This window comes from Echiichthys vipera (assembly GCF_963691815.1).
Source record: "Echiichthys vipera genome assembly, chromosome: 22".
NCBI lineage: Eukaryota > Metazoa > Chordata > Actinopteri > Perciformes > Trachinidae > Echiichthys > Echiichthys vipera.
The window spans coordinates 8,097,286-8,241,464 of NC_139847.1; the positions used below are offsets into that span (position 1 = coordinate 8,097,286).

Sequence of the window (144,179 nt, forward strand, 5' to 3'; positions counted from 1 at the left end):
GTGGAGCTGTCATTGTTCTGATGGGTGGAAACACTCTGTCATTAGTGGCCAAACAACGCCAAACCAAGTTGAGCTGCAGTAAATATTGTCTCATCTGCAGAGCCAAGACATGATAAGCATATTATTGTTATTAGGAGCTGCCTAATGAAGCCTTAAGGGTGGAGCTGTTCACGTGTGAAGGATGTTTTTAATGCCAAACCTGAGACACTAAAAAAAACACTAACATAGATAAATGATTTCAACAGAAACGTCATAACTGCCTTTGCCTTTGTGGGAAGTGAAAACACTGGTGTTCTAATTCCTCTCTGCCAAACGACACAAGATGCACATGTTTGTAGACTAATGTCAGAAATCCACATTCCTACCTGCATCGTGTCACGTGACTCCTTCACAGACTGAAATATGCAAAAACCACCTGTGCCTGTCGGACTTTATCACATGTGGGTCCCAGTAAAAGTCCTAAAAGTCATAAAAATGACCTCTTTTAGGATGTATGATTGTATGTTAAGGTACTGGATTATCAAAACAAAATGAGTTATAGTAGTTGGTTGAGGTGGCGCTATATTAATTTTATAATCTGATCATATAAAAGTAATATTACTTATAAATCCCCTTCAGTCCAGACATGTTTTAAGATGTATCAGTTCAATTATCTTTGAATTACATTTTATTCTCTTATTAAAAATCCACAACATATAAATGTGCAAATTTTGTTTATTTCAGCTGTTGAACCGTTGGGAAAAAGATGTTTCCTGCGTCACTGTAAAGTCGACTCTCAGTGTATGTGCACTGGTTTGTGATGTCACAAATCATGCGCGTAGGTCCACCCTTTAAAATCGTTTTTTTTTTTACCTCACTGAGCAAAGATAAATCTTCTACTTCCATTAGATGAAAGTGAAAATATTATTTGAGTGTCTAACTCAAATTCAACATTGAAACAAGAAGAAACCTATTTCTGAGTGGAGGGGGACTTTAAGTTGTTGTGAAATAAAAAAGTGCAATATTCTCATCTGAAATGTGGAGTAGAAGTGTGAAGAAGCACAACACTCAAGTAAAGTATCTCAAAACTGTACTTAAATATAGTACAGTGCTAATACAGTACTAACTAAGTACATTTACTCAAGAACTGCACTTGAGTACATATTTGAGGTACTTATACTTCTACTCCACTACATTTCAGGGGAATTATTATACTTTTTACTCCACTACATTTATTTGGTAACTTTAGTTACTTTACAGATAAAGATTGTAAAACAAAATATTATCAACAAATGAAATAACATGCATTATTTTAGATTGAGCTACACAGCAGTATATAAAGTAAATACAATGATCCCCACCTCTATCAGCTGCTACATTAAAGGGATATTTACATAAATACATCCCTGGGCGCCTCCCTAGGGAGGTGTTCCAGGCACATCCAGCTGGAAGGAGGCCTCGGGGAAGACCCAGGACTAGGTGGAGAGATTATATCTCCACACTGGCCTGAGAACGCCTCGGGATCCCCCAGTTAGAGCTGGTTAATGTGGCCCGGGAAAGGGAAGTTGGGGGTCCCCTGCTAAAGCTGCTGCCCCCGCGACCCGACCCCGGATAAGAGGTTGAAGATGAGATGAGATGAGATATCAATAATTATAATCTAATCATATAATACTCTGAAATGGACCATTCGGCATAATGAGTACTTGTTGTACTTTAAGTACATTATGATGTTGATACTTTTACTTAAGTAACATTTTGAATGCAGGACTTATACTTTTTATACCTTTATACTACTTTATTCTATATACTATATCATTTTCAGTGTGGTATTACCACTTTTACTCTGAGTACTTCTTCCACGACTTCTTGAATGTGATATTATGTGTGTAATGTTTGTATTTTACCGTCGAAACAAATCTTCTCATCACGGAACCAAAGTATCTGCTTCTTGTTTCCCCCTGCACATGCGCACCTCCTCTGTTGCTAAGTAACCTCTGCAAGGGGCGGCTGCTGCATCACCGGATGCCACTAGTTTGTACATCGAACTGCGCTGTTTCGGACACAAAACTGAAGTTTTCTTTGATAAAGAGAAGATGGACGAGGGCTCCGACTTATCTGTGACCATCGCTCAGATCGTGCAGCGGCTGAAAGGAAGCCATTTACACTCTCAGATAGAGAGACAGGCCAAAGTGAGTGAGCTAGCCTGTTAGCATGTGGCTAACGAGCAGGTTGCTGTCAACCTCAGAGAGGGTCGGAAACAGTTGAATTTGTAGTTTATCTTAATGTAATAACACGGCACACAAGCTACATAACTTATAAAATGTCCAACTTTATTATTTTTTAATTATTTTCCAAATGTTATTATTTTATAGGAGTGTTTACATCGACCTGAGATCAAACTGGAGTCCCTTAAAGACGACGTGCGCAGTTTTCTCAAGACATCAGGTGGGAACGTTGTTGTCTTCTGCACCACATCCACAGCTATACATGACAGCTAACCTACTATCTTTTTCTCTCTGTGGTGTGGTGATAATAACGTTTTTGTTTTACAGGCTGGGAAAGACAACTACAGAATGCAGTGTACAGAGAGCTGCATGTGTGAGTTGCATTCAAAAATGAATTTTGCAGACAGGCAAAATGAGAAAGTAAAACAGCTGTATGGTGCATCATTGCGCCTGCCTTAAAGTGAAAAAGGAAAAACAAAAAACCCAACATAAATCCCACTATCCCCCCAACAAGCCTTGTCAGAAGAAGTCACGGTAACCAACTTAAGCTGTTAAATAACATATAACAGAAGTAGATCATTAAGGTACATCTCATGTCATCTTCATCCGCTTATCCGGGGTCGGGTCGTGGGGGCAGCAGCTTTAGCAGGGGACCCCAAACTTCCCTTTCCCGGGCCACATTAACCAGCTCTAACTGGGGGATCCTGAGGCGTTCCCAGGCCAGTGTGGAGATATAATCTCTCCACCTGGTCCTGGGTCTTCCCCGAGGCCTCCTCCCAACTGGACGTGCCTTGAACACCTCCCTAGGGAGGCGCCCAGGGGGCATCCTTACTAGATGCCAGAACCACCTCAACTGGCTCCTTTCAACGCTAAGGAGCAGCGACTCTACTCCGAGTTCCTCACGGATGGCTGAACTTCTCACCCTCTCTCTAAGGGAGACTCCAGCCACCCTCCTGAGAGAACCCATTTCGGCCGCTTGTACCTGCGACCTCATTCTTTCGGTCATGTAAGCTTCGGGCATGTCCAGAACATGTGTGTGGTTACAAGCGACACTGTGACTAGGGTATATCTTAGCCAGTTTAGCGTTGTTGTAATGGGCTCTATGGAGCACCTTCCACTGTAAAAGGCCGTGCCTGGCACAGATCGAAGATGAGTGGACAAGTTTCAGAATGTCCCTCCACTGGTCATCAGTAATGTCTACCGCCAAATCTTTTGCCCATGCACTTTTAGGTGATACAGTGGGCTCAGAAGAGCAATCTTATGATAAATGACACATATCAGTCGTTTGTGTTGTACGTTGAGAAACAGGAATTGGTCCATCTCAGCTTGAGGGGGGCGGGTCGGAAAATGTGGGAAATGCTTTTGGATAAAATGTCTCATACATTCAATTTTCTAAAGTGGTCTTTGTGTGATGCACTGGCATACACACACATACCTCTATACACACACCTGTCAGGAGTCAGTTTCATTAATGGTGGTGTGCAAGAATCATTTTTAATATAAAAAGACACCCATATTTTAGCCTCAATTGTTATTTTGTGCACTAAAAGAGTGTCTTGATGCTTCAGTTTGTAACTTTATAAGTCAGGGACATAATTCAATTTAGTTCGGTTTTATTTAAAGTGTCACATCACAACAAAAGTCATCTCAGGACACTTGACATATGTAGTAGGTCTAGACAACGCGCCATGACTTATTAATGATTTACAGAGACCCAACAATTCTTTAATGGGCAGCAGCAAGTTGCAATATTTATAATATTAATAATAATAATAGCTATATGCAGTATTTATCCAGCAATCTTGTGCACACAGTAGCAACAAAAACCTTCCTTTTAACAGGAGGGAACGTCAAACAGACCCAGTTCTATGGAAGACGGACATCTGTCTTGACCAGTTGGGGAGAGAGAGAGATGGACAGACACAAAGCAGACCAAGGTGGTGTGGTGGTTAGCACTATCGCCTCACAGCAAGAGGGTTTTTGGTTCGAATCCCGGCTGGGGCCCTTCTGTGTGGAGTTTGCATGTTCTCCCCGTGTTTTCTCTGGGTTCTCCGGTTTCCTCCCACAATCCAAAGACATGCACGTGTTAGGTTCATTGATTACTCTAAAATTGCCCGTAGGTGTGAATGGTTGTCTGCGACAGACTGGCGTCCTGTCCAGGGTGTACCCCGCCTCACGCACGATGTCAGCTGGGATTGGCTCCAGCCCCCAGCGACCCTGACAGGCATAAGCGGTTGAAGATGAATGAATAATGTAAATATGACTGACAAGTTATGACAGTTATATACAAGTATACAAGATAGTAGCCATATTAGTAGTAATGACAGTTAAGGTGATAGAAATAGGATTAATTATTAACATGTGCGTGAACCAGCATATTTAAAAGCTTGTTCACACACACATCAAGAGCTACCAGCCCCTCTGTGTGATAGATGGCTGTTTCTAATGTCATTAACATTTTAAACAGGTTTATTGTAATCGTTCCATTTGATCTCTATAACCCCATGGGTATGCTTATGATGTGTGTGTGCAGCATGCATGAATCCTGACATGCATCCCACGGTGGAGACGAAGCATTGTCATATGTGGTATTCCTATTTTTAAGTCTGTATTATATGCGTGTACTGTACATTGTTCACACAGTTTGACTCAACTACAGAGAGGGAGATGTGTGTAAGAATTAGGATAAAGTTTATGGAGTTATTACTCACTGGGTAAACTTGCAGTTCACGTGCAGTCGTGTGTTGAGTGTGAGGGATTCTAGATCATTTGAATTTAAAGTGGCGTAGTGGCGTAAAATTTGTACAAATATTTATACCTCACACTGTTATCCGCCCCTGCAGCAGTTCAGCTCCTTACTGCCATTATGTGTTGTTTTTGACTCTTTGCCCTATCAGTATTATTGGCTTCCTGTGTTAACTTTAGTTCATTTGAAAAAACCCCAAAACAACACTAACACTAAGGCTAGAGATTGTTAAACAATGACAGTTGCTCCGTATTAACCCAGATTGATGTCCTTTTAGTTATCTCTATTAGAATCAAACAGCTGAACTCTTTGAACTTAAATAAACAGCTTTGAAAAGTGTTCCTCAACTGTGCCCCCACCTTTGACGCCCCCCCCCCCCCCCCCCCTTAATCTCACGAGGCTCAGACTGAAACGTAGGGCGCTTAATGCTTTGCTTTTAAAGGATGACATATAACTTTGACTAATGCCTCCTTCTTTTGGCCATTAGTCAGCCCTATGTGCTCTTATAGGTGTTTAGATTAGCTTGAACGTTGTTTAAGGCACTGAGACCTTGAGTCATTCAATATGCACTGAGCATGCTTAGTGGGGTGAAAGACACGAGACACGCTGCATCTGGTGGGGATGCGTTCAGAATCAGCTGAATTGATTGGTGCCTTGTTTTTAAGAAAAATCTCAAAATTTGATTTACCTCTTGTTTGACAGCTTACGAACACGTTCTACGTAAATTCTTTCTAAAATATATGTTGTTTGTGTTCTACTGTTGCACTGTATGCACCCCGCCCCTCCTCTCTTGTGTTTACTTATTCTAGCCAGCTGCCCCCGAGCCATCCCGCCGCTCCTCCAGAGCATCTCAAAGAGCCGCTGGCCTACATGCGTAAGGCACAGGTCAGTCTGTCTCTTCTAATCTCCATCACTCCTCGCTTGTTCTTTTTTGACCTCTTTGACCGTTGCCTGCCGATTACAGAGACATAGCCCCTCTTTTTTTATATCGCCTTGCTGTTACAAGGTAACATCAAAAGCAAATGTCTGAAGCCAAATGTTTCTGAGTGTGTGTGTGTGTGCTTTCTTACACAGGCCAGCTGGGAGAAGCGTGTCCTTAAAAGCCTGAACAGCATGAGTACCGAGCTTGGAGTGCCTCTGGCTCGCATGGTAGCTATTGTTTGTCACAGCTAACGTAGCATAATTGCAACAGCTCTTAATTCATGGTCTCTGGCAAAAAGGCCTTCAATGTTTGCATAGTGCAGAAAAGCATCTTAAATAGCTTGAGTGCGAGACTTTTACATATAAATGAATGCTCTTAACAAATTAGTTCACACAAGGCTGATTAAGCCAGTCGCCGCCAGGGAAAATTCTCTGTATTTTGAAGTATACCAGGACTAATGGCGTTAAATCCTAAGAAGCATCCAAGAAAAGTTCCTGGAGTGGTGCTCCAGGTAAAAAAGAAACTCTGTGCTCAGAAGTCAGAGTTCCCACGGATCCTTAAAAAGTCTTAACAGGCATTGAATTAATTCATCTAAAAACAAGGCCTTATTGTTATTAATATGTCAAACTTTCAAAAGGTTTTTAAAATATTAAAACACAAAAAACCCCACAAAAAATCAGATGTAATTAGGCCCAAATTTAAAAATAATTGGTAACATTTAGTTTTTAAAAATGCCTCTCGCCGTAACATCACTCAGATCACGATAGTGGAACCAACAAAACAGTCATGTGGTTGCAGCCGGGAGGCGCAGAGCAAATTCATGCAATCACTTTTTGTTTTTAGTTTATTGTGAAATTGGTCTTGAATTTCATTCCAGGTGGCATTTAAAGAAAGTCTTCAGAAGTCTTCCATTAAACTTGCCGTAAGCTGTAGGAACCCTGAGAAGAAGGATTAAAGTGAAAAACAGAGCTCACCTGCAGCAGGCATACGCCATAAGCAGGCGCCCATAGTGTTTGTGTAATTACTCCCACTTCCTGATGGAAGAGACAAAAGTTCCGCACTCCAACCTGTATCATTTGAACCCCTAGCTGATGGAGCTTAACTGTGCCGAAGTCCGACAACAGCGAAGAGCCTGTTACTGTTAGCCCTGTTCAGAAAAAGTTAGCAATGCGTCCGTAGATGTAGACTGGTAATAAGCAGGCCGTGCTGTTTGGGATCAGTTTTATTGTTTCTGTTTTGGCTGTGTCGCATTTGTTTGTTGAAATCTTCTCTTCCCTCCGCAGAGGCCCGCAGTGGAGCAGAAGGAGCTCAACAACAAATGGAACGAGATGGGCACGGATGAACCAGGTCTCAAGACACTACCCAGGGGTGTTTGGCCCTGAGCAATCTGCCTTTAATGAAAGATTAGTGTTGATGCGTTTTTGCGCCGGTGCATCAGTCACACGCCTGTGTACTTTGCATCAGTTTAACACATCTCTGAACCAGATCTACCACTTCCATGTTTGCGTATTAACTGGTATTTATCCAAGGTTCTCCCAGGGACTGGCCTTGGCTCTGCAACATGTGAAAAGTGAATAAAGTTGTTTGCAGATGTCGATTCTGGTCTTCTGTCTACACAGACGGTTACTTACTTATATCAGGTTTCGTAGGTTGAAATCACGGCCTTTGGGCTGCCTAGAATCACAGCGCTAATTATAAGCCCCTGAGCTGCTCCAGTGGAGAATTTGATTATCGTCCTAGCTCAAGAATTACCTTTTTATTAGCATTGAGTCTCAGAAGACCAATCTCCCACTTCACCTCTCTGAACACTTCTCAATGAACCAACCATTTGCACTTGAAGCCAGGACATTTACGAAGAACGTGGTAGCCCTGTGTCCTAACAATGCTATCACAGCTCACTGCCATATAATAACATTTAGGATGTGCCGTCCCCCCGGCTATAAACACTTTGGACTGCGAATATAGAAGCTGTCCAGACTTCTTGGACGGAGCTGCGATAACGAACAGCACTCCTCCTTCCATCCAAAACCTTAATGTGCCCTCGTTCTGGGGGATGACACGGCACTTTAATTTACTGCCAAGCTTGGAGGACAGTGCGTGGAAGTCCCACTTGTGCCTCAGCTGTCCTGTACTGCTTCTTTTGACTTTTGCAGACGTTGCCAAATTTAAGTTGAGTGTCACAAATGCGTGAAGTATGACCATGTTCGAGTTGATTAAATGGACTTCATGGTTGGATTCATTTGTGTAGTCTAGGTTTTCCAGCTGCTTAACCTGTTCTTCAATAACATATGTAAACATCTTGTGCGTGTATCAGCTGGAAGTACCTCTTAACCAAAGTGTCCTTTGCACATTAAGTGGTACTATCCTCTATGGTATTGTAGCGACGCATTAATCTCTTTGTGTCTCCACAGATTTAACTCGCTTTAGGCCTGTGTATGCTCCCAAAGACTTTCTGGAGGTAAGCAGATTTCTTGCAGCCCGGAGGTGTTCAGTGTCATTTATGTGAGTTAAAGAAGATACGTGAGAAAAACGAAATCCTTTATGCGAAATTATTGCCGTTTCCACACAGGTGTTGATCGGTTTGCGGAACCCGAATCACGATAGCAGCGAGGACATCAGCGTCAGGAGCCACTGGGGTCTCATTCAGGTTCCCCTCAACGTCCGGGACATCCCACAGCTGGTGTGTGTGCGTGTGCGTGTGCGTGTGCGTGTGCGTGTGCGTGCGTGCGTGCGTGCGTGCGTGCGTGCGTGCGTGCGTGCGTGCGTGCGTGCGTGCGTGCGTGCGTGCGTGCGTGCGTGCGTGCGTGCGTGCGTGCGTGCGTGCGTGTGTGTGTGTGTGTGTGTGTGTGTGTGTGTGTGTGTGTGTTTTTTTTTAAATCAGCCTATGTGATTTCTTTTCGTGTTAAATTCTTAGAGGCAGGCCTACTCAGAGCTGAACCTGAACACTGGGCAGTTGGGGATTGATGACCACGCGCACATCCATCCAGGTATTCACAGAATACACTTCTTCATTGTGCCGTTGTAGTTAAATGGGAATAGTTTGACTATTACTATTGATTTTGGGGGAAAATACGCTTTTCTTTCCAAGAGTAAGATCAGAAGACTTGTACCACTCGCATGTCTGTATGGTAAATATGCAGCTGGAGCTAGCAACTGGTCAGCTTAGCTTAGCTTAGCCTAGCGTAAAGACTGTGAACAGCTAGCCTTTCTCTGTCCAAAGGTAATAAAATCGAGCAACCAGCTCTGAATCTCAGTAAACTGTATCTTGTTAGTTTGATCTATGCAAAAGTTGAAGTGTTTATGAATGATGCAATGATGCACCAGCTAAATATTGTTTTAAAAGTCTTTCAAAGCAGTTATTTATCCCCCAAAAAATAAATATTTCTTGTGTTTGTCAAGAAGGTTATCTTATATATTATATATTAATGCTTGTTTCTTAAAGTTGTATGACGTACTGTATGAATTTGTGCTAATTCAAAGATATTGTAATGAAATACTGAAGGACTTTAAAACAGGTCAGTTATATTGTTTGCATTGAAGACATTGTTTCCCTGGCACAAAGAACAATGACAACAAAATAAACCACATTGAGAAAACATCTGCATCAGTTATCGACAAATTGTTAATTTAAACATCGGTAAAGGATGGAGCGGTGCATCCCTGAAGCTACTGTAGCTGCTGGCGGCAGCTTTATATTTAGTGGACAGAGGTGAGCAAGAGAAGGCAATTGAACTTCTCATGTAACTGTTGGCAATAAAGCAAATGACCGTGTTTCCTAAAATGTTATATTTTTACTTTAATAGGCCAGCTAGTTTCTGCATCCTGTCACCATGACACAAAGCATGCAGGACGTTGTGTCATAGTTGAATCCTTTCCAGTTGCGATACTGGTTTGGCATCTTAAAAGACTATTTACTGACTTTATACTGTATATACGTAGCATAGGATTGGTAATAAAGAGACATGAGACGTCAATTCAGCTGCTTTTTTTTAGTATCAGACCTAAATGCATTTTTATCCGTGCAGTAATGAATCAGAAATAACAAAAATGAATGTGTTTACCTAATGAACGCCCGGCTTTAATGGTGTGTATACCACTCTGGCCTCTCCTGAGCCACATGGCGGTCTGGGTTTTCTCAAACAAATATCTCTGTTAAGTCCTGATATTGACATTGTTACGGCGCGTTGTTTAGGCTTTAAATAGAATCGTATCCACGGTCTCTGTGTTTGTAAATCAAAGAGATAACATTAGTTTGAAATGCCGAGCCACTACCGGGCGATTATTGACGCATCTGCTTTTGTTCTGTCTTTCTTTACTCCTGTGCAGACTTGTTTGAAAACGAGTATGTTCAAATCGGGAAAAAAGGTCAGTGTTGGGTTCTTTGATTTAAATAGTTTCTAAATATATCTTTGTAAATGGTGGTGGGTGTTTAAACACATATATGTGGGGTGTTTTCTCTATAAATTGATCTAAATTAAGCATAAATACTTGACTTTCAAGCAGGTAAACTGCGGCCCAAGCAAGGAGCATCATTACATTATCATTATTCATTCATCTAATCAGTATATGCTCCATTCAACTCTGTAATAAGTGGAGGTACATTAAGCTACATCCTTCAGTCGGCCTTGTTTTATTAGTTTTGTGTTTCATATTTGTACTTCAGATCAGGTTTTATTTTTACATTAAAGAGTCTTTTTTTTCTTGACATCAGTGTTAAAAAAATCGAATAATATCCACCCTGAATCATTTTTAAAGAATAAAACCTGAGAGACAAGAGGTGAACACTTTTTCATAGGCACTGGAGACGCATATAATCCTATAAAGAGTACATGAAATGATACATCCAGTTCATTAGAAGTGACTCACTGACCGCCGCGTTCGCACAGAAAATCTCCAATGCCAGTTACCGTCATTAATGAATCCTCCTCATCGCCGCCTCAGGTGCAGTAAACCGGCACAAGAGACACTCAAGTCTTATCTCAGTGCTCCGCTATGAACGCAGCGCAGACGCCAACCTTATTATGGACACCGATTTGGACATTAATCGAGTAGAGTCTTAAGAACACAAGCTGTATTTCATATATACAGCAACAAGGCCCCGGTCCACTATTTCACTCCGGGCTTGGCTCCCGAGCCGCGAGTTGTATTCCAGACCAAGTGTTAAGTGCACTCAAAAAAGAAAATTTAAGAGCCGAGGAGTGTGTTGGTTTATGTTATGACTGGCCAGCACCTTAAGTCGAGGGGCTTTGTGTTTTTGGCTACTGTCACAACAGAGATTTAGGGTTGAATGGAGATGCGGGAGAGGTCGTTTCCAGTGTGGGCCTGAGTGTTTTTTGGAACGTTACGTAACAATCACCATTATGGGAAATGTCTGTGTTATGAATTTTTTTATGTTGATTTATTTTCCGAGGGATAGAATGAAATCGTGAACCCGTGTGTTGAGCACGTGAAACCCAAACATGTGGCTGTGACGCAGCAGCTCGCCCACTCTATTTAGATTAATCTGTGTTGTGACGTATTTGTCGTCATTCTCATAACTTCTCTTATTGTGTTTTGGATGCATCTAAGTCCCTGTTGAAAGAGGTTTCATTTCTTTCCTAATGGAGGACATCCTTTCCAAGTTTTTTTGGAAACCTCTTAACAGTTGTTTTCGTGCGGTCATTGGAGACACGCAGGTGTTCATTTTCCCAGCTGTTGTGTTCTAGGCATTATGTCATTCTGCCAGAAAAATCACCAGGCTTTCTATTAATTCTTGTTGGTGCAAGTCAAATGTATTAAATTAGATTAAAATACATTTAATGTAATTCATTTGATTTCATTTAATTTCATTCGATATATTTAATTTGATCAGATTTAGGTTTATTAAACTAAAGTAAATGTATTAGAGTAATTTGAATAAAATGTATTGAATTGAATAAATTCAATATAATTTGTTAATTTAAGTAAAGTTAATTTAGTTTAATTTAACTTCACGTTATTATTTTATGTTAATGCAATGCATTCATTCAAATTAAATACATCTGAATAAGTCTTATTTGAATAAGGCCGGTGGCACAGTGGTTAAAGCAGTCGCCCCCATGTAAAGAGGCTGAAGGTCCTAAAGGCAGCAGCCGTGGGTCGAACTCCGACTCCGACCTGCGGCCCTTTGCTGCATGCCTCTCTCCTCTCTCTCACCCAATTTCCTGTCTGTCCTACATAATAAAGGCTTGGAAAAACTGCCCCCAAAGAAAATCTTTAAAATAATATATATTTGAAGAAATGTAATTAAATTAATTAAATGGGATTTTTTTTCCCCCACTAGAACTGGTCATGGAGGAAACATGGACTATCTCTCCTTGTCTTTCTGTCTTATGTACCCCCTTTATTTTTCTCTTTAGTGTCTCATGTTTTGTCTCTTGTTTTAGTGGTTATGGAGCAGGACAGTGCAGCAGCGCAGCAGTACAGTAGGCAGGGCTGCTCCACTGGGCTCCGGGCAGACCTTTGGGCCCTCGTCCTTAACTCTACTAACCAGCCACAGGTACTTTATACACACACACACATACAGACACACACACACACACACACGCACACACACACACACACACACACACACACACACACACACACACACACACCTACACACACACACACACACACACACACACACACACACACACACACACACACACACACACACACACACACACACACACACACACACACACACACACACAGCAGAGTTGCGCTCCGGCTGTGGGTGTCAGCAGTCAGTGTTTGTTATAAAGCAGCCTTGCACACACAGCTGCAGTGATTCTCAAACTGCATGTATATTACAAGGTAAAGTTTTCAGTTAATGGTCAGGTCTTTTTTTTTTTTTTTACCTCTTGTGTCGCTGTTTCAGTGGAGAATATTAACAAAGTAAATACAGTAAAAAACAATTTGCGGATCAGGCGGGGCAGGTTGACAACATTGCATTTTGATTAATAGCAGATGGATGGGTAAAATAATATACATTCTTAAGGAAAGTAATAGTTACATTCTCTGAAATGTGAACAAAGCTGAAATCAGAGCTGCTGCATCAGGAGAGACGTTCTGCGGATTTGTGCACAACAAACAGCAGCGTAACTTCCTTGATTCTCTCAGAAGCTAAAAGTTTAGTTCTGTTTCCTCTGTCAAAGTTTATAACTGCAGTTTTTAGGTTTGCTGCTCAAATGTTCTGGCTCAAAGGGTCTCTAAATTGGAGAAAATAATCCATTTGGGTGGGTGGCGGGTGGGTGACTTGAACATACACTCAGATGGCATCAGAGCGGATCCGTCCATCACTACTGTGTATTAACCCCCTGTCCTGTTTATCTTAGCTTTATCTTTGCTGTGGCCTGTCCAGTGTGTGCAAATGCTAAGATAATCAAATGTTGGCGATTTAGCAGAGTTAGCCCAAACAGAGCAGCTCCCTGCCTGTGTGGCAAAGGGCTGTGTAAACGCCGGGGACCAGAGTCGCCCGCTGAGGCCAAGTCGATAAAACAACGCTCGTGACGGCAAGATGGATTTCTGAGGGAGCGTTACAGGGACCCGACTGAGGTCTGGAGAGTGTTAGCATGGCCCTGAACGACACAAGGGCAAACACATTAAACAGTCAGAGTTGGCCGAACACCGTATGTGCATTGTCTCGGTTTTTTTGAGTAGTGCAAAATTGTGTGAGTTTTACCAACTATTCCTTTACAATCACTAAAAGTACTAATGTTAGAAATAAAAGTGAGTAATTATCGATGTTTTGTTTGAATACATGTAAAATAACTAGAATGAATTCCTCAAGTTCCTACAAGTTTGAACAGGGAACTCCAGACTTCCACGATTTATAATCCGTCTCAATTATTTTAGCAGAACTCATTTGAAGTCTCTTTCACTGACGCTGTCCATATTACCACAACGGTTTCGATGTACTACCTCAGCTGTCAAAACGGCCGTCTCTGTTTCAGTTCTCCTCACATCCGCAGCGCCGATCTGACATGTCTCAAACCGGAGACACGTTTGAGTTTAACCATGTGGTCGGAAACCAGATATCCATCCATTAAGTTTAGTTGAATCCTTCTGTCATCGCCGTCACAATACATAAACCTGATTCAGCGGTCTCCGTAAAGAGGGTGATATGTTACACACTATATTTATAAGAGAACTCGAACATCACTTCGTCCAGAGAAACGCATTTATAGGATTCACACAAACATGTTGTCAACAATTTAATTTATCGACAAGATCACACATAGCTTAGTGGATTCTGGATAGGATTCTGATGCAAGTTGTTGCACACATAAAACATATTGGATCTCTTCTGTTTCAGGATGTGATGCATTATGAACAGCTAACGGCTGGAGTTATACAACATGACCTGCTGGTGGACAACCTCATTTATAAGGTAGAGTCCTCTACGCTGTCCCTAATCATGTTAATGAAGCTGCAAAGCAAAGATGTTCCAGTAAATTCAAAACAAACGCTAAAAGCTTTGGTTTTTCTACTAATTTTTGTCCAATCACCAAAACATTTGTTCTACGCAACATAAACTTCACTTACATACCAAGCTTTATTTCCTGGAAATGTTGTCTGATACACACAATGGGCCTCATTTATCAAACGAACGTACGGCAGAAAAACGTGCGTACGACCATTTCCTGGCAAACTTCGGCATTTATCAATTTGGACGTGAGCGGGAGCTACGATCAAATCTCACGTCTGGTCTGAGGTCGTGTACGCACATTTGAGCCTGTGTATTTGCAGCACAGCAAAATCTGTCTGAAAATAATGAACAAATCTAAGCTGTCATTAAGCATAAGCAGTCACATATTAAGAACAGATCAAAACGGATTCTTAAAACGAATAAAAAAATAAAAATTGTTGGAGCAATTGGTTGTACTCATGTGCGTCTGAAGGCAGCATCCATGAATGATTACGCATTCATAAATCGCCAAAACTACCACTCGATAAATGTACAGGGGATTTGTGATGCCAAGCTATCGCTTTTAAACGTGGTGGCCAGGAATGTTTCATAAATCACACGTGGGTCCTTTCCTACGACCAATTCTGCGCTCAGATCTGTGCCCGTTTTCACGCAAGATTGATAAATGAGGGCCAATCTCTCTATATATTTATATTTTATGAACAATATGTTTATTGATTGTCTTTTTTAAACAAGTCATGTAGAAGAAAAAGTATTACATGATAAACGACGGCAACAAAAGACAAACAAATTATGAAAACAACAAAAAAAAACACCTTAAACAAAACTCAAACCTTTTCGAAGGTGTTGTTGTCCGTCCTCCACAGAGCTGGGTCTGTCTGACGTTCCTGTCTGTTATAGGGAAGGTTTCCGTTGCCACCGTACTCTACGGGGGAATTGTTGGGTCTATGTAAATCATAAATAAGTCATAAAGTGGAGTTGAATTGAATTGTTTACGCCAAACAGTATAGTATGTTTTCTTTTCCAGTGTAAGGCTAAATGACATTTCCTTAAGCTATTGACCAATCTGAGACCTGTTGATGCTTTTCCGGGCGAGAGTTGGAAAAAATGTAAGCACATATCTTTGAGTGTTTGTATGTTTTTGTATATATGAGGATCGGTTGGGTACCACCTCAGGATAAAAACTTTGGGATGATCATCTGGAAAACCTCCTTCCAAATATCTTTAATGTTCTTTCGTAGCACATATCTGGATGTGTACTTTTACACGTGTGTTCCCATCAGCCATTTGTATTGTAATAGTTTACATTCTGTGTCTGAGCCTCAATGTCCTACTGAATATCTTCCCACCAAGAATTCAATTTGAGACACCAGCACCATCACAGTGGGATCAGACCGTATTTCTAAAATGGTCAGCCCCTCAGTTGTAATTGTATTTTCTCTGAATATACATTTACTTACTGTTTTTCTAAAGACTATTTTTCTTTTCTAATAATCGTGAACAGTTACTGTACATTGAACTTTTGAGATGATCTAACATTTAAAATTTGAATCCGCCCTCTCCACCAGGATGTGAAGCTCACCGCCAGTAATGACGACTACTACTTTGTGTTCGAAGATTTCCTCTATCAGGTACTCTCTCACACTTCAGCGCTCTGAATTGACAAACAATGTTTTCAGAGCCTTTAGACAAACAAAGCTTGCAACCTTGACGCTCAAATGTTTTCCACTAACTTGTTTTCGCCTTGAGTCAGTGTGCGTGTGCGTGTGTGAGGTCCTGGAGACACCTACTGTAGCGGAAACTAAAATAGAGGTGGTTTCGAGTGTTTTGCCTGGTGTTTATACACTCTCTATGTCTGTATTTGACCAGATTTTGTAGTGTTACATTACAGGTGTGTAGTTGAGATCATAATTATTGCTTGGGTTGAAAATGTGTGTGATCCGAGCTAGGGGGCCTGAAGTAAGGGGGAGGGGCCTTGGCTCTTCCACTTTAACACCCCTGACCTGAGAAACAGCAAGTAACGCAGTCACGAAACTTTACAGGTGTGTAGTTAAAGGCTGAGTTCAAAGATGGGTGTGGTGGGACCAAGGGCGTGGGAATGAGGATAGAAGGTAGGCGGCACTGAACCGCAAACACGTGGAGTGGGAGAAAACGAAGGAGTTGGTCGATGTATTTAACACAATGGAAATGTATCAGTTCTGTGAGATGAGGGAGTAGCAGTCGTCATAACGCTTCTAAACAAGCTCTCTGTGTGGAGGATAGACTGTATGTTGACAGGCAGGGGCGAGGCCCTTGCAGGGGCTGAGGGGGTATTTTTTATGGGTGTGAAGGTAGGGAACATGCCATTGCCACAGCACCCCGGCCTGATTTGTGCCCGATTTGGCATCAAGGGTGATGTGATTCTCTCATAAGATGGTCTCTAGTTAGGATTTACAAGGGCAATAGCTTGTTATCGCCTCTTTTTAAGAAGTCAGGATTTGAACTTAGTAACATGGGCTCCCACAAATACAATCACTTGCTAATCAAAACTAAACTTCTTCATTCTACTAGATAAGATAAACACCAAACACAAAGCATGAATTATGTATCATTGTCAGTCTGTCATGTAAGACTACTGTATGCCACTCTTCTAAATTAACTTCTCTGGTAGTCACTGCTCTGTTTGCCTTTGGCTGATAGACGAGCATATATACTTGGCAACCGGTTTATTCAGCAGCTGTTAACACGTCATGCTCCTTGGTGGATAACCAACGAGTACACAGGTGTAGTAGCATAAACAAAGCCCCGGTATCGCTGTCAATATTGACTGATGGTAAATTCACCAGGCAGTGAAAGAATCCACTCATTGAGAGGTCAGCGAGGGTGGATTCTACTAGAGGAAAAGTATAGGATTATGATTTTTAAAGATGAACATGTGTTAAACTTCAAGTATGACAGTAAACCGGCCTGTTTTTGTACCCGGCAAGTGCACTTAAAGGTCAAACAAGAGGTGGCCTAGATACATGCGGTAGTTGTCGTTCTCATTCTATTTCTCTTATTAGTGAACTCTGGGAATGAAATTGCTTTTCAAAAAGAGAGGAATTGGACTCTAATGGAAAGAGCTCCCACTCATACGGTCATTTTGTGAAACAAGGAGCCACTCGAGCCTCTGTAACTGTCTGAAACGCAGGCTCCAGGTGTCCTGCTTTAATAGAATTCTTACCCAAGAGGAAGAAAGACCGCTCAAGGCCATCACCGCCTCCAGAGCAAAAGCAGTGTATTAACTACCTCCTTTATCCCCAGTTGTCAGGCAAAGATAATATGACATATTGTGCATTTAAGTCATGCATATGTGTGTGTGGGTGTTGGTGTGAGTCTGTCTGAACACCAAACCTGTGTGTTCCCCAGGTGTTGCTGTGTTTCTCTCGAGACACCGCCGTCTTGGAGCACTTCAAATACAACAGTGCCACTCCTCCCAAATCCTTCATCCAGGGTGAGATGATGTGGCCTTCACCAAGGACGCACATGTAGACACATCACATCACATCATCCCATGAACTCACAAGAGCTCAACATATATACCTGTACACGAGCGCGGCAGTAATAATTAGGAAACCAGTATGCTGTGCTCTAGGTCTTGGTTATTGATTGATTTGCGTGTCTATCTAACAGGGAAGGGAGGAGATGAGGAGAGCGCTGTTGTATATCCTCCCAACGGTGAGCCTGCAACTTGACATTTATATTATTTATATAGAGGAAACAACATTATTGTAAATTGTGTATTAACTGCACTGACTGATAAAATCTAATGTCCACAGGTGTAATCCCTTTTCATGGGTTTTCTATGTATGGTGAGTACATTTTGCAGTCATTTCGCACGCTAAACTCTGAGATGGAACACTGCAAAAGCCTTGCAATGCGTTTGTGTGTGTGTGTGTGTGTGTGTCCGCGTTCTTCCCACAGTGGCACCTTTGTGTTTCTTGTACAACGAGCCATCCAAGCTGTACAGTGTATTCAGGGAAATGTACATCCGCTACTTCTTCAGATTACACTCCATCTCCTCCTCTCCCTCGGTAAACTCACTGATTCTTTTTTTTAATTACTGCTGCCAAATATCAAGATCAAAAATGTTCTTATTTGTGCGTTTGTGTCTGTACTACCTTCATGCATGTGCTTCACTTGTGCACATGTGCTCCTGCAGGGGATTGTGTCTTTGTGCCTGCAGTTTGAGCGGCTGCTCCAGGCCCACCTGCCTCAGCTTTTCTACCACCTCCGTCAGATAGGGGCGCAGCCGTGAGTAGCCTGCACACTGTCTCATCCTCCTGGATATAAGATATATCCATTTCTTTTTGGTCCTGTGTCACTCAACAGTTCAATGACAGACTTCTAAGAGTAATTCATCCATATACATTAATGGTCCCTTATTGTAAAGTGAGATAGCATGTTTTTTTTATTTATTATAAAGCAGGTGGAGGTATTGCATAAATATTGTGAAAGTATCAAAACCCTAAATCCACAGAGAAATGCACACGGCCCGTATTCAGAAACTGTGTCTTTAAACGGTTGTGATGTCAAAACTATACGATATATAGGTAGAAAGGGACGCTACAGTCATTCCCCGACTGCAATGGCGGTACAGAAACGCAGAGAGCACAGATGCAGAAGACCCGGAAACACTGACCAATCTGAGCAGACTGGTCTTTTTCAGGAGGGGGTCTTAAAGAGACAGGCGCTAAAACGGAGCGTTTCAGACAGAGGGTGAATACAGGAATATTCAGACAGACAGGATAAGAAAAATAATGTTTTTGAAGCATGTAAAGATGTTCAGGTAGAAACTCAAAATGCAAGAATGAAAGATTAAAATTAGCTTAATATGGGACCTTTAACTATGTATCCACTCAAATCAATGATAGCCATGGCAGTAACTGTCAAGGCAAAAGATTCCAGTGGGACAATAAAACAGTATGGTGGTATCCTGAATGACTTGTTCTTCCTGCACGTCTGCAGTTATGCGTCTCAGTGTCTTCCCCTTCATGAAGAATGTTCAGCATGTCTACCTTGTCGGTCCATAGAAATAATATATTCATCTTTTCACAGCAGCACATGTTGGCCAGAAAAGTTTTCTTATTTTCTTCTTCACGTTCACATATTTCTCTTGAGGTTCTTTAAACTAAATTATATTTCTTTGTTTAGCTGTTGTTTATAAAGTGTAGGATTCACTTTCCTACACACACGTCTTATTTCTGTAAGTGGATGCTGTCATCTTGTGGTGGATCAGTGGAATCACAATTCTCTTATAAAAATAAACATTCATGGAGCCTCAAGATGTGATGGTTTTGTCTTCAGGTTGCGTCTAGCTTTCAAGTGGATGGTGCGGGCCTTTTCTGGCTACCTGTCTACTGACCAGCTGCTTCTTCTCTGGGACCGAATCCTGGGATACGATTCACTGGAGATAGTGGCAGGTAAAAGCTGTTGCACTCTGCACGGTCTTCCAAGGTTTGATATTTGTAGGGACAATAATCTTCAACATCCCTTGATTCTATTATATTTCTCTATCTTAACCCCCTTCGTTCTTACCTTCTCTTTTTCCCCCATATGCCATCCTCCACCTCCTCCTGCAGTCCTAGCAGCCGCTGTGTTTGCCTTCCGCGCTGAGAACCTAATGGAAGTGACATCACTCGCCTCAGCTGAGGTATGTCCGTCTCACGTTAGACTTGTGTGTTTGAAACATACTCCTGGAAAGGCTGTTAATAGCCGTTGATGACCAGACAGTACCAGTAACCCAATGTTTTGCATGCACATGTCTTGGAAAAAAAAAATACTGTCAGGACACTTAAAAAAACCTAACTCTCTTACCCCTCCCATCCTGCCAACACTCTCCCAAGTCCTCTGCACCACTTCCACTGACAAAAACAAATTGTACAGCTATAACAGATGCCATCTTTCTGTGCAGAATCGCGTCAATAACTTCCAATTCTAATAATACTAATAGCTAAAGGAATGCATCCTCTATTAGCTCCTGCACTGTCACTCGTTTTGCGTTTTTATAGTAACCAGTAATGCTATCCCTGTGCATGTCTGTATACCGCGTCCGCTCCCATACTGTGGTCCCAATATCACATGACTGAAACCAAGAGTAAACCATACGATGACTCGCCTCCCCCATCCTCCTCCTCTTCCACCCCTGAGGGTGAGGAGGTTAACCTACAGTATGACGCATGGGGCGACAGGCTGATCTGCTGCTCGAAGATGTTGGCCGGCACTATTTGCTTGCTCATTTACCACCTGCCCCAGCAAGAGAGAGAAGATATCATAACATACTGCTCCTTATCTTATATTTAGAATGTCAGGCCCAGCGTTGAAATATTAAACCCTGTCTCTAAACATGATAGGGTTCCTAAATTTAATCTCCCACCGATCCCAAAAGGACAGGGTGGGGAGCGGTGTACTCTTCAAGCGAAGGATTGTCACATCCCAAGGATCCTGCATCATCATTATGCGTGTCAATCTGCGTGGTTCTTTTTTTAAATCTCAAAGTATGTCTCTTGAAAAAAAAAGGGTGAGGGTGTGCGTTATAGCAATTCTCATGAGCTTAGTGAGCTGAGGGTATTGACTGAATTTCGATGACAAACCTAATTTGTGCTTTGTTTGACACACACACACACACACATACTCTGCAGGCTGTCCTCGCCGACCTTTCAACTCTGAAGGTCATGCCTCTCATCCAGATCTTTCTATTTGCCACCGCCATCTGAGGAGCGTGGAAGCTACGGGGATATAAGTGGTGGTACGTACACACCACTTGGAGCTAGAGAGACACTCATTGCAATGCAATATTCACACCGACACTATTCATCATCCATCAAGACAACACCAGGCTCGAGTGTGGGGATATCAAGGAATAATAAGGGAAAACCTACAGAGGCATTATGCACTTCATCTTGCACTAGATCAAGCAAAAAGCCAAACCCTTTTTAGCATGGATGCACCATAAATAGTATACCCGCTATCATGTTATAAGATATTATACAGTATGTAAGTATAGCCTACAATCCAGTAAGGTTAAGCTAACCTCCTTAAGCCATATGGTCTGCAGGAAAGACGATACACACAGCAGTGCTTGGATCAGCTGAGATGCTCATTAGGAGACAAGTTGCATGAAGTAATCATTGTATTGCGGTAGCGGCGTGCAAAAGAGAACAGTAACGTCTCCAAGCTCGGCTAATGAAGTGTTCCAATGTACTCTGCGCTGTAGCTCCTGCTTGTTGTAACACTCTGAGATAACACTGTTGCTGATGAAGGAGGAGATTTGAAGAGTTCTGGTGCGCCTGTGTGTCGAGAGAAACCCTCTCTCTGGATTTAAAATGTAACTTATATGATAAGACGCTGCTGTGTACACACATCATTTATTGTATTTATGAATAAATAGCATATTAGTGCTCAAGGGATATTAAGCACTTGCAGTGCCAGTATTTATGTGATGTCATTATGATTTTCTTTTTTTAAATCATGCATTGGATATCTAAATATTTTGTACCGTTTTGAAAAAAAACAACAACAGTCAAATCATTTTTACTATATTTTGACCGTATTCTTTGTCAATTATTTGTCAGTCAATGCCAGTATTTTTCATCCAACACATGTTAATGTTGTATGCAACCTTAAATAATCCTTTTTTTTAAAATGATCATTATTATTAAATAAATGTTTAATGAATTCCTTCCTCTGGGTTATTGAATCAAATCCCTGAAGGCTTGGACCTTGAGATATTTGGCAGCTCTTTAGTCGTTCTTGCTGTCGTAATTTGCTGCCTGATCTTTCCAGTTCCTTTATTGAATATTTCCCTCGGGTTTGTGTGACAATAGAAGTGTTTGGACAGGGCGTACTGTATTTTGGAAGCTCACCGTAGGCATCTCTAGAGAAGGTAAGTGACAAGTAGCAGCACTGAGGGACTTGACCTCCTCCTACATGTAGCATCTGCTCTATTCCTCCCTTGTTGCTGGCTGCCGTCCTCCCTGCTGCCCCCTCTGCGGGCTCGTATCGAATTATGCTGTTCCTCCCTTTCGTCTCTCCCTCTTTCCCTCTCTCCGTGCTACGTCTGCCACCTGTTTACTAGTACACCCACGGCTCACTCCTTTATCATGTGTTTCTTTTGGCCCCCAGAAACATGCTCCTCCTGAGACAACTGTTACCTGCTGCGTGGTTCACTCACACAGAGGTCCCTCCTGGTGGCTGATATGCTCCATTGCAGGGAGATGTGACTTCTGAGGTTGGCCTTGTCAAGTACAGTGAGCTTACCAAGTTGTCCCAGTTGTGTTCATAGAGATGACAGTTCACTACCAATAAAGAGTTATCTGATCAAAATTTCTAAATCAGGAAAATTTAACATCCTAATTATTCAATTTGAGCATACCTGAAAAGGACCCTCCTCCAGTGCAACTCAAACATTTAAAGTTATTTAACTGTCTCAGAAGCATGTATCAGTATAAATCAAGTAGTACAGAGAAAGGCATGTTTCAAAGATGTAGTAGGCCTTCTGTGACGCCAGGCCCCAACCTTAAGTTAATGCAAAAGCAAAGCGCATTAGGAAAATCTGGGAAGTCGGGCCGGTCATTTCAATATCAGGACGCCCAAGCATGCATTAGCTGGACTGTACGTAGTGTCACCTAAAGCTGTAGTCTGTTATAAGCAATGCTGTATTACTGTAAGCAATTTAATCTCTTTCGATCTTGGTCCATCTCACTGAACAGATGGAACGAAACAAATGCCTGTAATCCTTTTCTGTGCGTCCAAAACAGATGTTTACATCTCTCTACATCTCAAGCAATACTTTTGTGATGCATGTCACATGTGGGGCCCAATGAGACTCTTTTACACAACACATTTTTTTAATTCTTCAAAATACACCCAAATTGCATAATGCTGGGTTTTCTCCGGGTTCTCAGGTTTCCTCCCACAATCCAAAGACGTGCATGTGTTAGGTTAATTGATGACTCTAAAATTGCCCGTAGGTGTGAATGGTTGTCTGTCTCTGTTCGTCTCTATGTGCCCTGCGATAGACTGGCATCCTGTCCAGGGTGTACCCCGCCTCACGCCCGATGTCAGCTGGGATCGGCTCCAGCCCCCCCGCGACCGCGACCCCGACCCCGGGATAAGCGGTTGAAGATGAATGAATGAATGAATGAACCTATCTTATGAGTAGCTGCTGTTTCATAAACATACAGAAGGCACCAAACTGAAAGATGGATGGATGTGAGTGCTGTCTTTATATTCTGCATTTGGTAATAATGAAGATATTGGTAGTATCCGCTTATCCCCGTCGGGGTCACATAGGACACTGACATATAGAGAGAAAAGCCATTCGTGCTGACATTCACACCTACAGGAAAATTTGAATCTCCTACTACCATGTGCATGATTTCTGGACTTGGAGAAAGCCATAGAACCCAGAGAAAACCCAGTGCTGACACACAGAGGACATGCCAACTGCACACAGTGTTCCCAGGGCAGCAGGTTCAAACCCAGAACCCTCTTGACCCCCTTGATGTAACAGTGCTAACCACTACAACACCATACTGGTTATGGTTGTTAATTATAATAATATGGGTTTGGTGGGGGCATTTATTTCTATGAGTACATCCTCAAAGGAATTTCAGTCAAAAACAACTGGACTGGTTGTTTGTCTAGGAAGACGTTTCACCTCTCATCCAAGAGGCTTCATCAGTTCATGTACGCATCTGACCAGGCTGGGACTGGTCCAGACCAGACTGGATAACAGGATAACAATGACCTGGACGAATGAGAACATTCACAGGCTTAGTATGAGTACAATTATGGGGTCATTATTATTATTATTGGTGGTAGTAGTAGTAGTAGTAATATTAGTAAGAAGATGTTGGTGGGGGGTTATTTATTATGGATAATATTTTGGGCTTGGTGGGACATTTATTATTATTAGTATTGGTGGTAGTAGTAGTAATAGTAATAATAGTAATAAGATGTTGGTGGGGGGTTATTTTTATGAGTAATGCTTTGGGGTTGGTGGGACATTTATTATTGTTATTATTATTATTATTATTAATATTTTTGGTGGTAGCAGTAGTGGTAACAAAAAACCCCACCGGTATTATCCTTTAATAATATGCCTTTATTTCCCGCGTTATGAATCTTTAAATACCACAAAAAGGGCTGTCAGAGCCAGCCAATCAGAGTCTGCCATGTTGGGATACTCCAGCCAATGAGAGCGCTTCTGAGCCGGGAGGAAAAACTTGGATGCATGGCCCGGTCGGAGTGGGGAAGTGAAGGCAACAATGAAGCGGCTTATCATCCTCCTCCTCCGCGTCACCATGGCAGGGAAAAAAACTTTGTGAGGAGGACGCCTCTGCAAGAAGACTCCCTCTCTTAGCTCGACCACAAAAAAACAAAAAATACCCGGCAGCAGTGAGTTGTTTTCCCCGCATTACCGCTGCGTTAAACCCGGCGTTGCACGGAAGAGCTGCACCGCTGAATTTCACCCTAAACAAACAAATCCCTCCGCTCACGTCTCGCACGCGGCGGTTATTGCAGCCAAATTAAAAGCCCCGCCGCCCCCTCCTTTCATCTCTCCCTCTGATGTCAAGGCATTTTTGCATACCGACTTCCTCTCCCTCCCTCGTCTGCACCGACCCGGCTGAGCAGCGGCGGCTGATATGACAGGAGGACACGGTATCGCGCTAAAGCTGACTTAAAAACTTCATTTAAAACCCGGCGGATGTCGTGTGTCGGTCGATCTAGGACGCAGGAGGATTAAAGTGGGGAAACGGGAGGAAGAAGAAGAAGAAGAAGAAGCGAATGTGTCGTTTTTTGACGCGATGGGATTTGCTACATTCGTTTGAAGAGGCGGACCTATGAGACGCTGCGAGTTCAATATGCTGAAGCCGTCGTCCCCGGTGTTTGTATACTGTACGTGGAAGTACAGAGACTATTTTCTTCCAACTCACAGGCCTACGTAAGGATTTTTTTAAATACAGCAACTTGATAGTGATTCTAACTCGCGGGGTTTCCACGGTGGAGCCATTTTTTTGTGTTTTTTTGTTTTTGGACAGGGAATTCCTCCAGACAAGGCTGCATGTGCTTCCCTCTGTACTCACTATTCTCTTTTTGTGAGGTAGTATTTTTTTAAATTCGTAAAATTATGGGGGACTGGCTTGCCGTAGCTCGCAGCAGTCACCCCTCTGGAACAGACAGTAAAGCCATTAGAGGCTATTAGTTTGTTTTTGTTTAAAGGGGGGGTCTTATTTAAAGTAGTCCCCACCATGAACTGTTATTTTGTAGCTCTTTTTTTAACGGTTTCGTGACATCATACCTGCTCCTGTTTGCAGAACTGCAGGATTTTTTTTTCACCTCACACAAAAAAAGAAGACATTTCTTATTATATTTTTTATTTATTTAATTTTTTTTTTTTTGACTGGCTATTGCTGCCTGAACCTGACATTTTTTTCCCCCTCTCTCTCTCTCCGGGATTGCCCCACAGTCATCCCCCCCTCACTTCCCAGTCAGTCCCACGGATACGAATTACACCTCCCTTTTTTTTTCCACCATGAGTTACATCCACAAGGTATTGAATGTATTCCTACGTGGACTCGTCATCTATGCGGTACTGGGCTCGGAATGCACTTACTCGAATGATCTACCCAGCGGCCACTCGCCTGATGCTGCGAATGTAGCCGCCACAGGTAAGCGCAGTGTCGGATACAAGTGTCTCCATGTGCAGTGTGTTACCCCCTCTCTTCTTCTCGCTCCCACCGGCTTTTCTCGGGGAAATCCGAGGAATGTCCTGCACAGGGGGCTTAATGGAAAGTGATGCATTTTGTGTCGACAGTCCCCTTTTTTTTATTACCCCTACTCCTCATCCTCCTCTCCCCCCTTCTGTACATTGCTGAGGAATGCATGACATGACAGGAATGCAGGATGCATCCTCACTGAGGGCACTCACTGTAATGGTGCCCTTCATGTGTCACTGATGCTGTGGAGGGTCAACCTTCATCATCCATAAACAATAATAATAATAAGACACATGCAGTGTAGTAATAAGGATCAGATGTATACTACAAGATGACCATCTAAATACTCTGTGTACATGTTTAGGCTTTTTGCTTATCATTGCCAGAAGGCCACAGGTGACCCCCCTCTGAAAAGATGTTATTGACATAACCTAATGACAGGGGGGGGGGGGTCTCCATCTGTTTGCATCTGTTTTAACCTGACAATATTGATTTGTGTAACAGGTTTGTTTTCTACATGACAGTTGTCTTTTTAGCCTAAGTTAAACACAAATGTGTAGAAAAGCGATACAAATGTGTAGAAAAGCAATGTTAATCTTATGTTTGTTTATTTAACACGGATAATATAGACATTGTTAGAGAGGTGCAACTTTTGTAACACGTGCAATGTATAAAAGGCGTCAAGCCGAAGCTGATTTGCAGGAATTAAGGTTCATTTAAAACAACTAAAATCATCTGAACAGATAAAACAGACCATTTGTAAATGTACACAATACACATGCTCGTGTATGCAAAGTTGACATGACAGTGTGACCAGTGGATCCTTTCAAAACCTGTTCAATTTTGACCTCTTTGTTGTTTTTTAAGCCATAGTTTTGCTTGTACATTGAATAACGTCATATTTCTGGTGGTATAACTCACCCGACTGAATCCGGTAATAACAGAGATGTTTGAATATCGCCTCTGTAGGCTGAAGTCTATTAGTGATGGTTAGTGTTACTTGATGTTATTGTAAATGTGAATTTTTCCTCGACGTTCTGCTCTCACTGTGCAAACCACTTGCTTTTACCCACTCAGACGACCTCAGTGCTGCTCACTAACAGTGGAAGTCTTAAGGTCAAACAACACTCAAAAGTATCTGTATTAACTGGTGGATATGTAACAGGAGTGGACATTAATATACATATTTTTTAAAGTGACATTCCTTCTAATCTATTTGACAACCCTACAGATGTTTGTTTAGGTTTATTCTTTATGCTGTGGGTGTCAAACTGATCCAGTAAAGGGCCGTGTGGCTGCAGGTTTTCATTCCAACCAAGCAAGAACACACCTGACTTGACTTACTCAATCACCTGAACTGTCTTCACACAGTTGATTTGTTGGACCAGGTGTGTTTTTGATTGGTTGGAATGAAAACCTGCAGCCACACGGCCCTTTACTGGATCTGGTTTGCTACCCATGCTTTATGCCTTTCACTTGTTTTCATGCACTGGACAGCTTGTTTCCAGGTTTTAAAGGAGTAGTTTGACATTTGGAGAAATCGGTGTTTCCTGCACGTCGGTTTTTGTACAAATTAAACAAACAAGATATAATGTGTTAATTAATGAGCATTAGAGACGCTGGTAGGAACATTTTGTAACCTTTGGACAAAGTCAGGTTCGCTGTGTCCAGTGTTAAATGTTGAGCTGTGAGCTAAATGGCTTCAGGTTCATATAGACCTGAGCAGGCTTTCAATCTTCTCATCTAACTCTTGGCAAGAAAGCGTGTGTGTACATATAGGTCTAGCCGCATGCCAGGACCTACATTATATGATCAAGTTCAGTTGTCATGGTGATGATACAGTTGACTAGCCTGGAATCTGTGAAGCTCATGTTTAATTTGCCCTGGCAGATATGTGTCTGGTTGCCCTCTAGTGCTGGGCGATATGGCCAAGCTAGATAATTTCATATCGCTAATGCATGTTTGTTCATAATTCGAGAGATTAAAAGTCTATGAAATAAAATATCCACACGGTAAAGCCTATGTTTGTATACTCCCGTGAAGAACTTAAGTGCAAAATGAACATAACATGCAAGGATCAGAATGTAAAGGGTAGTCCAAATTATGTAAATATAGCCATTACGCGGCTTTACTGCTGTTTTTTTGCGACATTTAAATAGAAATAATATAGAAAAATACTATCCCCCTCACATTCAGACACATTTCCAGCAACTTGAGATTGGACAGACCAAAAAAAACGGTTTTGTGTCATGCAGAATAGAATATATCCTTATTGTTATTGTGCATAGAACAATTGCACGTTTGGTGGTAGTGTGCAACATCATTACAAGTAAAAATAGGTCAAATTCAATTAAAATACACAACAAAGTTTCAATAAATAAGAGCAAGTAAGTCAAATAAAAAATATATATTTTATATATACAAAGAAAAGTGGTAAATGAAAAAAGTTAAGTACAGTGTTTATATGTAGCAGCATATGTTGTATGTTTAATGGTTGATGTTTAAGCCGATGACTGACAGAGGAGCATCATGCTTGAATGTAGTTACTGGTGTTTTCTGTCCAGTGTACTTTACCAGGCTCACGAAAACTGATCAGATATGATTCAATATTCTGTGACTGAATTGCCTATTTCTCGCCTCCAAACATTTTCAGAAACACATTTGAGAAGTTTTGTGACCCAGCTGTCTTCGAAATTGACCGTGCACCGCCCCAACTTGCATGTGTCGAGCAGTGCCACGTCGTTTCATTGCTCTGATTGGTTAAAGTTCTTTCATTTTCTAGATGCACCATTGAAAACTCCGTTTTGGATTGGAAATTAAAAAAATCAACCCGTTCAAGGCTATGCATTTGTGAATTAGACTGGTGAGGCTATAGGCTAACCATTGACCACCCGTGAAAAGAGAAATCTCATCTCCTCTCATCTCATCTCATCTTTAACCGCTTCTCCGGGGTCGGGTCGTGGAAAAGAGAAATCGGTTATTGGAAATTCCATACTTTATGTGATAAAAACTGAACCATCTCCATGACGACTGAACAGACTCCACCCACTGATGAAGGCCACTAAAACGTGTACCTGCAGCAGATGTCTTCCTCTTTCCTCCCCTTACAGGCAAGGTTGTAAAACCTTAAGCCTTAGAGTTAAACAAGGAGTTACCGGTGCAAATATTAACATTCACATTTCAAGAACAATCCCATGAAGCTACATTTAAAATGTTAATTCCAGGTGTATTTATTGACTCTTTTGCACTTTGGGCTGTTTGTACAAACACTAAATAATCTCTGTGTTGTACTACTACCAACATTTACAGAAGACAGTTAGTTGCTATGAAGACACACATAAAGCCTTGTAAATGAAGGCCTATAGACTCATCTATACATGTATGTTCATCTAACACCTCTACCCATGCCTGTCTGTCAAGGCTGCCGGGAAAAAGTGATGACTCTCGTCCCAGACAGCTGTTAAACATTCATGACTGTCTGTTTACAAGTGTTAAGCAGCTTCTGGAAAACAAACCCGGGATGTACAATATATTGATTAAAAAGGCCAAAGCACACCAGCCCTTTTGCACGGCAACAGCTCGACAGGGTAAAAACGGGCCGATGGGACGATGTCTCCCTGTGAACAATGAAGTGCAGTGGATGCAGGGACAGTGGTGACTTAATTCAGCGTCAGTAAACACGAACGCAGCATTACCCATTTCCCAGCCGGCTCTGTGGAAAGGTCAGCTGCCTTGTCACTGGCCTTGGCGTCAGGCAAGGAAAACACAAGTCTGTGTGTGTGTGTTTGTTCATGTAGCTCCTGCAGAGTTGGATTGGATTTGTTTTGCTACTTCAATGTCTTTAATTGGTTTTTAGGTTTCAATGTGTTTTTCAAATCTCCTTTTAAAACGGTCTGAAAAGAAAAACAAGACCGTGTAACTTTTGAAAGAGGAAATAACACTTACCCTTTGTAATGTAAGCTAACTTAAGGTTACTGTCTAACTGACATCTACGCGTTTCCATCAAACACTTTGAGTATTAGAACTTTATGTTACCTGTACAGACATGAACCTAAACACAAGATTAGGGGTCGACCGATATGGATATTTTGTTTCGTCAGCCTTGGCTGATGTCCGATACGGACTGCCGATTTTCTTCAGCCGATATTTGGAGCCGATACTATTTTTGCACATCATATACTTTACACAATGATGATAACAAATGTTACAAGTGTCAATTAAAAAAAAACACAGAAGGTTAATTGAACTTAAAAAAGGCGTCTCCAGCAACACAGAGCTGCTTGTATCGGTCTATCACTACACAAGATATTTTTTGCGTTTTCAGTTGTTCTCGGGTGGTGATCAACCACTTAAGTAGCATGTTTGTTGTTTTTACATTTCCTCTTGCATTGCTTAGGCGTGCATGGAAGCTGCGGACAGCCGTGTGCTGAGAAACGAGCTGACAAACCTTTCCGTGTCTCTCACTGTGTTTCCTCTTCACCGATGCAGAGGAGCATCTGCACCTGGACTTCTAGAGATCCAGATCAGCGTGCTTGGTACCTCAACAGAGACGGAATCAAGTGGTTGTTTTGGTACCATTCATAACGTTTGACAATTGGTTTGCAAAAATAACCATTCTAATGTGTAATGAACTGGACTGTTTGGTGAAAACAAGTTTTTTTGATGACTCTGCTCAACTCGTGCTACTACAGCGTTATAGCATTTAAGCTAGGTTTAGCATGTGACATCCTCATTAAGATAGTGTGGCTTTTAATGTTATGATTCATCACCTCTATGACCAGCAACATGTACTCTTGGATGTTTGCACACTTAAATATTGTGTGTCACTTCAGAGTTATACTTGCCTTTTGACTTTTCAAATTCTGCCTGAAGGTATTTATACACACACACACACACACACACACACACACACACACACACACACACACACACACACACACACACACACACACACACACACACTCAGAGTTTGTGCCAGTATTTTCCATGCATACTCTGTAGGAATGGAGATATTTCTTGTCCTGGTAACTGAGGTCAGAGACAAGGCTGTTTGTTATGGAAGCATTTTAGGGTTCAAAGCTGCCATTTAGCATGCTGTTAGTGGTGAGGGGGTGAGACCAGGAGGGGGGTTGGGTTTAACATTTGGTGGTTCAGACAGCTCCCTTGTGATTAAGGATCTTCAAAAGAGCCCAGCGTTTAAGAGAAGCTGGGATTTGTTTCAAAATTAAAGCGGGGGATGGTGATGGAGGTTGATTACTTGTGTAAGTGTGAATATCTGAGCGTCTTGGAAGAGAAATGAGTCGTGTCAGAGCGCCCTAGTAGGTCTAAAAAGTACATAAATTTGTATATAAAATGAGAAATTTATTTCAAACGTTTAGCATAAGATTCTTCCCTGTGGAGATTCTCATGTCGTATTAGTTTTTCTGACAGATAATTTGTACTAGTTAATAGTTGTCAGTCATTTTTGCGAACCGCAACCAGCCGTCAAACTGAACATCGGCAAACATCGTCATCCGTCTAGAAAAGTATGTAATTGAATAACTGTCTGATTTTTGTATTTCATGGACTTCCTTTGTCTTGGAAGAAAGACCAAGTTGAATCAGGGGCTGATATAGTAATTGATTTCGATGTTACACATGATTTGAAGTGAATGTCACAGTGTTTTGTGTTGGTGTTGAACGTAATCGTTACCTGTGCAGGTCTTTGTTTTAACTAGCAGAAGTTTGTTCCTCAACGTGGGACTTTTCAGCTGCGTAGGGTTCTCTTAAATTTAGAGGAGAGGTAAACCACTGGAATCAAAAAGCATCTTTACTGTGTACGCCTTTGGGAATAAAATGGTATCAGAAAAATGTCCAAACATGCAAAAAAGGGAGATAGAGGCATTGTAAAGGGGATGAGTTGGGTGGCAATGTGAACGTGGTCTTCCCTCGTTTTAATGGTGTATTTAGCTTGTTTGGCGTTTCAACAAACAAAGCCCCTCCCTCCCTCCCTCTGACTGAAAGGAACATCCAGTTCTCAAGTAATGTGCCTGCTGGTTGATAGTTGTCTCAGATACAACTATCATTAGCATAAGCTTTACATGACCTACAGATGCAGAAACTGGCTGCCGCAGGTTAAATTACACAGAGTCAAAAGCAGAAAAGCAAACACGAGTAGATCTCTCTCACACTCGTTGACATCGAACGTATTCCTACATTATTTGTTACTCTGTTGCTAAGATTTCATTTAGGGATTGCCCAAGTTTGTAGGGAATTAGTTGGCTATTGCTTTGTTTATGTATCTAAATCAGAGATGATGTAGGCCATCAGAGAGCGAAGTGGCTGCATAAATAAAGGCATTAGTTTGGAAAGGAGGTTCAACATTTGCCTATCTCGCCAATGCTTGTTTAAGTACTGTGGGGAGCAAAGGAGTTTGCATGTTGTGATACTTCCGTCGCTGCTGGCTGGCCCTTATTATATCAAAGTAACACACACACACACACTTTGAGGAAAGCCAGACTTTTCTTACTTACTGTGGCTTTGGTGCCTCAGAGCTCTGGGTTCGCTCCAGAGGGCTAATGGTGACAGAGTGTCAGAGTGAACGTGGAGCGAGTCGTAATGTCCTGGTTCTGTGGAGTACAGCTTAACAGCCAAAGCCATTTCCTTTTCCTTAATAGAACAGACTGTTCTGAAGGGTTCCCCATGAGCCAAAAAAAGTCTGACTTTACCAAAAACTCTGCAACCCACCCTGAGAGCACTAACATCTATGAGAAGTGAGCTTAAATGAAGTTGACCATTTCAAAGTGGTTACTGGATGAACCCACAGAGAATTATCGCCCAACAATGCTGTTTCTCTCAGCTGCAGGATGCCAAAACTCTCCAGAGTTTAAGCACCTTTTAGCTCATCTTGGTTTTCAGACTGCAAACATAATGTTTTGGTTCAGTCTCACCATGCATCAAAGTTGTTTCCAATTTAGCCTGACAGATATTGGACTTCTGAAGCCGATGCGATACCCATTTTAGGGGAGAATACCCCACATACAGAGGTTTAAAGTACTTGATGCAGCAGCCTTGGGTTCAACTCTAAACCTTGAACCCCCCCCCCCCCCCCACCCCCACCCCTTGCTCTCTGTCTCTTTTTGTTGCACCTAATGAAATGATCAGCTAATTCTGCTTTTTTTTGCAAAACCCAGCCGTCAAAAGAGAGCCTGGGTCTGGTTATAGATCACTATTACACAGCTTTGTTGAATACTCCATTCTGATTGGTCAATTTAGTGTGATGTCATGAGTGAGTGGGTCATTATTGTCATTATTTGTCCGGGTGAATCAACACCAGAGGTTCCATTCACAGTAATGTCCGGCTTGTCCTACATGATCCTTCACTTAATAACCTCAAACAAAGCTTCGCCGCACTGACGCCACTCAGTTTCCCAGTTGACTTCCCCCCAGAAGTGGACAGCTGCCTCTCATCTCCATCAGCTTTAGGGTTGTGATCCGACCTAATGAGGCCCTTCACCAAACAGAACCAACCCCCCCACCACCCCGGTGTATTTATAAAGCCACTGCAGAAGTTTTCCACGACCATTTTCCATCAGGCCCCCTGTTGGGACTGCTGCTGACACCGACGCGGCGGGCTCAGAGTGTTTCCTAATCACTACCAAATTCTGTCACAGCGGCATCGGGACCATTTTAACTTTCAAGTGGGCTCACCGGGGAGATGATTGGGGGCTTTATTGAACAGTTTACCCCGTGGTGGGCACTGCAGTCACCAGCCGTAGCAGAGAGCAGAGATCGGATTTTGAACTCCCTAACAAGCGCTGAGACATTCAATTACCTGATTCACTGGTGCTGGGGCATTGTGAAGTTGCTAATCCCCCTTCAAGAGCTATTGTTTCTTATTTTTATTTTTATTTTTATTAATAATTCCACATTTCTGTCCCCTTTCCCTTTTCTCCTTAAACACTGTATCACTCTCAAATAATCCCTGAAACAAATCCTATCACTCTTGATTCTCTAATGCACACACCAGTATGTTGAGGGGGATAATTCATTCATAAGCAGACAGCACTAAGCAGCCGGTAAGCTGATTCACTCATGCAGGAGGTAAGAGATGTAGGTCACTGTACTCAGCTGTGCAGTGTTTCCTACTGGGGGAGGCCTACAGTAGCAGAGTCGTCTGCCCCTTACCCAGCCCAGTGGGGACTATTGTTGTCCCGCTCAGCCACACTTTTAAGGTGTTGATCCCCCAGTTGGCAATGCGTGGGCACTTGGCTGGGCGAGCCCTTTGTGATGGATGCACACAAGCTGTCAACACTGCATGCCAATGGGCGAGAAAAAGCACAAAAACATGCAGTGATATTTATGGTTGAGGTTCCTTTTATTCTCACTTCCTCAGTCTTTGGATGTTCTCAGTTTAATGTCAGGTACAAACCGAACAGTTAGTACACTGACAGTCATTTTTGAAGGAAAAATGCAAAACAATGGCGTTTTTTTTATTTTATTTAGCGAGAATCTGCTACTTTTCTTCCTTAAAATCACTGGATATTTGTTTTTGCACCATCTTTCAGGCAAAAACAGCCACATTTGGCTCATGTAAACTTTGATTGCCACTGTTTTCTGACATTTTCTAAACACAATTAATGGTTTTATTGCAAAGATGGCGGTTTGTTGCATCTCTAAAACAAAAAGTATAAAAGGTGGATAGGGGTCACAGCCTCGTCCTGTTATGAGAGTTGGATCCTGCTGTGCTAATACTTGTCACCTTAACACAGGAAAAAGCCAATGCCATGCCCTTCACAGAAGCCTAAAATTGTCTCTGTGGCTTTCTCGCTTTGCATGTCATTTCCTGGCTAATTTAGTTTGTGAGATGTTTTCACAGCGCTGCAGAAATCATACATTTTCTTTGTTGTGATATTAGAGGGATTTACCCTTGAAGGGTTTACTCCAATCTGAGACTACCTGTGGAAGAGGTTCTGTCTCCGTTCATATTCAGGCAAATTGATACCGTTAATGTTTTAGTGAGAATTAAAGTAAGATATCAGACGTGAGGAGCTGTCCCCGTCCCCTCTGATTTCAGGGACTTTCCCTTGGCAGTGGGGCTGTGATGTGCTGGCGGTGTGGATTTCTTTGGTATGCTGTCCCCTCTCAATTCTGTCTCCAGCAAACATACACGCTCTGACTTGTGGTCATAACAAAGTAATATACAGAGCAAGTAGAGACCAAACGTGACAGGGACACTCGGGAGCACGTAACACACAAAAAAGCAGCATAAGGATGCAGGTGTATGTGCTTTTGTTCTTGTCAGTGTTCAGCTTCTTTTTGCAAAGTTGCCAAATAAATCAGTTTTTTTTTTTATTTCATAGGTTTCTATTGATGAAACACGCTTGCATTGAACTCGTTATCCTCATGTCTTGGCTTGGGGAGCTGTGGTGCTGTTAATCCGTCTCAGTGCTGCTAACGGTAGCACACCAGGGGCCAACAGGTGGGTTCTAAGGAGCCACTTGGCTTCTCCTTGATCTGCTCCATAATGGGCCCAGTTTGTATTACACTTCAAAGGAGCCGTTAGCGACAGAATGACTTTCATTTGCTTTCTTCTCAAGCAGCAAGTGGGTGAAAGGTCTGTAAAAGGGTAGGAACTTCCGTCAATACATTATTATTATTATTATTATTATTATTATTATTATTATTATATTTTGCTGTTTCACATCAGACACAGTAGCTTATGTTTTTATATGTAAGAAGCAGGTTGGGGACCTTTTAGAACAGGGGTGTCAAAGTGATCCAGTAAAGGGCCGCTGTGGCTGCAGGTTTTCATTCCAACCAAGCAAGAACACACCTGACTTGAGTCATGCAATCACCTGAATTGTCTTCAGACAGTTGATTTGTTGGATCAGGTGCGTTCTTGCTTGGTTTGAAAGAAAACCTGCAGCCCTTTACTGGATCACTTTGACACCCCTGTTTCAGAAGGACCTCACTGCCATTGTTAATCCTCTGCATGGGTATTGCAACATTTGCGTAATCTCAGCTACTTTCTTTACCCCAGATTTGAGGGGTAAGGTTAGGTTCTTTATTGTCCCAAAGGGGATAATTGTTTTCACCTAAGTCAGTTCTTTTTCATGGCAGCATACATTTAAAAAGGCTAAACGCATGGACGTCATATACAGATAACACACGCTCTCCCCACATATCTCCAGAACAACATATGAGGCAACTTTGCTACTGTCTAAAGTATGTGCTTATTCTTAGCTTCCGTATTTAGGAGGACCAAGTGAAAAAAAAAAAGAAAATCATTTGAATCCTGTCAAACAGGAAGGTAAAAAAACGTGTAAGGGAAGCTGGCAGTGAGCCAAACCTTCTTTCTGCAGCAAATCGTCCGACCGAGACGTTCCCATCTCAATTTGTGACATCCAAAACCAATTAGTCTTTATAGTGCCACTTACCAAAACGATCTTAAACTTAAAAAACAAACAAAAAACAGAACACGTGCCCTTGCCCATTGGGAACACAGGCTTCTTTTGATGAACTTTTAGGTTTAAAGTCAGCAGTGAAAGCTTGATCAGGCTGCATTTTCCTTTCCTTTACATAAATGTAATTTTCAAATCTTTCTCTTTCAAGGTCACGCAGACGTCTGAGCTGTGGACTTGGTATTCGCAAACATCTTGACCAATGTAAGATCCAACAAGATGTAAATGTTTCTTATAATGAATCTTACACTGAGCAAGAGCAGTGTGCAGTATTCCCTTTTTCTATTACTGCCTTAAATATTTTCCTTTGACGGTTGCTATGCCACTCAGGATATTAGGCTTCTTTTACAACAATGAATATGTTATATGATCCTTCATATCTGAATGACGCGTGTGGTTGAAACTGCAGTCAGATGTCAGATCTTTTGATTAAAACAATAACCATTAGAATTTGAATCTTATAAGCAACAAGAGTGCCATTGTTGAAATGTACTGTAAATACAACAGAGCTTATAGCGTCTTATACATCATTAACGGTGAAAGCATATAATCAAATTGGTCACAAACGTCCACTTAGATACAAGAATGAACTGAATGGATTTCGGAGGTCATTGGTCACAGTCAATGTGACCTCCCAAAACCCATTCTTGGCCATAACTCAAGAATTCCTCTGTTAATTATGGCAACATTTCACATAAATGTGACGATAAAGTGACATTACTTTCTGGAAATTTTCAATCAACATATATAGAAAATAAAGGTGCTTTTCAAAGTAAAAATATACGGTAAATTCAGTAGTATTTAAATTTCACCGTTTTCAACAGAACACTACAACATCAACATACAAACATCAATAAAACAATCAGATGCACTTCCAAAATAAAACTTTTCTTTCTGAAAATATTTCAAAATTCATGCAAATATGTTATCTAGTTACATATAATATAATCTTCTATGATCTAGTTGGACATTAATTGAGTTGGTGTCACAAATAAATGTTCCATACACATCTGGTTTATGTTACTATTTCCCTTTTTTTATTTGTTTAACTAATTTGTGACAAGGTCAGGGAACATGGGGTACTAAACACTGAAAGAGATGCTTCTCAAAAGTCCACTGGGAAACTCTTTCCTGTCCGGAGGCGATGACACACATGAAAAAGGACACTTAATCCCAGTCTGGGATTTGGACTGACATCATGTATTTGTCCTTTTATCCTTTCCTTTTATTTTTCCTTGTAATCACTGATTTTCCTGAACATCATATCCCATTACTACGTGGCCGCTGCACTTTGAGCCCTCATCATGCTTTTCTTTGTTCATCGTCAACTTTTGAAAGTCATGCATGTGATCTCAGCCGGAGCTTCCCTGGCTGTCTCGCTTTCCAGAGACATCCAGTCCATTAACCCCATATCCAGACGAGCGTGTCGGAGGCCGAGCGAGCTAATTATACGATCGCTCGGCCTCTTGTTCTTCTTTTCATCCTCTCTCCTCCTGCTTTTCTTCCTCGGGCCGGCCGCATACATCACACACGTCTCATGTTCGCGGCTGTTTTTGAAGCATTCCTGGGACGCCTGGGCGCAAGGAGCGTCTCCTTTTCTGGAAGTTTTTGGATCAGACTTGGTGGGCCTCCACGCGTTTTGCTCCATTTGTCTGTGGCCTAAGCAGAGGATTACTGATGCTCATTAAGATGGTTTAGATGAGTAAGGGAAACCCTTTTTCAGTGGAGATGATCAGGTTCAACATGTCGAAGACGAAAAGCTCCTAATCCCCTGTTGAAAAATAGGGGAGTAAGCTTTTAGGGCAGATATAGTGCAAACTTAAAGGTGCCCTGAAGAGGGTTTTTTTGTATAAACAAAGACCCTGTTTACACTTGGTTTTAAAATGTGTGTTAGTTATACAAATACAGGTGGAAAGCCGTGACACATTGCATTCTATAATGCGTCTTCTGCTGAACATTTTACACATTATTACGCCCATCAGTCACATTACCGGTTATGTCGGTACAGTCAGCGATATCGCTGCAAAATCTTCCTTCCAAATGGCCAAACAATGGACGGTCACGCATCAGATAGGGACAATATATCGTATTACTTCCTCTTACAATGCATTATCAATACACTTTCTTATTAAAGGGAGAAATGTGTATTTTTTGCATTAATTTATTAGCTTTTGTTTCCTGTAAATTACGTACATTATATATAAATTATTACAATATGAATGATGGCACACATGGACAGGTTCCAGTGGGTGTGATTCCTGCTTTTTGCCTTTGTAGTAGCCCAGGTATCGTAGACAATTGTCTTGCAATGTATCGCAGAATCGCTGCATCATGATGACTGTCCCAGACGACCTCGGCAAGTGATTTAAGTGATCGTGTCACAATGCATCTTCCTGTTCATTGTATGTAGTACTTTGATGCCTTTTAAAACCAAGTGTCAACAGGGTTTCAGTGTTTCTCTCAAACGAAACGGGGATTCGTAAAAACATTGCCTCAAACTCTACAGGATACCTTTACGTACTCTAAGACCTTGGAGAGTGGTTGAGCCTAAATAAATGAGCAAGACCTTTTTATTCTCTCATTGAAAACCCACATCAGTTTCCCTCCTTAACTGCAGCTGACGGAGCCGATCCAGCTCCATCTCTATTATCCCTAGTCTCATTGCTTCTCACATTCAGCACGTTACTACAAAGACGGTACAGTTCAGTACAGGTTGGATCAGGTTTAGTTGCGACATGTCAGACGTCTGAAGCCTGGACACATGAAGCTTAGTGTGCGTGTGGTTTCTGTAAGACTTTGTTTTGACTTTAAATGGGACTCTGTCTCTGTGTGGGCGGCTCTTAAGAAATAGGAATCATGATGCATGTCATTTCAAAATAAAGTTTTCACTCCCACTCAGGGTAATTATCCATTTTTGTGTCGCACTGCTTTTTGTGTTTGCTTGTTGATGATTTTGCGATTACACATTCTCCTGACATGCCCTGGGGCACCCTGGGGAGTTAGAAAGCTCACCTGTCAGCATAGCAGTAGCTCAAACATAACAAAAACCCACACCCTGGCAAATAAGTAATGCTTTCTTTTTTGCAAGCGTATGAAGACCGAGAGTACGCTTGTTTGATTTTTGGATAGAGACTTTTGGATGTCAGATTCTTTCCCTCCTGCGCGCTTACTTCACACAGCTTTTTCTCGTGTCACTCCATTGAATTGAAGTGGAAGAGGTCGGTGTTTAAACGTATGCTCCCGACACCTCCATTTTAACAATTTGTGCAAAGGGACACAGACATTTTCTGTATCTTTTTTCTTCCTCCTCAACCATCTCTCCCTCCCCCTCCCTCATAACTCTCTGCACTAGCCGGTGGCATTTGTGGGCGGTTAATGATATTTGTGTCTTATTAATGGCTGCTGATGAGCTGAAATGGTAGACTCTCCAGAAGCTTTATTTACTTGCCTTTCATTCTGACCCGTCAGCTTGACTTATGACACTGCCATATGGGCGCTGGTTACAGGGGGACATGTCTGGTACACATTGACATAACATTCCTCCCCCTCCCCCGGCTTTCACACCATTTGGAGCATCTAATTGGTGTACTGAATGTGACGCAGTTAGGATTTTTAAGTTTTATTCACTATACAAACATGACTTTTAAGTAATCACAAAATGGCACTGGGTTGGCCCTGGAGCCAAGGTTGTAACTAACGTGTGGCTCCCGAGGGCATCGGTAGAATTTATAAGAATGTACTTAACGTCTCACTTATCGTCCATGCAGGAAGTGCATACATCATATATGCGTGATAGGAGTTTGGCACAGTGACAGTGGGTGTAATGAACTGCTGACATGGTGTGGTAATATACTGTTTGACATCCAAGTAGGAGGTCGCCTCAACATGTGTAGCCCCTGTTGTTACATCAGGGCAAAAGAGCCATGAAGAGAATTATGAGAGCAACAGGTCCCCAGATCTGTAGCTGACTGTGACCGCTGATCTGCCCGCAGAAGACAACGAGACCATCTAATGCTCTTATCTGTGACATATATTGTTGATTGACTTAACAGGTTATTATTAATCTAGACAGTAATGGAAAGACTTATGTAGGAGAACTAGACTAGACATCTTGTTTTTCCACATGCAGTTTTGCAGTCTTAAAAAAATCACACGTTATTTTTACCAGTCAAATATGATTTCTTGTTTTTATAAATATTTCTTTGCCTTTCTGTCTGGCATCTTGTGTGACAGTAATAATGATGATAATATAAAGAAATCCCCCTGCAAGCGAAGGCAATTACAACCAGCTCACCGACCCCTAAGGAAACTATGGTACATTTCATCTAAATGTTAATTTTGTGACAGGATATCTGGTTTGAATACCTTTCCATCTTATGTGACAAAATCTGACATATAAACGACATTTGCAAAACCGCCTTCAAGGTTGGGAGTATGCTTGAATTTGACTATACTCTACTTAAAATCTACTTGCTTCATCTACACATTCACTCATGTAAACCAACAATCTTTGAATATTTAAAATGAAACAATACCTTCATAATATTTGTCTTCTGGTGTCTCACACCAGTCAACATACACTCAAAGTTGATTGCTGTGAGTATAAAGGAATTATGTAAACCTCATTGGTTTACTTTGGTTAAGATACCATTAAAGTTTTTTTTATTTTACTCTAAAAAGCTATACTGTATCCCAATGTAGTGCACTGTATGTAGTGCAATTTAACACAGAATTCAGACTCTAAAGTAAACGTAGTGCACTGTATTAGCCAGTGAAAGCTGACTAGGGTCTACCTCGACTGTGATTGGAGCATTTAGAGAAAACTGATGGGGCTCAGGGATCATGTCAGATTCTTTGAATTCTAAGACTTCCTCCAAACCTCTACTTTTTGGTTTATAAAGGCGTATCTTTTGCTACGTTTACGCCTGGCGTTTCTGAGCAGAGACGTTTGGGAGCTAAAGCTCTTGTGTGGAGGGTTTCCAGCAGCACTTCCCAGCTTAGGCGGCCGCCTAAACAACACAGGTCTGCCGCCTTAACTAACGTCTTCCAAAAAATATATATATTAAAAAAATTATATGAGCGGTATTCGCCTGTGTCCTAATAGCACGTGAGCGTCAGACTATCCCGTCACATCAACGCTGTCTCTCCACACTTATTCGTAGAACGTGTGGAACAAGCTGTAAAATATGCCCCTGAAAAACAGATAAATGTTCCGAGCACCAGTGGACCACTAATGTGTTTAACAAAGAGCATTCACTGTCACTTGAAAGTGGATGCCTTCAGCATCATGTAAACAACAAGAGCTGTAAACCCGTTTTAAAGTCTGTTTATAATACAAACCTGCACTCAGGAGGAAGGTAAAACGCTGTATCGAAGTTTATGTTAATTTCAATGTTGAATCTCGAATAAATTGTCGAAATTTCAAAGTGAGGTTTTGTTAACAATGGTTGTGTGTCCCGATTGCGAGCTCTAATAGCCCACAGTAAATTTATTTCATGATAGGGTAACAGTAGAAAGCTTGTGAGTAACGGTTGTTGGTAATTGCAGTTAGATTTCAGATACTTGGCTACTGTTAGCACCTTTTCTGCTTCTTCTTCTCCTCCGGTAAAACACGACTGCATTGCATTGTGGTATACGAGAGAACAATGTAGTATACATCATATACACACTCAAATTACTTGTGTACAGCCTGCATGAGAATTGCTATAAATCGTCCACCTGTTTAATTTCAACAGGGCCCTTGAGTTGTTGAGTTGAACGCCTGTAGCGATGTTAAATGTCAGCCCTGCCATAAGGACCACCTTTGCACGTTTTGCAATATCTTTAGTTGAAATTGCACAAATTCTTCTTGTTTACTTGCTGATTAGCACTTTATTTATTTATATAGTTATTGCTCCATATATTCTGTTTGAAAAGCTTATATTAAGTTATCCCAATGTGTTATTATTATGTAATATTTAGTGTTTAATAAATAATTGTTCAATGAAGTACAGACTCTGTAGTCACAAACAAAACAATACCACCAATCCCCCCCCCCACTCCGTCAGATGGCAAACCACACCCCACCTCCTTAACTAACAAATTTCCTGCGGGAAACCATGTGCATGCTTTATATGGTTTACATGATCACCCTCAGAAACATCTGATGTGGCTTTTCATCTGTATTTAATTAATTAACAAGGCAACCTCCTGACTAAACCTGACATAATTAGGCCTTCGACACGCAATTAAATATTCTTTGAACCCAGCCGGCTACTAGCAGCTGATGTAAAAGGATCTGAGATGTGGTCACTGTCAGGAGGATGAAATATGAAGAGGTGAAGCTCCTTTGTGTGTGTGTGAGCCCACTCTCATGTGGAGTGCTCACATATCCTCTGTTCTGCTTCCGCATGACTTCATCCTGCTCGTTGAGTCTGCTGCTACCTGTACCGCCATTCAGCGTGTATGAATAGCGCGCGTGTGTGTGTGCAAGGTGCATGTCTGTGTCTGTACTCCAAGGAGAGACGGAGACAATATGTGTGTGTGTGTGTGTCTGTGTGAGAGCAGGAAATAGCTCAGGATTGGTATACATTCTGGGCAGTTTGCAGGTACGAAGAGGTAAATTTAGCCTCCTATAGCTCCCCAGAGTTGCATGTTAAAGCCGAGATTTCCTGCCATCTTAATTCATATCTTATCCTCTTATGTTGTACACTCTGTCTCAAGTCTTGATATTTGTACTATCTAGAAATCTCTCATACTTTCATACTTCCCTTCCCTGCCTGTGGCACTCAGTCACATTCATTCCTGATGAAGATCTTTCAAAATGAGTCACACATTTGTCTGTGTGCTTTTATCTTTTTATTTTCCTTAGACAACTGGGCCCTGTAGTACTTTACTGAATACATACAGAAGCAGGGCAGTGTATGTGGTGTGGGACTGACTCAAAATAAGCTACATTTATCGTATTGATGGAACAGTCGTGCACATTGATGTGTTTTTAAAGGAGGTCTAGGGCCCAGAAAAATACTTAAAACGTTAATTTTTCTGTTTTTTTTTTATGGAAGGATTGCTTAAATAGAAAACAGACATCCTGTCATAGCGTGATCTGAGTTGAATAAGAGCACATATGAGGATGTAGAAGGAAGAAAAACAAATTTTACTCCCATCCTGTCACTTCTACCATATTACCACATTAAACCTGCGTGAGGAAATGTTCTAAGACACTTTGTGAAGAGAGATGTCAAACATTTGAACACCGACGCGCACACAGAATGCAGTGGGATTAGTGAGCTATGTTTGCTCTATCCATTCAGTTTATAATGTAGTTTAGAAGAAGAAGAAGAATTCCTTTATTCGTCCCGCAATGGGAAATTCAATAGTACTGCAGTTTACAGTATTAACATGATGTCCGTGTGTCTCGAGGGATCAGGTTCAAGGAAGGAAGTCGTCTATCCCCCCTGTAAACACATCTGAACACACAACTTTTTTTTGAGGGTACTTCACACTCCTCCCTGTCTGCTTCTCCTGTCACCTACTTAACAGCTTTCTATGAAAATAGAAATAACGACAGACCCTCCTTAATAACATGCATATATTGTTTTTGTGTTGGGATTCACTTTAAAGGCAGCAGCTGACAGCTAAACGCTTTTGTTATCCGATTCTTTTGAACCCAAAACCTGCTGCCCTCCGTGACAGCCTGCACGCATTTGTGTGTTATGGCAAAGTGAATTTATGTACGACTGCTTTCCTGCTTGTGTTTGCCTGCTGTGTGTGTTTTGTGTGTGTGCGTACACACGCAACATCTGCTTGTGTGTGTGTTTGAGCAAGGGGGACCTCTGTCAGGATGTAAAAGCTCAACAATGGCAACCGGGAGTCTGATGGGTTAAAAATAACCCAGTGCTTTCCAATTTTGTCATCTTTTGGGACTGCTTCTCCCGGCTTTTTTTTGATTTTGCGTGCGTCCCCCTGGAATGCTCGGGGTCACCGACGGCCACTTCCTGTCGCACGTTTCCTCATCGTATCGCTTGCAACAGTCCCTAAACATACTTAAAAATAGGACAACTGGGAAGAGAAAGGCTTGTGCTGTCATATTTCTGAATCGCACACTAGGTGGCCCAGCCTAAATACTGTCAGTTAATGACAGCGTGTCTTTTTCTTTCTTTTATCTTAGAATTGTCTTTCTTTCCTCTCTGAGCTTCAGAAAAACAGTCGGTTCACGAAGAGTTCTGCACACATGAAGATGAACAGATTTAGGCCACCAGTATAGAAAGAAATGACAATTAAAAAAATAAAATCAACATCAGAGAGAGTTGTTTGTAAAAGTATGTTATTAGTGTGTGTGTGTGTGTGTGTGTGTGTGTGTGTGTGTGTGTGTGTGTGTGTGTGTGTGTGTGTGTGTGTGTGTGTGTGTGTGTGTGTGTGTGTGTGTGTGTGTGTGTGTGTGTGTGTGTGTGTGTGTGTGTGTGTGTGTGTGTGTGTGTGTGTGTGTGTGTGTGTGTGTGTGTGTGTGTGTGTGTGTGTGTGTGTGTGTGTGTGTGTGTGTGTGTGTGTGTGTGTGTGTGTGTGTACGTGTGTGTGTGTCTCTCACAAGCAAAGTATTTGAGTTTTGTTCCTGTTTAAATAGCCAAATAGATATGCATGCTATGCAAACAGACTATGTAAACTGCGCTGACAAGCTAAGCAAATGCATTATGCAACTCGTTGTGGAGCATCAGAGGCTTTCTGAGTAGAGACTGATGGGCACTGCTGAAATACAGCTTTATTGTGTTGAAACGATTCACCTTGTAGCCCCTCACTTACCTACATAAAGCTAGGTGCAATATAAGATTTGACACTTCACTGAAGACTGGTTTAACTTTGATAGATGAAGTACTTTTTAAAGAGGAGGCCTGGCGACCTTATTGTACAGTTGGCAGTGAATAAATGTGTCAATACCATGCCTACTCATAAATTATACGCCTGTTTCTGAGCAAGTGCTGGTCTGTATTGTCGAGATAAATGTCCTGTAAAGATGATATCTTTAAAAATAGCGTGAGCTAAAGTTGAACATTGTGTTCTGTGGCTGTTTACTTCTTTCAGTGTTTCACTATGTTTTTAGTGCTCACTGTTTAGAGGAATTACGGTAACTGCGCTTATGCAGTCACACCAGGAAGTGGCTGGTGTTTTTCTGATTGCAGCAGCTTACTCAAAACACTAGTTAAATATTTAGTTCAGTGTCACCACAGCATTGTGTTAACAGGTGGAGACTTTAAAGCCACTGTGGTTTCACCCTGTTCAACCACCCTACTGTATCCGTTTACAGCATAACAAATGATCGCTGTTATCCAACTCCTGGCACTGTATCGACGTGAGGCTCAGTCCAGGTTCAGCACTTTTCCCCAACGCTGGTCGCTTCATTTGACATGGTCATCCGGCTCCCCAGTGTCATCTCATCCAAACTTAGCCCGGGCACACATCCAATCAAACGTCTCTTTTTGCTTCTTCTGCAGATTGCCAAGTGGCAACTCTATAACTAACGTGTCAAGTTTTGTTTCAGTAAACAGATCCTACATCAAATGCCACTATACACAATACTGTACATGCTTATGGATACATTTGTTTTTGACATGCATCCAAAAAAACACCTAAAACTACAGTATATGTGAGTGAGTGAGTGAGTGAGTGAGTGAGTGAGTGAGTGAGTGAGTGAGTGAGTGAGTGAGTGAGTGAGTGAGTGAGTGAGTGAGTGAGTGAGTGAGTGAGTGAGTGAGTGAGTGAGTGAGTGAGTGAGTGAGTGAGTGAGTGAGTGAGTGAGTGAGTGAGTGAGTGAGTGAGTGAGTGAGTGAGTGAGTGAGTGAGTGAGTGAGTGAGTGAGTGTTAGCGAAAAGGCTAAAAACAAGTTCACAAAAAACAAAGTTTCACTTTGGCATTTGTACGGAGATTAATACATTATGTATTAATTAGTGCGCTTTAAAAGTTCTGGTGGCCATTTTTGTAAACATATGGAGTTAGCTAGATGTTTACCCCTGTTTCCAGTCTTTATGCTAAGCTAAGATAACCGGCTGCTAGCTCCAGCTGTCTGAAAATGTCTGGAGCACGTGTAGTAGTGAACAGAAAAAAGTTAATGCTTCTGGATGCACAAAATGCAAAAGCACATTTGACCCCAGGACACGTCACAGTTTGATTCTCTAACTGCCCCTTGTTTGATTTTTTGGGTGTTTTTCTGCTGGCTTTTCTATCGTCCAGATAGCTCCTCTGATAGAGAAACACCAGCAGGCCTGAGCCTGATACATGTGTTTGGGTATGTGTTACTGACTAATTGTTTGGGTGGTGTTGTGACTCCTTTGGTTGCTGCTTTGTGGCTTTGTACTTAGTCTTAAACTGTTGCCAAACAAGGAGCATCATTATTCGTTGGGCTTGGACAAGGCCTTGGCACTACTTGGATCGACAATCAACAGGCGTTTAATGCATTATAAAAATAGTCTTTCATTTTACGTGCAGTTTATGGAGTGATGCTTTTAAGATTTTGGCTTTTTAAGATGTGGTTTTGAGCTTGTGCATCTGTTTGTGTGTGTGTGTATGAGCCACTGTTTCTGTGGCTGTTCAGATCTGTTGGTGTGTGATTTGTGGCTCCATTGAGACAGTTTGGCACTTGGCCAGCTCAAACTGTCCATTGCTTAGACGGCTGGAAGCAATGGGCTCATTTCCCCAGTGGGACGGGAGGGGGACTGAAACAAGTAAAAACAAGAGGGGGTGCCTGGGGATGCTGCAGGAATGACAACAGCACACGAGAGAGTCCAGCAGGAGCACTGAGCGGGTTGCCGCTGCTGTGAGAAGATGCTTCACGTGTTGTCATCAGCACAGGGTTTGAGGCATCAGTGATGACAGCCACAACTGGCCCTTTAATCAGACACGCCAAAGCACTGGATTTACATGTTAAATATTTGATGATCCAGTTTAGCTCGGGTGACTGAGGGACTCCAATTCCAGGTTACGCTTTTAAACGGTGAACTTGTTTTACTAACTCGATTTGAAGCCGCAGTGTGGAAGGAGAGTGAACGCTAGGAGCGGCGTTTCAAAACTCCTTTGGTCTGAATTCAAATCACACAAGGAAGTGTCTTACATTTGAATAAATGCCCCCTAGGGCAGGTGTGGTAAGCATAGACATAAAGAGTAGACGCCTCATCGAACGTTGGGCCTATTGGCGCTGACGAGCGGTGGAGCCGCCATCTTGGCCCGGTCGCCCGCTCCACTCAGTGTAAGGACAGGACACGGTTCAGCGTATTTTAATATTCACAGTGGGATTAGCAGTAATAGAATATTCTGATATATGATATATGTGATGTATGATAGGTGTTTTGCAAACACTATAAATATAAACACAACAAGAGAAATCATTTATAGAGTATTAATAGGCTATATTTCATACATGAATACATAAATCTCTCTCTCACTCACTCTCTCTCTTTCTCTCTCTCACACACACACACACACACACACACAAACACACACACACACACACACACAAACACACGCAAGCACACACACACACACACACACTCAGAGAAAATTAAAATACATATAAATCAAGAGTATCAATACAATTAGGTCAGAGAGAGAGAGATGACATTTTGGACACATCTAAATACAAGTCAAACAGACACACTTTCATTTAAAGCACTAAAAAAACCAAGAGCTGTACCCTATATGTTTATAAATATTTAGAAATGATCCATGCTCTGCCAGTCGCATAGTCGTGAGGAGAGGGAGGGTCCACATTTGAGCGAGTGTGTGTGGTATAAAAATATATATAAAATTTTGTTAAATCGATCATTTTCACACTGTTTTGTTCTTGCACAGTTACCAATTTGAGTGTAGCTCTAATTGGTAAAGAAAGTGATGTTGTAGGAGTACTTTGTATAGTATCTAAAATGACTTTGTCCTTGTTTTTAGGCAAGGTCTAATTATGTGAATGTCTTCTTTATTACATATTTTAATTATGTAGTAATTGTATTTAATGTGCAAACAAAAACACGGGGCATAGTTCAGTAATATCCATTTTAAATTATACAAACCGTTTAAGATTTTTCCTTAGTTAAATAAATGTATGATTTTTTCTTTTCATACTGTTTCAACTTCTGTGGTACAACTGAACTAAAAAAGCCTGGACTCATCAGCTCTGGTTTACAAACATGTGACGTTCATCCTGCTTTAAGTGGAGATGTGGAGAACCAAGTAAAAATGTATGGAACATTTTGTTCAGCTGTGAGAATATCGGGCACAGAGTGGAAATACATGTTCACGCTTGCCTCGTAAATCTCTAATTCATTCTTTATAATAAACCCCACATCATGTTGCTCCTGTTTGATGAAACAGTTTAACAGCAAAGGATATTGGTCAGATTCTGTCACTTCTCCTTTGACAGTCTAAACTTTAAAAAAAAAAGTGACATGACATGAAAAATTATCTCATAATTCATCTCAATGTCATGTTCAATATTTAAAAAAACAAAACTGAGAATATCTGAGGTGACCTGAGATGAACTGTCTCTGAAGTGTCTTCCTCTCATGAAACCACAGCACATCCTCCGCTGACCTACTGCTGGAAATGTGCAATCCATTTACACTGGACCACATGTACGACAACCCCTCTCCTCCCTGCTTCTCCTTTCATATCTACACAGGCACACACACACACACAAACACACACACACACACACACACACACAGGCTTGCACACACACGTCTGGCCGGGGGTAAATTAACTAAGATTCCCACAGAGGCTAATCTCCACGCCTCTACTGTGACAAGATAATAATAATAAAATAAGGGACAGCAGCTCCTCTGGCAGCTAAATATTTATCTACCTGCCACAGCCTGAGGGAGTCACTATAACATTCAAAAATGCATGGATTTATGTATAATTGTTTAAAATTGTACTGTACCGTACTGATTATGAATTGTAATATTGTAATATTAGATTAGAGCAGGAATACGCTGCACAGTGCTCTGGCATCTTGTTCCTTCTGCTGCTCAACTCATAGGCTCAACGAGTCACTCATAGAACTGATCTGGGAGAAGGACCGATCCAAGATGGCGGCCGCATTTCTCGCGGCCCAACGTTCGATGCGGCATCTACTCTTTATATCTATGGTGGTAAGCCCCTTGGAGGAGGGTGGAGACAAGTTAGCACAAATAGCCCCTCCTCCACTTTTTTCTTTGGATGACAATTATTATCTTGTCTTAATATTCTTTAAGTGGTTTCTCATTTGCTGTGGTGTAACTCAGTGTATCTCACTAAAAGCTGCAGCTCAAAGTGTGATTAAAGCATTCAGATCTTATTAAAAACCTATTTCTCTTGAATTAATAGCAATAGAATGGCTGATAAGGTTTATTTTATTGTTGATTAATCTGCATATTATTTTCTAAATTAATCAGTGAATCTTTTCCTCACTTCCTACAGCCTCATCACATGACAGTCGAATCAAAAGAGAATGTTTTTCATTATGTTTTTACGACAATGAAACGTATCAAATTCTCACATTTGAGGGCCTGGGCGCATCAGATAATCAGCCTTTTGTTGTTGGACAAATCTGACTTAAATGATTAATTGATTATTAAAATAATTCTCTGTCGAACACTTGTATCATGTCGGTTTCCCTTTTAAGAAAAAAAGTAATTTCCATGACTCATCTACAAAACGTGGACTCTCTGGAAGAATATGTCATTATCTTCTGCTCTCTGTGACTTGTGTGTCAGTGTGCAGTTTATCACATAGCTGCATTCTTTAGATTTCATGATATTCTGGATTAACATTTGTACTTAAGGTCATTTTTAGTGGGCTGTTCGAACTCTGATGCAGATGCAGTGCTAAAGATCTTAATTACCACTGAAACTTAAAGTAACGCAGAAATGCTAATTGCTCATTTGTTTGCTCCTGACACATAATATTTGGACCTGTGGTTATTGTGTAAACTTCCTGCGGCTGCTTGTCGGCCTTTACCTGACCCTTCATCTCTGACCTGACGCTTTTTTTGTCCCCTGTAGACCCCTGTCACATTGTGATGCCGCCGTGCATGGGCGAGGCTGACCGCTTCAGTCTGGAGGCGCTGCGGCACATCCACAAACAGCTGGACGACGACAACGACGGGGGAATAGAGGTCAACGAGAGCGTGGAGGTGAGCTTTGTTCATTTGCATGTAGGATTTTGGGCGTGGCAGGTTCAGCGTGTTGCCTGAAGACGCAGGACAAAATGTAATGCCTTTTTCTGAGGTGTAACAACATCTTTATGATTGTTTTATTGCTTCTGAAATTGATTGGTTCTCATGCTGGGGTTCCTCATATTATGGATATTAGACCAGGATCACAGGCGTCCTCATGTTACCAGTATGTTGAAGATCATTAGACTAAACTAAACTGCTCGTAAATGTCTCTAGTGTTGACACAGAATAACTTGCATGTCATCTCTGAAAATGGATGATTACATTCAGGTAAATATTTAGTTAACAATGAGTAACAGCTTGTGGCAGTGTGTCAGGCTTTGGAGCTGTCCTCAAAGTCAAAACCATTTTAATATGAAGCAGTTTGTCAAATTTGTGCCTGAATTTTCAGCACGCTCACATCCTTAGTGGCATTTTTACATGCATTATGCTATAATATGAAGCATGACATGGTATACATTTGTAGCTTTACTTGGATTTTAAGTCCCATGCATGTACAGGATACACACACATGCTCACATGACTATCTGCCCCCTGCATGAATGACTATCATGACACAAAAAGGCCTTTATATGGGATTTCGTGCCTTTCAGTTGAACCAAAAGCACTTGCAGACCCGTATAGTTGCCGATAAATCATCGCTAGTGATGCAGCTGTGTTTGTGTGTGTGAGGGTGTGGAGAGACAAGCGACAGGTTTCTCTGAGTGACTAGAGAGGTAGAGTTGACATCTGAGAGCACTCTGACCTGCTGTGGCCTCTGCATCTCTTGGTAATCAACAACCTCTTATGTTCAGAAGAAAGCACTCGGGAACATGGCCATATTCTGTGTGTGTGTTTGTGTGTGCGTGTGTGTGTGTGCGTGTCATTTTTAACTGGCTGAGAAGTGCTGGTGTGAGAAACAGTTATACCCCAACAGCCCTTTTGTGGCCCCTCGGTAAAGAGCTGGGCGCTGTATGAGTGGTGTCTTAAGACCCCCGAGGGCGGCGGCGTTAGAACTGGCCCTCAGCCCACATGAAGGTCGACATGCATCTGTGTACCTATCACTGATGCCTGTATGTAATGCACGGTACAGGAGTGTGTTACACGTTGGCCCCCTACCCTGTCTTCACCCTTTGTCTTTATAAGGGCAATGAGCTGTGTCCGTTTCTTTCCAGCAGTTGTTTTTGGCCGCCGCTCATTACTGAGGATTTCCAAGCTTCTTCTTTGGGCTCCAGTGGCGGGCGGAGCAGGGTTTCATAACATGATGGATGCTCCTTTCAACACATTAGTGGCTGTCTGTCAGTTATGAAAGACGGACATTGTTGTGTCACAGGGACTGAAACAAGTGGATTTTCACTGTAACTTTAACTGATATTAAGTGGAAAGGAACAACTTTGCAACCATTTTGAAAACTTGTCACTCAACAATGAAAGGCTCTGAACATTAATATAGCAGCATTTTCTATGCAAAGGCAACGTGGAGTAATGGCGTCCTGAGCAGAGAATGATGATCTCCCTCTGTGTGTTGTAATCTGAGTCTTTCTGTTGTTCGTTGTGCTATACAGTAGATGGTCCGGCTGCGCGGGCATGTTAGTGCATGTGGCCGTCAGTATTCCAAGTAGAGCGTCATGGCTCAAAGTCTTTATGCATCTTTGAATCAAATGTATCCTAATAAATGCGTAACTGGAATTAAAGTTGTCAGGATACCAGCATTTTAAACTTCGATACAATATTGGTATGGAAAAAGCAATACTTACACATTAGGGTTTAGAGGATGTTACAAAGACCAAAAGAGCACAGGGAAAAATAATCATTAACAATAGGAAATGTATTAACCGTTAAATTTTTAATTTTTTTGTAGCGAAAATGCAAAAAAATTACCTGTTCCAGCTTCTTAAATGTGAATATATCTTTGAATGTATGTTCATTCATTCATCTTCAACCGCTTATCCTGGGGTCAGGGTCGCGGGGGTGCTGGAGCCGATCCCAGCTGACATCGGGCGTGAGGCGGGGTACACCCTGGACAGGACGCCAGTCTATCACAGGGCACATAGAGACGAACAGAGACAGACAACCATTCACACCTACGGGCAATTTTTAGAGTCATCAATTAACCTAACACGTGCACGTAAACTGTTTTGACTTCTACAATTTATGCTCTGGGAAATTGAAAACAATTCATGGAAGAATCAAGAAAATAAATATGGTCTTGACCTGCTCCAGAAAGAAAATGTTCAGGTAGTCTTCAGGCAGAGGTGCCATCTTTCTGCTCTGCTCCAGATTCTAGTAATTTGACTGCAGGTAATTTGTCATGTCCATGCTCAAGTAACACATGAACCAGACATTTGGCATGTTGTGTTTCTGCAACTCCTTTAGTCAACGTCTTATGTGCAAGATCTGAAACACAACATTTTATTTGCCATAGCGACACCTCTTTTATCGAGTCCTTTGTTTTTGCAGCGTTCAATTTTTAAATGCAACCACTTAGTGCAACCAAACAGAATGTGGCCTTTATCACTGAGTTACCTGGCAGCACTGAAGAGTCAAATTTGTTTTACCTTTTTTAAATTGCTCTGTAACTTAACAACAATCAGTGTTGCTAAGTTACAGGGAAATGAACCCTTGCAGACATTAATACCTAGTTTTACAGTTTATATCACCACAAACAGATCATTGACAGGTTACTGAGTCAGCATGTGTCATTTCTCATTTCAAGTTCCCCATCACATACAGTAGAGGTGTCTCCGACTAAGAATCTACAAAGTTGAATAATTGGTCAAGTCTTTCCTATAGTCAACTGACCATCGAATCATCTTATTCTATTTCTCATTTGCAACATTGGCTTCAGTTTATTCCATATAGACTAATGAGTAGGAACACAACCTGCTGTAAGTTGTATTTTTGCCCTTTGTGTTTAAGCTTTATGTAGAAAAATAGCAAAAACAACATTATATGCGTCGGCGATAGGACCTATATATGACCGATATGACTTTTTTTTGCTGTATCATGGTAAAACAAACACATCTCTTCTCCTTTTCCATTCACACTGAAACCAAAACATGATCGACACATGTGCTCAAGTGAACTTTAATAACTTATTCTGCGTTCCGAACACAACGCTGTAAACAGCTGCTAACGTGCACGCCGCAGTACACCTCCCTTGCATTCACTAAAACCAAAACGTGTTTGTGTTGAACCCGTCAATGACGGTTTTGCAAAATCCACGTCGTGCCAGAAAGTTTGGACGGAACCGGTATACATCCCACCCCTACAACATTATTGGCCGAGACACATCATGTGACTGTCGCTTGGTCACCTGAAATAGAGCGCCGTTTACCTGTTTGGTTTTCATTGTTGTAAATAGAACTTGCGGCCCTAATTCAATTCCCCCCCATTGTAGCAATCCAGAGAGACGGGAAACGATGATAAAGTGAAGAGAGGGAGGGAGAGAGAGGGAGGGAGAGGGAGGGAGGGAGAGACAGAGAGAGGGAGAGAGAGAGAGAGAGCTCCTCCCCCTTCAGATTTTGAAAGACTCGTTCAGAAATTCAAAAACTATTTAGTGCTCTGCTCATGCTACGTTAGGTTGATCTGATAATTAATGTATATATCTAATTTATCGGGAGAACACAAGCTATTCTCTGTAAAATCCGCCATTCAATTCTTCCCCATTGGCTCCTGCAGGTAGTTCTAAAGGGCCACCCACACAAAAAGAGCACACATTAAGGTGTACTTGCACATATTGACACAGAGTGCAGAGGCGAGGAGAGCAAACAAGGAAGTGGTGAGGCCACCAAGTACCTCAGTTCCCTTTTATGATGAGTATTCACTGACATGTCACGTCACAGAGTTATCAGTCGGGATGTTAAACAAAAACGTTGTGGCCGAACACAAATAGCTCTTTAATTAAGCGCATAGATAATTGTCCAAATCAGATGGGATCACGAGGGGAAAATGTGGATTTTAGTTGCACGTGGCGCTCTCCTGATTATATAATAGTTAAAGTTGTGTGAAATGAAGTGTATGTATAATCTGTGCACAGAAGCCTCCCAGAAAAGATTTTCCTACCAGTGAAGTTTGTCTTGGATCAAACCTCTAAAATCTTTCTCCCCTGCCTGTCAACATCAACCTTATTAAATACGAACCACAAACTTGGCAATGTTATCACTTTTCTTTACTTGCAAATGCATCTGTAACTTGACTACCGCGGAAGAATTTTATGAGGAATCTAATCCAGCTGTAATCCTGTTAAACATAATCCTGAGTCTGGGCGTCGCCGGGGGTTCAGAGTGACACCCTGGGGCCACTGTTGCTGAGCACAGTCACCGGGGACGGCAGGTGTACGTCCTGCTTCTCCTTGGGGTGCTGGGCCCGCGTACTGCAGTGTCTGCCAAGGAGACGTTAAGCTGGATCGTGTTGCATCACTTTGAAATTGCAAGAACTCGACCTACGTCACAGCAGCAGCAGGAGGTGTGTGTGTGTGTGTGTGTGTGTGTGTGTGTGTGTGTGTGTGTGTGTGTGTGTGTGTGTGTGTGTGTGTGTGTGTGTGTGTGTGTGTGTGTGTGTGTGTGTGTGTGTGTGTGTGTGTGTGTGTGTGTGTGTGTGTGTGTGTGTGTGTGTGTGTGTGTGTGTGTGTGTGTGTGTGTGTGTGTGTGTGTGTGTGTGTGTGTGTGTGTGTGTGTGCTTTATTAGTTCTTGGCATGCCACGCATAACAACATGGTGGAAGAATTAGGCTAGCACTAGCATGTGAGTTCTACATGTGCAAGCATATTGTGCCGTATGTATGACTGACTTGTGTTCAAGCGGGTATGAATGAACAGAAGAAACTCGAGGAGGCTCATGGAGCGTCTAGCTTGTATCTATAGAAAGGAGGTTGGAGAAGGCGTTTGTTGACTTGTCTGGGAATGTTCTAGAGGGAACATTCAAGAGAGATCATTTATTTATGACCTACTGCTTTGAACGGAGAGCATTAACTGGTGGGCTCAACCAAGTTGCTCTCTTGAACCTGCTGATATCTAGAAATTTGTTTTTGGGAAATGAGTTTGCCAAGATGAGAGGATTGATAGCACTCAAATGTGTGTCGAGCTTGGGTTGTGATGAGCTTAGCATAAAGAGTAGATGCAGTGGGAAACAGCAAGCCCGACTTCCTCTAAAGTGAAAAAATAACAACCCACAGACCGTAATTAACATTTTTATTTAGTCTGATTGAAGTTCCTTTTTATGAGCAACCAGTGGCACAATGACTTCCTTGATGTCATTTTGAGGTTGCCAGAAGTCACTGCGCCCGGGTGCTAGTGGTCGCCACTAAATGGTTGCAGAAACAGAACTTCCCATTAAATCGCACCTTGTCAACTTTACATTTCTGTTTGTGTACGGACTAAACAAATGAGTTCAAGCCAACTTTAGCTTTAAAGTTCTGGCAGGCAGATTTCTGAACTCTGGAAAGATTTAAGCTAACGTGATTTAAGCTTCCATACTTCCATCTTAATGCTAGAATAAGCTAATCACCTGCTGTTTCTAGCTCCATATTTAACACACAAACATGAGAGTGGTATCAATCTTCTCATCTAACTCAGCAGGACAGATAAGAAGCGATCTGGTTGCTCTAGTTCTTCTAGGTTTTCAAGTTCAATATTAAAGCAAAACCTGCACGTAAGTAATTCAGTTACTTCAAGTGGAAAAGTACAGACACACAGGATAACGTGATAAAACCCGGACCGATCCACGCGTCCAAAACAAGTTGTGCAAAATGGAGCACATTGTTATTTAAAGACGCCCACTTTGAATTTGAGAAACTCTCTGAAAACTGAAAAGTAAGAAAAGTACACAATTAACCCTGCCGAGCTGTCATGTGTGCTAAACCAGTGCTGCAAACAGTTCACATGTTTCATAAATCATATCCAAGGCACACCATACTTTTTCTCCCCAATTTACACCCGGTTGCTAGCAATTCATCAATCCAATAACCGTCTTCCTGCAGTTTCACATTAATATGATTAATGTTAAGGTGTGCTTTTAAAAAAAATCCTCACAGGTCTATGATGGATGTAATAACGTTCAGTGGATTAGATGAGTAGATGTGGAGCGATGGACTGATGCAGCAGATATCAGGGGTGAATAGAGTCTCACACTCGACTGTTGGAGAGAGCAGAGGCTCATGGGAACGGTCTCAAACTCAGCCAGCTCCCCGCCATCTGGAATCTGAAAGGAACAAATAGGTCTCTGTTTGCTGCTGTGTGTGTCCGACCATGTGTCATACCCCGCTCGTGTGTACGTATGATTGTCTTTTTCAGGCCTGACTGTTGGTCCTTAGGCTCTCTCCCATCGTCATGTTTACAAGACTATGTCTCTATCGCACAAAGTGTAAACACAATCCAAGACCTCTTTACCAGTTTTTCTTGCAGGAATTTCTTCTCCTTTGACATTTCAGAGCTACACACCATGTTCCTAATTATCACAGTTAACGCATTATCTCAACTCTTAACCACAGAGGCTATAAGGCTCCCACACAAAGACCCGTCTTTATATGCGCGGCTCACCACATATTTTATATGACTCCATAAAGCATCACAAAGCTGTCTGCTTGTTTTATCGACTAATAAAGAGAATCGTTCAGTCATCAGGACTTTTCTATTGTTGTTCATGAGCTCTGGCAAATGTCCTTGAAGTTTGCATCTCTGCCAGCAGGACTTCATTTCTCATCGGTCAAGTACAGTGAGCATTAAAGGCTTTGCAGGACCTTTGTCCGAGCTAGTATTGCACCCACTGTGCTCCCTCTTGTGACTCAGCAGACACTTGTTTCCTTTAGTTGGTTCCCGGCTTTACGTCAGTGAGAAAACTAATTTGCATTTGTATTGAGTAAGAAGAAGGCTAAGAAAAAAAACCCTGTTCAAGGTTTTCAGGCCTGTCAGAGTATTTTGTCTACTACGGATGTGGTAAAAGAGCTTTTCAGACCTGTGTGGGGACCCTGAAAAACCTTTGAACGCATGCTGCAACACCAACTAAAGATGGTACCTACTGAACATCATTGTGTTGGCATTGTCAAGCAGTGCTTTGTCTATCTACTAGCGATGCGCAGATCAGCTTTGACGCCATCCAAATCTGTATGTACCCTTAAATAATCCACCAGCCGTCCGCAAATTAATTATTTTCTCCGCTTCAGAGACAGACAAGGACATTTAACTCCCCTCTGCCAGCTCCTGAACAGAGATGCATCGATACAGTTTTTCACGATTCATTCTGATACTTATACCTGGGTGTGTCGGACGATGGCCGATTCCGATCCGATCCTACATTTGAATGAATGAAGCGTAGACCTTACCATGTGAGTGAAGGCATCAGGCTCGAAATAAACGTTTAGCCTTGTTAAAACAAAGGTAACAAATAAACACAGATATAAATGTACTTAATATTATTTATTAACACAACAGTGTACATTAGCAGCAAAAATAAGTAAATAACACTTCCATGTGCGCTGGAAACAATATTTTAAAATGTGATATAAAATATAGCAGCTGCCTGAAACCCAACAAACAATGGCTTAATAAACTTGCTTTGTTTGATATTAATAAAAAAGAAATGACTGGATCAGAATGCTAGATCCGATATGCGATCCAGCTTATTAGTCAATATTTGAGCCAATATCCGATCCGGGTATCGGATAGGAGCATCTCTACTCCTGAAGGCTACATTACTTTTTAAATTGTTTACTCTATCATATTATATTTTTCTGGTCAGTGCACTACTGCTACGAAGGGAAGCCAAATGCCGCTCATCTGTTCGCATGAATGTCACTGTCGACTCCGTGCAGTGACCCTTATTAAGCAGCAAAACTAAAAACTGTAGTTCTAAACTTGTAATAAACTAATCTCCGGAAAATCCTTAGCAACAAAGTCATTCCTAAGAAACCTAGTACAGTTACTGAACTGTAGAAGAGAGGAAGAATGGACCGAGATCAAAAACATGCTAAGACAGCAGTGGTACAGCCACAGCAGATATTCTATCAAATTCTGAACAATAAAAAAATAACAATATTTCAAGTATTAATACTCTTTAATTTTAATCCCCACTGTATATTCAATATCCTTTGTCACACACCAGGTGTGTGTGAAGGTTGAAATGGACTGCTGATAAAAGCACTTCATATCACCAGTTGGCACACCTTTATTATGCCACAGGCTGGAGATTCAGATTCAGCAAAATGAAAGAAGACACGGACACATCATGGCATGAATTATACTGACACTCAATTAGCACGTAGATCAGGGCTCTGCAACCTTTACTATCAAAAGAGCCATTTTGCCCAATCTTCCACCGGATAAAATTTGTCTGGAGCCGCAAAACATATTTGATGTCACAGCTTATAAAGGTTTATATGTAGTTACTGTTACCTGGCATTGTTATCTGTCCTAAAAGGGTGGTTGTCAGCTAATTTCTCACCACATATCGAGCATACAGCAAGCAAATTATGTGACGCATATCTTAGTTTCACCTAATATTTTTTCAACTCCCAGATCAAATATTTCCCTTGTCCACTGTGCAAAAGAAACACGTTATTTACTCATTGTTTATATCATTTTTTGGCAAAGCTACAGGGAGCCACTGAAAAGGGGCCGATGAGCCGCTTGGGGCCCAAGAGCCGCGGGTTGCAGACCCCTGACGTAGATTATCACCCTTTACGATTTCCAGTTATACCTTTTTGGATGTAGGAGACGCCAGAGGTTATCCACAGAGCATTGGATGCACAATTCTTTTCTACAGATTTCTACATTCGGACAACTTAAGTATCATCTATCAAGTACCATTATCTTCCCATCTCTGGAACGTGTGATTTAAAGAAAAATAAGTACATGTCAGTGCATGTGTCAAAAGTGAATCTCGCAGGACATTTTCAAATCATTTCTCGCTCAGAGGGAGATTTTTTTCAGGGACATTCAGTGCATGAAACATTTGTTGCCTCTCAACAACGGACTGCCATTATGTATTCAATGTCAAACGCACAGCACTCCTTCAGACTCTGTGTGCACACAGTACAGTACAGACGTGTGAAAGAACTGGTGGATTTTTGAAAATAACGTGTTTGTCTGTGTCATGATAAATGGAATTGTCCCAAGATTTGTCTTCAAATGCTTTTAGGACTGTTTGACAGGGGTTTGGTCTAGTCAAGCATTGATGACGACGTCTGCCTTAGCGCTGGCACATGACATTTTTCAAGCTGTGTTGGAATCTGGGCTCGCTGATCTATCAAGTCAGATGTGAAAATCATTGATCTGTAACTATTGTGATCCACAATGATGTGAAATGTCAAAACACCCTCCGCTGCAGTGACAATGTTCAGTTCTGTGTCTCTGAGCATTACATACAGCACATTCGCCTCTCCACTGATCACGCTTGGGCTGAAAACTCAGGAACTTAAAACTGAATTAACGCTTTGCTAGTGATTCTACCAGCTAGGCTTCTTTTTTTGCGTCCCTTAGCAACAATTAACATCACCTACAGCAGCTGTAGACCTTTTTGTTTCCTGCTAGCTTACCTTATACACGTAATATATTTATATTTGATTGATGCCAGTGACTTCAGCATGGTATTCCATGAAATAAACAAAGCTTTTGGTAGGTTTATTGAATTCAAACACAGTAAAGTGAAATTCCTGTAAAACATCCCAGGCTCTTTTTAGGCAAATACACTCATCAAATAAGCCATAGAAACATTTTTTTTCTAACGGGGAAATTAAAACGTTTTTTTAACCACTAATGCTGCTCAAAATTACACCAAACCTCTGCAGCAGCATGAGAAGATTCCTAACACATTAACAGAAGCGCCAGCAACGTAGGCGTGTTTATTAAAAGTGTGTTTAAAAGACTTACCTACTGGCCCAGGTACCAGCTCCTCTCGTAGTGAAGTCCATTCAAGTCAATTACCAAAGTCAATCCAAAAGGAAGGAGCCCACTGATGCTTTATTCCAGCGAAACACGTCAAGTTTGTGGTTTGAGGCAGTTTGGTGAAATATAATTTAATAATAGTTGGTAAAAGGTTTTTGGAAAAGTCCCACACAGCTTTCCCTGCAGCGCCGAGACACTTTTCATAGGCTGCCAATGCGGTACGATGATCGTGCTCTGATAAACCAGTGGCTTATTTGTTTTGAATCTGGACATTGAGAGGCCGATCAACTTTGCCTTGAACTTGCTGCCCGAGCTAATCACTGTTAGCCGCATTTGGCTGTTAGCCTCTGTCCTGGATTTCTCCGTTAGTAGTTTGTATTTCACTTTAAGTTAAGACATTTTATACGACTTTCGTTGGTTCAGTAACTTGTTATAGTAGTAATATCCTGTTTTTTTTTATTTAAAGGATGTAATTTTAAGGACTAGTTGTGACATTTTTCTTGGTGACATTCAGATGAAAAGACAGATGCCACTCAGGCTGATGCTTCCTGGCTCCAGCTCCCTGACACACAAATACACACATAGAAAGGACAGGAAGCAGGATAACACAGCTAGCCTAGCTCACTTCTAAGTAAATAAAAGATATGCCTTGCATCCCCTCTTAACCTCACTAATTGAATTTAATGTCTTCTTTGTAAAATCCGTAAAAAAACAACTTACAGGGTGCATAGCTTTTTCTCATTGTTCCTGGTCTTTAAACTAATTCTGGCTTCAGTGCCGTACTTAGCGCATGCTAGGCCTAAACCTTCATGGACTGCTTCTGCAATGAAAAGTAAGTAATATGAATATGAACATGTAATACATGTGTGTTAAAGTAGACTCTCATCCTTTTAGTCATAGTGACCTATTTCAAAAACAGCATCCTGTCATAAATTAAATAAGATATATCATTAGCCCTAAACCTATCTAACCGGTTACAGAATAAATAGAGTCTGCCTGGTTCTTGATTAACTAGCTAACTTTACATTAAATTAATGTTTTTTAATCCCAGAAACACATCAGATCATATCAGCTCTTACTGACACACTACGCAGTACTTCAAGAGCTTAAAGCCGTTAAACCTTCACCTAAGGTCCATCTCTCAGGTAGGGGGTATGAATAAGGGATTAGACAGGAGGTGTTGAGTTTTTAGTGTATGCCAAGGCCACACACACACACACACACACCCACACACACACACACACACACACACACACACACACACACACACACACACACACACACACACACACACACACACACACAAATACTAACACACTAACACAACTTTTTCCCCCCTTGTTGTGATGCGGCTGCTGTTCTGGCAATTCCTTTATTTGCTATGGCTTTCCCTGCAGGGGCATTTAGTCCTGAGCTACCAAAGGAGGGCAGCCGGAAACTGAAAACACACACACACACACACACACACACACACACACACGCACACATGCACACATGCACACACGCACACAGGTGGAAGTTGTGCCTCTGCCATGGGTTTCTTTCTCTTTTCAAAGTCCCTAAAAGGAAGAAAGGAGAGCAAAAAGAAAGTGTGTGTGTGTGAGAGATCCAAAGCCAGACTTTAAGGCAAAGCCAACTCTCTGTCAAAACCACACATGGACATACAGTTCTTTCGTAAAAAAAACCCCAAAACACTCTACACACTAAATGTTTTGTGATGTTTCTGAAAAGCCTGGGAAACTCAGTTCTTTCTCTCTTTATTTCCTAGTTTATAATAGAAGACATGAAGCAGCAGCAAACCAACAAACACAGCAACCTGCACCGCGAAGACCAGCACATCACTGTGGAGGAGCTGTGGAAGGGCTGGAAGACCTCTGAAGGTAAAGCAAGAGAGTCTCCGCCGCAATGTCACTAACACAAATACCTCCATATTAACTGTCCAATATTAAGTTGTTGTAACTAAGGAGGAAAAAATCACCGTGTGTTGATACAGAGCAGGAGACTTTTATTTTTCCACTCGTAAAGAGAGAAACACAGGTGATATGAGCTCACAATAAAATACTCGGGACTGTTGCTTCAATGGGGATAAAAGGTAAAAGAGTTGTATTAAACCGATACCAATATCAGAAATACCTCTGAAAAATCTGTATAGTATTTGCATAAAACAGAAATGTATTCTGTGTCCCTGCTCTTAAATAGTTGCCTACACAGCAGGAAGCACCGTGCTGCCACTGGCCACTACTTTTTTTAGAGCGGAGAACAAGAATTGATTTCTGGTTTGGTCTGCTAGCGGAGAGCGCAACTTTATTCCAAGCTAATGTTAGCGAAATATCGCCAAATAAGCAGTATTTTAAACTGGAAACCTTCACCAGAACACTGAGAAAAAAATATTAATTAAAAAATGAATAAACATTTTAATAAATGGAAATAAAAAAAAGTAAAATAGTAAAAAATGATCTAATAATTTGATGCACTGGTGTTGGATCCGTACTCGATATGCAAATTCAGGTGACAGAATCGTTATTTGGGAGGAAAGAAATTGTCTCAGAGCATCTCTACTGACAAACAAAACATGCACTTGGTGTCATCGTAGTGACAAATGACTTTATTTACAGTGCTTACAGCATGACAAAACTAATATAAAGAAGAACAAACGTGAGGTTGTGAGGAGGATGGGTTATTCACGGCAGCACTCTCAGTTTTCTCTTTGTCCAAATGTGTGCTTTCCTATAAATAATCAGCAGGCGAGTCATCCCCTTGATGTTCTGTTTTGGCAGAATCCTTGTCTGCATCTCCTGCTTCAAGGGCTTCAAGGGCATGTGAACAACAATGTACACTCAAGGGCATTTTACCCATAATAAAGTGTGTCATAAATTATCTAGTGATATAAAAGTACAAGTAAGCAGACACTGACTTTTTAGGCCTTATTTATTTAAGGAACACCTGCAATTCTGAGTAGTTTAATATATAAATTATTTCGCAGCTTATGGGCATTTTGATCACACACAGTTTCCCAGGAAATGGCACAATGCAGTTGAAATATTTGATCATATTTTTACAAATACACCTTTCCAAAGTTGTCTCTTCCACTCTCTGCTGCTACACCTTCTTCCTCTTTAATTTGAATCAAAGATGGGGGAAAACATTTGACCCAAAGTCCTCTTCTTCTTTGTTTTAACACTTCTGTGGTTTATCTTTAAACACCCCCCCCCCACACACACACACACGCACACACACTCACACACACACACACCAGTATGTCATTCTTAACCTTTGCGTGCCAGTGTGTGTTTATCACTCTGAAAATATGTGTGGAGTGAAGTTGTTTTTGGAAAAGAATTTGAAATAAATGCATGCGCTGCTGTTTTATAAACATTAGAAGTTTTTCATAGTAAATTATATACAATATGCATTTTTTAGATCAGGTTTTGCAGCCGTTCCTAATGAAGGAAGAAACAAAGGACAGTTCGGCTGTTTTGAAGTGGGTTGTATGAAGTAAATATCCAGTAGTCAGTGTGTTAACAACAGTCGACGGGGGAAGAAATGCCCCCAGTCCAGACACAGAAGATAAGCAGTGTATTGCTGCAGCTAAATATATTTTAGCTACCTCAAAAAAGGTCCATCTAAAGAAATCCATCAAAATCAGTTAAAGTGTATGTTATTTTTAGAATATTTTCACTACCTTTCCACAGACCCCCCCCCCTCCCCCTACAGTCCTTCAGTTCTTTCTTTCAATCACACATGTGTATAAAAATATGCTTTCCCATGTCGTTATTTAATATATATATTGCAAGCTTTACCAGAAAGCATGCTATATTATGAGTTTAATACCATTATCAAGATATGAAATGGCCTATCAGGATTGTCATGTCTTACAATACCTCAGGTAATTTAATAATATTGTTGTCATTGTTGCTGGTTGGTGTTGTTTTTGACGTTTATTTTGTTCTTATTTTATAAAAAAAAAAAACACTCCATGTTTGATACCTTAAGTTACTTTTAGATTAATATTTTACACCAAGAAGCATCAAATAAGCATGTAAAATTGAAAAGCATTGTTATAGGTCAAACCAGAGGTCCATGTGTTTGTAAGGGGTTCCACAAAGGAGTGAGTTCCCTTTAAATGCCTCTGATAGTTTGACTTGTTCAGAGGTAAAAATGACAATATTTCATAAAAGCAAAGATTGACGAAAAGCCGACGAGAACTAATATCAAATACACATCTTTGTGACCCTTTTGAGGGGAACCACCGGATAAAACTACCTAAAAACTAGCCTCATCTCAACCAGATACAACAGTAACATTCTGCTTAAGCTGTGACAACCTAATGATAGAATATGTAAAAAGACCAGTCACAGGGACCTTATTATGTCTTCCTTCACTCTTTGTTCTTAACTGTCTGTTGCTTTGTGAGTTGCAAAGGGCTGAACAGTAAAGTAATAACGTTAATCTTTTCCCTCTTCTCTCTCCTCATTCAGTCCACAACTGGACCGTGGAGGACACGGTGCAGTGGCTGAAGGAGTCGGTGGAGCTGCCCCAGTATGAGAGGCACTTCCGGGACTTCCGGGTCGCAGGGAACACTTTACCTCGGTTCGTACCTCTTACCTCTCTCTCTCTCTGACACCCCTCCACATCCCCTTAAGTTGTGTCGATGATGAGATGAAGATTCATTATTGTGGCTCTGCACTGTCATGGCAGATGTTGTGAGTGCTTTGTGTCATTTCTTTGCCTCCAATTAAGATGTTTTGCTGCTCCGTTGGTGAGCAGTGAAGTGTGTTTATGAATAGCAATACTATTATGGTCTTTATTGCAATACCCAAAGGCACCTTTTGGTTTTCATTACTCTGTTGAATGCTGCCCACTGCTGGTCATGAAAGGCAACACGGGGAGAAAAAAGACCTGCTCCTCTATTGTTGTATTAGATTAGACTTTTTTCTTTTTTCTTCAAGGCCAGATCACTTGATCGTCACACGATCTTAAGTGCAGAGTTGACTTTTCTTTTCCTGCTGTGTGGTAATGTCATAGTTCAGTATTTTTAAAAGCATGCCGAACATATCAACAAATTCCTATTAAATCCTGATCTCAGTGCCGGCATCCCAGAAGAAACTCAGACGTTACTTAGACACTAGTGGAATGTGGCTCGCTGCATGAACGGCATGAGTAGACAGAGGGGTGGGCAGCGAGGTTATTGAGGGGTTTCATGTTACGCCACAAGGGCTGATGGGCGCTGACTCATGAAGTGATGTCACTGCAAGAGGGTACGGTTTCCAAAGGCTGCCATGTTGTCTGAGCCTTTAAGATGGTGGTGATGGAAGGTTTATGAATTGAGACAATGAAAACACTTGTGACAGCAGGAAAGAATTTATTTTTCATGACAGTCGCTGATCTCTTTTATTGAGCTGACAGCTTAATTATATTTTCACACACACACACACACACACACACACATATATGCTTAGATGAACACTCTTCAAGTGTCTTTTTTTCTTTTGCTATTCCAGGTTAAGTTTTCCTTTTGCGCTCTACTGCTTTTAAGACATGTGCCATGTGTCAGGACAACTTGGCATCAGCTGCACCTTCTAAAAATCCGATCACTCGTCTTGTTTAGAGACTCCTTCACATCTGTAATCTTTGTAAATACTCCCCTAAAACAGCAATAGTGATTGACTATAAAATGCGTATACATTGGTATACTGATAGATCGCCCCTGTAAGGTTTTGTCAAGTATGGAACCCTTAAAGGGATGGTTCAGATTTTTTGCATTGTGGTTGTATGAGATACTACCAATAGTCAGTGTATTACCCTCAGTAGATGGCGTTGATATGCGCCCAGTTTAAGGAGTTACGTTAAGGAGTCCAAAACACAGACAAATTCTTACTTCTTATAATGCATACTGGACACTGAAATAGTTGGAATCTGACTGTTTAGAAATGCACTCAATATTCAATGCAGATTTTTCTTTTTCCTCATATTTCAGAATAGCGGCGAATGAACCGTCGTTTATGTCGATGCAGCTGAAGATATTAGACCAGCGGCATAAACAAAAACTCAACCTAAAGGCACTAGATGCAGTGCTTTTTGGCCCTCCTCTCCGTAAGTTTGTATTCTAAATTCAAAACATATCAGCTATTAAACTTGTAAACTCTCAGTTTTGCAGCCACAACAATTAAAATGATAAATGATAAAAAGCCACCCATCTTCCCCCGTTCCTCCCTCCTTCTGCAGGTCCACAACATAACTGGATGAAAGACTTTGTCCTGATGGTTTCCATAGTGATTGGTGTCGGAGGCTGCTGGTTTGCCTACGTGCAGAACAAGTCCAGCAAGGTGCACATCTCCAAAATGATGAAGGATCTGGAGAGCCTGCAAAATGCTGAGCAAAGCCTCTTAGACCTACAGGGCCGGTAAGAAGGGGAAAATGCATCAGATGTACGCATACATAATGAGATAGGGTGTGGTGATTTAGGCTTTTTTTCCTCTCTCATCCCCCAGGCTTGAAAAGGCTCAGGAAGAGAATCGGACGGTGGCTGTGGAGAAGCAGAACCTGGAGCAGAAGATGAGGGATGAGATCAGCGGGGCCAAAACAGAAGCTCACAGGCTTCGAGAGCTGCGAGAGGGCGCTGAATGTGAACTCAGTCGGCTCAAGTATGCGGAGGAAGAGCTAGTACAGGTAAGGTTTCCCACACTGTGCATTTGAATAACTCTGTTTTCTAAAAGGCACTGTTTACATATTCTACTCAAATGGCTAGTATATTCGCCATATATGAATGCAAATGTATTCATTACTGCGCCTTGAAATGAAAAGCTTAATTCATATTCCTCTTGTTAAATTCCACAAAATACATAACCAAGAGATTTCCCCGCTTCCCATCACATCAAAAATACAGCACTAGTCTATTAGAGCGCCTCTCTGTAATGAGTTCTCTGCTCGCAGACGAGCCGGGATTGGACTCCTTTTAACACAGTTCATTCGAAATTCACCTTCACTTACAGCACTCGAACAATGGTCTCATGGGGAAGGTTTTTAAATATTTGACGGCAAATTTAACCCCCGGACCCCCCGATGTGTCACATCCCTCCTGCGTAGGTGCGAAAGGCCCTGAAGCGAGCAGAGAAGGAGATGCATTCGGAGCGGTCGGTGCCTGAAGCTCTGCAGAAGTGGCTCCAGCTCACACACGAGGTGGAGGTGCAATACTACAACATCAAGAAGCAGAGCGCCGAGTTTCAGCTGAGCGTCGCCAAGGACGAGGTAACCTCATTGATCGATTGATCGATTTTACCATAGGATTGTAAACACTGATGCTCTTTCATAAAGCAGGTAAGGTTGAAAAGCATGTTTTACAAGAGATGACAACAGGCAGAGATTTGACCGTATTTGAAATGCATATATTTGAATTGTGGAGTGAATGCATTGATTTCAGGTACTATGCAAATTTCAGTTAAATAGTGTGAAATTGTAACAGATTACCTTACCTTGGGTTCAACTCTTCTTTTAAAACACATATCCACAAGAGACTTTAATGTCCTGGGTGCTGATTGGCAGGAGCCAACAAATCAAACGGTGTCAAAATCAGAACTACCTACTTTATATCGGCAACTAAAGTACAAGTAGCTACTATCAAGTGCTGTGCTCTCACTGCAGCACATCAGTATTTGTAGTAGTATAATGTAAAGAATCCCTACTGTATTATTTTAGCTGGTCAACTGAAGAGTGAAGTGGCATTGATGCCTCTGGCTTAACACCTAAAAGGGAGAAATGTGTCTTGAGAAGTTTAATGTGTCTTTTTTATCTTGATATTGTCGTGCTGTTCTGTATAATATCTGTGAAAACTGGGAAAAGAGAGAAATTTGAGTAAGATTTGACATTCATTTCTAATATATTTTTTAATTCAACAGATGATAAAATATAATACATATATATTTATCTATGTGGCCAAATTATGATTCTTTTTGTTACTTTCTTCTGGCCAAACTTCATTTAACTAACTGTAAATTCTGTTTGATGCAAAAACACTAGTATTGGGAATCCTTAAAAGCCTTTTTATAATTGAATAACATCTGACCTCTTGATAGAAATGAAGAATTCCAGTCAAAATAATACCTGTTGTTGTTGTTTTGTGCATCTTAGGCAGAGAAAATAAAGAAGAAAAGGGGTTCTGTGTTTGGAACCCTTCATGTAGCCCACAGTTCATCACTGGATGAGGTGGACCACAAGATACTAGAAGCAAAGTAAGAAACTTGTGCACACACACACACACACACACACACACACACACACACACACACACACACACACACACACACACACACACACACACACACACACACACACACACACACACACACACACACACACACACACACACACACACACACACACACACACACACACACAGTCTCACTCTCTAACAGGAGCTAGAGGTCAAGCTCTTGCACACATGTAACCACATAATGCTGTTCCACTTATTCCAGAAATATTTCTTATTTTCAGAAATCTTTTGTAGTCCACCCTTTGCTGTTGAGATAAAGAATTAATTTGTGTTTAAAAGCCAAAAAGAAAGAAATCACATAAAAGAGAGAACAAAGTCAAATCTTCCACATGACCGCTTTAATAGGCACAAGTCCATTATCATAATATAACCAGCTGCCTTGTGTACCAAAACTGTTTCAATCCTGAAACAAAATCTGAATCATTATCAGAAACTTGATCACTTTAATGTTTGCTCCCTCCTCACACAAATGTTTTTGTTTTTTTTAGGAAAGCCCTATCAGAGGTAACGGCGTGCCTGAGGGAGCGGCTGCACCGCTGGCAGCAGATTGAGAAGATTTGCAACTTCCCTGTAGTCAATAACTCAGGGCTGCCGAGCCTGACGGCGAGCCTCTACTCAGACCACAGCTGGGTGGTCATGCCGCGAGTCTCGGTGCCTCCCTACCCCATCGCAGGAGGAGTGGATGACCTGGACGAGGACACGCCTCCCATCATTCCGCAGTTCACAAGTGAGGATTGTGCGACATTAATGAACCCACACAAAATGTAATGAAATAGATTATTACATCACCATTTCCTCCTCCTCCTGTGTTTCCCCAGCGGCCACGTTGATCCGGCCCTCGCTGAACCGCAGCAGCAGTCTGTGTCGTTCCCGTCGGAGCCTGCTGAGCTCCCCGCAGTCCTCGCTGATGTCCCCAGACCCCGACCTGCTGTCCATGGCCAGCTCGTCCCTCTCCTATCGCCACGAGGCAGACGACGAACATATCATGTTCAGCTCGGATAGGAGGGGGTATGTAGCGGTGGCCGGAACACCGCGGAATGGTTTTACAGTTTGGACTCACAGGTGTTCTATTCAGACATTCACACTGATGCTTTCAGCTTGAGGTTTAAACGGTGCCATTTTGTTACTGGGTAAATCTAGTATGTGTGAGGAAGCATGGATTACCTCTACTGGAGCCGGCACATGATACAGCTTAATTGGTAAATGTCTGACATGATTAATTAGCAAGATTAAGCATGATCTTGCTCATGCAGGAATTAAGTGGATCTTCTGTCCACTTTAATTCTTGAGCTTTGACCTTAATTTGCCTTACTAATGTGTCAGTAAAGTCATATTCATGTTAAATGCATGACAAATAGTGATAGCCAGTAACCAATGAAAGAACCTTCAACAAAACAAAAAACAACCTAAACTGTAACTTTGAGGACTTATAGTTTTGCATTCCTCTGAAATTGACACCATTATATCCCCAGTACGCCACAAGGATTAGTCGATTAATTGAGTAGTTGTTAACTATTAAGTTAATTGAAGAAAGGATGTATTTGCTTTACTGCTGACTGCTTTCGGTAAAAGTTTAATCTACCAATTACCCCCGCTGGTGACAAAACGAATAGAGTACGTCATCCGGATCGTTGGTCAGATTGGTTGAAGGACTGTCCAATTAAGTGCAGCCCTGTGAACTATGCCCGCCTCTTGTGCAAAAGAAAATGACAGCAGCCTTCCCAGACCAATTCAATCGTAGGTTGAACTTGGCCAGGCTACTCAGGAGGAAGTAATCAACATATTAATCGATCAGTTTAGTTTACTTGAAAGAGGACAGTGCAAATAATAAATTCACATGGTATAAAAACACCAAGAGGCTATTTTACATCTGTAGTCTCGGAAAGAGGTTGTATAAAAGTCTTCCTAAATCACACCAAAATGTACAAGGTGCTTCTCCAAGAAAAGTTGTACAAAGTCCCTTAAATATGTTCATTAATCACATTAACAAAAAACATTTCATTTGATTATTTTGTAGGATTTTGGTAAGATGTAAAAATCCCCTTTATAATGGAGCTACACTTTCAGGTAACAGAAAGGAAGTTGTGACCGTGGTGCATCTGCTCTCCTCTCTCAGGGAACCGGTTCAGGAGTGCTGCGCCGACACGGACTCCCTCAACTCCTCCATGGGCCGTAAGCAGCTGCACAACCCCTGCACAGCGGGCTCAGACACCCCGTACCGCAAGATCTCCCGCGAGGAGCTGCTGCTGTTCAGCCAGAGTCAAGAGCTTCCTGCGTCCACCCCCGCCACCACCCACACCAGCAGCAGTCTCAGGGACTCCACACCTCCTCTGCTGCCTCCCACTCCGGCCACCACCCCCTCGGGCCCGCCCTCCACCTCGCCTTCCCCGGCTTTGGAGCACCACCCGTTTGCACACAGAGGCTCGCCCGACCTCACCCGCATCATACCCGAGTCCCAAAGTTTAACCTTCTCACAGGGGAGCGCCACCTCTCCGACAGGCAAGGGCATGTACAACGGCTTGCTGGAGAAGTCCTACAGCTTCGGCCAGCTTCCGGCCAACATGCTGCCCAACGTAGGGCGTTACCCGTCACTTACCTCCCTGGACTCGGAGGGCCGGAGCGTGGGAAGGGATTACAAGCTCCAGAGCACCTCCTCCCAGGACTCCAGCGACAATGGAGAGAAAATCAAGCGCTCCTCCTCTAAAATAAAAAGCTTATTTAAGAAGAAAAAATAAAAACTTGCGGAGTAATGTAGTGTTTGAGAGCGAGAAATAAATATTTAGAGTCGTTTTAGCCCTTATACTAAAAAAAAAAAGACATCATTTTAAGCTAAAACATTTCATTTTCTCTCGTCTCTTGTCGTCAAAGACGGAATGTAGCTCAGGCTGGGTGCCTTAAACGCCTCAGACTGGTAGCCTTATTTTACAATAATGCCTTTTTATTTAGTTCACTCATAGCCTCACAGGGAAACCTGCAAAGGTCAAGGAAAAGTCAATGAAAGGTCACAGATCCTGCTAGTTGTCATCCAGACAGCCAGAACACATGACCTGTTCACTGTCTATTCACTTTTGGTTTGAACCAAAAAAAAAATGTGTAAGGGTCTAAAGGTGCAGTCCATAAGTGTGTGTTGTTAGTCCAGAATGATGCGTGCTGTTCCTACTGAGAGTATTTAAATCGCACTTTCAGTAGCTACAGCATCACACGCGAGAACATGTCGTAAGATCTCCTAAAAACGTAATTTCCAGTTCCTTTCCAGTGTCCTAACCTCTCCTCCCTATTCAAATTATGGATTGCATCTTCCGAAGTGTTTGAGTCTAAACTAAACTTGCATACTTGATTCATTTCCTTTTTTGAAAGAAAGAAAAAGTCCTGCTCAAAGATTGTTGCACTACTGCTTTCCTGGTGTTTTGGGAAAGAGCCGCTGCGTGCGGAGTACATATTGAATAAAGATATAGAGATGAGAGAAACATGGGCAGCGGCAGTGGAGGTGCAGCACATAATGCTAGAGCCAAAATCATCTGATGCATCTTCAATGCCACTACTTATGGATGTCTCAATATATATAAATATATATATATATACTTTGTTTTGACATTATGTTCTTATAGATGTTTTTAAATAGATTTCTATTGGTGGGGGTTCCTACTGTATGAACTGATCTTTACTGAAGAAAGTTTATTCAATATGCAGATTTAACCCGCACCAGTCATTTTCCCTGTAATCTAGCCGTCCCTTAATACTTGATTAACTGTGTCCTGTAGCCATACCGACATACCATTTCCATTCTTAGTCTTAAATACCGTGTCCCCGCGTGAAATTTGATGTCACTGCCAGATTTTTTGGTCAAACTGACTGTGCAAAGGATTCTTTTTGGGGTTGGGGTGCCATGTACGCGTCACATTTAAAGAAAACACGAGTGCAAGGAAGTGTCTGTGCTGTGACGATGTAGCCTGACCATCTCTTTCTCTTTTTTTTTTTTCTTTTAAAGATAAACAATAAGGATCTGTTATATAAAGGAACTATTTGATCCAGGTCCGATTGGTACACCAACATCTGCCCCTCACCACACTAAGCTCCAAGTCGACCCATGCAATACGGTCCCGTTCCTCACCTCTGGGCCCGCACAGAGCGCACTGATGTCAAGAGCTCCTGCTTCACACTGTGATTTCTGCCTTCTTCCCTTCATCCTGGACCTGGCCGTCACTGCTGCAGTTTAACACATGAACTGTCAGGGGGTTGATGCCGCTTACGAGGTGTGTCTGGGTGACGAGGACGACACGAGGATCCAGTGGCCTCTGTTTTTAAAGAAAAACATATATATATATATTTAAAAGGTTGTGGCAACAGAGCACACAATGAAGGAACTAGAAGACAGAACTGCAACACGATATGAATGTTTACGAGACATTAGGGTTTTTTTGAGAACATTTTGTGTGTGATTATTTGTATACTGTAGAAGAATTAATAAAAAAAAATATGGAGGCATTGGAGATGTTTCAGAGTCCAAGTTGTTTACGCTTTTCTATGTTTGGAATGAAGCATATTTAAGACGATATTAGGTCTATTTAATTTCTGACTGCTCTGCGTCATGAGCTCTGAGCAAATGCATCTGCATCGCTAAACTTGACACGACTTGCTCCCTGTAGACACCCCTGCACACAGCAGAAGTGTGGGGAGAATATCATTCTGACACCCCATTTGTCTTGAGAGTTGGGACGCTGTGATACATAGAAGAAAAGCATGCATGATTGCTTTATCAATATAAAGTGAACGTGATAGAACTCAGCACGCTAGGAGGGGAGCGGGGACGTCTGCCGGTGATAAATGTGTAGTTTGGGCACGATTTTACACAGCAACAGCCTCTACACTGGCCAGTATCGTTGGCCCCCACCTCTTGGGTGCAGTTGCTACAGTGGCCACATGGTGTCAGCAGCGCATCAGGAGAAACCAAACATGAGCCACACCCTGGCAGTGAAACCTTCAGTGTCAGTGGATGTTTGTGAAGACTTGACAGCTCTGAATCAGATTGGTCTTTTTTCCACTCTCCTTCTGAAAATAGGTCTCCTTAAAGCATGTATGCATAAATAATACATCATATCCAACGACCTATGAACACATTCTTTTTTCAACATGTGAAGAAGAAGAAGAATTACTTTATTTTTATCCCACACGGGGAAATTCAATTTTCACTCTTATTATCATACATGTCACACACACAGGCCTGAAATACACACATGCACAACCAGGACCTATACATGCAAATGAGGAGAGATGTTAGAGCGAGGGGGCTGCCAGTGACCAGCGCCCCGAGCAGTTGGGGGTTCGGTGCCTTGCTCAACAGCACCTCGGCAGTGCCCAGGAGGTGAACTGGCACCTCTCCAGCCACCAGTCCACGCTCCATATATGGTCTACACAGGGACTTGAACCAGCGACCCTACGGTTCCCAGCCAAGTCACCTATGGACTGTGTTGTACTATACTATGACTTTTTAAGTACTTTTTTTGACATACTATTCTGTGACTTCAGATTGACTATGATGTTTTTTGCTTGTTTCGGATACTCAGGCTTTTATAACTGTTTTTGACATTATATACTGTGACTTTTTTTCAACATACTATGACTTTTTTGACAAACTAAACTAGAAGAAGAAGAAGAATTACTTTATTCATCCCGCAACGGGGAAATTTAATTTTTTCACTCTTATTATTAATCATGTTACACACACAGGCCCGGAATACACACACATGCACAACCAGGACCTATACATCCAATTAAGGAGAGATGTTAGAGCGAGGGGGTTGCCAGTGACCAGCGCCCTGAGCAGTTGGGGGTTTGGTGCCTTGCTCAACAGCACCTCTGCAGTGCCCAGGAGATGAACTGGAAACTATGACTTTATTACTTTTTTTCAACATACTATGACTTTTTTATAAAAAAAATTTGCCATACTATACTATGACTTTTATAATTTTTTTTACTATGACATTCAGGGTTTTATTCTTTGGATGCTCTTTTTATGTCATGACTGCTTTAGACAAGCTGTCCTATGACTGATTTAAGCATTTTTTGGACATATATTAGATTTTGAATTTTTTAGACACTATTTTACTCTGATAAAGATCATGCACCTGGAGCCACAGTAGCATTTTGATTTTGACTTTTTTCAACTTACTTAATCATAAAGTGAAACGCAAGCCTGTATCTTACAAAGAAAAGGAATAAAATACACAATGTACTATGAGACTATTATAACACTACTGTATAATGGTTTTAAACATGAAATCCTACGACTTTCTTCCCAAAGAGTTTTTTGACATATCTTGTGACAGGTGTTGTTTCTTCCATGTGGCTCTCTCCCACACCTTGTGTCACAGATCCATTCGGACACACACACACACACACACACACACACACACACACACACACACACACACACACACACACACACACACACACACACACACACACACACACACACACACACACACACACACACACACACACACACACACACACACACACACACACACACTTTTGTGTGCATATTTGAGCTGCAAAGTGTGAAGTTAACCATGAGGTTTACATGGATATCATAGCATAGATATGGATAGTTTAAGAGATCATATTATAACAGATCAAAGTAGTGATATTAAATTATTAAAACTTGCCAATAACCAATAATTGTTTCATAATTCCTAATATACAGTTTCTATCTTTGTCTCTCCTCATTCAAAGTATAGATTTCCTACTCGCTTCTTAGCTAGTTCTCCATAACTGTTAATAATTGAACCCAACCATAACTAAATTATGCATTTTTGACATTGCAGTGTCACAGTCTCACAACTATTCAATCTGGACCTGAGTAGTGCATATAAAACTGCATTCAGCTGCTGTTTGGTCCCACATTCATCTTGCTCACAGGAGCACTGCAGGCTGGGAAAACGATGCAGGTATTTATGGCCCCTGAACTGCACCGCTGTGTTGTAATCGGCCCCACAGTGACACTAATGCTCGGGAAACGTAGCCGAATAGGAGCAGAAAGTGATGCAATGCTCTGGCACAAGATGGCAGATCCTCCCCTTAATGAATGCTGCTAGAGCAGGTATTTGAGAGACAGAGGGGTTTTAAAGGCACACATAAGTAAAGTGAGTGTGCATCAATGGGGCTTTTTACCCAACCTGCTACTGTGCTTCATCACTCCCTCCTCCGTCTACCACACTGCTCTGCCAAAATCACCCTCTCTCCTTTCTTCATCCCCATCACTCAACACCTTCTCTCACCCTCGTTTGGATCCTATTCCATTGCAATATAATGGGTTTATTAGTGTGGTTAATGCACTGTGACCTACTGGGGCTTGCCGTCTACCTTTATGTGCAAAAAAAAAAAAGGGTGGAATGTTTTTAAAGGGGAAGCAGTACAGGAGTGAGGTATTAAAAGGGCAGCAGAGGGAAATACTACTTAAGAAACAAAATGATTGAGAAATGCAGCGTGCCTGAATACCAAAGCAGATGTGCACATTCACGACCGTTACAATAAACAGCAGCAGAGAGCTGGGTCCGTAATCAGCCCAGGCTAGTGCATGTCCATAGCTGCCATGTTTACCCGGACAGGGACAGACAAAGTCTGCTTTGGCAGCAGTTGTGCTTGGTACAAATGATTGCTTCTGCTGCAAAACACTGCCAGTGAGACCTACAGCCAGTTTGTGGTCCAATATAATGAAGCCATCTCAGTCGGGACTCGTCTGGCTTCCTGGCTGTACAGTGCTGGTATAAAGTCTGACATCAGGCGTTCTCCAACCCAACCGCTATCTATTGTGCAAGGGCACTTTTGCTCCATCAGGGGCGATTAACGATTGCGTTTGGTTTAAAGAAATACAAACACGCCAGAACTTTCCACCCCGCTTTCAAATAGCGAGGGAGCGTCCACACAAGCGAAATTTCCTCAAGCATTTCCGAAGCTCGTGCACGGCGGAAAATTCTGCTGTGGTCTGAAATAAAGCTGCTGAGGAGAAGAAAGCCACACACGGACATGTGCAGCCGACCCCACAGAAGCACATCAGTATGGCGAGGACATAATGCTACAATACGCGTTCAAAAATGAAGGAAACATTAAAAAAAGTTACGATTACTTAAACGTTTGGATTGTATTCAGAAAAATTACTTTGGTAACTGGAGCTATAATAAATAGCAGTGACTTGGAATGAAGTTGCTGCAATCTAAGAACAAAAAAACGATGTTATAAAGGTAGTTGAGCTACTTCTGCTAAGTTAATGTACTACATGTGCTACATTTCTCTTCAGAATTGAATACAGAATACCTAGCTTAGCTCGCCCAACACTATCGATTAGAAACTGCTTCTTAAAATAATCATGTTTTTATTAAGCAATTATGGGTTTGTACCAATCCTTAGCCTACAACAACCAAGCTTGAGTTTAAAAATGAAGTAAAAGTAAAAAAAAAAGTTAAGATTACTTAAACATTTAGATGTTATTTAGATATATTACTTTGGTAGTTTTTATTTGACCTGCAGAGGGTGCAACTGAAAGGCAAATCTTCACAACTAGAACTATAATAAATAGCAGCGACTTGGAATGAAGTTGGTGCAATCTAAGAACAAAAAAAACAATGTTATAAAGGTAGTTGAGCTACTTCTGCTAATGTAAACGTACTACATGTGCTACATTTCTCTGAGGGCTAGCTCCAGAATTGAAATACAGAATGCCTAGCTTCTGATCTGGCGGTAAGATGTAAACTGCTTCTAAAAATAATCATTACGTTCATCATCCCGCATCATGTTTTTATTCAGCAATTATGGGTTTAATTTGTCTGCCCTGAAGCAACTGCAACAGATCAGAGGCCTCATTAAAATAAATCAACAAATCATAACCATAAGAATAATAATAATAGTAATAAACTTTGTTGTCTAAATATCTTTTGGTGTGAATGACACAGCTCAGATTGATTCGGTGTGATCCCACCGAGCTTGATCAGATTGGCAGAGGTGATCACAGTCATCACATCAGCAGAGCATGAGTCCTCCGCACCTTTCAGCTGACGCAAATAAGCATCACCACTTCATCCGGCGGTGACTTGCACTTTTAACTCTAAAGCGGTCTAATTAATGTGACGTCCATGTTCCTGCGGCACTTGTAAGGTTAAAGGTGGGACAGTTTTAACCCAAGCATCGTACGGGATCCCCAGTTTGTTCATAATGTGAATTAAAATCCTGTCTGTCGAGTTATACATGACTGAAAAACAGAGCCAAGCATCTTACTGGGTAGCCGCTGGGGGAATTCCATGTTTAATTAATTGAGAGTGGTGAATTCTCAAGTGTGCCCGCAACGATATGAAATATTTTAAGATTAGGGCGGAAGACGAAACCCGAGTACATATCACTGCAGTTGGTGATTGTCTGTGATTGTCATGTTGCATTTGAAAGATCAGGATTAGCAAAGTTTTATTGCAGATTATTGTAAATATTCAGTTTATGACAATGAGTTGGCGTTCACATTACTAGAACCCTGACACTGAAGCAGCTAAGATAAACTCACAATGTTATTATTGAATCCAAGACCACGTGCGTTCCCTCCCCGACATGTACACCTGCCACCATCACAAACACCGGTTCTTGATGCACAGTATCTTTATTATAGATCAAGAACCCTTGTTTGATCCTTTCCATTTTGCAAGACGATATTTATCTTTTCACTCAAAACAAACAAACTGGAAAAGCTGAGAAAAAACTTGCAAAAAGTTTGTCCACTTGCCCCGAGGTGGAAAAAGTGGTGCTTCGATAAAAGCAAAGTGGGAGACGGACTTGGCATCGAAGTGACAAAAAACTGCAGAAAAACCCGTGTGAAGAAAAGAGGAGACCGTAACATTCCTCAAATTAATACATGAAACAAACAGGAACATCTTCTTCATGTTTTGTACATATTTTCCCACCATATGGAACTATTTGAGCCTCTGCTCGCAAACGCCCATATCCTCCGCTCTCCTCCTGCTCCTGGGTCCATCCAGTCCACCCAACTGTAGTGTCTCAACTGAGTCCTAATTGTAGTCTTTGTGCCTGTCAGCTCACATTACGTTTGGTGGTTACAGATAAGCTCTTCGTGTGACATCAGGGTAACAAAATGAGCATCAAGCAAAAATATCATCAACTATCTTCCGGCGTGGAGAGTCTTCTAATAGGTGTCGGTTTCTTCTCGGAGGAATTTACCTCGTTACCGTCAATACCGTGTCAGAAGACTTGATGAAGTCCAAACAGAGTTAGTGCTGAGCTACACTGAGGTCTAACAGATGTGACATGCCACTGACTGACTGACTGACTGCGGCACCTATTAACAAGAACACCTCAACTTAGGTGAAGCCTGGAGAAACCAGTCAGCAAGGAGTTTTACTCCTCTTTCCCAATTACATTTCACATTTTACAGTGACAAGATTACATGTTTAGGTTACCTGCTTTACATGCACATACACTGTGCCTTGTTCCTGATATTGAATGTTAGGCACACGGAGAAGCATTTTCCATATGATGTGTGATCATAAACTGCTCAGAAGAGAGAAACACTGTCTACATCATTCATTCATTCATTCATCTTCAACCGCTTGTCCCTGTCGGGGTCGCGGAGGGATGGACATCGGACATCGGGCGTGAGGTGGGGTACAACCTGGACAGGACACCAGTCTATCGCAGGGCACATAGAGACTTAGAGAGAGACAGAGAACCATTCACACCTAAGAGTCATCAATTAACCTAACACGTGCATGTTTTTGGACTGTGGGAGGAAACCGAAGAACCCGGAGAAAACCCACACATACACGGGGAGAACATGCAAACTCCACATAGAAAGGCCCCAGCCTGCCTTGTGTTTGGGTTATTATAGGGCTGTCCATTATGATAATTTACCGTAAGGGGCTTATCAACGTAGTAGTGGACAGATATGCTTGCTTTATGCAAATATATGTTTATTATTATCGCAACAATCCAAAATAATGTCAAATACTGTCCAGAATATTCTACAGAATAACCTCAAAGTTACTGCATGGTCACAAAATATGCTGAAATGGCATACTGACCTGAATATAACATTACTTAGTAGGGCTGAATCCGAATATTTAAATTTTCGAAAATTCTTGTATATTCAAATATTCGTACATTCTTTTGTTGGGGAGGTATTCGGTTTCAAGTTCGGTATTGTTTACCCAAAGAAAAACGCCGACAGTGCAGCACAGTGTTTAGATTAAGTTCTACTGTGTTTTGCTGTAATTTACGGCTGCCTTTCTCTTTTCCTCTTCCTCTCAGTTGGTGTGTGCCACAGAGAGGTCTTTGTATTTTAACTGTAAAAGACTGGTGTTCTCCTAAAATCTCATCCGGAAGAAAAACGTTCAATATTTCAGGAAATAAGTTGCATTATCTTGCAGCAGTCCTTTATCTTCTTTCGTGAGGCTGACGGTCATCGCTAGAAAAATGTCTAAAACAATGAACTCGGGCATTAAGCAGAGGAATTCTCTCACTCCATGGGCAGAACTTGTGTCTGCTGTTAAGTACTGAACGCACATTAACCAGAAAACAAATACAATTCTGTTAAAATGTTTAAAGAGTTTAGGATTTTGCTGTTGAAATGTGCTTCCTAGATACCTGCAATTTTCAGCTAGCATTGGAAAGAAAAGGATTCTGTATGTCCTTCCTAAACGGAGCCTTTGCTTAAACCCACTGTACTACAGCGGCAGTAGCAGGCCCATTGCTACTATATCTGGTTGGCACAGCCGTGGCTTGGCTCAGACCTTGTGGGGGTTCAGAACTCGACAGTACTGTAACTCTGTGACATTGCTGCAGTGACCTGGATCACATTATGAGCCCGGCTGAGATACGCAAAGTGAGTCGAGGGGTTTAGTTTAATTTACTTTCGTTGATGAAACACAGTGAAACAAGACAGAAGATAAAAACGAGAACTTAAGAATGTACGACACAAAAAAGGGACATTTGAGCAGATGAGATAAAAACCCTAACGTGCTTAGTAAAAATCCACTCCTAATCATTTTCAAATTCCCGCAGGGCTCGGCTCGGGGTTTATTGAGCACTTATCGAGTGACAAGACCTTTCGGGCAATTACTGCACTGTCCAAATCTGAGAGTGAAACAAATCCAAAAATGTTCACATCTGACCTCGGTGTGTGCTGCTCAAAAAAGTATTTGAATTTCTTTGACAGCGGGAGATCAGAGTGGGAGAGAAGAGGGAAGGAAAAAAAAAATCTAAAAAGCAGAGAGAAACACACAGGATGAAAGAATCGCAACAAAACAAGTGAATCAGCAGGGTGCCAAGGTCACCCGAATGTGAGAGCGAGGCCGACTTGAGAGACAACGCTGCAGCAGATTGTGTGAAAGAGTGAGACACAGAAGAATAACAGGTAAAATGCAAGATTTGATGGAAAACAGAAAATTGTGGAACATGTCCAGCGATTAAACTGATTATTTCTCTCTTAGTCCTCATTAAACTCCCCCCCAAACACATAATTATGTCCTCTCCTGCACTCATACCGTTCTCCCTCCCTCCTGTATTTTTTTTTTTTTTACAAGAACTAAGAAATCCAATCATTTCTATATGTGTCAAACCTCAAGCCTGATCTTTCAAACAAAGGCGGGCGAATTTGATTTGAGTGAATTCAGGAGCTTTGTGCCGATGAATAAAACATCGCTTCTTCCTTGATGTTACCCCGGACTTATCAAGTCACAGATTCCCCCTTTGAGCTCGGCGGTGACACAATGCAGGGACCCCTGCGCAGGATGAAACAGAAAAGATGAAGTTTCTACTGTATATCTTCAGCTTTGGCTGCGAGCAAAGATAAGTGCAAAGACGGAAAGATATAAACAGGTATGGGCGCAACACGTGGACGTGATAGATACCGAATAATGCACTCGGAGAGGGAGAGAAAGAAAGAAAGAGAAACCGGGAGGAAGATAAAGTTTGATTCGATCACCTCTGTCATGTACAATCATATGTACAGATTAAAAAAAGACCGTGTGGGAGTTACACAATACATACATTCTTCCTTAATCCACAGTTTCACTTGCAGGCTCACTGTGATTAGTGACTGTGCGTGTGACATTCATACATATTTAAGTATGCTGCAAGCTGCTGTGGGTCACATTAGTAATTGAAATGGGATTTGCTTTTTCTTAAAGTCATCAATCAGAAGTAAAATGAACAGCTTTGGGCCCAGAAATGTTACAAAAGGGACACCCACGTGGAATTATTCCAAACTGATTTCCCATTCTCTGTCCTGTCTATTTGTCAGTGCTGCGGTACTGTACGTGTAGGCGGTTAAATTGCTGCTGAGATGTAAAGAAACCACATTCAATAGCGGAGTAATATTCCCACTGGATCGTTCTATTTCCTCCAAAACTGACTATGAATTTTGAATCTCCGAGGCTTACTGTATAGAGATAGATGCATGAGACAGATGCTAGCTGAAGCACGGTGTGTTGATGTTAGCATTTAGCTTACATCACTGCTGTGCCCCGCAGAGCCGCTTAGTTGAGTAAATTAAGTGTTAACTATCCATGTTAGAAGAAGAAGAAGAAGAATTACTTTATTGATCCCGCAACGGCGAAATTGAATTTTTTCACTCTTATTATAAATCATGTTACACACAGGCCCGAAATACACACATGCACAAACAGGACCTATACATGCAATTAAGGAGAGATGTTAGAGCGAGGGGGCTGCCAGTGACCAGCGCCCTGAGCAGTTGGGGGTTCGGTGCCTTGCTCAACAGCACCTAGGCAGTGCCCAGGAGGTGAACTGGCACCTCTCCGGCCACCAGTCCACCAGTCCGCGCTCCATACATGGTCCGCACCGGGACTTGAACCAGTGACCCTAGAGTTCCCAGCCAAGTCACCTATGGACTAAGCTACTGCCGCCCCAGCAACAGTTAACACTGTAAGGTGTAAATATACACAAATATATCAAAATATGGGGCCAATGCTTAAAAATATTAGAATGTATGCCTGATAGAGTGAACTATGCTAATGCTACTTTCAAAACAGCACATTTGTAATAGCATACAGATATTCAGATATATTACTGTAAGTCTTGTAAGTTTAGTGACATTTGTTTCATATATTTGATCAGTTGAATGTTTTGCTTTGTAGAACATTTTTCTACTGTACTCCTGAATGTAAAGCTGATTAGCTTCCTGTTAGCTTGATCTGAATCTGGATTGTTATGTATCTTTGGCCATGGGAGAGTTAAGACAGACTTGATTTTCATGCCAACTCAATCACAAGACATGCAAAGATCAAATATCTACCTTTACTTGGCAGCAACAGTTTAGCTAACCATAGTTGAGACAGAAGATAACAGCTTTGAATCAAACCGAGCAACTTATACGTAATAATATCTGCATCAAAACACAGTAGATGTTGACACTCTCCTCTCTTTTTTCCTCAGTAGATGGCAGACTTGCACTGTGCAGCCTTTCAGGCTCAGAACACACTGAACCAGCATGTCTGAATACTGTATCCACACCACCATATGTGTGTGTCTGTATCCGGGGAGAATGAGGAAGACAGAAAGGATGGATGGATGGAGTGAGACAGAGAAATAGGTGAGAGTTTTTTGTTGTATTTCTTGAGTACAAGAAAACACTGCTGGATTCATGAAACATGCATGCAGCTTGATAATTGTTCCAAATTTTCCCCATGGGGGATCATTAAAATGTCATTTCATCCACATTATCAAGTGTCAAAAAGTCAAAATGTAAATGTGTGTGCGGCTTTATACCGGTTGAGTTTTCCTACATTTGTACATAAACTGCAAATCCTCCTTTTGGGGGAAACTATGTTCTTGAAAATGTTGCTTTCTGATAACAAAATAAAGGTACAGCTACATCCTTTGAATGGTCTTGATATTCAGTAGGCTATTTATGCAATGTGCTGCTCATTCTTCCTTATTTAACTGACCGTAAGAGCCTGAGGTGCTACAGTGGGGTAAACAAACTTACTCAAACTCAATATCCAAGACAGAATTACATTTCAATAGTGCACAAAGGGAAAATTAAAAGAATACTTTCCGTAGTGTAGAAAATGCAGGGGGTAGTGTCCAGTGCAACAGAAGCACACTGACCGTACTAGCGCATGTACATTTTAGTGTCATGAAGCAAAGTTAAAGGGGAACCTCAGCAGTTTACAAGAGACAGTGCCCAGCATGGGTCAACACCAGATCCTACAATTCCCAAAATGCAACTCAAAAGTATCTTTCATTACATCCCCCTGCCTCTTACATACCTAAAGCCCATGAAAACTCGCCTTAACATCTTAGTTTTGAAGCTTTTTTTAAATGTAATTTAAAGTCATAATCCTTAAGATTTGAGATACGTTAGCGGCCTAAGATGTAATTGCAGGCCAGCCTGTTCTTTCAGAGCCCTCCATCTTGTCACGTTCATGGTCGCTATGCGTGTTGACTTCTGTTTTTTTTGCTCTTTTGTTAACTTTGACACACATTCACCTCTGTACTTCTGGTCAGTCCTTTATATGTTATGGTACCCTCTTAAATCTTTCCCCACACACACGCACACACACACACACACACACACACACACACACACACACACACACACACACACACACACACACACACACACACACACACACACACACACACACACACACACACACACACACACACACACACACACACACACACACACACACACACACACACACACACACACACACACACACACACACACACACACACACGCACACACACGCACACACACGCACACACACACACGTTCCTATTACACTTCTGCCCTTACTACAAGCCTGACTCAGAAGTTGGAAGTTCCTGATTTCCAATTACAAGTGAACGCAGAATAACTAACAGTGACGAGCTCCACCGGCAGACCAACAGGTGCGTCACTAACATGTCGGCGCATTTACATCTATGGAGGAATGTCGCCAGAGACAGGGATATTGAAATAGTCGACAAAAAGGCAAATAAAAGTGCTTCCATTACTGGGTCAATGGTCAATTGTTTGGGCCATTGTTTTAACTCATTCTTTGACAGACAGGAACTTAAAAGACAATTAAATAGGTGAAAATCCATTCATGACTGTATAAGCAACATTTTAAAGTCTTATTTATTAAGCGCTTAACACGCACATAATCTGCTTAATCTGCTTGTTGATTGATCGACAGTAACCTGAACTACTCATGTAGGATAACAAAACTCGTATTTAGAAGTTATTGAGAAATTTTCAGGGCCTCTAAAACCATCTGCATTTGTATCACAGTCACCCTGTTACAACTGTTTTCACAGGCTGTGTAGTACTCCTTTTATGGGTAAACTGAGCGTCATGTGTAAAATTGATGGAGGACCCCTTTAAAAGTTAAAAACGCTTGGCTGTGAGCTTGCATCATGGCGATTACATGTTAGAATTCTAGCTCTATGAACGCATACGGCACGCTTTAACTCTTACTCTAGCTTTTATAAAGTGTGTGTTTACTATTCACATACTTTTTGTGTGTGTGTGTGTGTGTGTGTGTGTGTATGTGTGTGTGTGTGTAAGTAGTAGTATAAACCTGTATTTTTCACGGTGCACACCTGAATATGATCACCACCGCTCTCACAAATCAGAACTTCTGACTGTAGTCTGTGAAGTGAAAAAATGTCCTGCTGAAAACACCCCGCTCTTGAACCTATCATCTTGTTTAGCATTTCCTTTGACTGCGCTGTGATTGGGTACCGCTCGCACCAAAAGACTGCATCACACTTGAAGGCTGTGTGAAAAATGGGAAAAAATGTTCTACTTTTCATGAACTCATGAACGAGTAAGGCAGTCAAGGAATTCATGTTAGCACTGGGCCCTGTGCTGCAGAATATTTTTGAATAATCCCAAGCGGGTAGAAAGCTTTCTGTATGGCTCAGTTGGTAAAGCGTGACAGTAACACTAGCAGGGTTAGTGGTTTGACTCCCTCTGTGGCCATGCGTTATGAAACTGTACGCACACATGGTGCCAAGAGGTGATAAAGCCAGCCACCAATTGGTATGTGCAGTGAATGCTAATCTTCACTGTAACAGCAGCAATACATGTACGACTTTTTACAGTTTGATGTCAATGTCTTGACTTGCACAGCAACTGTAGTTCAATGTAAGTATGATGCAGCATCAGCCCTTGTTCAATGTAAAATATCAGCCCTATTAGCCCGTTCGAAAGCACAGCTGCTCTACGGTCCATTCATGTACCCTTCAGTAGAGACAGAGAAGGAGACGAGGACAAAATCACAAAAGCCAAGTAGTATGGTTTGAGAGACAAAAGGGAAAAGTGCAAGAAAAGAAAGAATTACGGGTTGATGCGGTTGAGCAGCGGTGTTACAGAGAAGTGAAGGTAACGGAAGAAAGGAAAAAACTTGACTGTGAGTCTTATGGTTTAAGAGTGACGACGGGCAAGAAGGTGTGAACGAATGATGAGAAATAAGACGAAGAATGGACTTTTTGAAAAACACTATACAGTACGTCAAATTAGCTTTCTCTCGAGTTAAGAGCTTATTTCAGAGATTTAAGCTGACCGAGTGTGAATCATAGAAGAGAATAGAGACTATAAGAAGAGGTCTAAGATCACACTTTCTTTATATTAACAGCAGGTAAATGGCAGGAAGACGTAACAGGAAAGACAGCAGAACAAAAAGCAGAGCTGCCTTATGCTGCTCCTTCAAGTATCTCGGCACCCATCCCCGAGGAGGTGCTGCCCTACAGTCACCACTGACAATGGTGTGCTGCATGCCACAAGAGTGATGACATGCTACAATACGCTGTTTATTAGATTTAGTACATGTGCTTTACTGCGAGTATACACGATGCATTCAGCTCTTATGCGTCTATCCGCATCTATTTATAAGTTCAGCTGTTATGTATTTTCACGCCTGTTTATTGTTTTGAGCTTGTTACCCTGTTCGCACTGTGTTACCGCACTCGCCCTCCATTATTCCCATAAAGCCAGCCTTTAAATCATTCAGGAAGCCTATTCAATTTCACAAGTGAGAACCATTGAGGTAATTTAGAGGCTTGTGTATCAACCCGCTGAGGTTTTCTACATCCGGCTTCTTCCTGTGCTTCACATCGCCGATCTGATCAGCAGTAGACACAGACAAAAGCATTTAAAGCCAGTGTGTTAAGACAGAAACAGCCTGGATGGAAGGAGTGTTCTTTTTAAATTGCAAGACATACAACGTGTGTATGCGCTGTCAACTCCCGGACCAGCCTTACCTCTTCATTTATCCTATTTACATGACAAATGAGTCGGCCCTGATGCGTTTGATGTAACAATCGATGCCAGAAAAAGTCTACATTCATGATTTATGATCTGGTAATCAAAAGGGCAAAACAAATGTTAGAAATAAACTGCAAAGAGGACTGAGCTGGTGAAGTCATTTAAACGAGCGGTAAAACATCTCCAACTCTACAGCCGAGGGGATAGTTTCATTTCTACCTGACGTACACGGATGAATGAGATAACACTGTTCTACTTTTCTGCCTCTGTCTCAGTGAAATGTGAATACTGACATATGATTCGATATGCATGTCCCTGGTTTGATTAAATACAAGTAATATAACAGCATCACATCATAAAGACGACATCTTCATAACTTGGACCGCTGGATTGTCAAAGACTATTTGAAATCTGACAATTACTTGGTCCCACAACAGGAATTTCTCTTTGTGTTCTGTTCACTGTCACTATTACTCAGCCATTCAACCACAGGAGGGGCGGGACTAATACAACAAAATCCGACTGTCACATCTTACAACCCCAATTCACAGGTTTCGTCCTTGCCGCTTACGTACAGAGATTTTTCCAGATTCACTGAATCTCAGTTGAAAAAATGCTGCGCCTCCAAAGCACTCTAGTGCTTCCAGGTGGGCATCTTCAGAAGAGCACCTGGCGTTTTCAGCTGGGAGAAAAAACACTTTGGTGGACACACAGCCAGAAAGTAACACCAGTGATTAATGAGAATTTGGTTGGACAAAAGGATATATCGACCAATAGCCCAGAAGGTGTCAGTCCTAGTGCTTTGTGTGGCCTTTATGTGGACATGGCCCGCCATGAGTCTCTTCTGGCCCTCCGTCCACCACAACATCCTCACTGATGGCTTCTGCTTGACCTGCTGCGGCCGCTTGCTCTTACCTCCTTTGCAAAATCCCCACAACAGCATATTGCAGTTGATACAACAATAATGTCTGAAGGAAAATGTCGTTGTCCATTAAATATTCAACGCCAGCATTCGCCTCTACAGCCAGTTTGGCAAGTGTTTGGAAATAAGCAGGACTGCTTGCCTTGATGCGGGCCTTTTCTGAGGGAGTCCAATACACTGCTCTCGGACAGAGGAGATGCCACTCTAAAGCCACCCAGATTTTTAAACCCCAATACTTTGGACTCAAGCTTGGATGTATTTTTGATCCTGAAATCTGGGGAAATGTTCCGATATGAGGTGAACAAGAAGTCCTGACACTCCTATTTTGTAAAGTGGGTGGAAATCTTCACTATAAGATTTCTAAATGAACAAAGAACAATAATCACTCACTTTCCCTCTAGTAAAACCTGTGGTGTGCATCTCTTTTTTCTGCTATATAAGAAAGACTTGTTAAGGCTTTGTTCAGGAACGGTTATAAAATACTGTATAGACAGTTCTACAAAGCACGGACAGGTTCATTTGTAAAGTGTGACTAATAAAAGGCAGTGTAGACACAGCTATCTGTCCAGAGACATTAAAAGAAAAGACATTCATCAAACAATGCTTATACAAGACGGAAACAGGAGAAAACAAAGGCAGTGTCCAAAGAACATCGAATTACCGCCTGAGTGAAATGGATAGAGGAACTGTTAACTCGAGACCAAAAAAGAAAAGGTAAGACGTAAAGACTAGTTCTGTGCTTTGACAAACCAAAGTGTCCATCCACGAAACTAAACATGCCTGAAACTTGTGACTTTTATAAGAAACCGACAAAGGGTTAGTCATAAGGCGACTGTGAAGACTACACCCAAAGTGCTCCTCAGATCTGACATTGGAATCCAACAATTTTGTGACTGTCTATACCAGTTATGATAATAATGTTATGTTGGTAATCTAAAAGTAATTGTACAAGAACACTTTGAGGAGGGCAAGGCCGAGAAATTGCACAGTAGCCATCTAATGGTACAAGACAGGTTGAGACAGATTACACAGAACAGGATACAAAGTGATATATTGGTCCCTCGTACTTCTTTGAGAAGTGCTTTTTTACGACGCATGGGCTTTAAAAGAAACTTCTGTCATCTATGCTGAAACAGAGATTAGTTACTGAGCCGTGTTAGGTGTAAAGTGTAAAGCTCTTTTAGATTATGGCTCATCAATGTCACTAATTCTCACAGTAACCAATGGCAAAGACAAATGATAGAGGCTAAACTGGGCCACCTACAAACATGATTGAATCATGTTGTTTCCATGGTGGCAGGCATTCTTAACTTTCGCCTTAAAAAAAAAAGGGGGGGGGGGGCATTCTCAGTACTACTTGTTTAAGTCTACTACAGCTACGCTAGAAGATCTGTGAGGCTGCACTTAGCACTACTTTACTTAGAAATAGAAAAAGTGGTAATTTGACCATTTGACGATTGCTGTCTGTTATTATGGTTTTGGCATTTAATGACTTCAATTTGATGACTTACCAGTAGAAATATGAGCCAATTAAATCAAAGCAATCCTCTATTCCTCTCTAGCAGCAAGAGAACGGACATAAAGTAGTGCAGTAAAGTCTATAATCCTCTGCTCATTTGTCACAAATCCTCACCTGAGTCCACCACTTGCCCCAAGTTGGTTTACGCAGAAGCTAGCCTGATACAACGGTCACGTGTTGATTTGAATGCGAATGTCCGTTCTACTTTTATTCTATTTCTATGGTGGTGGTCAGCTTTCTAACATCTTGACAATGACTATCAATGCTATCATGCTGTATAACATTTACAGTTATCACCAGCTTAGCGTGCTAACATTGGCTAATTATCACTAAATACAAAATACAGCTGAGTCTGATGGGGATGTCTTTTGTTTAGCAGGAGTCTGGTCAGAAATGTAATTAAGATTAAACTTGACATTTGCAGGGATTTTTAGAAGAAGACTCAGCATTCTACATCAATTAATTCTGCATCAGATAAAATTGCGCATCCAGTAAAGCCGACAACAGCTATAAATCTGCTAGTATAAAAATGCAAAGCATGGGACTGTTTTCAGTAGACCACAGCAAAATTAGCTGTGATAAGGCATTATCATATGCATGATATACAGCATGACAGCAAAACGCCAGAGTGTGACTAGTGGGTTTTGTAAATCAAGCTAGAAACAAGCTACTCCGCAACCGAGCTGACTGAGCTAATATCTAATAGCTCTACATACTGCTGTTGTCAGAGGGAACATCAATATGGAGCAGAACTAGAAGAAAACACAGACTGGTGAAACACAGAGCGAAATAAATGGGTAAAAAATGAACGCAGCTAAGTGGAAGAACCAAGCAGCATGAGAAAAAGATGGACTCGGCAGATGGAAAGCAATGAAAAGATAAAGAACAATGAGAAGAAATAGAGATAAAGAGAGCACAAGAGGGGGAAGTCTGGTGACAGAGGGATCGCAGCAGCAGTGCAAGAACAAAGTTTGTCCATGAGAGAGAGAGAGAGTAACACACAAAGAGAGAGGGGGAAAGGGAGGATGTGATGAGGAGAATGCAAGGGTATAAGAAATACATACATCATTCTGAAGGGGAACAAAGAGAGATGGATAGAGGTCCATTTAACCTGGGACAATGCTACTTTCCTGTGAAGAGTGGGTGACATTTATCAAGCAGCATACTGAATGACAACCTGAGGGACATTAGCTACTGATCATACTGTGAGATTTACTATAGAGACCCCTCTAAGGCGCTACAAGATATTTTCTTGTCAGTGTTTCTGTTTTGAAGAACATTGGTAGCAGCCTGTCGTCATTTGTTAAATACACCGGTGCGCACAATGATATGAACATAGAGGCACTGTTAAGACTAATTTATGCTCAATGTTACGTAAGTATACTTTCTGCCTGCACTCTGCCTTCATTTCATCCATTTTTGGACTTGTTTTCTGAAAGCCTACGGTTACAGGCGAAACGGTCCAGTACTGGAAATCGTGGGGGCAGTGTAGCCAACTGTTCGAGCCTGACACGACGAAGTAGTAGCAGTAGTAGGTCATAAATATAGAAACGTCGCCACCTACAATGTTGTCTCCACTTTTCTTAAGGAGGAATATTATCACAACCTCCTCCACCGTAGCCATGGTTGTCGTTGCTTTTGACTCTGAGCTTCTCCTTGCTTAACATTACAAGTGCAATGCATTTCCATGAGACGCATGGAAGTATATGTATGTTGGCAGTGACGGTTACATAGTTTGAAATGAACTTGTCTGTATTTGTATCTAAATGTGTGGTCATTATTGAGCCTTTACAAGAACAACGACACATTGAGGTTTGGATAGATGATGCAAAGCACTCAACAGGAATCAGCCAAAATCACTCATTTGCTAAAGAGAAACACCGACTACCGTAAAGAAATGCACAGTAAAAGCAGTTTAGGCCAGCACATGCAGACAGCTTGATATGCGGCATGAAGAGGTCAATAAAGTAATAGCAAGCAAAGAAGCGTGTTGACCAAACTATTCATCTAGCAGTGGGCAACATCTCAATTGCTTTTGTGTCATTAGTTTTTCATTTTCATGAATCAGTTCCATTTAAAAGTTTTATAGTTGGAAATAGAAGAAAACAACAATGTCAACCCAGACAATTTCCATCACAAAATAAGTAACAATGTTTGTGGGTTAAGTCCTTTGTCTGGAGATACTGAATGATGCCTTTCAAATAACACTTTGAATAATTAAAATCTCAGATGAGCAATTTGACTTTTTATAACGGTGTCGTGAAGAGACAAACATTCCTCAGGTGACCTACTTTAAAGTTTATTTGGAGCACAGTGAACTGGATGCTATGATATTTTTTTATTTCTTTGTTTTCCTTTTTTTGGAAATGATTCAATCAGCGATTTCTACCCGGTGTAATTAGGATCATGTTTCTGGGGAGAGAGGAAGTGTCAAGCACATGACCTTTCCGTTATGGGATGGCCTCTGGTGGTCAGACACGGTTCTTATTAAATGTTGAGACAAAATATGAGTGGGAAATGCTGAGTCCTGGTATTTGTCTTTTCTTTTTTTCCCCCACCTCTGTTCGCCTTTTTCATTGTCTTGCTCATTCCAAACACACGGCCACAGGGACCTCATTTAAGGAGCACAAGCGCTTCCTCTGAGTTAAAAACTGTAACTTTAGGGTAATGGTCACACACGAAATAGATACATGGGCTTGTCTACATAAAAAACTGAAACCCAAGGGCTCTGACTCGCAGCTACATTTGTTCATAGCATGTGTACTTTTAACACGTGTACACAAGGGTGACATTTCCACTGGGATAGATTTAAACATCCTAGTTTCATGTTGATTTATTCACTAGAATTTCAAACAATGTCCTCTGACTATTCAGCTGCCAAAATACATCTTAGAGGAGAAGTGTGAAAAGTGTTGATGTGCTCGTCTGAGTCGATTTTAACTTTGAACAGCAATCACAAGCGCATACTAATAATAATAACATATCAGCAGCAAAGATGTTTTTACCCTGGGTTTCACCTCTTACCCTCCCTATGTATGTATGCACCCTGAAAGCTTTACCTGCACACACCACTGCTGAGAAGGTAGACTTTTTGGGGTTAAAACATGTTTTCATTAACAGGAAAAATTCTACCTGAAGACACTCAATTGTGCATTAATCATGAAGATAGAAAGGCAGTAAAGCCCATTGTTCTTCATAGTAATGATACAAATATCTTCCATTTGTACTAGTTATTGTATCTATTATTTGAGGTCTCTGTTAAGGGACTAATTGTAATGATGGACAGCATGGGATGTATCATTCTAAATTCACCGGTGTGCAGTGTTTCTTTGCTGAGCTACAGAGGAGGGATAGAAAAAGATATATCTCTGACTCCACATTCCATCCCTGCTCTCCTCCACTACAATGAAAATGAACGGATAGTTTCTTACACAGATGCTGAGGATCAGCAGGCTTTAAAAAAAAAGAGCTTCATATTTTGATGTTCATCCATATAAATTAATCATGCATAAGGTAGTCCCCTACACTGGTAGAAAAGGACGACGGTGGGAAGAACTGGGGGTGAGTAGACACGTTACATGCTGGAGACCCTTTAAATTAGGATTTACTAATATAACAGTTAGGTAAGCAGTGCTATGCGCTGTTGGCTGTTTAGGACAAGAAGAAGAAGAATTCCTTTATTTGTCCCGCGAATGGGGAAATTCAATTTTCACTCTATTATTTTTTCATTTTACACACACACACAGGCCCGAAATACACACACATGCTCAGACAGGACCTATATTCATGCAACCAATGGAGAGATGTTGGAGCGAGGGGGCTGCCAGTGACCCGCGCCCCGTGCAGTTGGGGGTTCGGTGCCTTGCTCAACAGCACCTCGGCAGTGCCCAGGAGATGAACTGGCACCTCTCCAGCCACCAGTCCACACTCCATTCATGGTCCACACAGGGACTCGAACCAGCAACCCAAATAAATAAGAAAAGTAAGCACAGTAAATGATTCCATGTGTGGTGCTTTTTGAATGATATGGCAAGCCTCTACGAAGATGTAATCTATGGTGGTATGGTATGAGTTGCATACGGGCAAAAAAACAAAAAACATTTTGTGTTCCCAGCCCCCCCAAATCCCGATATCAGATCTGCACCCCTGTATGAAAGGAAGTGTAAATTGTTTCCTAAGCTCTCTTTATCCGCCTCTCTCCTGTGTCCTGGTTGGGGTGAGTCTGTCACAAGTGCTTCATAGAGTTAATTGAGGGGCACAAATGACTCATGGTAGGGGGTGACATATCTTACTGCTTTCCTGTAAAATTACACCTTACAGTTACAATTATGATTAAATGTATATGTTGGCATCAAAAACTGCCTGGAAAAAAGCTTTTCTACTGTAGCCAACCAATCTCTCAATGTTAATCATTTCACCCACCATTTTCTAATTCTAATAATTTAGAGGCATTATTAGACTTTTTGCTTTAAAGCCGTTCTTTTTGCTTTGTTGCAAATATGCATTTCTACTGTAGTGACATTTAAATATACAAATAATCAATGCTGGAAGGCTTTGAAGACTGTATATTACAGGCATTTTTCAAAAGCTATCATCAAAGACTAATGCACATTTCACGTGGTTACCTTGAAGAAGAAAAAAAAAGTCCATGTTGTGCATCTTCCTCCTCCTCGTTTCCTGCCTCTCTTTGTTCCTCATCAGCGAGCTTTAAAGCAGCAGTCATCTTAAAAGAAGAAGAAAAAAAAAATGTTACTCCACAACCACAATGATAAATCATGCGTGGGCGTGACTGACAGGAGAGGAGGTGAGCTGTCATCTGAGAAGTCATCTGAAAAAGTCCTCTCATTTGGTTGAAGACTTACACAGCAGAGGTTTCTCCAAGAGCAATTAAAGAGCAAGTGGGCTGTGACACATTCTGATGATCTCAATATCATATTATAACAATATCTTAATGGTAAATAACTCCAAACTCTGACTATTTATCACACTGTTCTATTAATTAGCCTGCTTCCAAGTACCAGAGGCACGTTTCTGACCGATTCAAGAACACTCCAATGAAAATTTCATTATATCCATACAAATTATGTTGTCAGGAGTTAAAATAATAATTACTGGCTTGGACTCATATTGTACTGGTTGGTGTGTTCAGGGTAACAGTGATGAGACTGAAATGCAGACGGCCAAGCAGATTGTTTCAGTTCAGGGCTTTATTGCCAAAGTGTAAGCAACCCAGTCTCCACAATAAAATGTTGGCATCTTACGTTTTTGAATATCAACGTTTCTGAACCGCTGACATTCTCCTTCCCTACTCATTACATACCAACACTTTTTAATTCTCCACTGTGGCAGTTTCAAAGACATGATTAACGTGAATTCAAACAAAAACTATTAACTTTACTTAGGTTTAGGTGTAAAAACGACATGGTTAGGTTTAGAAAAAGATCATAGTTTGGGTGAAAATAAGTACATCTGTTACGCAAGTAAGTTTGAGTTTGAGATGGGACACGACACAGACATGACGGATGGAAGTCCATCCCATCCACCCCAACCTCCTCCCCAAGCAGAGTTCGAGGCTTGTTATACTACATCACCTGACTTCTGGAGCACTTACGCTCAACATGTAATATTAAGGTCTTTAATTTGGCATTGGATTCAGTTGAAAACCTAAAATAACATAGACAAACCAGACGTTTAACATCAACGTTTCTGTGGTTTGCAGAAATTTACAATGCCGACATATTTTTTTCTGGTGACCATGCTTGTGATGTATACAATATAAAGGTTTACTGCAAGGTAGGGCTGTCTTTGATTAAATAAAGTCTTAGTCGACAAACACTCATACGATTTTGCCAACTAACTGAATAGATTTAATCGACAGAACTGTAAAACTGTTTTTTGTAAAAACATGCAAAAGCACCATGTTAAATGGTAAATGTATCATATTACATACTCAAAGTTTCTTGAAAATAAATCTGCCATACTGTAAAATTCTATTTTTTCCATCTTACTAGCTAATAGGATTGTTGCTACAGTGCATGTGTTGTGCTAGGCTAACATCATGGTTGCATTACTCCCCAGTGCATTAGCTTAGCATTAGCTTTAATATTAGCACATGGCCTTTTGCCATTTAGTTGTCATCTTAGCTTTCTGTGCTAGGCATGTAAACATTTATCAGTGGTAAGAAGAGCCCAAGAAAAGTTTCACTTCGAGCCATTTATTGAGTTCTTACCAAGTGTTTTATCTGTTCATCAATCTATCATCACCTTTATGCAGAGATTCTGGGCCCACCTGTCTTACAGGAAGTGGGAGAAACCAAAGCCTTAAGTAGAAGGGGGGAACCAGAATGCACCATGTAGTATAGAGGGAGTTTTCTGTTGGTACTACAGAGACACCCTTGTAAGGAAGTGAACTTTGTGAGATCGACCCTCAGAGGGTTGAGTGATTGAGTGAACAACAATGGTCACTCAAGAGGTGGATATCTCCCACAATGCACTGCATTTATGCATTTGGTTGCTAAGAATACATCCATGGGTAGGTGGCAGTAATGGACCTAAAACCCCACGATCGCTCACCACTAAAGAAGAACAATATGCATAAATAAAGCAACTTTTTATCATCCTGAAAAACGTCTTTATCTGACATGCTATGCAGTTTGAGTTTTCTATAAATAAAATGTTATTCTAACATGTGAGGACTGTTCACCTACTTAGCAGATGGTTTCTTGAGAAAATCTCATTGATAGCTCTTTATTTTACTGAAAAATGACTAAATATTTACTGCAACTACAGTAGTCTACTTAGTTATCTGTAAACGCATGGAATAACTGTTATTTTGCAATATATCATAGCAATAATAATGATGATAATCATGACACAGATCACAAATCCAAGTTTCTGAACAAAAGACGAATGCAGCTGTTGACAAAGTGAAGAGGGTGCCGACATATTGAAATTATCCGTAGAAAACACCTTAATCTCATTAAAGCTAAAGCTATTTCTTGGCTGAAGTGAATGAGGACAGGTGCGTTCCATTTCATCCCCCACTCCTCCCCCGCCCAATTTCCCTCAGCTCTCCAAGTGGCCTCCGTGTGACGTGTGCTGTTACGTAATGCCAAGGGCTGAGGGGAAGCGAAAGCCGGCATGTTGAACAACTAGCTCCTTCATCTCCTTCATCCATCATGGCGCCAAAATCCTACAAAATCATTTAGCATAGAAAAAAAGCATAAAACGGACTAAAGTAATCGTAGTCAACTAAGACCAAAATAACCAAGTCGACTATTCAACTAAGAGGGGAAGTTCTATTGGTAGTTACATGAATCAAGAAGTCGAGGGTGAAAACTGGGAAGGCAATCCATACAGGTGAACACAAGGGTCAAGCAAGGGAATTTCAAAAATCCTTTAGAGGCAGGTAACACATTTCAGAAGCCAGGTTACAGATGGAGTACAGATGCTCGAAATGCTAGAAAGCCCAGACAAGAAGGCAAACAATCAACCAACTAGAAAGTCCTCATGACAGCGATTGTCGTTTTCTATCCAGCAGCATGCTTGATACCATTTCAGTTGACCTTGTAATACCACAATCTGCAGCTATGATATGTAGGATACAAAGTAATCTAGTTCTTTTAGTAGCTTCGTCACTAATTAGCATTAAATTAGTATTCTCTCTGTTCATTAAGATGCAAGCATTCCAGAAGTCTTCTTTAAGATGCCATTTAGCCTTCTGCTTTAACAAACGATTTACTTTCGTTTGTCTCGTACAGGGATTCTGACCTGTTTTTAAAGAACAGGTGGAAACTCTGTAAATTGGTTTCAAATCTTATTTTGTGATCTTTGAACCTGGGGAAATTGAAAATGGCTTGGCGAGCGGAAACATACACACAGCATACACAACCTTTCTGATATTGACTTGCAGATGCTTTGCCTCCTTCCTTTTTTTTTTCTAGAATGATCTCAGACATGTCCTTTAATCATCTCCCCTTCATCTGGTTTTAAAGAGATGCATTGATCTGATGGATTGAATAAATGAAGCGTTACTGGAAATGCACTGTATATTCTGAAACTAAATCCAGCCACACTAAACAACATCCCAATCTAATTCAAGCTCTACCCAGTTCAAGGCAATGCACCTAATATACCGCAGGATCACAGTTAATGCTGAAAGTGAAATTTTCACAGCGATAAGTAGACAACTATAACCCAACATGTGGGCCCAGCCTTCCAAAGCTGTAATGAGTTTAAGTCCCCTACTGGCCAACTGGGCTGTCTCATTGTTTGATAGCAGTGTTATCCACACTCACTTACCCTTTCTCTTAGGCACTGCAGGGCCTTGGGGACTCAGCTCGTTTTGTGTGTTTACCAATTCCCACAACCTAGCCGGGACTCTCAGGGCGTCTCTTGGAAATTACATTCCATAAGGTCCCTGAAACTATTTAGCTGGCTGGGTGGTAATAATTGCAGGGCAGGAAAAAGTGCAACTTTCCACACACACAGTGCGGACGCTGGATGACTACGAAACAGATTTAGACATCAACGGTTCATCTGATTGTATGTGTGTTCCTGTCATTTTATGTCAGCATGGCTATCAAGATTCAGTTCTGCAATATGTATTTAGTAAAATAACATGTTAAACCTTGACTGATTTATTTTTTGTGCACCTCGGTGCAGCTGAAAACAAGTTGTACAAGCAACACTGAGCATACTGCCACTTGTATTCATTTGAGATGGCAGCTTGTTAGAAAACTGTTGCTTACGCATGGAGCAAAAATTTGTGTTAGGGACACTTGTACACTACAAATGACAAAATATGAGTGGTTCGGTGTATTTTATGAGCAGTACTGGGTAACGTTACTTTTAAAAGTAACATGTTAAATTATAGCATCACTGACTCAGAAAAGTAAGTCCTTAGGGTAGCCTACCTTTACATTACCAAAAATGAAAACCCTTTTAAGATTCCTTGCACATACTGCAGATACAGAAGCCCGTCACACACTGCAAATTTGAAAATATCAAAACATTACCCGGCGGAGTTGTTTGGGAGAACGCAAATTTGCGAATTAATTGGACCGAACATCAAACAGAGTTTACCCAAGCTCCCTAGTACAAAGACTGTTTAATCTCCAAAACACCAAAAGAAAACAAACCTCCAAGGGTGAAGCAAAAGGGGGATTTACACAAAGACGGCAACAATAACGTCTAGCTGATGAACTTCTGTTGGTAGGGGCCAACACCAAAATCATCCGACGGATCAGAAGACTCGGTTGTTTATGACCAATACGAACCCGTATTGCCTGTCGGTGCATGTAATCCGTGGATGTTCTCCCTTCTGCACGCTCTTCCTAGGCGCCACAACTTGCCTAAATAAACCAGAGTATGCAGTGGGCTTTATGTGTGTGAAGAGAAACTCTCTACTGCACTGTCACTATGTCGTTCGCATGTGACAACGGCGAGTAATTAACATTTATGTTGAGGTGTTTCTGGAAATGTAAGTCAAATATTCCCTTTCCTTTTAGCTTTGTTTTTGTCAACTCCTGAGGGAAATTTCAGGCTTTTTAGCTGTTAAATGCTCCGCTGTGTTCACCCACTAACTTTTCCTGACTTGGTGGTTAGGTAGGGCGCAGAGGGCTTATTGGGGGCTTTTCACTGAAAGCAGCTACATGCTGCGTCTGATTAGAACCAAGCCTGAAAAACCAAAAGTACAAGCTAAATCACACTAAAACGATTCGCGGCATTGAACTGAAGAGTCGTCGCTACAAGCTCCTTTCACGAGTAGTCATGTGACCCATTGGTCATATAAAAATATTGATAAGAGCACCTTTAATATGAAATTTGGAGCGTATACGTATGCATTACCATTTACAAGACTGCCAGACTTATATTATGGAGCACTGTCCTGATGCCCGGCATTGTAAGGCTGAATGTTTCTCCACCCAAATGTAGACAATTGAATGGCCAACTTAATCTTTGGACTCCACCACATTTCTTCACATGAAATGCCAAATGTCTGTCCGTTTTGACCTATCTCCCAGCTCTGAAGAATACACTGACTGACTGCAGGAGCCAAAGGTAAAGAAAGAGTGTCAGGAGAGGGAGGAGAGAGCCTGATAGAGCGAAAGGCCATTATTAGACTCATTCTGCATTTTTTTTTGGTGGAGAGCGACTGTGGAAATTGGAATTGCGTGACCTGCCAGCGACCGATAGGAGCCCTTTCAGTGAAATAAATAAACCAATGAGAAAAATAAAATAAAATAGATAACTCTGGTTATTTTTAAATTAAAACAATCAATCAACGGGAGGGAGGGGAAGAAAGCAGGCAGAGTGTGCCGAGGCTGGCCGTTAAAGACAGTGGTGGGGTTTTTATTTCCACACCTGTAGAAGGGCATAGCTCAGGCGTGTGAGCAAAGCTGAATATGAATGCAGTCAGACATACTGGACACCACCCATTATCTGCTACCAGCACATCCACAGTGCACTTACTGCTGGGGGAGCTCTTTTAATCTTGATGCAGTAAATGTCTCCACTCACTGCGAGATGTCACGCTGAAGACACACATCATGAATAATGCCCAGTAGCTCAACGGCGGCTTTATTTTCATCCTTTATCCAACTTAGCTTATGAGATTTCCTGTCATATTTACTCACTCACATGTACATACATTTTTTTAATAAGCAACATCGATGCAAGAATCAACGTTTGGATTTTAAATTAGGTTTACTGGAATACTGTTAAGCTCCCCTCTGTGGAAAAAATGTGTAATTCAGACAGGCTGAAGGGTGGTGGGATCAATTTTCCCCGATAAAGCTGCATCTACTTTGCTATAATGGAGTCCCATGTGTGACCTTATCACCCTGTCACACATTCGCCATAACAAGGCGGTTGATGTTATTGTAAACAACTGATATTGTTAGTTCTCTCAGCCTCCTGTCCTCTCAACACAGCGCAGGCCTAATTAGAGCTGGATTTAGATGGTGGCATTTGCGTTTGTGTGGGCTGAATGATGCTTTCTGGTAAATGACCACATTAACGTGATGATTCCTCTCTCTGTCTTACCCCCCTTCTCCTCTTCCTCCATCTCTGCACTCTTTCTATTTCCCCCCACCATGGCTGTGATACAGCCAGTGATCCATGCAGATGTGCCGGGGCCCCCACGCCGCAGCCTGTCTAATTGTTATCATATTTTGTCATCTGCGGCCTGTTATTTTAGCCATCAGTTAGGGACGCATATAAATACCCACTGACGTTTATTGAATGTCAAAGGCCACTGGGCGGCTGATTGATTTTGACCCCTTTTCCGTGATGTCAGAATGTGATTTGTTGCCACATCATGGCAATCTTAAAAAGCTATTTTCCCCGCCTGTGGAAATACTAACTATCACTCTGAGAGGAAAGCGAGACTCGTATAACTCAGGAATTAAGATTAATGGGCATTTTAGGAAGCCTGCCAGAAACTATGAAGATATGTTTTTTGGATACATTTAAAACAGAAAGGGGAATGTCACAGGCGGCAATAATTAATAGATTTGGGGTAAAACTTTGGAGAAGGGCAAGGCCTTAGTATTTTCAAAGGTGTAAGTTGAAGCATGTGATAATGCAGAGCTTAGGGTTGCAGCACATCAAATAATATCCAGAGTTATGCTGATGTTTTCATATAAAGGGTAAGATGGGGACATCTTCTCCCATCGCACCCTACTTGGTTAATATCAGAATATTTAATAAAGTTAATGAAAATAAGAGTGCCGTTTATATCATTTATCATCCACCATTGGTAGATCTTTATTATCTGAGTTTTTATAAATAACCTGAAAGATAAATATATTATATAACCAGCTAACATTGAAAAAAGTTCATCTATTTAGTATCAGTCATCATTTGGCGAACAGTGCGTTCAAGTTTACTTTTTGATCATGCTTATTAAAATGTTGTCTTTGGGAAAAACTTACAATGGCGTCAGAATTATTTTAGTAATTGATTTTGTTTGGTAGATCAGTGATTAGGCAAACACTGTATGAAGAACGATTTTAAACCCTGAACTGGCTGTTCCCCGGCAAACTTTAAAATCCGGACACTGTGGCAGATCAGCTGTAGCTCTACGTTCGGTTTGAGGGGCACGATATCTGATTTATTGTCCGTACGATCAACGATGGGGCTGTTTGACGACCGGATGGATTTCTTCTCTGATGCGCTGGGAACTGATCTGTTACAAACCGTGGTGTCATTGCTTTAATAGTATATCATATATTGTTATTATACAATTTCACATGTTACTACTTTTTAGGCTTTTCTGTTCACTTTAAAACGTTTGTCAGCGTATGCCGGACCACCTTATTATTCCTTTCTTCTTGTTTTTACATATAAAGGCAGATCTCCCTGTCAATTTGTTTGAATAAAACTTTAATAGAATAGTCAATGAACAATAGCAAGTCACCAGTGAAGCCTGTTGTTGTTGCATAATTACATGTTTCTCACAAGACCAAGAAGATTGTCAAGTGTGCGCAGGGAAGGAGAGAAAACGCAAGATATTTAGACAAATTACAAATTTTAGGTTTGACAGGCAATCAACGGTGAATCACGCAGCCTTTGACAGCTCATGAGGAAAAACAAAGAAACATCTGCTATAGAATTACGGGTAGATGCGCTACAGGTCCATCAGGACTTTGGACAGCTTTGTTTCTCCAACTTTGTTTCCCTCTCAGCTCTTTGCCTTTGAAACTATCATTAAGGCCAATCAATTGTTCAGCACGGTGGCAAACACAAGACACCACAAAGTCAGCCGAGCTATTGCCTGCTCATCCACCGACGTCGCCTGTCTTATCACTTCTTTCCGCGGGAGGCAATTTAAGGGGAAGACCAAATGACATTTTAGAACACAGATTAATGAGCACGGGAGTGTCGGCAGAAGTGAAGACACGCGACAGAGGTCAAGCATGTAATGACTGACCTTAAATTCAGTGGCATCCAAGTAGCCTGTTACGTTAAAAATCCTTCAAACTTTATTTACCATCTGTCGTGGTTTTCAGTAGGCATTAATGTCAGGACGTGTCAGCTTTAATAGCTGGAACTGGTTTGTAGAAAATACAATAAATCATCTTTACTGAAAAATCACTATATAAGATATTTACAGTGCACGTGGGTTCATTGATACTTATCCAGAATAGATTGGTTTTTTTTTTATTTGTATTGTTGACTGCTGGTGATCACAACACCTACACAGCTTATTTGTGTGCATGCTCTGATGGCTAAATCATTCGCACTCTGCTGCTTTTGTCTTTTCTTTTTTGCACTGCATTAATTAGGATTAATACTTAATTAAAGAGTTTTAAGACACCGCCTTTAAGGCTGCACATGCGTTTGAAAATAAAATGGTAAAGTAAAGTGTCAGCTGGTGATGCTCTGCTCTGGTAGCTCAGTAGTGTCCCCAGTTGGCTTGCTAATACAGAGAGCTAAACCCCCACCCTCCGCCAACAGTTTTTGACAGCTCAAAATCTTTGCTATGATGTCACTAAAGACACAACCCATGTTATAACAAAATTGTTATTTTTTAAAAAGGATACATCCAGTCTGCAATTTTAGTTGGGAATATCATCCTTTTGTTAGCAAAATTACCAAAATACACCTGCCACCCCTCCTCCCCACCCCCTAGTAGCAGAGAGAGAGTGCAGGGGCAGAGGGGTTGTTTAGATTAATATGTTAGTCTTGTCTGCCTGACTCATTGATCCTTTATCTGACTGATGTTTATGCAAGTTGGAATCTATAGGCCCGGCCATGACTCTGAAATATCAGTAGCCTAAGTGTGCTGTGTATTGACAAACCCACGGCGCTGTCCGTGGTGCTGAAATAGCAGCAGCGGTGGAAGGAGCATTCAGATCTTAGTAACAGTGCCAATACTACAGTGTGAATTATTCTTTCTTGATTTCAAAATCTTACTTAAGCAAAAGTACTAAAGTATAAGCCTCAAAATATACTTAAAGTACCTGAAGTCAAAGTACTTATTATGCAGAATGGCCCATTTCTAAAAAATATATACTGTATTACAGGACTGTAATTATTAATGCATTGTGATGTACTCATCACTTTAATGTTTAAGCTGTAAAGGTTGAAGTACTGTATATACTGTTGTTGTTTATATACTGGTAGTTTTATCTATTATGATACATCATCATGTATTAGTTGATTGTATTTCGGCCTGGTCACCAGAACAAATATGTATATTGTAATAGCAGACGTTAATATTACACGTGTAGAGGAAGTGCTCCGGAAGAACAAACCTCAAACTCGGCCCAGGAGACCGCGGTTCATGTCCCATTCGTAACCTGTCCTATGTCAAAGTGAAACGTAATTAGGTTGACATATTTTAACCCAAACTATGACCATTTCCTAGACCCAACCGTGGTGTTTTTTTTATGTCTAAACCTAAGTAATGTTAATATTTTTGTATGAACGCACAACGTTAATCATGTGTCTAAAACTGGAGCATCAAAAAGTGTCGTAATTAGTAATTAACCTGACAAGTAAATGTAATGGAGTGAAAAGTACGAAGTTTATCCAAAAAGTGTGGTTCATGGGGCGGTTCGCTGGTCCTTTGAATAAATCACCTTCTGGCTACTTCAAGCTACCTGGATTCTTCTTCTTACTGTTTTATTGTTGGCAAACTACCATTCAAATAGTGTGAAAGCATTGATAGGAATGTATTCTTGTATATGCATGCATGTGAGCTTTGGTGTGTTTAAGTATTTACATAAAGTGTGCATGTCTTTATAGAGCCTAGACAATTCCATTTAGTCTCTGAGCCTGACAATCTACAGATTTCCATTAAAGCTTAGTTGGTTTACAGAAACCAGATGTCTTTTTTTTAAAGTAGCTCTTCTTGTATGTTTGGGATTGTGTGTCATTGCCTGTTTTATCAAGCAAATGTGTTTGTGCATGGTTTTTTTTTTTTTTTTTTATTTAACCATGAGTAAAATAGTCATTGAGACTAAAAAAAATCCCTTATTAAGAGTGTCCTGGGCAAGACAGGCAGCAGCACTAACAACACAATAGTAATGGGTTGGTAATGGTCTAACCAGTGGTAAAAAAGGCAGCCGGCAGCATTCACATTTTTACATTCTTCTCCAGCCTTGTGTCTGAATGAGTTTCCTCAGATAGTCAGCTCGAGCCGAGAACACTGCTTTCATAGCTCCAGAAAAAGGGGCCCAGCCTCCACCTGTATCCAGTGCAGGAACAATCCGAGAGCCTTCTCTTGGGTACAAGGGAAGGCGAGAGACAGCCTAGTCGTGCTTGGGAGTCTGCTCCTTCTTCTAACTGTAATAAGACAGAAACTCTTAGACTCTGTAGAGCAGGATTAAAATAGACACTTTTTCTTTCTCTCCCCTCCCTCAGCAACTGACACAGCTGAACAATGTCTCGGGGTATAGGAGTATGGGATTTGAAAACCTATATCTGCTCCTGAGACAGAACTGGATCCCGCTCTTCTTTTGTGTTCCGCTGCAGTCATACATTTTACATGTGGGAGCGCAGGGAGCGTTGCTCTCCGAGCGAGCCTCGGAAGACGGCGTGCTGCGCCGAGAGGGGATGCTGGGGCTGCTATTAAATAGCACCACAGTGGCTCTCGGGGAGAAGAAGGCATTTCTGTGGGAGGCGATTGGTGCGCGGCGGGGAGAGTGACCACGTGCAATCTGTTCAGCACAGCGGCGCTGGAGGTGCAAGCAGAAGCCTGGTTTGGTATTCAAAGCAGTGGGCTTTAATGCATTGATCCATGAAGGGACGGGCTACACAGAGAGTAGCACATGACTATGAATCCACAGCCAGCAAGCTATTAGGTGGTAATAACACTGACCGGAGAGGTGCATATGTCTACATACAAAGAACCCCCGGACTGGATGTGTGTGTTTGTATTCTAAGCCTTTAAACACGGGTTACAAGAGCAAGTGCAACCTGCATACATAAACATGTGCTACTGTTCGCTTCTGACTGCGCACACACACACTAACACACACGCAGACACACTTAAGGGCAAAGGGAAGAGGGTGTCTCTTGTTTTATTAGTTCGGGGGGGCTCTCATTTGTGCTGCTGTAAAATTAAATACCGCTTTGTGTGTGAATGTGTTAAAGATTCATGGTAAAAACTGCCTTCCACTGCTTTCTCCGCTGGTTCCAACTGACATCACTCCCACTCAGTCTCTCTCTTTGCTACACACTCTCCCTAATCAAAGTCTTTCTTCTTCTCCTTCTTCTTTCTCTCTCTCACACATGCGTGCATACTCACACACACACACACACACACACACACGTGTGCTCCCGTCCAACTTTCAAAAAAATGGAACAAAGCTGAGAGAGGGGGAAGTGAGAGAGGAAGGTCACGCTATTCTGTATGATCCTGCCTTAAAAAATCTTTGTCCTCCCCATACCTGCAGCCTCCCACGAGATCATAGGAAATAAATGACAACCCTTCCCTTTGCAATGGTTTACAGATGATCGAAGGCGATGTCAACCCTTTCGGCTTGTGAGGGGAGAGTTCGGTGGTCCATGGATTAGTGTGCCAGGCTGAGCGTCTTTAGTTTATGAGCGGCAAGGAAAAATGCCCCATTTTTTGGCCACAAATTACCTCCTGGCTCCCCTCTCCTCCCACCCATGCCGGCCTGGCTGGATTTATTGCACCCAGCTAGCACCTGACACCGAGAATTTACTTAGGAGGGCTCAGTTTCTTTCTCTGGCTCAGTTGAAAAAAACAAACAAAAAAACAGTGTGAGTATAGTCGTGTGTGAAGAAAGACATACAGCACACAGACAGCAGATGATACATATGCTTACACATGTGGTCAAAGACACATATAACCTGCCTCCAGCTGCTTTTATGTAACCATATGCATCATCTGAATAATAAACAATCCTGTGATGCTCTTTGTATTTAAATGCCGGATCTGTACTGTTCTTGCATTGTCCTTTCTGCCTGAGCTGAGACTTTTTTCAAACACACTTCGGAAAGCACAGAGTAGGAAGAGAGGCGGAGGTATTAAAAAATACAGAAAAATGGTGGGCTGATATGTCATGAAGACGTGACGCTGTCAGGTCCAACTGGATTGTTAGTGATGGGTAGTGTAAGTGCATACACTGTGTTTGGACTCAGGACAATGCATACTGCATTTCCATCAGCCAATTGACACGCGCCACATTAGCAAAGCAGCAAGAATGCCATACATATAAAATTGCATTGATTGGCTGAATTCCATACAGGTATACTGCTGTACTTTGCTGGAGTAGCTAATTATGCTTGTTGCTATGGACACCAGTCACCAGTATTAAATGAAAACCTTCTTTATGTTACATACTCAGATTGATGCAGATTCTTTACATTGGTGTCAACAATGGGGACGTTAAACCTCTGAAGCAAGCGGATATAAGAGTTTCAGAATGGGTTCCAACTTTCTTTTGGGCCTTTTCAAACTTATATCTGTAATTCAGGCAACACACTCCATCGGCACATTACGTGTTTTCTTAAATAAACCCACGCAACCGGTTCACATGCTCGTCACATGCTGCTGTATGGACCCTTTGACTTGTCAATGCCCTGGGTAGCCCTGCACGTCAAACGCATGACTCTCCTGGTCACTGTTTTAAATATAGTGATCAACTGTTTTAAATACAGGGAACAGAAGATTGTGTATGCATTTGACACATAACTATAGTGATGCACGGTACACGAACCGCGGTCTCCTGGAAGAGACAACTCCAGAGTTTGTAGCTGCTTCCTTATGCAGAGCATGGCACTCTTAATTGAGGAGCACTTGCTCTGAGCAAAAGAAAGTTAAGTGCGCGTTGGAGCAAAACGGCCGTCCGTACCTTGACTCCATCTGTTTTTTTACGCGTCCAGTGTGTGCGATTGACTTGCCTCACGTGGCGAAACACTCATCGATATGGCTGGTGCTCACTGGGTATGTTCCAGCCTGAAATCGCCAAACTACTTTAGTGTGGAACCTCAGTTCATTTGTGATTTCAAAGGGGCTTTATCAATGGTGCTGTGCAAAATGCGTCTGAAAATGGATATGCCTACAACCAACCAGAGCGAAGAAACGTAACCTACAACCAATCACAGCAATGAATCCAAGCAGGTATTGTCCATTTTGAAGCAGGAAAGAAAATGGTTGTGGCTAAACAGTACACTAAAATGTAGTGACCTTTATTGTTTAGCTGATGTTTTCCTCCACAAGACTTTTCTTTCAGGATTTGTCTCTAAGAGGAAGCAGAACTAAAATTCATTATAATACGGAGACAACAAAGTTATATATTTAGCTGAACTGAAAGACACCTTAGTCCCCTGTGTGGCACTTTGCATTACATTGCATTTACACCTGGCTGGAACCCCACACCTCGCATTAACATGCATATTTCTTTTCTATTTTTTTCTCAAATCTGCGGAGTGACATTTATTCCCCCTTTGTACAATGTTATTTCCACGCAAAGATACTGCAATTACAGCATTTTGCAACACTACGGGGGCTTGTACTGTATATGAAAAAGGCTTCAGGCAATTTGCAACGACCCAGCATTTTGTGCAATGCAGTATCAATCAGATATGTTTGAAGTCACACAGACAAACAGACACACACACACACACACACACACACACGCGCCATGAGGAGGGGTGATGATCCCACAGGTGTCTCTGTGCTATCTTCTCCGTTGTCAGCAGACAGGCTCTGCTCCATTGCGTTTTGTCACGCACACTGACCCTCTTTGTCTTCCCCTAAGCCTCACACCCAGCCCTGCTTCTCTGGACTCTAAAAGGGTAGCGTATGTTTGTCTCATCCGTCTTTTTTTCAGAGAGACAAAAGGGATGAAACATGTTTACATATTAGGAGATTGTGATAGTATAGTATTTGTGTCATATGCAAGCAATTAAATGTAGTCCTTTAGAAGATTTAATGTTACAAGAAACCTTCATCCTGCTAAGGTTAGGGGAGACACTGATACGTGAATAAAAGAAAAAATAAGAGCTGCACCGTCTTCATTGCTCCCAGTATGTTTATTAAAACTCTTTCACTCTACGAACGCACAGGGAGTAGAGAAGTCTGTGTGACACAGCGGCAGCTGTCTCTTTCTTTCAGCCCCCCGAAACTATGCTACCTTCAATCAAACGGCACAAAAGGATAAAGTCAGAGATGGAAATCCATTCTTCATTCACTATGCACAGCCTGTAGACAGGGGAGGTGCTTGACTTCAGTTCAAGGATTCTCTGCAGACGGTTTGTAAGTAGTTGCTCCATTTTTCCATCCATAATCCTCATCTCTCTATTAGGAGTCTAACAATTTATTAAGATTAGATGAAACTTTAATGATCCCTGTAGGGAAAAATGGGTCGATGCACAAGCGATAAGATAAAGTGACGAGAGAACACGCAGAATATTATGCAAAAAAAGGAGCATATTGAAAAATAATCTAACAAATAGAGCATTCAACTTAAGAAACAATGTTTGATTGCTGTGTATGACTGAAACTTGTGGCAAAAGACAGCTGAATTTGAATTATGTGCACTGAATCTGAGTGTTTTTGAAAAATACATGATCCTGAATAAAAGTACAGTTGTAAGACTTACATTCTTGAAATTCAGATTTATTTTTTTGAAACTTATTTTAGATAGACAAAAATCACTTGTCTGTTGGTTCAACCATTCACCATTCAACAAGTCATGATTTTAAGTTCAAAATGCTTTTAGTTCGGCTCAGGAGAAACAATATGGATTCATTGTTTCTTAAAATAAGTAACACGATGTCTCAGCAGTGATCAATCTCATTATATGTAACACAACAGTAATCATATTCACACTGCAGAGGCCTTACAGGCGCTGTACTTGAAAACTAAACATAATTCAGTCAGAGGTGGAACTGAGTCTGGGCCCGCGAATACTGCTCACACTGGCTAGCTTACAGGGAGGTTACTGCTGATCAGGGAGGGAGAGGGTGGCTCAAACTGGAAGCAAAGGTGCTAATAGAAGTAATGGGGGTTATTTAGATCCAGCGGACAGCGGTGCTCATCGGCACTAACGTTAACCTCCCTGACCAGGAGGGCAGCGTTACCAGTGGGTAACTTCTGCATGAATACAGAATTCTCACGGTATCTGCAGTTCAGAACGCCAGCGAATCGGTGGCAATGAGCCAGCTCGCGAGACAGTTTCAACAACCCAGAATGTGCATTTGTTCCCCCTGATTAGAAACATAAAAGTTGCACAGGACTTTTATTTTGAAGGACTGCTAGAACGCAACTTATAGAAACAACACTGCCCTCCGGTAAAGTCGGGGCTAGTATGTAACCTCAAAAGCAGTGGTTTAAATCTGTCATAAAATGTTGAGGCTCCGCTTTGATAAATGAAATAAATTCAGCTGTTTTTAATACAGCCGCAAATTAGAGCGAAAATAATAACTAAAAGGCGGGATAGGGCCAATGTTCTGAGATTTTTACACATTTTATATCGTCACCTGTGTTTTCCTTTACAGAAATAAGACTTTGACTCTGAAAACTTTCTAGTGGAGAACCATCAGACCCCCACTTTGAAAGGATATGTGTGCCTTTGCACTATATCTTTCCATAGCAAATATTTGTTTGCTGCTATATTAATATTCTGAATGTCATGTACAGGACCTTCAATAACAGAAAGAAAGTAATGTCAACGGATATTTTAATACCCCACAGTACACAGAAAAACATAAGGTTGACTTCTCATATCTATGTATCAATCTGCATCCATCTGTCCCTCCAGCTCCCTCTGCACCTTTCCCTCACAAACCTCTTTGGCACCTGCTCATCCCATCACACGGCTCCATCAGACGTCTCCCTCCGCTCCAGAGACAAGCCATGCAAGCATCCAAGTGAACACAATCAATTCCTCCTTCGATGGAGCACAATGCAACCGTTACAGCCCTCTCACCCTGCCATCCATCCTGCCACCATTCACCTGAGCAGCCGGCTCTTCCACACAGATGGGCCCCTGCATCGCCATGAAATGAGCTTGGTTTGTGCCTGTGCTGCATGTGCTGTGTATGTATGGGTTTTTATGCACAGCAGTGGCAGGTGAAGGTAGTGACAATGTGTGATTCAGGTGGTGCGACATATGAGGCGCCCCGAGACAAACTAGTGTGGTTTCACATTCCAGTCCGTCAAACTGAAGGCTGCTCAGCCGTCACTCACTCGCAATGCCACTCAAGGCTAAAAAAAAAGGATCATTTTGATGCTTTTTGCAGCAGTAACCAGTTTGTCTTCATGCAGTCAGCATAGTTTAAGAAAAATCAGGGCTTGTTTTCTTCCCTTCAGAAGAAACTGCTTGATGCTATTTCATGCTGCTCGCTACCACAGCTTTCTAAATTTCCTGAGTTAGATAATCCATCACAGTGAATTAGCTTTTGTTCAAACGTCCCTTTTATTCCTTATTTCATTGTGGCTGAATTGATCGTTTTCATATCAGAGACCGCACATGTTATTTTAGGGGCACTGACTGAAGAGAAAAGCTGAAAAGTGTTCCTGTCTTGATGTACAGTACGTTAAGGACGTTTTTTTTCTCACACTGACTGACATTTCTGGTGATTACCTTTTTTGCTGGTCGCTTTCAATCTTTAAAACTCACAGTATGAAACGGATCATCTTTACAAGGAAATAAATATTCAAACTGACAAACTTAACTCTTTTGATGCCAGAACACTTGTGTGTTTTTAGCAATGCTAGCATAAAATTTGGTACAGACATTCATGGTTCCCAAAACACATATCCTAATGACTCAAGTGATTCTCAGACACTTAATCTAGTGCCAACATCAGCGTTGGATGTTAGCAGGAATAAGGATGTCTACGAATGTCTGACGGATAGCACACAAGAAGCGATCGCCCGTCAGACGCTTTCTCTCTGATTTCGATCTTGTCGTCTCTCCTGTTAGACATTTCCATTGTAGTCTTTGTGGAAATGACCCTCAAATGTTTGTTTTTTTGCTTATTGCTCTAGACGTAGTTTAAAAAAGGTAAATCTCTGCATAAGGAGGTAGGTTGGGGTGGTGGATGGGTCCCAAAGCACATGACTTTCACCCGGGCGAGAAGCGTTTGTTTCCCGTTGCAGTTTATGACTCGGATGTACTAAACCAAACCACAACCTTTTTTTCTAATCCTAACCAAGTCGTTTTTATACCTAACCCTTTCCGTCACCTTTTTTAGGCTAAAACTGGTCACGTTACGGTCGTTTTTGTGCCTAAAGCTAACCAGTACAAAAAGCAACCGTAGCGGTCCACTTCTGGTCCATGTCATAGTCCACTTTGTGGTCCACTTCTAGTCCGTCACTGCCTCCCATTCACCATTTCGTAAGATATCATACAAACTTTTCTGTACACAACTTTTCGGACGATATCCTATGAACCTGTTCATGAGAATACGTTCACCGCGTGATGTCTAATTCCGGGGGTTACAAAAATACAACACAATGTATTCTAAAGGATTATTTCTACCCTAGCCCTTAGTATACACATTTAACAGAAATAAGGATTCAAACACAATCATATTGACATATTGCGTACACACACCTTGCTCCTGTCCACTTGCGGCACTGCTGACACTCTGAGATCTTGCACTTACACAGCAGATATTCTCGCCATACATAAATCAGCACTGTACGTACACTTCCACAACCCCAGTAGACTCTCCACTCCAAGAAGGAGGGAGCTCTGTCACAATTTTCTGAGGAGTGGGGGAGTGCTGTGTAGTTATTCCTCTGCCCAGAAACTGATACATATAATTACGATGGAGAAACGTAGGGTGAAATAGTGGGGTAGCTGACATGTCGATGTTTACGCTGAACAGCTGCTGTCAAGAGAGCATGGAAACAATGCGTGGTGTAAATAAGCACGGTGAAAATTAGTCGCCAGGATGCACTTTTTGAGTGTCTGAGGAGGGAAAACAGAATTTTACAAAGGAAGAGACAGAATGAGAGAAAACAAATGAATGCAAAGGGGCAGATGGATCCAGAAGAAAATGTGTGCTTTAAGAATATGTGTTCATTCAATGGAAAACAGAAAATGAAGACCTTGTAAAAAGTATTCTTCCTCATGTCTAAGGAAGCTCACCTGTTGGAAAACAGGCAGAAGATAGGGAGCTACAACGAATACAATTCAGATACCAATAAATACATTTATACATATTTAAATTAAACTTATTATGTATAGACTTCAGCAAAATAACGTATATCAGGTCAAGCAAAGCGAGCAACCTCAAGCTTTCCATATAAACTTAAAGCGGTGATAATCTGTATTTTTAAGTATGTTTTAAGTAACATGCTTTGCTATTATTTAATCACGTGTATCACACTTGCTGGTTTGTTAGGCGGCTAGTTTAGTTGACAACAATAGTTATCTAATCCAGGTAGATTATTGCTGTGTTTGCTTCAAGATGGACTCAAAGCAAGCATTTTAAATTGTTTGTGCACAATTTAAAAGGTCCCATGTCATGCGTATTATCGGGTTCATACTTGTAATTTTAGTTTCTACTAGAACATGTTTACATCCTTTAATGTTCAAAAATTATTTTTCTCATCCTGTCCGTCTGAATATACCCATATTCACCCTCTGTCTGAAACGCTCTGTTTTAGCACCTGTCTTTTCAAGTTGTGACATCACAACCGTACAGAAGTCCCGACGGCTAACGTTAAAGGCACCGTTTCTGAATACAGGCTGTGCGCATTTCTCTGTGGATTGAGTGTTTTGGTACTTTCACAGAATTTATATACTTCTATATGCTATACGATCCCCCCTCTCTCCCCCATTACCTGTCAATCTTCAGCTGTACTAAAGGCATAAAAAAGCCAGAAAAAAAATTGTGTTTTTCGAAATCTTTACATGGAGGCGGTGAGTTGTCAGAAGAGCAACAATTAAGATAATAGGTTGAAAAATCTTTTCATCAGTTTTTCTACAGTTATTGTCAGTGTCATTCAAGTTTCAGTCAATACCCCCAAAAATGAAATACTAGGTGTTGGCCCAAAGAAACAGCATATGAGCGTCAAAGATATATTTAAATTAGGTACCGTCTGAATGTCACAGTCAAAACTCTTGCTCTCTTTATTTCACTCCCACATTAAATATTCAAGACACTGTTCCAAAAAATTCAACCATTGTTAAACATAGCAATCAGATGCTTAAGCTCCCCGACAAATGACTTTAAAGTACTTCTGTTCACACAGAAGACATTACATGGGCTTACACCGACATTTTATCTGACCTCATTGTTCCATTTGTATCCTCGTGTGCCCTCAGATTGCAGTCTGGTAACCTGACTGACACAAGACAAAATCAGCAGGCAGCAGAGTGTTTTCCAACTGTGCTCTCCATCTCTGGAATTGACTCTCCCTCGTGTGATTAGGGAAGCAAATTCTGCGGAAGCCCTAAAATCCAGACTCACCATTTATCTATATTCACATCCTGGCAGGGGAGTTTTACAGTTTCCTCTCCTACCTCAGCTCAGACTGTTGGGAACCCAGCGAGGGCTGCCTCCTGGTTACCGCATCCCCACTATGTGTGTTTGTATGAGCGCACAAATGGCTGAATATATTAAAGTGTGTGTGTGTGTGTGTGTGTGTGTGTGTGTGTGTGTGTGTGTGTGTGTGTGTGTGTGTGTGTTGCTCTGCTTATCTTTCACAGGCCTGACACACTTGTACTGTCCATGAAGATGCTCCAGACACTGTATCCAAAAGTCTTTGTCATGTCAACACACTGCCCAAGAAAATGTCAATTTTATGGTTTAAACCCCCCCCACCCCCCCCCCCCCCCTCGATATTCAGAAGATTTAAAGGGGAGTTTTTTTATTTTCTATCTTAGGACATCATGGAGCAACCCCTGTCTCCTAAAAATGACATTTATATGCAAGTTAATTTTCTCTCATACATTTAGGAGGAAATGAAATTGCTGTTTTATGTTCTCTCGCAACTTTTTCTCCAGTGTGTGAACCTCTATGCTCTTGTGCACTGCACAAAAGTCTAAATGAGGTGGTCAGAGTGGATGGTGGGTGTACAGTCCACAGGACTTTGACCTCAGTAACCAGAGCTCGTGTTTCGTGTTTGGTTTCAGTTAGGTAACTGTTCGTGTTATTCAGTAGGTTGTCAGCAGCATGACATGTTTTCTTAACCTTAAACTAAACGCTATAAATGATGTTTCTTACTAAATGTATTTTCTAGCAGTATATAAATGTAATTATAAAGTGACAGGGATGCTACTGACCAGAGTCAAAACAAAAGAACCGTTGAAACTGGTTACGGTTAGTACATTTCATCAGTGACAGTCAAATGGTAACATACCATGAAGTACTGTTGCTATGGTTACCTGCAGGAGTTAAACTGGGATTTGTGAGGGGAGCGTTGTGGAATAAAGGTTGGTATGGGTGAGGTGGTTCCCACAAATCACACTGTCAACAGTTTTCAAAGGGACTACTTCTTCGGGAGAAAGAAGGGCCAGTGAAAACTTGTAGATATTGTGTTCTGAGTAATAACGCATTGTTTCTTTAAATATATGTCATTATACTTTATGCTGTACCCCAAACTACTTCGCATGCTGAGGCAACAACAGGAACTGTGGTAAATTACGGGCTTACAATGACTTGTGTTTTTATTATTTGGCAAAATATCTGTTCTCAAACTATTCTGCATTTAAGCAGCAAATCTGAAAACTCCGTGTTATAATGGACTTCACAGAAAACAATATTTTGACTTTAGCTGAAAATAAGAATGTACTGACAGCTCTTAAGGTGCGAGACTCATCCTTTGTTCCCATGATTTCACTGTTTAAAGTTGAAATCTGTGTGCAACAGCTAAGCATTTCAGTTAATGAGACTTTTGGTAGATCACAATATCACATCAGAAGATTTAGATACTGGATGAAGTTTTTGCTGCTGTGCCACATGTGTAAATCCTCAGTCAAGTATTGATCCTGCTTCTGTGCGACGGCTATATTATAAAGTTAAAAGAGCCTACATTCTACATTTGATTGACCAGTGTAAGAACAAAGGTGTCTCTTAAAGGGGAACTACGCCCATTCTCATGTTATTCCCATGTCTAAAACAGTCCAAAAATATTAGTGAACATGAACAACTCTCTTCTCTTCTAACCAAATCCAAAAAACTAGAGTGCTAGAACTCAAATATGTGACAAAGTATAAAGCATGGAGCCACTCCACTGACAATGAATGGTGAAAGGTGCTACAGATGACACAGAGCACCCAGGGGAATGTTCTGTGAATATGGGTGCATTATCTGTGTCAGAACTGACAACACTACAATAGAATCAAGCTCTGTCTATAGAGCAGCTCCAGACTTTATACCTGATATCACAAGTTTGAGACTAAAGGCCCATTTATGCTCCCATTTTGTGCGTAAATACAGACGTACATTATAAATGTTCTAATTTTTAGATGCCCTTGCCCTCCTGCACTCCCATGTGTCCTTTACGTTGGAATGGACTTGAGCAAAACATCCTCTAGAGGACGTTGCTCAAATTCTAAAGTTACACCAATAAAGAGAAAAGTTTATGAGACAACAAACATGGCGACAACGGAGGAGCTAACGATCCTGCGCTTATGAAGCAAAATGTCAGGCAGCGTTGTAGACGGCGGTGGTCTGTGAGTCCACTAAATACATCCCGGAGTGTGGATGGAGAATTCCAGACGCTGGTTTTAGAGATGAAAGAAATCCTAGACGAACGTTACTTTAAGTATTTCAAGATTTCCATTGGGACTTTTGATGACTTGCTCTTTCCTGCTATTCACAACAACTTTTAGTGTATAATGCCCGACACTGCCCCCACGATTTTCGGTGGTACTGCAACATTCGGTCCATATCGGTACGTATGGCAACCAAAATAAATGAATAAATAAACTGTGCACACAGGAAAAAGTAAAGAAAGACCCAGGTCTCTCTCTCTTTGAGAGTCACAGTTCGCCGTGGTATCGTAGCATCCTGCATGTGATACCCGGAAGTGAACTTGAACAGTCGTAACTAACAAATAAAGATCAGACAGAAGATGAACTTTCTGCAGACACGAGATAAGACAAAAGTAGGATGAATCTGCTTTAAAGGGATAACTTCTGCTCTGCAGAGATGGAAAAGGGGATAATTAGAAAAGCAATGGGTAAAAGTTGAGTTCAGCAGAGTAAATGCACAGTAAGACCTTCCTGTCACCGGAACAGAAAAGCTCTCAGCACGACTCATTCTGCTCCATAAAGGTCTGCTTCTTCCCATTGTGCTTCAAGACAGATGCTTTTTCCATCTCTTTCACCACAATTCCCTGACAGAATGTAAACAGGGAGATATGTGACATTTTCAACGTTTTTTACTGCATAATTACTTTCAGTTCAGCGCTCAGAGCTGCTGCCGCATCTTTTGAGGTTCTGCCATTTTATCTGTGGTTGCTTACATTTTGAAGTCCTGATGTGGTATCCATATCACAACCAGCGTGTTTAGCTGCACACAGGCAGATAAATGCCTGCTCGGCTCCACTGTGATTTTGTCAAAGCAATTTATGTTTCGGTGGGAGTCTACTGCTGCTCTTAAACAAGCCAAAGTACACAACAGTGAGACTCCATTTTAAATAGATTCTGTCAAAGTAGGGCCCTCGCCATAGTACAAAAGGTTAAAGAGCGCAGCGGTGCTCAGGATTTTTCTCAACTATCTTACAATGAATATACAAGCGTAAAACCTCAGGTTGGCAAAACACAATTGTAACAAATATGAGCAGTATTCTAGCTTGGGTTGTGTCATAGTGGGAAACCTTGTGTTATGTCCACATTTGAAAGTTGTGTTGAAGCCGTGATAAGGTAATGATTTCATTTTGAGACCAGTGACTTCCATTAATTTCTTCCGGCCCTTTGTGCCAAAGGTAAGTATTAAAGATAAGTGGCTTAGCCTGATTACTGTTTAATAACTAAGAGGTGTCATAATTAAATTTCTATCAATCAGGGTACTCTGCCTCTAACAAATGTCTGAATCATTCGAATCATTATGCAAATTAATAAGTAATATTCTCAGAATAAATTGGTCTATTAACCGGTGATACACGCTCTATCTGGTGCAACTCAATGGCGTGTGTCTGCACGTGTGTTTGAAACGCTCCCAGTTGTGTAAATGTGTGTCGTGTAAATGCAGTGAGTACACCATTTTTTTTTCTCTTCATGAACAGGCCTAAGCTGCCACGCTTCAGGCTTGTTGTGCCAGTGAGATGTGAATGTCAAACACGAGGGGGAAAAGAAATGCAGGCCCAAATTTTTTTTTTCAAATAACCGTGAGAAACATGGTCCTCTGCAACCTTTTCATTATGAAAACAGCAAAGAAAAAAAACAGCAACTGAGCAAAACACCTACAGTCATTACAGCCAGAAAGTTGGAACAGTTATTAGAGCCGAGAAACTTTTGATGCTGCTAACTGAAGCTTCAGGAGCATGAAGGAAGGAAGAGTAGACAGAGAAAATAGGGCACAAAAATATCAATATGAGATATGAACGATGGTGGGTGCTCCCTCCTTTTAAAATGCTGGTGGCGGGAGCCACTCAATATTCATCGATTAGAGACGCTGCGTCGGCGGGAGAGAGAGCTGACGCGTAGTGAGAAGGCTCCTCATCGAGTTCCTCTTGTTTTTCTAACCCTGAGAATTAGTTCTTTTGTCTACAAGGCAATTTATTTCTGAGATAAAACAGCCTGTGGATAATCCCGATTCAGGGCAGCGCCTTTTGCCTTTGTTTTTTGTTTTGATTTTGTCTCTGCTTACGCACGGGGTGTAAATTAAGGTAAACTCACAGGCAGCCTGACCCTGATCGGTTCCGCTCTTCAGCTGAGGTGCCTCGTACAAAGTAAGTGCTGAAAGACAAAGTAGAGGGGTGGATGTTTGAGCTGTTTCCTACATTCTCCTCTACTCTTGCTTTATGTTTCTGTTCTGGTGTTTCTCTTATCAGTGGCAGATGCAGGCTATCTGAGGGCCAGGGGCAGAGAAAAGGGCACCAGCTGTATGTGGTGGGGCCCAAGTGTGCAGAAAGATTTCTAGCACGTAGAGTAGCCTATTTCAGACTTCATCGCATTTTTTCCATTTTATGAGCACCAAAGAGGGCACTTCCTGTTCTCTCCACTGAAAGGGAACTCTAGAGGAGACTGTATCATCTCCTTTTAAGGGCATACTAGAGGGCACTTTATCATGTTTTCTCAATTTAAGGACATACTTGATGGTACTTTATCATATTTCCTCCATTTAGGGGCATACTAGAGGGCACTATCACATTTTCTCCACTGGAAGGGAACCCTAAATGGAACATCATCACGTTTTCTCCATGTAAGGGCATAGCTACTAGAAGGCACTCTATCATGTTTTCTCCACTGTAAGTGTGCAGAAAGTTTTCTAGAATGTAGAGTAGCCTTTATGGGACTTCATCACATTTTCTCCATTTCATGAGCACCAAAGAGGGCACTTCCTGTTTTCTCCACTGAAAGGGAACCCTAAAGGAAACTGTTTCATGTTTTCTCCATTTAAGGGCATATTAGAGGGCACCTTATCATGTTTTTTCAATTTAAGGGCATACTTGATGGTACCTTATCATTTTTCTTCTATTTAGGGGCATACTAGAGGGCACTCTATCACATTTTCTCCACTGGAAGGGAACCCTAGAGGTCACTTGTTTCATCTACCACAGGGCCAGTCACTTTTGCACCTTTTTGTCAATCATAGAGCAACTGTTTGATATGTGATATATACGGCAATTAGGGCGTCCTTGTAAAATAGAGCTTTCTCTTAATAGACTTTCCCTGTTAAAATAAAGGTATCAATCAATCAACCTGCCAGACCCCCCACCACCCCCCACCTGTGCTGCTACATCGTAGGTTTTCAGCTCCTTGCCACTACTCTCTATTCTCTATTTCAAGGGTCTTTTTAGTCCACTCAAATGCTAATATATAGAAACCATATTCGAACCACTTCCACATTTAAATCTGCATAACCCACAGCACGTAGTCTCTGCAAGAGAGATGGAATTTAGCTTCATCTTCCTTTGATTATTGCTGGTTGTTAGCTCTCAGTTTGTGGACACCAGCTAAGCTCCTCAGCAGCTTTTCCTTTAGCAATCTGCTGCTCGACTTCATGAAAGGCACAAAAACACACAGAAAATACAAGTAAAAGAAGAAGAAGTGTACGGGAATATGCACACACACAAAAACACACACTACGCTTAGCTGTCTGTCTGTCTGTCTTTCATTTTCCCGTCTGTCTTATCAGTTGCTGCGTTTCAAAGTAAAGAATCTCAGCTATCACATGAAAGGGGAAACTTTCACACCTTCCACCTGCTTCTTTTCTCTCTCCTGCTCAATCACTCAGCATTCTCTGTCTTGATTGCGCTCGTGCCATCTGCTAGATTAATTGATCAAAAAGGCTCAAAATGTTCCTCGATGTTTGCTTGATTGAATTTGGGACAGCCAGAGCCTTCATATTTTTCACCCCAGCTTCCCGTGCCCCTGCAACACTTTCACACAGCCCTCATCTGTCTCCTCTGCGCTCTTGTTTTGCCTTTTTTCATTGTTGCTCTCTCTTTTATATCCCTCTCCATTTTAACACCTACACACTTGGTAATGTCCCAGATAGTATATCACAGAGGAGGAAAAACGACATTTATGTGGCAAGGAAAAACTGGCTCGCTCCAAGCCAACAAAAAAAACCCACCAACTAATAAATAAATAAAGGGCTGAATGGACTGAAGGGAAAGTTGAAGAACTTAAACCTGAGGCAAATCCTTTCAAGAAATGTCTTTTATTTTATTTTCTCTTAAAGGTAGTGTCCATTAAGTGGATATGCCACACTACATGCTGTTGTTCTTTCCTATGGAGTATGCACAGGGAACCCCTCTGGCCACTCAAAATGCCAATAAAAAGGCCCTGAATCAAGCAAGAGCTGTGACAACCATGTGCTTGTGTATTGGCATGTGCATTTGAGCATACTTTTTTTTTTCTTTTAACATCATGTTATTGCAAATGTGTCCACATGTGTGGTCATACTTTGTTAAACTACTGCCTTCTGCCAGATAGCCCTGCTGTGTGCATCTATGTAGCACCAGGCTTTGATAACAAACAGCAGCCTTGCGTCAAGTGGACCTGAAAGCATCCATCATGCTGGGCTGGGTGAGTGAGCTATAGATGCACAGTCAAACATAGATTCAAACATACTTAGATAGTAATTTCCATTAAGTCTAAACCCACACAGACTTAAGGCAGATCCGTCAAATTGCTGCAGGGTTGTCTGGCGGTGGGAGTGTTGTGTTCTTTAAGTCCACTTTATATTTCAGTTATTACTGTTTTCCCTCAGATTGTTATGATCTCAACATTTCCGACCGCACTTGAAGGCAGCTTCATTTCACGGAGAAAAAAAGAGATAGAAAAGAGACGGTGCAACCGTGCTGGAGCTTGCTGCAGGAAACAGTCAGTTGTTGTAGACAAACTCCTGGGCAGTTTAGTGCTTGTGTTTCATTTGTTTTTACACTCATAGTTTTAAAAATCTGGTTTTGTGTCAGTGATAGAGGTAGGATGTTTACTGTTGACTGTCGGCACTCTCACACCGCCTCAAATGGACCAAGATAAGTGTGATCGTATTGGCCACAGCAGCGTGACGTCGAGTTGCGTTTATCCAACTTTTCACCACTGCAGCTGAAACACAGGCGCCCTCTTTCTAAATGAATTGAAGGAGCTTTTTGTCTGACTTCATGAATGGGTTTGCCTCAGACCTTAGACAAAAGTGGCTGAGGACGAGTGAACAGGTGTTGATTTGGTGTCTTGTTCAAGGACAAGTGGCTGTTCTGGAGGGTCAAACCAGTCACAACCAGCCACCCTGCTATTACTTAATGTGTAACCTCTGTTCATGTTCTTTTGGGAACTGAATTTGGAAGCATGAAGTGCTCAGGTATGAACAGGTATGAGTGTCACCTTGATATTTGGAATGCATACTTTGACTCTCTTTTTTCACATACTGGGAATATGTGCCAATAACTCCTTTTCACCTCTGTGATGCACAACATTAGAATGTTTTACACTCAGACACAAAGTTAGAAGTTATTTTTTAATTTTTTTTACTTTAACAAGCTAATATTTAAAGTTAGTTGAAATGTTTTTTAATTTGGGTGCAGCCTAGGATTATGCACAGGTGTTTCACAAGTTGTCTGCTTCACTGTTGGGATGTTGAGCATTGAACGTGTCTCAGGAGGATCTTAAAGTTGTGTTGATCGTTGATTTGCTGACACCCGTGGTCCCCGTGCTATCAACAAGTGCAGTTCACATCTATGAGCAGCTACAGAAAAGCAACTGGTTCTGTATTCCCACAACATTTGATCTTCCCACTGGGAGGACTCCTCAGTAGCACTAAACCTTTACTAAGGAACTGGTAGAAATGTTAAGCTAAGAGAAAAGGCAGGGCTGACCCTGTTGCTATGGATGATCTAATGTAAGTAATAGGGTATCACGTTTAACAACAGAAACCGTTTGGAGGGTATACGGGGTGTACCCACCTCTACTTCTGCTGGCTGGTATACCCACTTCCTCCTCGTTAACCTGACTTTCCATCTTTGTGTCCTGAGGCAGAAACTATAATGTATGCAGATGATGCTGTTTTATTTCTACATGGCAGATCCAAGGTAGTTGTTGTAGAATGTTGCCTGCAAATATGAATATGTCTTAAAAACAATCAGAATAATTTGTTATGAATGTGGTCAATTGGCTAGCAGGCTAAACATATTGTGTATTTTTGATTTTTTTCTTTTTTCACTGGTGCTTTGTATTCTGGGCATTTTTTTACTTTGCTACCTTTTCTGTTTGTTCCGTGATGTCCTGTTTTGCTCTGTGGGATTCTGCCCTGTTGTTCTTTATCTTGTTTATTTTTTACATTGATGCCAGGGGACTACAGATGAAATTTTGCCTTTTGGCTAATTCTGGCATTTTTAACTCATGTATGATCATGTGTTTTATTCATTTACACTGCCCCTGTCTTAAATAAACTGAACTGAATTGAAACCCTTCTGCTTTGTGGTATATCAGCCTCATTAGCTACTGCTTCACCACTGTGAAAAACTATATCAAAACATCTGTTTACAACAGAGACTCCCGCTACTCATCCGTGAAGCTTGCAAACTTATTCCAGCTTCAACATGAAGGTAAAGAGAGCAAATGGTAACATTTAATCAACGTAATTACATCAAAAGTGGGGTTTAATTTAATGAAAATCTTCAGGATTATAACTTTGATATACTGTGTATTTTCATGCAGTGTTTTATATTACTGTGTGTGTGTGTGTGTGTGTGTGTGTGTGTGTGTGTGTGTGTGTGTGTGTGTGTGTGTATACCAGTGTAGTTGATAAAACATTTTTTGAATTTGGTTCATGTTGCACAAATAGAGCAAGGAGATATGTCATTTCTGGTTATAATTTTTTGTCTGGCTTAGAAACGAGAAACACATTTATTTATTTTTATATCACGCAACAAACTGAATATTTTTGAAGCCAGATGGTTTGAAGAGTCTTTGGGGATTCTGGAAATTCCTTCAGAACGGTGACAAGTGTTGAATCACAAGTGTTTCTCTATTTTTTTCAAATTGCTAGGCACCTATTTTTCTGAAAATTGGCTGCTTGGCTCTGTAACTCAAGTGAAGTGTAATGGTGAAACATAAGAGGCACAAACAGGGGACAAGCCTTGAGTCCCGTTCACATGGAGAAAAACATGACCTAGTAAAGTCAGGAGAAAAACTTCTTTGACCTCAAGCCCTAAGACAACTGTTTTATAAATCACCATGCCATTGCAAACATTATTTAATAGCAATGTCAATATTTCTTAGCAATAAAACTCCAAGACAATCCTGCTCAATCATTGTTAGCGGAGCAAAATCAGAATTTGTCTCTTTACTAACTTTCTGTCAAACTTGCTTGTTCCTATTCCGACACTGGGCTGTCTAACATCATGGGAATAACATATGCAAATTTTGATTTGGTTTGTTGTTTCCTTTCAAGTCGCGCCAATAAAAGTGCCATGCTCCTGACAGAACAAAAGCAAAATACGGGGCGTATCAAAGAAAAGCGAAAATGTATGCAGTCAGGGCGTCAATTTGGGAGCGACGTTTCGACGCACGGTCTTCAGCGCTCATTTGCAGACACGGCTGTGAAGACATTTTCTATCAAGCGGCTTTGACGCTTCAGCTGAAGGAGGGGAAAAAATGCGGCCTTATCTCTGTGAACATGCCAACCTGGTTCCACTGTGATCAGGAGAAACAAAGAAGATTGGAGACGGCGAAGAAAAATTGTCCTGAAATAAGCCTGCAGGTTTGCTACCGATATTGATATAGCTACTGTAGAGAGCGAAAACACACACACAGGAGGCTTAAAAGACAGAATGAGGGTCATGAAAAAAAAAAGGGGGACTCTCAGAGATCAATAAGAAGTGTGTATTTGTGTATGTCTGTGTGCATGAAAAGAAGAAGAGACAGACACAGAGAGAGAAATGCAATCAGTGAGCGTATGAGGTTTCTCCAGAGTGAGGATTTGGGTCATTTGAAAGAATATGGCTGAATCAGCAACACTGCCGCCACCGCTGAACTTAATCTACTGAATAGTCCTGCAGGCGAGAGACAGAGCGAAGAAAAAAAAGGAGGAAGGAGTGAGGATGTCAAATGGGAAGAGAGAAGGAAAGGAGAGGAGAAGATCAAACAAAAAGGAGGGGAGGGAGAATCAGCGATAGATACAGGCGAGATGAGAGCGGCTTAGAAGACGAGAGATTGGGAGAGACAGAGGAGGCGAAAAGCAGTGGGTGAGAGATTTATCGGAGGAGACGGCAGGAGCGGGGAGATGGGAAGAGAGGAGGAAGAGACAGCAAAAAAAGGAGAGAGAGATAGAGGAAGGAAGGAAGGGAAGGGAGGAAATATGGGGGCCAAACTAGAGGGAGATATAGAAAGCTCACCCACTGTCTGCCGGCCGTTCTCTCGTGGATTGCTCTCCCCATCAGAGTAACGAGAAAAGGGGTTGAGAAGTCTACACCCCCCTTGTTCACCACCGATGCTCCTCCGTTCATCCTCGAAGGGGAGCTGCACTGCTTATTTTATTATCTACTGACATTAACCCCATTTTTTTTCTCATTCGCTACATCCCACCCAGCATCTGTTCTTTGATTTAACGCACACTTTTTTAAGTGTAAATCAACTACAAATCGCATATCATCTTGTTAATTGCTTTTGAAGGATGCTGCACTTAAGCCCTGTTCCTGCACTGCTATCAGAGGGAACTTAAAGCATCTGTAAATTTTGTTCTCACAGGCAGAATGTCTCACTGGGTGAATCTTTTTTGCGACCTCAAATTAAAAAAAGAAAACATGCTTTGAAAGTCAGCAACGTATTCTCATGGCTGTTTAATGCTGTGACCGCCACAGTTGAGTTTAGGCACCAAAACGACATGGTTGAAAAGGTTGTGGTTTGGCTTCGTACTTCCGGGACACGAACACTGGTTTTGGCACTTTTGTACTACGTCCCCTAATTTCCCTCCTTTCTACGGACATATTGCTACAGTAAAAATGATGTGGATTACCTACAAACAACGTATTCTCATCAACAGGTTTGTATGATATCTTTTTAAGTATGACATTCTACAGCACTTAACGACGTGAAACGCCGACCGGAAGAGGATCAGTGACGGTGAGGCAACAAAAGGTGATGCTTTGGGTTAGGGCATCAAAACAAATTGGTTTTGGTTTAAAAAAAAAAAAATTGTGGTTTGGCTTAGTACTTCCTGTACAGGAACACCGTTTCCCCGGGTGAAAATCCTGTTTTGTGGGACCCCTCCACCACCCTGACCCACTTCCCGATGTGGACCAATGTCCTTCTTGGCTCCAGACTTGACTTCTACAGTAATACATGCATGGATAACAGTGCATTACACTTCATAGGTACTGTATATGCACAAACAGTGAATGGGGACAGCCTGGAGTGTGATGAGCGTGTATATGCAGAATGTTCAAAAGTCGAAAAACCTGCAAAAAAGTCTGTTTCTGTGTCATGTTCAACGTCATGAACGTCATGAAGCCGCAGAGAGCAGTGTGGAGGCCAGTTTTTTTTTTTACATCTGTTACTTATTTTGTCACTCTTTCAATATCAATGCAGACTCATTTGGAACAATGTTTGTGCCAAAGATGCAAACAATTTTTGGCTGAAGTTACAGATGGACGTGTCACCGCGACAACCAGGGTGTCGTTTTACCATCACAGCCGTTCAGAGCTGGACTTTTTGTCCTAGAAATGAATCTGTTTGTAACCTTTCCCACTAAAGATAAAAGGCTGATGTTAGTGGGAGTAAATGGGCTGTCCAGTGGGAAAGGGGCTTAAGAAAAGTCACCTCTCTATCAGATTAAATCATGTCTTTACATCAGCCTGACACTAAGTCACTGAGAAGATTGTCTTCCCCTCCAGGGTGTGTCTGTTCAGTATTCTTCCAGTAACAAATTTCAAGCGTGACTGAAATGTTTGGGTTCCCTCTGGTAGCCATCCAAATCATGTATACCAAATATTAGGAAGTAGAAGATTAGTTCATGAAGTGGTACAACTTAATTCTCCTGTTTAAAAAAGAATCAGAGCTCAGTTTGCAATACATCTATTTTCATATTTATTCTCTACTTAATTCACAGTTTTCATTTTGTCCGTCACTGATGATATAAATAGTCACTTCCAGCTCTTGAACCAGGAGTTCATTACATGATTCTTATTTCTAGATACTAGTTTGAACTAGACAGATCCTCAGGCTTCATCTTACAACGCGTTTCAAAGCTTCAACCTACAGCCACTGTTACTGTCTCACTGTAGATGTCATTAAGTAGAGATTAACCCAACGGAGTGCAAAGTAATAAATGACATTTATTGACCTTTATCAACAAACAGGAAGTGCCATGTGTACACTGTGCTGAGCCTGGACCATTTTCTTCTCATAGCTCCGGCTTCTCCACAACGGACCACCCACTGGAGAATCTTCAGATGCAAAAATGTACCAATTTATTTACGTAATGTCAAATCGGAAACTCTGGGTTTTTGTAACCACGTGGTTCCTTGAAAGTTGGTGAATTTGAGAGGAAAGATCCAGTTTTTGAACATAGACATCAATAGACATGGGTCACTGTTTGAATTAGATGAGTTAGATCTTTTGATATTTTTTAACTTAGTAAAAAAAAAAAAAAAGGCTATGTTAGACTGTCTGCATGTGTCTCCCGCAGTTTCGTCATCGTTTGGCACTCCAGCCTGCTAGCTCTCATTATAAAAACTCTCAGTGTTGTGATAGTAATTAGTCTTGATCCGTGTCTCAAACTATGCCGTGTTGGGTCCTTGAATTAGAGGGAACTGGGCCTGGAAAATCCTTTTAAAAGTCCTTGAATTGGACGTTTAGGAAGGGGTGGGAAACCTTGTACCAGCATGGGCTGGGGGATGAGTTCAACAACAACTGTCGACTCTCTGAAAATGTAATATTGTGTGTGTGTGTGCGTGTGTGTCAGGGAACATAGCCTCAAGACCATATGAATCATGTGTGTTTTGTGGTAGGAAATCCCAATGTTGCATTTCATTTTATTAAAATGTCAGCCACGTACATGGTTGTATTTTAATTTTGGGTAAAAGATTTTTGTAAAACAGTCCTGACAGACTTATTGGATCTGTACTTTATTAAAAGAATATTTCCAAATAATTGGTAATACGCCAGACTGCAATGTTTCTAAATGGGATCTGTCATGACAACAGCACGTATCGGGCCCAGATCCAATCATACCTGTTCAGCTGGAAAAAACAACTTCACAAATAAGTATCTTATTCTGTTTTCAACAAATTGGATGGAGATTTGCCATCTAGAATCCAGCTCATGAACACCAATATCCTCTCTCCCTCCCTCTCTCTCTCCTTCTCTCTCTCTCTCTCTCTCTCTGCATTCAGTTCTGTCTCCTCATCACTAGATGGCAGGCATGCTATGTGCCGCTGCCACCACCGTCAACCGCCACCTCTCCCTCGGATGAGCCTAATGACATGTGGCGGCTGGTGCCTGTGAGTAATGCCGCAGGAAAATGCATTCCATAGCCTATTGTTCTTATTGGAAAAGAGGAGGAAGAGAGGAGAGGGACACAAACAAAACAAACAAGAAAAAAAGAGAAGATAGAGAGAGGGACAGAAAACGAGTGACGCCAAGCGAGCGTTGTGGGTGAGGCTTGTGCGGTCCAATCTTCTGACAAGAGGGTGGGGAGGGTTACTGGGAGATACAGAGGCAGAAAATGGTCTGCTGATGTAGTCGGTGTATTTAACACTCGTGCAGACACACAGACACAATAGAACACATGCTCTGCTCAGAGATGCAGAAAGCTCCATATATACATGGAAATATATTCCCTTTTTTTGCTGCTTTTAATGCAGAAATGTATTTGCAGGTACAGGGTCAAAGTGATCCTGAAAGCTGCCCAGCTGAATGCGGACCTTCTTTCACCGCGCTACATGCTGCTGCGTCTGTTCCCACTAAGGAAATTGTTTCACTCGGTTCAATACACTAATAAATGCCTGGGTTAAGACCTTAATGAGCACAGGAGCCACTCTGGAAGATGTTGAAACACCAATTTTCCTAATTTGTGTTACTTTTTGAATTTTTAAGGGAAACTTTAAAGATGCTGAGAAAGACAAAAACTGCCTCCAGAGTAAAAGAGACGTCCCCTGTGAGGCTAATGGGCCGCAATTAGCCCCAGCTAATGACAGAGAGCCATGAATATATTTAACAAATACCGGAGACACATAACCTTAAAAGAACAAATGGTAATGCAAAAAAGCAAATAAAGCAGCATTTGCGCTGATTAGATTCCTGCTGATGAAGGCTTCCCATCACACTGTATTGGACCGGGACGTGAAAGCTGCATAACATCCCCGACTGCGATCTCACACACAGCAGGACTTTGTGCAGTTTGGATGGTGTACAGTGCACAGTGTGATGATTCAGAGTCGGATCTGTGCAATGCCCACAAGAACGTTGTGTGAACACTAGAGGAGATGTATAGACTGCAAAGTTAAAGCCATATTTATGCGATTAAACCCAAAGTGAAACCTTCATAGTTTACGTCTTTAAATTACTTTCATTGTTGCTTAATCCCCCTTTTGTCCCTTATCATCTGTAACAGTCTGATAAATCTGATCTAAGTCAACTTTGGTGCCTTTAATGTTCATCTCTACTATTGGATTATCTTAAAGCACATCAAATATTCAACAGAACCTGGTGTGGTTTTGATCTCAAAACACAAATATACGCAGCCATCATCCTGATACCCACCCACGCGTGTCAGCACTGCAGAGGAGAGGGAGGGATTGAGGGAGAGAGGGAGAGCGAGAGGTGTACTTGTTTGTCAGTGCCACACCTTATCATGTAAAATGCCCCCACCCTCTGAAAATCTACCTTGTGACTCCCTCTGTGCCTTAATTCCACATCCTCTTCTCCCTTTACTCTAAAGCATTTTTTACTCCCTAATGTTGATAAGATGAAAAGCGAAACACTTTTATTTGCACAAAAAAAAAGAAGGGGGTGGGGGGTGCGGCTGGTGGTGTGACTCATGTACGATGCTTGATTTCCAGATCGTTATACCCTCCCGAGAAGCTTCTGAATTCAGCTCGTTCAGCCGAGGGAAAGGCAGAAAGCTGCCTCTCCGGAATTTACTTTCCCCTCATCTCCCCGCTGTCGGCTGAATAGGGGTTCCCCATTTAAGTGCTTGTGACCTTTGGAAGAGAGGGGCAGGGGTTTGATTGGGCCTTTTTGTCAGATTGGGCACGCAACGAGCACAGGCGCAGCAAGGGCCAATTTACTGGCTGCAACCACTGCATGTGAGGCAGAGAGCTGTGGTGCCTATACTGAGGAGTGGTAGCAGTGCTAGGGTAGTTATATTTCAACATTATTTGGGTACTGTATATGATAAATAACACATTACTTTATACTCTTGCAGCTTAAATTCACAACTTCTCTGGCATTAAAGATACAGGAAGACGCATCTATGGCTGTGCTTGTGTGTTGGATGCAATAAAAAATATATTATTATTTTCTGGAGTGATGAAATTAAACTGCATAAATATATATTGCCACCCCAATATGTGAAATAATAAAGGTTTTTTTCAAAACAAACAACAGAGAAACTTGGACTACACCACACACGGAAGGAAAGTGACTTCACTCCCTGCTCAGGACGATATTACTCCACTATATCTTTACACAGAAAATTGCTGTTTGCTGCTCTATTAATGTTCAGAATATTAAACGAACCGCCTGCAAATAAATGTGCTATGAGTTGGATTTTAAAGTAGCAATATTCGTTTTAGGAATAGTTTTTTTTGGCCACTTTTTGAGAGGAGGAGGAGGGGGGGCAGCAGAACAAGCTGTAAACCACAACAATGACATTATAAAGTTGATGTGGTGAACATGCTCGTAAACAGTTGTCTATATACCAAGCAGCAACCTCTGAGTCTGAAAAATACGACTTCACTACCACTTGAGGCTGAAACTGAGGGTCATTCCCCATTGATCCCTTTGTTAAAGATGCCAAATTTTACAGCAGAAATAAACGTGTTTACAGTCGGGTACAAAAAAAAAAGGTTTTGGTCTAAAGTGGTAAGTGTAAGTGGTGGTTAGCACTGTTGCCTCACAGCGAGAGGGTTCCTAGTGCGAATCCGGGCTGGGACCCTTATGCGTGGAGTTTGCATGTTCTCCCAGTGTCTGCATGGGTTTTCTCCGGGTTCTCCGGTTTCCTCCCACAGTCCAAAGACATGAAGGTGTTAGGTTAATTGATGACTCTGCCCGTAGGTGTGAATGGTTGTCTGTCTCTGTTTGTCTCTATGTGTCCTGTGATAGACTGGCGCCCTGTCCAGGGTGTACCCCGCCTCACGCCGGATGTCAGCTGGGATCGGCTTCAGACCCCCACGACCCCGACAGGGACAAGCGGTTGAAGATGAATGAATGAATTATTACCATTAGTGTAATTTGTGTTCTCCTTTTAGCTCTGTTTTGGTCTCCACCAACCGCGGGAAATATTTGACTTGTTTAGTTGTTAAGTTTGTCGGCTGTTAAATGCTGGGCAGGCTGGTGTTTCTTAAAAATTCATTTTTTTTTTCTTTTAACTGAAAACAGATCCCTACTGCTGGAAACAAACGGTGACCTTGAACAGTGAAGTTGTGGATCTAAGGTTCACGTTGGTGTGATGCGGAGGTGGAGTGTTTACTGCAGATTTGGTCGGATGAAAATATTCAAAAACATTTGGACAAGACGCACAAAAACTGTGAGGTCTATGGAAAGATTTGTAAACAAAGCGACACATCGCGATGACGTCAATCAATGCGTGTGACGTGTTATGGCGTGATGACGTATAGGCAGCAAGAAGCATTTGCGTGAGGCCCATGTAGTGTGAGTACAAATGGGCCTGGGGCGTGGGGGGAGAGGGAGGGGGGACAAGTACCGTAAAGCACGGGGCGCGGTGCGAAAGGACAGTGTGAGTGCGCCCTAAAAGACGCTAAAATGCTCTTTGGAGATCTTTCGTGATAATTCTCTGTGAGTTCACAACCATCAGTGGACTCTTCCATATTACATGTAGGCCTGATTATTTGATCCACTGAGCGCAGCTTTAACGTCAGCATTGTCGTATTTTAGCAACATTTTAAATTGTGTGGTTTCTATGTAATCACAGTGCTGAAAATGTCAGAGAGTCTTGGAGGAGGCAAAGAGGGACATCTGAAAAACAGACAAAAAAAAACACTCTTCCAAAAAGCATATAACAAACCTTTGATGTTTTAATGTGATTTTTCAAAAATAAGATAATCGCATTATTAATCAGAAATCTTTAAATTCTACACATAATGGTTTCAATAAACATGAAATGAAAGCTACCGATGGTCTTCACAACAACTGACAGGCTAGTCAGGTGTTATAAATGCTATAGATCTGAAATCCACTTTGTCAAACAACTGGATTTATTGTCTCTCACTCTCTCTGAGTGCTTTAGATAGATCAAAATGGCTTTCTCCATTTATATGTGCATAATCTTTGATCAAAGTCTCTCCTGTTCTGATTTTATTCTTCACTCACAGGACCTGTCATCCTGAAATCCACTTAAAGCTTTCTTGTCAAAGGAAATCAGCTAAAACGACATATGGAAAAGTAATCAACACTCACCCACCGTACATCCATCTGCCCTTTCTTCTTTCGTACCACTCTTTCTATCACCCTATCCCACTTTCTCGGTTTTCTTTTTCTTTGTCTCGTTACTTTGCCCCCCGTGGGAGTCTCTAACTGCCTGAGCCAGGTGTGGAATTACTCTGTTCTTGTCCTCACTTCTGTGTCGAGGTAAACGCACATTCACCATCACCATTGCATGATACATACAAAACTTGACACCCGCTTCACTTTCACACATTTCCACATGCATGGGACTGCCTGGAAACACACTCCTGTAAATGTATACTGTACGTTCATATACTGCATTGCAGTGTCAAAGATGTAGCCGTGTTTATCTCCACCCTCCATGTCACTCCATGATGGGAGTGAGATGATTTGCAGAGGAAAGGCGTGCATCCCTGAATACTTGTCAGATATTAATCACAATAGATCCATACATAAGGAAGAGCCTGATATAAGGAATATAACGACATGGGAAAAGTTAGGAGGGAAATGTGTCAAAGTGTTGTAGAAACAAAGGGGATGTAGAAATCAAAAGAGGAAATGTCAATCTATATATTCACATGAAGATCTGAAGTACATACTATTTATTTGATTTATTTATTTGTTTAATTCGGGCTTGTCGGTTAGATCAATCCTCATCAGACATTATCTTAGTTAAAGTCATACAATTCTCATGTCCGGAAGGGAAAAGCGGGAGAAGCAAAAGCTTATCTAGTCCCGCCCCTGTTACCCACAGAATACATTATCTTCATCACACTATTTTTCTCATGACATTAACATAACATGTTTCAACAGCAGGTAGTAATCAGAGCTGCAGTCTAGCTCTAGACAGTCAAACAGACTACGAGTGTGTCTGCACAAGTGTCCATTTAAGTCCGTCATGAGAGAACAACGGTCTGCACATTGTTGTTGCACGTTATGAAGAAAAGCAAAAAAAAAACCATTTTGCTTACGCACAAGTTGACATTTGCCTTGTACTGTGCTTTTCCGTGTCAGCTATTGTTTGGGTACAAGTGGTTTTTGTCTCAACACAGTGTCTGCTGCCTTTGACCTTTATCAACTCTCATCCCGGGTCATTCTGTAACGATTAATAGTCAACATACTCCTTTTTGAAGACACTCAGTTTTGCTGATTTTTTGACCTCCTCATCTAGAGCATTCCACTGCCTGACATGACATGGTAAAGGGTTTAAATGTAGTTCGTACCTTTCTCTGCCTGAAAATCATGTTCCCTCTCAGATTGTGTCCCTGCTCTCTGTCTAGGAATAGTATTTGCAGGTTGTAAGGGAGGCTTTTGTTGGCAGCATTGTACATCATCTGTACTGAGCGATAATTAATTAAATCATATAATTTGAACATTTTTGAGTTGATAAATAATTGATTTGTATGTGCCCTATAGTTGGCATGATGTAGCTCTTTTTTGGAGTATTAGCAGGGGATGTGTGTTGCCTTTAGAAGTGTGTCCCCAAGGTGTGCACAGACTAGTGGCAATACAGCAGATGAAGTGCTTTCTGATTTAGTAGCTTTTGTGCCTTCCAAAGCATGGACACACTCCTGGCCAGCTTACTTTTGAAATGTCTTATGTATGGCTTCCAACTTAAGATGTCATCAATAATCACTCCCAGGACTTTGCTCTCGCTAACCCTTTCAATATAAACTATACACCCAATCACAATGTTTGTTTACAATAACTTCATGGTACAAAAAACCCCTGCGTCATGTACATACAATTTAAAGGCTCTGAGCAAACAGGGGCATAGAACAAGTGAATATACTCTGATCTAATTTTTCTAAAATGCATGTTCTCGTTAATAACAACACTTCTACTAACGTCAGATTGAAGACCTAATTAACCTAACCAAAGCCAAACTCTATAGAAAACGATACCGCCCAAAACTAGCAGTTAGTCCAACCGGCAGTGACATGTCACTCTAAAATTGGACCAAAGACACCAGCAAAGCAACACAGAACATAAAATAAGCACAACAGAAACATTAGCTACATCAGACCAACGCCTTTAACGTTATATTATTAACAGATATCATGTTTGCCGATTTCACATATCTCCGCAATATAACAATGTGATTGTCATTGTTAGTCTGGCGTCACAGTGATTCCGTCTATATTTGTCGACTCCTGTTCAGGAGGAAGTGAAATCTAGGATGACAGTCTACTCGGGCATCCAATGGTCTTTACCCTCTCAGCTCACAAAAACAAAGTCCTTGTAATGTTGAATTGAGCCCATGTGTGAATAGAGGAGCTTGTTTTGCGGAGAATTCACGGCAATCGTGTGGGAGCGTTGAAGATGTTTCTACCATGTGGCTGGCGCAAAACTGGAAGCAAACGAACGAGGTGCGAAGCACGAATGTATGAAGAGAACTTTCACACAAAGACGGCAACAAAAAGGTCTAACTGGAGAGGGACCCAAACCAAACACAGGACTATGTCTGCACTTGATCCTTTGGACACTGTCTGGATGAGAAAACAACTTAGTCCGTAGAAAAATCGTTACACATAAAAACAGATACAAAGGCCTTTAGTGTGGTGCCAAGACAGATTGCAACTAAAGAGAGGGAAGGTGAATAAGGAAGAGAGGGATAGTTAAAAACATATAAAGAGGGAGGTGTGGCAAAGAAGAAGTGTAAGAGAGGAGACAGATGTGCTGTGGTAAGGAACACTGCTATTAGTTTTGGCAGACCTATTGCAGCATTTGTGTCTAACTGTACCTGCTCTCTGTTTGGGCTGCCATCAGTTAACATGTACAACATAGAAATTCTTCCCCTGGTGTCAAAGTGCCGCCTTTGAGCTGAGACTCCTCCGTACACTTTCTGCACCTCATTCCCTCAGTTTTAGTCAATTTATATATTTTCTAATTCAGTGTATTTAGACTGAAAGTGAGAAATGAAGGTATGAACAAAGATGATGGATGACAGAGTCAGTGATGATGTTAATCCACCCACCATGTTGGCGAAAGGGAGGTGAATGTGATACATCTGGGGGAGTGAACGTGCACATTTTCTCTAAATTAAAAGCCTGTTCTATTGTTTTATAGTGTGTGCTTGTAACTTTATCTAGCTGATGCTTTTAATCACCGGATCGGCCTAACGGTGTAAGAATGTGTTTAATAAATGAAGCGTCATTTCTATTTCAAACGCACACAGACTCACAGAGGCGCACGTGTTAATCTGAAGCGACATTGACTTTAATAGCCACTTTAAATATCTTTATTATTTTAAAGCACTTTATGAGTCGCCCCTGGCATGGAGGAGTACAGTATGAGATTCGAGGTTGAATCACGGCAACAAAAGCTGGTGCAGACTCGTTTATGTCCCTCCACCTCCTCCCCTCGTGCCATTTGCAGGTTGCAGGATAATTCTGCTTTATTACAATTTAAAGTGGTCTGCTAGAGATTTAGTATTGCACTTCCATAAAATTGGGGGAGATGGAATAAAAAAAGGCAATGGTCAAAATGGCAGTAACAATGGCAGACATGTCCTGACTTTTAGTCCAGAGTACGAGCCAAGCTTTAAAAATGCTGCATCCAATACAATACAATTCCCATAATGCAGCCATATGGGCCATAAGACCCTTTTACTACACCCTCCCTGTCTGTTAAATGCCTTAAATTCACACCCCAGCAGGATTTTTGTTTAAAAGTCATCAGGGTTATTTCCTCAGATCTGATGATTCCCCTTCAGAACCACAGAAGACATAAAATAGCTGTTTTTACAACAGTTTTTTTCCAGGTCAAATAGTACTCTCCACGCCGGCTAAACCGGTTCTTATGCGCACAATTATTGGAGTGTTCCTCATAGTTTTGGCCATCATTCCAATCAATGATTACAACATTGTCAAGACCTTGGAACACATGTTAATCCAGGTTAGCCAAATGTATTTGGAAAGGATTGAGGGACATCAGGTTCGACTGTAATCAATCTCAGAGGTTTAGATAATCTGGATAAACTGTTGACTTGTTTACAGCCATTTCTGATGTCCGGATAAAGAGATATAACAGATAAGCTTCCATTTTTATTAAATGTATAAATCCACACAAAACCCTGCATTCTCTTTTCTGGCACTTAATTAAGTCGTTCAAATCTCACAAAATCTCCTGTCGTCTTTATGTAGTGAACCACAGACTGTGTATAAAGATGGATAAAACTCCTCCACCTCCCTCCCACTGGACAGTGAAGCCAAAATATCATGGATACTAGTGCCACAGTGTTGTACTTTTGGAGCCTTAGTCTGCTCAGTATAGTAACTGTTGGGTGGGGCCACGCTATCTGACCAGTCAGTCAAAGCTGTCAATCATGACGTCCCACCCCCAACCCAATAACAAAAGAAAACCAAACTTAGCAGAAAAAAGTAACCCCTGAACGAACATCAGCGTGATAAAACTACCAACTTAAAGCTTTTCTTACCTTTCTGGCATTTTTTACACTTTCCTTTTGTAATCTTAAAGTGCTCCTAATAAGCGTATGCTACACTAAAATGTAAAGGAAAACGGAAAAATATTCAATTCTCATATATTTCCGATAAAAGTCAGCCCAATCATTTTATTCAGTCCAAATTAAATTAGTTGCTGAGCTCATGCTGCGCTCGACTGCCATGGGAAGTCTGAAGTTTCGGACCTCCAACTTGGCAAAGTGCACTGCAAAGCCTTTCAAAGTGGAAACTCCTACTAGCTTCAGGGTAGGTCGATCTCCCCTGAATTTGCACTCCAGTACTCCAGCATGTTGCCGAATTGGAGGTCCCAAACTTCGGAGGAAGCGTCAGAGGTCAGGCAGGGGGAAGAGCGTGGGTCTTTCAAGGAAAGTGCTGTGACATGCAAGAACATTAAGTATTGCTTCAAATGACAGGAACCGTCTTTCAGAAACATTTGACATGTGGTTTGATTTTTTTTGTTGACCCACGTCCCATCAGCTAACAAGAAGAGGGCGGGAATTTACGGCCTATACTGCAGCCAGCCACCAGAGGGCGATCAAGATGTTTAGGCTTCACTTTATATATAGTAATCTATAACTTGTATTTATAATGACTAATTAAGGCCTCCAGTTTCACCACGAATCAACAGATAAATAAATGTAGAAAACAATGCAGTTTTCCTTCTTTTATACTAATCATGGGGTCTGCTGTAAAACGGCTTTTGTCCAGTGATTTTTTGATGTTAGTCAGCCTGATAAGATAGGAGCAGCTGCTGCTGTTGGTGCTGCAGACATCTCACTTTTCATGTGGATCTCCAGTCACTGCAGCAATCTCCCATGTCACCATGTTTCAGCATTTATGTTAGAACGTGAGTATAATGTTTTGTCATAACCTATAGCAATAATGGCCCAAACTATAAAAATAAGACCCAAACTGTAACCAGATTTATGCTTCAATAGGAAAAAAACACTAAATGTCCAACATGCAAATGACAACACACACACTTACTTAGAGGCACTGTTAGGCAACTATATACACTCAGTCACAATTATCAATGCTTACACATGATGCACTTTTACACTTTGTCATGTCTGGGGTTTCTATCATCTTCTTTCTTTCTTTCTTTCTTTCTTTCTCTCCCCCACGACTGCCACGCCCACAACTGTAGCACCTACAACAGCTGCACCTACCACTGCAGCAGCAACGACAACAGCCCTGACAACAGCTGCACTGGCAACAACAGCAGCACTAACAACACCGGCAAACTATGTCCCCAGTCATTGGGATGCACCGCCAATCGATGAGAAGTCTATTCACGGAAAAAGGAGAGAGAGGCAACAATTCAGAGGTGCTGTTTTGGTTAACACGGGCAGTCTAACCCAGTTATGACCTTCCATCTAATCAGTATTTTGAAGGCGGCTCATGTTTACCTTTAATGCATGAGTAAAAAGCTGCTGAGGCAGTAAAATACTGTCTACAGGTCATTAGAATGTGAAGACACTTTCCTTATCCTGATGCGTCTTTTTTTCTTTTTCTTTTTTTAAAAGAGGCTTTTCATTATACGACTGGCACAAAAAAATTCATGTGTCTAAACTGGAGACAGAGGAAGATTACCTCCATCGTGCCACAAGCATGGAGAGAAATCTCACAGACACATCCGTACACTTATCAGCTCCAAAATGACACAATGCTGGTACCAGGGGGACTTAAATATTAATTCCAGGCCTGGTGAATATAAAAATAAATCCTTTTGCTAATCGTGCCGGGAGATGCTCGACGGCAGTAAAAAGGTTTTGTGTAAATTACTTAAAGATTAGTTCCTTCGCTGGTTTATCTACAGGTCCAAACCACAGAGGTGCATTCCTCAAGCATCTAAAATTCCTCTGTAACTTCCAGACAGGAAATATAAGGATTTATCATGGGTGTGTGTGTGTGTGTGTGTGTGTGTGTATGTGTACTGTAAATGTACCAGCAGCTCCTTTCAAATCCTGCGATTGTCTCTGCTGAAACAAGATAGTGGTGGCACTTTGAAGGTGCAAAGCTGTGACAGGATGGTATTACCTTTGCGAAATATTGCCACGCTGGGAAGTTTTGGCCAGACGGACGTTTGTCACATGTGATGAGGAGATGCCGTATTTCACGGGATTAGAGCGCATTAGTTGAGGTGGGTGCCAGTCAAAACACACAGAGTTGTATTTACTTATTCATTCTTAATCTTTGGCAGCAAATAAACATTTACTGCAAAACGAATTTAAGCTTCTTTCTCCGTCACGTAGCTACAACCCATAAACACTGATTACTGGCCCATTTAGATGACATTTTTTTCTTTGAACTTGGAGATGAGAAAGTAGAGGTATATTTTCTATCACTCACTCAGCAAAAGTATTAAAGCACCTGGGCAGATTACCCCATGCTCAAGGCCTTCCTTGGATATGATAATATACTGAGGGGCCATAGAACAATGTACTTAATACTGATTTAGCCTATTTGCCGGTAGGAGACAGTTATAATATCCCAATAATAAAACATAAAAAAAGAACAGCCACAACCAACCAGCATCAGCACTGTTCTGGGTTTAAAGAAAAATATGTGAGATTTCTTCCTTTTATTTCAAGGTTCGCTCCCAGTTGCACATTAAAGTTTATGAATAGCTTTTACACTCACTACACTTGAGTATATAGCCTTCTTCATGCTCTTTGTATAAAAACCTTAGGACTGACTTCTTGCATGAGTCAGAGCTGATCAATTAAAAGCTTATTGATCTGTTATGGAGGCGGCGGGATAGATAGCGGCAGGGACGTGGGAATTACTTTGCCACACAAAGCCTTTCCCAGTCCCACCTCCTCAACGTTAAATACACACTTGGAATTAATAGAAGATCCGATTACGTCTGTGCGGAGGCTTTAAAGCCATCTATATGCTTCGGGTGAAGGTTGTGTGATACGTGCATGGTCAAGGCGATGTGGTCAGCTTTAAAGACACAGCAGGTCTCGAAGGTTAGAGGACGGCACCTTTTAAAAACAGGTTCTCTGTTAAATGTGTACGTTTTTCCTGAGAATTCTCCATGAAAGTGCTATATTTCCTCCCACTGGCATGCATTGCTCACTGTTCCTCAATATCATATAGATTATAGTGACTTGTGCACAGACAGAGCGTGCAGATTTCTTATAGATGCCTCTTTTAGATACGGATAAAGAGCTTAGGCCTACACACCTTTCTTTCAACCTCTTCATCCCTTGATTTTTCTCCTTTCTCCTTTGTCACTTTCGAGCACAAACAGAAAATCAACCAGATGTACGCACATACACGTGCACACACACACACACACACACCCTGGAGCTTAATTTGCGGTAGAAGACTACTTCATTTGAATGTCTTTGATGTAGCGTGGCTTTGCTCAAATTAAGTATCTGATCCCAATCCCCTGGACAGATCCACGTGGGCGTATCAGTGTAACCAACCAACCACTGGCATCCTCATCCTACTACCAGCTCCTTTTCTTTGTGTTCCTCACCTACAATTCATTCGCCATCTCCGCGCCGTACCCATCACCCTCTATCCGAAATTAATTTACACTTTTAACAAGCATGCTTACGTGCCTCGTCATCCAGGTAATTTATGGAGATAGGGTCTCAGGCTCGGTCCCCTGGTGGCCACACAGCCTTGACATGTTGCTACACTTGTCTTGGCCTGCATATGCTTGAGGAAGAGGGCAAATGTCGACAGATGGACATTGTGGAGAGCCAAAGCAGTGTTTTTGCCATTTTTACCTTTACTAAAAATCTTGTTTACATTAGTCCATTTTGATTTGAATAGGCTACTGTGGGCAAAACTGAATTTAAAATACACAACAGCATGGTTTGCAAATGTGTTAGCTATTGTGTAAAGTAGGCTACATGTTAAGTGCAGTATAAGTTAAACACGCAAAAAATCACTGGGTTTGTCCTTCATTTTCATGGACTTTGGTAATAATAGTGCAATATGTTAACAAAACATAGACTGAGGGTCTTGAGGAGAAGATCAATAACACTCTCATGTCTGTGCATTAAGTATGGAGCTAGAGGCGTGAGAAGATTGCTTAGCTTAGCATTTAAATACTGGAAGCAGGGGTGGGCAGCTAGCTTGGCTCTTATGTTAAACCATTTACCATCATAATCAAACATGTATCACGGGTAGTCATCCCGTAAGGCTCAACTATTTTCTAGTTTTTAACTTGAGAGATACATAGACTAGCTGCTAAGCAAGGCTAACCAATTCCCAGCTCTAGATGCATGCTAAACTGGGCAGCATTGGGCAGCAACACATTGATAATGCGTGGAAGGTAATGTAGCCTTTTTTCCGTAAATACTAAAAGGATAACGATTTCAAATTCAGTATGACATCACAGTTACTAATCCCAGAAACAGTTATTTTGACGGTTGAAACTCAGAAGGTTAGCTACTGGTTAGTCTGTTAATACTTAACAAACATAGAAAGAGTCATATGTAATGACAAACTGAGTACAGTTTCAAAGTATCTTGCCCAAAACCGGAAATGTGGGTGGTATAGATATTTTCTTACTGCTTTTTACTTAGGCCTGACGCGTCCACAGCGTGCTTCTGAGTCGAAAAAAAGGTTATCACGTACTCATCTAACTGTAACGTATTCACCAAAATGTTTAATTTAAAAATTTCATGGCTGACACTGAATGACAGATTGGGTTTGGGAATTTCTCTGGTTGACAAAAGTGTCAGTGGCACACACTTACTGATACAGATATGTGCCTCCAAAACCACAGCAACATCTGCTGCAGCCTAACACAGGGATTAAAGCATCCCAAAACCCAGGTTGGTCATTGACTGTGAACAAAATCGGAGAAGAGAAAAGGGGATCTGAAAATGTGCAGATTAAACAAACAAATGCACTGGTATTTAGGTACTTGAGGTGTGTACATCACTGGAGTGCCGCTGAGCGAGAGTAAATATACACATGCTCACACATCCAGTCTATGCACCATCTTGCGCCTTATTGGGGCTAATCCTGTGCGTACACCCTGACAGGCTTACAGATGCCCCAGTAGACTCGACTAGCGTCGACAAACACAGAGAGCCTTGCTGAAGAGCTCTATTCAGAGCATAAGCATGCAGCAAAATGTGTTAAAATAGCCAACATGTGCGAACAAGCTGGCAGCCAGTAGCCCCAGAAGTACTAATTATGATGATGAGGGAGTGGGCAAATGCTGAGGCATATTAAAAGGCATGTGCTGCACAACAATATTAGTACTCTTCTGTTAAATAATTTGTAAGCCCAGTGCAAAAAGTCATTTTCATGTTACCATGGTAAAGCAAAAGTGGTCAGTCTTCAAAATCCTACAAAATATGCAATGAGTTACAATGATGAGAATACTGTTTTGAACACTATCTTTAATTAATCTCACTGTATGCTGGCGGGTTAAAAGGGCTACTAGGGAATATACATATATTCCTTGCCCGGAATTGGATGATAGCGACTGTGCAGTGGCTAAATATAAAGCTACCACCAGCAGCTGGTTAGCTTAGCTTAGCACAAAAACTGAAAAGAGCGGGAATTAGTTGTTTTTTCTTTTAAAGATTCATTTCTGGCAGTTTTTTAAGCCTTTATGATATAGAACAGATAAGAAATGGGGTGAAACATTCAGCAAAGGGCCGCAGGTCGGAGTCGAACACACAGCCACTGCCTCAAGGACCTTCAGCCTCTTTACATGAGGCAACTGCTCTAACAACTCACGCCGTGAGGGGGAGCTGGTTTGACACTAATCAACATGTTCAAAACAAAAAACAAGAGTTTTTTACTTGTTGATATCTTGGAGTGCACGTCGGCAAAAGATTGGACAGGAAATGCGGTTGTTTACCTGAGGAAAGTCAGGGCAGAGATGTTCCGGGGCAAATGTGCTGCATAAACAATGATGCGTCATGGAGACCACCTCAGGCCCTCCTTATGACTTCCTGTCCGTCCTCTATTCCTTCAAGCAGATTACTGTCAGTTTTAAAAGAATAATTCTGAACTTCTTCAAAGCGTATTGTAAACAAACAAATAAATAAGAGGCTCACGCTTTTGATTCAGATATTACAGTGAATAGCTTGAGATCTAAAACATACTGTATTTGTGAGATATTCTTGAGGTCCTTAATCAAAAGGTACAAATTTCAGAGACCCCCTTGTGTGATTTCCACCTCAGCTGCCATCTGTAAATGAGAAAATCACACCTCGAGTTTGCACTTTGTGCCGCAACCTTCTCGACCTTCAACAGTGTACACAAGGCGTCCTTTCTGAAATGCTCATTCAGTGGGTTTATGTTTGAAGTGTGCAGGGCGACATTCGTTGAGGTTAAACAGAGGGAGAAGAGGGTCAGCGTCAATAAGCCTTGAAAGAATGCGACACGTTGAAGTGTCTTATCATAAACACTCCTTCTGTGCCTTGATTATTCCTCGGGGCCGTTGATGCTGAACCTGTCCTTTGACTGTAAATCGAACACGATTTACAGTAATATGGACTTAGCATATCTCCTCTCTTTAGATCATGTGTGGAAAATGTTACAATCGCTGAAGAGGATCCAGAGTGACTGCAAACACAGAACACTGTCACCATAGCAGCCATTTTTTATGCACTTCACCTGTAATTGGATGTTTCTTTCTAAATTTCCCTATTCACATACCTGATAGAGAAAAAACACCCTCTGGCTCTCCATTCGTTAGAGCCAGGGATGTCTGGAGTTTACTTTGGATGTTGACTGGCCTTAATTTGCTTGTTTACCTCTGAGGACAAAGGGGAGGCTGATAATGTGGCAGCAGAGTCATGGCCGCTGGCCCTTTTTTGATGAGAAGAAAGGTCTGTTTGACTAATTACCCTGGTGGTCAGACCACTTGTTTTTCCAATGTCAGATTTTTACGTCAGGTTATTTTCTCCCTGGTTGCCGGGCACACGCGCTGAGCCATGACATCTGGCATTGATATTTGCATTTGAATTAGCGTTCTGAATCACTACGTATTGATTATCTGCAATTACCTTTCTTTTCTTCACAGGTTCACCATTTGTAAAAGGTTTTTGTTTTTGTTTTACTCCTTTTGTGGAGTCATTTCTCATCCTCACTGTTTCCCCTTCCTCTATGTTCTCCTCTTGGAAGTTGGGGCTGGGTTTCAGTTCACCTTTGGCACAGGTGAGTAATGCACAAACTATTCTTTGACATGAAATCCATGATCTGCAAAGTGGATCAAATAACTTGTAAATGCATTTTGGCAGGGAGTTATTGATGGCTATTGAATTGGTCTGTAGGGGAGGGAGAGAAAAAAAAATACTGTTTAAATGGCAATAGTGTGATCACTCCTAAGAGTTGGAGACAGGGCAGAGACATAGCCCACATATGCATTTTAACCATATACATACAAATCCACACTTTCATATGAAGAACAGCATGTATGCATTGAAAGTTGGTCCTAGTTAGGATGGCTCCTAAAAATGCTCTTTTTGTGTGTTTCAACTTGATGAATGCCACCTGTTAATGACTAGGTGGATGTGTTTGTCAGATATAAGCATTAGAAAAGGGATGCAGAATAATTCAATATATTCATTTATCATCTTTCAATGGAATTGTATTTTAATAAAATCATATAGAGATATCAGAGAATCTGATATTTAAATAGTTCATATTTTGCACTAAAGTTCTTGATTAAGTGAGAAAATACTCATTCATTCACTCAATCATTTGTCGTGATTTACGTATTCAAGTCTTACAGGAGTATACAAAAATTGGCTTTACCATGAGGTTATTTCACTTAGACAATTTATCCATTGAATTACCAGAGAACATGATGTATTGTGATATATATCATTATCGAGATATGAAACCAGCCCTACATTAGCATAACTGACAGTCTCAAACTTCTATATAAAACCACCTGTCATGCTCTGTTTGTGAACAACTTTCATTCACAGAACAAACGTTACATGTATTTAAGTGATTTGTTTTTACTTGCTGGTCGAGTTTGGTAAGATTGAAAATCGAGTAAGGCGCCGTGTGGAAGAGTTTCCGTTCATAAG

General features: G+C 41.4%; 2 protein-coding genes across 3 annotated transcripts; both read left to right on the top strand.

Annotated features, from left to right (window-relative positions):
- The first annotated feature begins 2,011 nt into the window (after positions 1-2,011).
- tbc1d19 (TBC1 domain family, member 19) lies at positions 2,012-21,855 on the top strand. Its single transcript, XM_083937183.1, has 21 exons — positions 2,012-2,168; positions 2,352-2,424; positions 2,532-2,577; positions 5,760-5,835; positions 6,025-6,099; positions 7,156-7,219; positions 8,284-8,330; positions 8,442-8,552; positions 8,787-8,859; positions 10,199-10,237; positions 12,277-12,389; positions 14,190-14,264; positions 15,872-15,934; positions 17,691-17,775; positions 17,955-17,999; positions 18,101-18,133; positions 18,246-18,355; positions 18,484-18,575; positions 19,629-19,744; positions 19,904-19,974; positions 20,963-21,855. Exons 1-21 carry the CDS (start codon positions 2,073-2,075, stop codon positions 21,035-21,037), a joined length of 1,578 nt encoding a protein of 525 aa, XP_083793309.1. The 5' UTR covers positions 2,012-2,072; the 3' UTR covers positions 21,038-21,855.
- A 2,855-nt stretch (positions 21,856-24,710) lies between these two features.
- On the top strand, positions 24,711-73,215 carry stim2b (stromal interaction molecule 2b). 2 transcript variants are annotated; one of them, XM_083936796.1, is made up of 12 exons: positions 24,711-25,996; positions 50,489-50,619; positions 62,287-62,398; positions 64,997-65,108; positions 66,496-66,611; positions 66,744-66,921; positions 67,010-67,187; positions 67,605-67,766; positions 68,646-68,746; positions 69,276-69,514; positions 69,606-69,849; positions 70,904-73,215. In XM_083936796.1, the coding sequence occupies exons 1-12, from the start codon at positions 25,861-25,863 to the stop codon at positions 71,520-71,522; spliced, it is 2,328 nt and encodes a 775-aa protein (XP_083792922.1). In that variant the 5' UTR covers positions 24,711-25,860; the 3' UTR covers positions 71,523-73,215. The 2 variants fall into 2 exon arrangements, with proteins under 2 accessions (XP_083792922.1, XP_083792923.1); XM_083936797.1 differs by having other exon boundaries at positions 69,606-69,795.
- The last annotated feature ends 70,964 nt before the right edge of the window (positions 73,216-144,179 follow it).

What these genes read in the sequence shown, in the direction of transcription:
- tbc1d19 (XM_083937183.1), top strand. Translation starts at nt 2,073, where the DNA reads ATGGACGAGGGCTCCGACTTATCTGTGACCATCGCTCAGATCGTGCAG. An exon ending in GTGTACAGAGAGCTGCATGT is followed by an intron (nt 2,578 to 5,759) that starts GTGAGTTGCATT and finishes TACTTATTCTAG; the next exon opens with CCAGCTGCCCCCGAGCCATC. An exon ending in TTCACTGGAGATAGTGGCAG is followed by an intron (nt 19,745 to 19,903) that starts GTAAAAGCTGTT and finishes CTCCTCCTGCAG; the next exon opens with TCCTAGCAGCCGCTGTGTTT.
- stim2b (XM_083936796.1), top strand. Translation starts at nt 25,861, where the DNA reads ATGAGTTACATCCACAAGGTATTGAATGTATTCCTACGTGGACTCGTC. An exon ending in GCTTTTTGGCCCTCCTCTCC is followed by an intron (nt 66,612 to 66,743) that starts GTAAGTTTGTAT and finishes CTCCTTCTGCAG; the next exon opens with GTCCACAACATAACTGGATG. An exon ending in CACAAGATACTAGAAGCAAA is followed by an intron (nt 68,747 to 69,275) that starts GTAAGAAACTTG and finishes TGTTTTTTTTAG; the next exon opens with GAAAGCCCTATCAGAGGTAA.